The 144179-nt window shown below is 40.2% G+C and overlaps 1 protein-coding gene across 2 annotated transcripts; it reads right to left on the minus strand.

Moving 5' to 3' along the window:
* Window positions 1-2915: 2915 nt before the first annotated feature.
* LOC134841252 (E3 ubiquitin-protein ligase RBBP6-like) lies at window positions 2916-55798 on the minus strand. 2 transcript variants are annotated; one of them, XM_063857121.1, is made up of 20 exons: window positions 55619-55798; window positions 35278-35377; window positions 35135-35201; window positions 31500-31553; window positions 31339-31430; window positions 31132-31237; window positions 25046-25170; window positions 24312-24520; window positions 20861-21023; window positions 18835-19354; window positions 9846-9997; window positions 9689-9773; window positions 9309-9610; window positions 7923-8291; window positions 7753-7825; window positions 5397-6795; window positions 4965-5234; window positions 4504-4757; window positions 4032-4257; window positions 2916-3396 (listed from the first exon to the last, which is right to left on the minus strand). In XM_063857121.1, exons 1-20 carry the CDS (start codon window positions 55785-55787, stop codon window positions 3137-3139), a joined length of 4995 nt encoding a protein of 1664 aa, XP_063713191.1. In that variant the 5' UTR covers window positions 55788-55798; the 3' UTR covers window positions 2916-3136. The 2 variants fall into 2 exon arrangements, with proteins under 2 accessions (XP_063713191.1, XP_063713181.1); XM_063857111.1 differs by having other exon boundaries at window positions 9309-9613.
* Between the last annotated feature and the right edge of the window lie 88381 nt (window positions 55799-144179).

Genomic DNA, 144179 nt, shown 5'->3' on the forward strand with positions numbered 1-144179 from the left:
TTCAAAAAAAGTTTGGAAAACGCCGAAAATTTTAAAAGCCGACGTTTCGACTGACATAACATGTTTTTTTTTACAAAAATCATTGAATCAAAGTTCCTGCCGGACAAAATTTCACAACCAGTTTGTTCGATTTCATCCTTAATTTCATATCTGGTAGGATGTTTTTTAAGAAGTCAAAAAAAAAATTCCAAAAACGGTCTCAAAAATGATCAAATTTAATTTTTCCGAAAGTTACAGCTTTTTTTAACACCAAAAAGGGCGTATGCTGCAAAAAAACTCTGTTAATCTGAGAATAAGCTGTGTAGTTTTTGAGAATAGTCGAACTTTCCAAAAAACCTTTAAAAGTTCAAAAACTTTTCTCAGAGCCATAACACTGTTTGTGATAAGAAAAACATTTAAGTGGAAGTCCGTTCTTGCAGAGAAGCTTCATATATCTTTTGTTTATCAATTGTACCCAAAATCTGAGGTTAAAAACTGTTTTATATGAGGTCCGTAATTTTTTATAAATTAAATTGGCCGTAACCACACATGCAGGGGAATTTCTCACAACCTGTTTTTTTTTATTGAGCCCCCAAAACCTGATTTGGGACAAAGTTTTTGAGACAAAGCATAAATCTTAAAAAACGGTCAAAAAATTTTTATTTGATAATTTTAAGTGCCATAATTTCAAGAGTAAAAAAATGTTTGGGCAATGCTGCTTATGCACATACACGTGTTTTTAATCGAAGTCAAAGTTTTAGGTTTTGTTGGGTAAATTTTGAGAAATTAAAAGGTCAAAAAACGGGTCAAAAATCTTTTTTGAAGGCTGTAGAAAATAGGGTAAGGTTGAAAAAGACCAGACAAAAAATTGATTTTTTAATTGGAACCATTTTTTTGAAAGACTCGAAAGATTTGTATAAAAAGAACTGATCAAATTAAACAAAAAAAATCCAAGATTTCAAAAAACAAATGATTGAAAAGAGTTCCAGAAGATATAATTTGCTTTCCGAATTGCTTAAGTACCGAATTCAAAACCTCGGCCTCAAGATTTGGAGTCTCACTCTCTGTCTTAGGACGCTTAGTTATCAATAAACACTAGACATAAATAAAGCGTAGGACAAATTTCCAATTCTAGAGATTGTGATTTGAGCGAAAAAAGCCACCAAATGCGCTCTCTTATTTGCAAGTTAGGTTGAACACAAATCACAGTCGTACTAATGCTAATAATAGCTCGCAAGTGTAAAGAAATTGAGCTTGACAGCAGAATTGAAGCAGAAATGTGTATGGAGAACTGTTTGCGGGTAAAACAGTCAAGTTTCAACTGAAATCGAACTACCGGGTTTTGTCTTCTCAAGCATCGGGGAACAGGAACTTGGAATAAAGCTGAGCCACCGAGTTACGGGAACCAAGCCGACCAAAATAAACAGACAGAAGATAGTCCGAAAAAGCACAAACTCTAGTTTGCAAAAATTAGGCCCGCCGGATTCAAATTGCAGACTTTTGCAGTCTCAAGCTGTTGTTTTACTTCTAGCTGGATGCGCCGGATGGTTGATTGAATTTGAATTTTTAACTACTAAGTCAAAATTAACACATCCGAAAATACCTATGTAGAAATTCTTAACTTATTAAAATGTTCAGTACCTTTTCCCCTCAGAGCACATACACGCGCACAAACACCTTTACCGGTCGTAACAACGCAAAAAAGGCCACAAATTCGATATTAATTCCACCGGAAATTAATAGGCCCATAAAAAAAACAAACAACAGGGAAAAAAGTGAACTTTTACTAAATCGCGCTGATAAAATTAGAAACAATGTCAAAAGCAAACTTCAATTCGGCCTGATTTTTAAAATGTCAAAAGCTACTGCAGTGAAAATTGTTTAAGGCTAAAAAATGAACAACTTTATTTGTTGCAACTTGGCCGACAAAACATGAGCAGAAAAATCATCGGCCGAAATTTGTTCGAACCGGAAAATTAACCTTTTGAAAAAAATTGGTCCTGGTCAGATTCAAACCCAGGGCCTTGCCGTCCCAAGCTTATTCGTTACTACCAGGCTAAGTGAGCAAGAGACAACACTACAAAACTTGAACTACTTATGAACCAAGGTAACGTCAGGAGTCCAATAAGTCCTGTGGACAGAGTTGTTTACGGGAAAAAAGTCCAGTACCCGATTGCAAAACCCTTGCTTATTGCAAGTGTAATGAACATATCATATTGAATGAGCCGAAAGACCATTCGGAGCCAAAAGACCTGACCAGAGAAACACTTGATTCGTTACGAACTGCTAAGGCTGTGCTAATAAATTCCAACTGATATAATTCGACTTTCAACTTCACCATAGGCAACAAAGTTAGAAAAACGTAAAAGAACTCAAGGAAACCTAAGACCACAAAGAAGTTTCTTAAATTGAAGCTTTCTCATTTTCGAGAAAAATTTATGATTGACAAATTAGCCATGAACTTAACTAAAAAAGAGAAAACACTTATCTAAAGGGTATATATAAAACTTAATTGAACGAAGTACCTGAAAACAAAAAGAAACCAAGTTTTTCGGCAGCTTTTTCAATTCAAATGTGATTATTTCAGTTTGTGTGCAGAAACAGTGAGTGTTAAGGCCCAGGTCAACATCATTAGTCTGACTTTGTTCAGAATTGAGTTCACTTCATTATTAACATTTTGTTATTCTTGAATATACAGCTGATCCGTCACTTTCTCAGCTGAGCTACACTCATTTTCATATTTCTTCCTTCTGTCAGAGATATTCTCACTCATGGAAAAAATCAAGATTACAACAAAAAGTGAATTAACCTGAACTTGCTAGTATTATAGTTTTATTCAATATTCTTGTTAATGACGCAAACTAAGATCGTATACTTTTCTTAAAACCAATAATATTTTTTTTTGTTTTAAATTAATTTTTCAAAAAGATGTTCTGTATTATAGTAAAAGGAAACAGTTAAGCAAAATCCGAATTTCAATTACAGTAAAAGAAAATAATAAATTCTGCAGAAAATAAGGACAAAAATCAAACAACTAACACGTAAGAAAGCATAATTTATACTTTTTGAAATAGCAAATATTATCGAAGATTTCAGCAATTACTAGGCCGTTTCGTTAAGTTTCGTTTTGTTCGCTATTAGTTTTTAGCTTCTATTATCATTTCCTGCGTTTGTCTTTCTTGGAATGATAAGTCGCATCTCTAACAGGTGATCTCGGAGCCCTCGAACTGACATAGACGTCGTCATCGTGTCGAGGGCGACCCGAGTGCTTCGAAGGGTAGTCGGATCTATCGTGCGGTCGGCGACTGTGACTGGATTTTCGTTCTCCTCTGTCCCGCCGGTGGTGCCGTCTTGTCTGTTGGTCTGGAGATGATATGGATCTGCTTTTATATGAAGCACCATCTGACTCAGATCCACCTAAATATATCAGTGCATATGAAAAATTTTAGAATATGCAGTTTTTATATAGTTTTTTTAAATAAAAATGATGTTTTAAGTTAACAGGCAATAAGCATCTCAAAATTGAAATACATAAGATTTGCAGGGAAAATTTCGGAAGAAAACATTTTTATACCCTTGTTTGAAAAACATGCAACAGGTTCTTTGGTCAAGAATACCGTGAATCAATGTGTAAGCACTCCTTCTTTACAGTTAATGGCAAATTTTTGACAATATCTGTGACCTTTAGTAATTTAATTGGTAAAACCCTTTAAAGGTGTAATTGGTAAAAACAGCATTTTAGGTTAATTTGTTTTTTGAACACGGTTTTCGCGTGTAGAAATCAGTGATGAAGAGACATCCGACGTCAAAATAAGCAGTTTTAGGTTAAATAACTACGTTCAAATTTACACATTGGAGTGTTTACACATTGATCAACGGTATTCTTGAGCAAAGAACCTGTTGCATGTTTTTTAAACAAGTGTATAAAAAACGTTTTCTTTCAAAATTATCCCTGCAAATCTAATGTATTTCAATTTTGAGATGCTTATTGCCTGTTAACAATTTGGCATTAACAATACATAACATGCACTGGAACTTGAATATTTGCTTACTGATTTCGGAGTAGTGAGAAGTATGGTTGTTGTTCCTCTGTGGAGCCGGACTGTCTGTTCTTCTTTTCTTGTGGTCTCCTCTACCCCGTCTCTCGTCTCGTTCATCATCCGAGTCATCTCGCCTCGAAACCTTCTTGCTCCCTCTACTCTTAGGCGGCAGTTGCTCGTCCGGCATCAAAGCGGTAACTTTGCTTTTGGTGGGCGAGACTTGTTCTGGAGCTCTCCGCTGTAATAAAAAAAATACATGATTTCAATTTCTAGCCTAAAAGCAGACTGGGTGGACGTTTCATGATATGCTGATAACTTGAATCACCTGAATATCAACTTATAGTTGTATTTGGTCCACATTTTTCAATTATAGAAGTACTTTTGCAATGTTGGAAATGGCCGCGAAACGTTTTTCTCAAGTATATTCAATCCTCATACTGTTATACGACAGTACTATTGTTATAGGGCAATCATAAAATTGAACCTTGTCTTTCTTTGATGGACTCCTCTTCTCGTAGGGACTGCGACTCCTGGAGACGGATCTCGACTCACTCCTACTATCTCTGTCTCTCTCCTTTCTCACGCGCTCTTTTCTGCTCCCATTGCCCCCCACTGACTCGTACACTTCGTCCCTTTCTCTTCCCCTCCCGTCGCCTACACGGTCAGATGAGTGGGATCTTCTGTACTTGTCAGATTTATGCCGCCGGGTGTGAGTGATGACTGCTGACGAAACTGCACCTGGTCAAATCACATGCCATTAGCATTAAGTCTTGAGAATAAAAAACACCTTAGATTACCCATACTGTCGAACATTCATACCAAAGATAACTTACAGCTAGTAAAAATTTCTATTTCTGGTGCAACAACTCCAGCTGGCTAAGCAACTTTAAAAAGTAAGTCACGTTTTCAATTTGCTTGAGCGTATAGGTCTTTGATAAAACAAACCTTTTTTTTCTTCGTCTCTATAAACGTATCGGTCCCTCTCCTTGTTTTTGATCTTTCGTTCCACCGAGTACTGTCGATCTTCCGAGCGACGTCTCACTATCTTGTCCGCCTTCCTGCGTTTGGCCGAGGGCGACCTGCTCTCGACACTGTACTTTTCATCTTTATCGTACGCAGGTGAGGGTCCGTCTTCTGGGTCACTTGAGACTGGCTCCCTTGAAGCGGCATCACTGCTGGAACTTCTTCGTTGCCTTTCTTTCTTGGATTCTTTATCTGTAGAAAAAACAAGTTTTGAAAAATATATTTTTTACACAGAGGTAATATTACAATCCGTATAAATTATGATGTCTTTAAAAATGGGTTCAAGGTAGAATGCTTACAAACTTCGAAATACTTCGATCTTTTCCAATAATACGAGCTCGAAATGCTTCTAACCTTCTTTGTTCTTCTTCTTTTTCTTCTTCTTAGTCTTCAACTCCTTTTTCCCAACACTCTCTTCTGCAGTCGGACTCGTCGCATTTCTCTCCTTCATTTTCTTCTTTTCTTTAGACTTCTTTTCCTTCTTCGACTTCTTTTTATCTTGACTTTGACCTCCCCCTTCCGTCTCTGAATCAGCAGCTGACGATTCCACTCGATCCGAGGTCTTACTGACCATCGGCGGAGGCTCGACTCTGAGTCGTTTCTTCTTTTTTGAGGGCGACTGGGAACTCCTCTTCTCCTCTGAATTATTTTGCTCGTCATCATCGATTCCGTCGTTTTCTCCAGGTATGAATTCTTCTTCAGCAGATAACTGTGGATGGTCATAGTCACTCGGATGCGATGCAGCATCGTGAGCCGACTTCACGCTTTCGGAATCATTAACTCCTTCGTTATTTGTAGTCTCATTAGCAAAAACTTTCTCAGCTGACTTTGCTTCTATTTTCTCCAACTTAGCTTTCAAAATGGAAACTTTTGAGGGTTTTTCAATTGGAGACTTTTCTGTCAGAACTTCGTTCTCTTTTCCATAACTCAATTTACTTGATTTATCGGGTGTTTTCCCTTCAATATCTGAATGTCTGCTTTTCTTGGGAGTCTTTTTGATTACAGATGTATGCTCTTTTCCCTTTGACTCCTTTTTAGCCTGATCAATTTCATTTTCACTTTCTTCAGACCCGTACTGAACTAACCCCAGAGCGTTCTCTTTGTCTTTCTTTTTATCTTTTTTCTTCTTCGACTTTGTTTCCTCAATTACGACACTTTCAGCTTCTGGTACCATAATTTCCTTCAATTCTCGAGAAACGTTTTCTTTTTCATTGCCCTTCTCAGCATCTTTCTTTTCTTCCTGAATCTCTAACGCTTCAGGCGTTCGATCTCTTGAACTTGACCCCTGTTTAGCTATCAACGCTTTCTTCCTGTGCTCCAAAATCTTAATCTGAGCCTCCTTCAGAAACTTCTCTGCTACTTTTCGATCTTCCTCCGAGTCAAATTTCATCAAATCAACAGAAGCCAGAAGTGAAAAGTCAACAGGTTCTGCTTCCTCTGGTTTTTCATCTAAGGTAGGAGTCGTCGGTTTACTCGATTCTGATTGGCCCTCTGGTCTCGTACAATTTTCACCTTTCTTAGCGTCACTTTTCACTTTATTTATCTCGCTAAACGAAGAAACCACGTCTAACTTTTCACCCTTTTCTTCAGTCACATTTTCTATTGTTTTTGATTCGTCATTAGACTCGTTTGAGGCCGATTTTGGCGAAAGACTGCGGCGGCGTTCTTTTGATTTTGCACGAGGCTCTTTTATGCGCCTTTGTTTCACAATCGGGGATTCCAGCTCGCCTTCTTCTAGCTTCTTTTTCCCAGCCTAAATTAATTAGAAATAATCAGACTGTGTTATCGGAAGAAAAGCTAGACCCTTACTTAATTAGAGTGAAAAGGCTATATGTGGAAAAAGTACAATTACAATGACGAAATTACAATGTTGTTGTATCAGTTGCACAGAACATTCCCACCAAAGGTAACATTTGCCAAGCAGTTTTCTTTACTTGTTTAAAAACCGTTCGATCATTTCTAACATTTTTCGACCAAAAGAGGAGCATAGAATAAGGTTGTCAACTAAAAACATAGCCAACACAGTTAGAAAATAGTCAATCAGTAGAAAGGGACAGGAAAAAAACTGTCGAATTTCAAAATAAAATTATATGGTCTTAAAGTTCAAAGAATTTCAAGATTAATTTAAGATTGGGACGTTTTTGATTATCTTAACTCAAATTGAGAAAACAGGATCAATTGGTATAGTTCACGTTTTTCGTGACTTTTACATTTTTTTCCTGTCGAATAGTGGTGTTTGCCTTCCCTTTAACGAAGGAAATGGACTAAATTTAAAATGATATCATACTTTAAACCGCAAAAATCAAATTTGAGCATGAACTAATTTTACGATTTTTTCATGAAAATTTTTTTTTCAAATCACCAAGACCTATATTAGAGTCTTCACTGCGCTCATCGACTCTTAATAATACGGTAGCCATATCTACTATAGCTAGAGAATTGTTTAACAGATAGCCAAAACGGATTTCTCATTCTCTCTCCCCGCAGTAAATTACTCTGAAAAATGAAATTACTCCACACTGAGACAATATTTTAACAATTTCTTTTGAGAATCCGAATCGCGATTGAAAGTTTCTTGTTAGAAAATCCCCAGGTCTCGCGATAGTTCCTTCCCGCTCACTTCGTAAAAAAAGGCCATAACAATGTTTTTGTGCTGTATCTCAACCTTTTTGCACTAGCTTCCAAAGTGACACTAAAAACTAATGATTACCTTTGAAGACGTCTCCATTTCCTCCACCTTTTGTCTGGCACTTTTTAGTACTGCTTCTAAGGGATCAGATATTCTAAAGAACAAATTATGTTACTCCAGCTTAATCAATTTTCTTCAGAAACGTTTGACTTTCCGTCAAAAGTTTGACAGAAAGTTAACTTAAAGCTTACTCGGTCAAAGATGGCGACTTCGCTGCTCTCGGTTTCTTCAAGCCCCTCGGAGACGGCGATCGGGTTTTAGGACTTTTTGAGAATGTTCTAGAACCACTTCTTGACCTACTCTGTTTCCTATGCTTCTTTGACTGTGGAGGATACGGTTCGTACCTTTTGTACTCTCCTCGGCGCTTGTCGTCTGCTGGCCAACCATGTTTTGGCTGGAAAGGCCTTCTTTCTCGGGACTTCTCCCTGTGCGCCCGCTTCTCTGGGCGGGACTTTCTCGGCGATGGAGACCTACGTCGTCTCGCAAGTTTCTTCATCTTGCGTGCACCTCGAGACGAGTCATCGCTGGATACTAATTGTTGTAATTGCTTCTCGAGTAGCCTAAATGTAGGTGGTAGGTCAGTAAACCGAAGTACCAGAAAGTTAAAAAAGGGCCGGCCAGATCAGTAAAAAGAAAATGCATAATTCAACTACGTAACCTTATGTAGTGACGATAAAAATTTGTTCTAATGGCAAATTTTCCCCTCAAAACCAAAATTGGGTCAAAATTGAAAAAAAAACTTTTGCCATTAGCCCCTGCCATTAGCCCCATCATGACACGTTCATCGACTTTAAAAAATGAAATAAAAAAAGCCGCAAAGTAAACAAAAATGGAAAATACCCAAAAAAAGTAATATAAAAAATACCCAAAAGCAAAAATTTCATGTTTTGACTCAAATGATGTTCAATTTGAGGAAAACACGTCCAGCAATACAGTCGATTCGTAAAAAAAAATTTAAAACATTTATCGAGCGGCAAGTGAGCCGACAAAACTTGGTTGATTATCCGGTGAGCCGAAAACAAAATTGTTGTCATGAAAACTTTGATCTGTCAAATTCTGAAACTAAAACAATTTCATCCTTGTGTGTTTCAAAGAAGGTTCGTAAAAATGTGAACATAATTTTTACGAACCTTCTTTGAAACACACAAGGATGAAATTGTTTTAGTTTCAGAATTTGACAGATCAAAGTTTTCATGACAACAATTTTGTTTTCATGACAACAATTTTGTTACTTTAATCTTTAAAATGTGAAAATCATGTTCACCTTAAATGGGATGGAATAAAACCAAAGCCCAAACCATGTAGGCCGAACAAAGCTTTTTTTTTTTTAAAAAGGAATATGTACGAAGTCAGGTCTAGTAAATTAAAAATTACAGGAAAAATCAAAAACACCTGCAACAACAAGTTGCTTGGAGCAAAAAAAATCCGTCATATGGCAAAAGGCGGGCATGATTTTGTTAAGCAAACTGGGAAAATCTTAAAAAACTTGAGAGTAGATTCCGATTGAATAACGCTTGTTAATCGCAAGCGTAAAAAGACTATTGGACGTATCGTGTTGTAGATGAAAAAGGACTGACTTTGCCTCCAGTCGTTTGATGTTAGTCTCTCCACTTTTCTTTGACAGTTGCTTCTGTCTTGCGTAGAACTCTTTTTCAGACATTGGCTTCAGAAACGGGACTCCCAACAAGGTATCCGATGACCCAGCTGCAGATCCTTTGCTCACTGCAGCGCCTGCTGAGGACACGGCTGGTGGAATGGGTAGCGGAAGCATGCTTGGCATCAAAAGTTGATTCAAATGCATTGCAGCAGCTGCCGGATTTCCAGGCCACAAACCGGCGGCGCCTCCCGGTGGCATCATATGCGGTGGCGGAAATGGAAGCTGCTATGTTAAATATCATTGATTAGCCACATCTCAATATTAAGCGGCGATACAAAAATGTTTGAAAAAAAAATAAACCTGGGCAATGCTTTTAGTTTTTTCTGCTTTCGACGCAATTTCTTTTTCCTCCTTTTTCTTTGCATCCAACAACAAGGATTTGAGCCTAAATCAAACCAAAAATTAATGCAAATGGTCCATTTTTTCAGTTTTTGCATGATTTAATATTTTCACGAACAATTCTGCGTCTGACTGAGAAAGCTTGGATGGATCGAAGGTCGCGCTGCTATCATCATTCTTCTGTTTTTGATAATGAGGCGAGACTTTGGTTACAGTGTCAAACTCTGCGCCGGCTGGGCTGCTTTCTCTGTCTTCAGAATTTTCTCTGACCTGTTAAAACGCATATCAAACATCCCTTGAAAATTGTACTCTTTCAAACTTTTGAAATTCAATAATTTTTGACATTCGAAACTTTTTTTGAACAATATAAATACCAATGTTTTAATTAGCTAATGATAGTTTAAAATTGCCGGTGACTTCTAGATGATAAAAAATGATACTTTTATTTAGCTTAAAAACTTTGATTTAAACGCTTCACGGTATAGACATACATCATCGTGATTATCGTAGTTTTAAAATTCCGAGACGAAAGCTCTTATTCTTTTTTTTTCTGAAATACGTTCATATGCAAAAGGCGAAACAATTCATTGAACTGATTGATTATTAAGAAATTTTTCGCTCAACCTCTTTCTCGAGCATGGTTGATTCGGTTCCTGAGGCCCAACTTTTTAATTACATTGAACGCACTATTTGATCGTAGTAACTCATCGGAAAACTGAACACAGCCAATATATCGTGGTAAAAATATAAATGAACTTCAGGAAACAGAAAATGCTGTTACTCTCAATCTTTCGAACTTTGAGCACAATTTACTGGAGGTTATCAAATCGGAAAATACGTGTACTTAAATAAAAAGGGATATCCGGTTGCTGTGAGTGTAGCACAGAATGTTTCAACCACATTGATTTAAAGCAAAACGCTCAAAAATGAGGGGAAAAATTGAAAACGTTTATTTTTTTCAGATTTTTTTTTTCAATTTGGTTGATTATTTGAAAAAGATGAACTTATTTTTAAAATTAAACAGCATTTTAAGGCTTCAAAAATTTACAGGTATATATTCTAAAATTCGTAACATTATGACTTTAACTTCGAAATTACACTCATTAAACAGATGCCAAGCTGAGCTTCGTGCCCTTTGCGATACAAAACAAGAAAGCCGTAGGAAAAAATCTAATTCAAAAACCTGGATCGATCAAAATGAACACGGCTAGTTATGAACTAAAATATGCCAGGACCATAGAATGTGAAATAAGAATTTGAAAAATTACCAAGCTGTAACAGCCGAAAATATCTGAGCAGAAACCCTTAAAGCCGAAAAAACTTAGGAATTATAAAAAAATAATAAGTCACCCTCACCTTCAAAACACACACAAAAAAATCTTTATTTTCTCGTGAAACGAAAATATACGGCCACTAAGCCGATACAATAGAAGCCGAAACCTATCAAGCCGCAAAAGATGGAAAAACTAAACGCCGAAAAAATTCAAAACATTTGAGACTAATTAGAATTTTTTAAGCCCTGGGTCTATAAAACACAGACAAGCACCCATCGACTTTTTCTCGCTCCTCCAAAAACGCCATATGAGGCCATTAAGCCGATATAAAAGAAGCCGAAAGCTATCAAGTCGAAAAAAGAAAAAAACAAGCTGAAAAAAATGATTGTCATGAAAAATATTAGCTATAATTTCTATTAAGATGTTTAGCATTTTGTGCGCTCTAGAGGTACGCATTAAAATTATGTTCTCCCTGAAACGTCTCAAAATTAGGTCACTAAGCCGATAAAAAATAAACCGAAATCATTTGAGCAGAACAAAGTAAGTTTTTAAGCGAAAAAAAAATACATAAAAAGAGAAAATCTAAGAAGTCAACGCTAGTAAAATGGCAAACAGCAGAAGTAAATGAGAACACTAAAAGCAACTACAATGTCTTGAAAAGTAGTGTCTGTCTGAGGCATAAATAATTTGATGAGCGTTAAAATCCGATTAATTTTGAAAAGGTTGCAAAAATTTACATTTGCTTTTGAAATTTCATTCGATTAACTAAATGTAACCCTTGATATTTCACATAAAACGCTTCAGCTACTCAATTTATTCTGTTTTTGGATTAAAAAGAATTAAATCGTACAAAAGAGGGTTCGATATATTGTACTCAATCGGTTTACTTCTAATCATGTGGAAATTTTTGAAAGCACTTCATTCATTAACACTGTTTGGTCTTGTTTGAAAAACCGTTAGGCATCTATAGTCAGCAAACATCCAACTAATGCTTTAATGCCAAAAACAAGTAGTCAATCATTAATGCAGAGGCAACGAACTTTTGAAAGAATCTCGCAAAACCTTTTATTCAACCTTTATCGAAAAGAATGGATAAATGTTCTAATTTACAGGGGACGAAAATTTCAAAAATGTGTTGTTATTTCCATCAACATCTTCTCAGCTTTCGAACTCTTAATAAATAGAATTCATTAATTTGACATTTTCAGTAGTTTCAACTAAAAAAAAAACAGAATTTTTCAAATCAAGCAGATTGATAGAAGCTGAATCTTCTTTGTTTGTTCATATCAATTCATCAAGCTTGCAATCATAAGCAATATAGTTTTCAAAGTCTTCTAAATCATAAAAAAAATTCCTAACTTTCGAATTGTTTTCCCCAATGATACCCTTATTTTGAATCCGCAATAATTTTTTTTGCCTGGTCACACAATTTGTAGCAATCACGATAGTCTTCTTTGTTTCTCGCAGAAGGCGACCAAATTCGGTTAAAAACTGATGTATGGAAAGTAAAACAGCTTCAATGACGTACGAATAGCAGTAGAATTAAATTAGTATCATCAAAATTGAGTTGTGCCATTAAATTTTGGCAAAAAAAAAACAGACCAAAATTTTTCTCAAAATTTGCACTTTTTCAATATACATTTTTCTTGAAATTCAAATTAGGGCTGAAAGGGGTTTGATATCATACGATACTTTTCCCCCAGCGAGCTTTCTTTTAGGTAGTCGAAATCACTTTGTGAAGAAAAAAAACATCGTGAAGTGGTCCAACCAAAAAATCATCAAACTGACATGAAACTTTGACATAAGTAAAAGCAACAGCGGTTGCTAGGTATTATATTACAGCATTCCTTATTCAAAAAAAAATCATCAAACGATCAAAACTTTTTAAAAAACTAATTAAACGAAGAAACAATCACGTTGTAAATATCTTATGGCATAAGAAAAGAATTAATGATGACACTTAATCACCTCTTCCAGCATATTATTAACTGTTAAAGTCATGGAAAAACTAGAGCGATCAACTTAGTCACTAATACTCCAATCAAAAAGTTTACAAACAATAAATGTTTACGAAAATTCATTCATACTAAGACAAAATTAGACAACTGCATATATTAGACAAAATCCTGATAAAATACACTTAAAACTGGTTTTCATTGAGCACATGAGAAAAATGCCACAAAAATCCACAAAAAAAAATCAAAAATCAGTTGGCCGAAAACATGCAAACAGAAATTTCAAGTCAGCATACAGGAATGAAAACGCAATGGAAACATATCTGCGTGGCTTGACTTAGCATTAAAGAAAATTGATTATTCATCAGAATTTTTAAATCACAACTAAATGGGTCTTTTCGGCCGGCCCAAACTCTGTGTAATGACGCTTGTAGAAATGACTCGATATAACAAGTTCACAGAATCAATTTTTAGAGTTTCATAGAAAAACAGACAGATGATCTGAGCGCTGAACCATTTCGTTCATTAAACGGCATTCACAAAGACATATTCCACGAAAAATGGGGGTTTATCCCAAGCTGGAGGAGAGTCTGAATGACGAAAACTTTTGGAACCAACCGTCTTAACATATAAAAATTTTCTAATCGGTGGAAAGTGAACAAAGAAAACCGCGAGCATTATTAACACAGATTTGTGGCAATGCAGCCTCTCTTGCCTTTCGCTGATAACGCGCGTTTGCGCTTAGAATCGATAACCCCGGTCTTTTTCACATCGTTTCCACAAGCTGTTTGTCTAGACACGCAATACGTATCAGCTCAATATTTTCAGGTAATTTTACTCGCAGCACGCATCAACTCAAAATTTTTTCATCTGATAAGTTTGTACTGGTTGATATTGGTTTTAATGTCATGGTTTTATTATCTTTATTTGATATTTTTGCGATTTCTTTTAAGCTTTACTTCGTTCCATGTTTTTACACATACTTTGACAGCGCTCATTTATACTAGCCAAACAAAACTAAAAACACAACTGAGAACATGCAAAAAAAAACAAAGAATACAAAAAAATAGGAAAAAAAGTTCAAATAAAAAGTTTTAATTTTCGTGGAATTCGGACCCACAATTTACGTTAAAACTGCTATTTTGAGTCGATTCCTTTGCTTCAAACTTACGCGAAAATTACTGGGCCAGCTTTTGAGCGTATCATTAAATTTGAACTGATTCTTTTGTGTAGTCAAACAAAATTTAAGAAAGAAAAATTTCTGAAAGCTGAAGTGATTCTTTTATTTGGCAAAACTAAGTTCCAGGACAAATTCTTTGAAAACTGTATTTTGTTTTGAAATTGCTTACAATTCAAGAAATTGGAACTTTCATAGTAAAATGGTGGCCTACTTTGTCATCAGACGTTAGGAATTGTAACTGATCCCTATTTCAGGCATTTGCCTTTCTGACACTTAGTTGATTCGTTTTTACGGAAAATTGTGGTTCCAAATTTCACAAACAAATCAATCATATTAATTCTGATAAGCTTCTAAAAAAATTTGGTCTTATTGCTTTTTACCTCGTTAAGCCAATTTTTCTTTTTTTTTTCGCTCAATGCGTTTAATATAAATCAACACTGTAAAACGCTAACATTATTCGGTCCCTGCATCATGTGAGATACCCGCATAAAAACCAATCGCAGAATATGGAAACGATAAGAAAAATCGAGATCCGAAAACTCTTATCTGTACTCAAAAACTTTCCTTAAACCTTGCAACAAAACAACCGGCATATCCTACAGGATTATCCTATTGGGGATAAGAAAAGGCTCTATTCGTTGATGGCTATAGACGAAGATCAAATGAAATTTTCAAAAAAAATGACGCAAAAATTATTCAATTAATTGCCACAAAAAGCAATAGCAGAAAATCTGAAAAAAAACTGAAACTTAGTAAATTACATCAAACTTATCAAATATGAATTTGAAATGAAATGGTGAGAATGCTTGATCGCAACAAAATAAAGATAACAATAGAAAAAAGACGCCCGTAAATGAAAAAAAAAATCAATCTTCAAAAATTTCAGCCAGAAAATATCAAACTCTTGAATCGCGAGCGACACTCGCCACAAACTTTTTTGGTATGTATGATTGTTGTTCGAAATTTTTTTGATAAGTTCAAAAGAAAATTCTCAAACCTGAAAGGCACAAAACTAATTATAACTAAAACTTACTCCACGAACTTTTAGAACAACTCAAAAACAATGCATCCGAAAAAACTGAAATTTCTATGCAAAAATTTTAACAAGAAAGTTTGAAAACATTTTCTTTTCTGACAGAAAGTTTTGGTGTGTATAAAAACTAGGTAACTATGAATTATGTTTACCCTTTAGAAACGGTAGAAAAATTTTCTTCAGAAGTACCTAAAATAAAACACTCGGCAAGTAAGCCGACAGAAATTGGTTTCAGTTGCTTAACTTGTTGTTCCGACCCCTAAATCCATTCCTGGCTTTAGTTCAACTTGTATTTCTGACCAACTCAAAACATGACTGCAACAAAGCGTAGAGAGGTTCGATTTGTTCCCAGCCGACTTTACCACTAAGGAAAGCTTGTCAGAAGTGATGCGTTATCTAGTTTAAAAGCATTTAAATTGATATTCGATCTTTCTAAACCAAAAAAAAAAAATACATTTTTGTGTCGATTCCTCTTTTGTAATTGGAGAGACCAACTATCCGTTTTTTAGCAATGAACTTGAATTGAACTAGAAAAAAAATCAAAATTCAACACAGAGGCGAAACGGATCTTCGCACCACTTGTGACACAAAACGCGAAAGCGGCTAAGTCGAAAAAAATCCAAAAAACTTATCTATCAAAATGAATAAAGCTCATTTTGAAACAAAATCAGGCCACAACAATGCAAGGTGAAGTTATCATCGGAAGAAAACTTACCACGCGGTAACAAAGCCAAAAATCCGTAGCAGAAAACCTTTAAGCCGAAAAAAAATCAAAAAGAGTTAAAACATATCAAAACTTAATAAGTCCCCTTCACACTCAAAACACAAAAAATTACTTGCCCATCAAATGAAACAAAACGAGGTCACTAAACCGATACAATATGAGCCGAAACCTATCAAGCCGAAAAAAGGAAAAAAGCTTGATATGGGTCGAAACCTATCAAACCTTTTTCACTCGTCAAACAGCAATATGAGGCCAAAATTTTTCAGTTTTTTTTTGCAGTTTTTAAAAAATCTAATAAAACGCTAAGCTGAAAAAAACTTTCCTTGAGTAAAACTCAAAAGTTACGGCTTAAATTCAGCTCTTGTAAACTTATTTATTCGCTCGAGTTAAGACCAAAAATCAAGAACTTCAAACCGGTTTTTCTCGACACAAGAAAAAATGTTGGGAATTTGTTTATGTGGTTCGAATCAAGACTGAAAGGACTTTTATATGATATATGATTTTTTGTGATACCTAAATTTGCGTGGAAAACAAAGAAAAAACTAAAACACATCCGAATACAAAGTTCCTACCCATTTTCAATAGTCGGAACAATAACGGATAATGACGTATCACAAGAAACTTGTTATTACATACTTGTCACGGGATTTATTCATATGTCAATTCACTGTATACAAAATCCGCAAGAATAACTATTTTTCAGAAAAAATCCCAAAAAAGAGGTTCAGGCAAGACACTTCCGATATTTAGATGAACAAAAAAACATACAATAACGATTCGTAACTAAGAGTCCACCATGTGTTTCCTGGCTTTCATACTTTTGCTGTTCGATCGTTGAATTTGCTTTCTTTTAAAAAAGGAAATGAACTGCACGTCAAAAGAAATCTAAGGTCAAACCGCAAAAAACCGAATTAATTTGAGCTTAAACAAATTTTAAGACATTTTTTTTAAAAAACGAACACCAATACGAGTCTTCAATGCAATCATTATTTATATTTCATGTTATTTGCTTGAAACTAAACTAATAGAGGACGCACCAATGGAACACAAACTTAACATCAAATTTCAAATTAGGTTGTAAATATTGAACTGATCTTATAACACAATCGTTAGTTATGTACTTAAGCTGTTATTAATTAGTTCTTGAAGCTGTATCTCTTGCCTCTCCATTATTGACGAAAAAATTATTTAAACACAGATGAGCTTCACTTTTCAAACACAAACGAGAAAATACAAAACAATCAGTCCAACAAGAATCAAAAAATGAAAGAAATTAAAAGGTACAAGTCAAAAAAACTTTAGCATGCGCCAGAATCGGAAAGCAGACCTCGAGATTAAGACTCTACGAAGAGTCGAAGCTTTGCTTCGCAAACATAAGCAAGAACACGGCAAAATCAGCTCTAAAAAGTGCAATAATAAAAAGTCGGGTACATCTGAGAATCGAACCTGCGACCTAGATATTAAGTCTCCCACACTAACCTTCAGCCATGGACGCTTAATAGAGATCAAACACTAGCCACAAATAAAGCAGAGAACAGATACTATGCAATTTCCAATGCTACACTTAAATTTCCAAATAAATGAACACTTTTAAAAAACACTTTTATTTTCGAGTTGGGTTAGAAAAAAAGAAGGTCCGTAATATTACACTACGCTGACGGCCAGTGTAAACATCGGAGCATCTGCGCCGTGGGCTCTTAATTAGCGTCAAACATCAGCCACCAAAAACAGATACCAAGATATGATGCCAATGCAGCCATATTTGCCTTCCTTTTAACAAAGGAAATGAGCTGAACTTAAAAAAGAAATCAGAAGTCAAACCTCGAAAAATAAATTTGAGCCTGAACAGGAAAACGAAAAAAAAAATCAACGCGACCATTTAAGAGTCCGCACAACGTCCATCAACTCTTCATAATTTAATTTCCAAAAAATATACTTTCTATTTAGTACTTCAAAGATATTAAGAAATTAAGCACAGCAACCGGAAATTTATGTTAATGTTTTCCGCTGTCTCAATAACTTCAGCCTTTTTTGAGAAAATTTTATGAGCGCACATCGGATCTGTAGCATGGTGTCCGTGCACATGCTAAAACAAAGTTTGCGGAACTAAGAAAAATGACCACCCGAAAATTAGTTGCTCTAATTTTAGTTCAGTAGTTTTCCAAATGAAGAACTACGGTATTCAAGACTTAAGTAAACGGATATTTGCCGAGCGATATTTTGACATTCAATTTCCGCCTCAGTCTCGCTTTATTAATGTAGACGCCCGCATCTCGCGATATAGACTTCAATCTCGCGATGTTAATGAAGACCATGTCATAACGTAGCCATAGAAAACCTTTTTCTTTTCGTTTGATCCAATAATGTAGCTGCAGTTCGATTAAAATTCTGTATATAGGCCTAATAATATGGCACTGATAACATATGCTATGAGTATGATCTCAATTATAATGCTTGCAGAAGCTCAAAAAAGTAGGTTCTCTTTAATCTGGATCGAGTGCTGGTTAGAATGACTGTACGATCATCTTAACTGAACAACCCATACCATCTCATGAGGACCTTACTGAGCTTCCAAAAGGCAGCACTTCTCATACTGAATTCCACTAAATAACATGTATTTTTAGTTCTAAATACACCGAATTAAATCAAGTCCAGTTCATCAGTTCTTAGACTTTGCATCATTGAAACTTGCAATCAATTTCTTAAATTTCCTCTTCGTTCAACTTTCCGACATATAGCAGAAGCATCGGTCCTCGGAACAAAGAAGCATAAAGTTGACAAAGCTGTTCAGTAGCCAGATTCAAAGATTTCCACAACTGCATGACGCGATGGCTTGATCAGATGCCCAACCGATGCGGCTGATGATTTCGAAGCTCGCACGTAGCACAAGCAGCAGCTCTCACCAGGACAAATAATTAAAGCTAATCAACAAAATGCTTACCTTGTTATTGTTGTTGTTGACATTTGAAGCATCTGGCGATTTGGTCGCTTGATGCGAGGACGCGGCTAGAAAATCAGGCACTGAACTGCTAGTTTGTGACTTAGTCAAAGAAGCATTGGTAGAAATGTATGGTAAATTATTGGCAGTAGTAGCTAGAGCAGCAGAATTGTTTTTAATTCCAGTTTTAGCTACATCATCCCAATTAATAGCCCCATACAGGTCAGAGAGAGTCTTTGACATTTCTTTAATCAATCCGCTTCCTAATCCTTCCTCTCTCGCGACTGCGCTACTCTCATTCACTTCCTTCTCTCCGCCAGCAGCTGTTGCAGGATTGACAGAGACGAGTCCATCTTCTTGTTCTATCTCCTGGATCACCTGCAGTCGACTGGATAGCGATTTCGATCTGGACTCGTTCATGCTGGGATCCACAGCTGTTTCCCCCTTTTGCGGAGTTCTGCTGCCATGGTGTGGCGAACTGTTTCCGGAAGGTGTGTAGTGCGGGGAAGCACCAGGAGATGTTCTAAACATTGTATGATTATGACAACAAATTACCCATATCGAACTACAAAGTAGAATGAGTAATGGGGAATCGGTCGCGGTCCCCAACTCTAACTCGAAAAAACTGCCCATTTTAATCGAAAGGTCGCCCCCACACACATTTCAAATTTCAGTTTTGAAAATTAACTTTAAGTTGTCCTTAAGTTGAAAATTTGCATTGTGAACACATTTGCTCTTTACACCTTCTATCCTAAAATCACGCATTCAGCCAGAATATTACGAAAAATAAGTTGAAAAAAAAGTTGAAATGTAGGGGGAGTGGAAAAGAGTCCATTTTTGTGGTTATTTATATGGTTTTGAGATATGTTGTCTCAGCCATGGAAGCAATGATAACGGATTATGGCGAGCTTCAAACCACCGGGTGGTTTGAAGCTCACCATGATCTGCTATCATTGCGCTTCCAAGTTTGAGGCAACATATCCCAAACCCATAAAAACAACTACAAAAACCGAGTGTAGGCCTTAAAAAAGGAACAACAATGGTATGATTTGATGAATTTTAAATCTCGCAGCTTCTTCCTTCCCTTTAAATCACATAGTCATAGTTTTTAAAATAATTTTGCTTGCTCAGGCCTTTTAAAAAATACGACAAAAAGTAGTTCTATACAGCGCAATAAGAAAAAGTAGAAGTAAACCTCGAATAAGTAAAAATTCGGCTGTCTCGGATTCGCCCTAGAGGCTATGAGTCTCATGCACTAACCTCTCAGCCACGGACGCTTAATGAAACACAAACGCTGTCCACAAATAGAGCAGAGAACAGATGCTATGAAATTTCCATTACTTAGATCGTTTATAGCAAAAGTGCCACCAAATAAGTACACACTTTTATTTGCGAGTTAGATTAGAAAAAAAAGAAGGTCCGTACTGATGCACTAACGCTCGCAAGCTCGCTAGTGTAATGATCAAAATGGGTCGAATGATTCATCATATTAACGCTCTTTCAGTGGTGATTCGAACGACATTCAAAAAATTGACCCAGCATTGAGAAAAACACGTTTTAAATTTGGGATTTTTAGTTTAATTCGAGCGAATAAAGCGAACGAGTAGGCTTACAGTAGCTTAATTTTATAGCTTAAAAGCTTAAAGTAGCTAAAATTAACCCTTAGAAACTTAGTTTTACTCGAGTAAAAATATTTTTTCAAGTACTTTAGCGCCTTTTTGGAATAGGAAACTTCAAAAAATCGGAAAACTTCAAAAAAATTCAAAAAAATTTTAGATTTTTTTTGTTAATCAAGTAGTTTTTTAAGAAAGGAAGTTAAACAATTTGCTCATTTTACTATGACTGTCGAATATGCCTAAGCTCTAGTTTTTGGATCAGATCCTTTTATCACAACACGCAGAGAAAACGACACTAATTTGAAAAAAAATGTATTTTCTTTGTATTTTTTAAAACTATGGTCGGAACATTCTGTGCTACTTGCACAGTAACTGGATATCCTTGTTTACATTATATTTCATTATCAACTGACCCCATTTTGGCGGTTGAGGTAGATGAAGTGATTACTCCTGAGTCGTTCTGCCACTTGATAACGGCGTCCCTGAGACTCTTGTTGGGGATGAGGGAGGTGACGCTAATTGTTGAGGCACAGACATAACACTTCTTCTCATTCTTCATCAGCCGATCCGAAATGCCTGAACACAAACATTTACTGTTCAGTTGGTTTCCTGAGAACTAATCCAATCCAATCATCTGAATTAATGTTTTTAACAAAGTATGAGCCTCGAATCGAACCAGGTACTGCGAAAACTATAGAGTTGAACATAGTCAACAGACAATTGGAAACACAGAGGCGAGGCTGCGCTTCCCAGACCCTTGCGAAAACACGGCCAAAAAGCAGCTCTATCAAGTGAAATAAAAAAAAGTAGAAATAAGCCTCGAATTAGCAAATTCTAATGAACCAAAAAAATGATTTGTTTCAAACAACATAACAAATATGAAAACTCGATTTCAGACATTTTCTAACTGAAAATACCTCGTAATTTTTTGAAATGCATTTCAAAAAATTACGACTTTATACTTTGCGATTTGTTACATTCAAAGTTAGTGTGGATGCCTTCTGTTTGTAATCTTCCAAGTTATTACAAGCATAATTGTGTCTATTTGTGTATTTGCTGTCACTTTTGCTTAACCGCATTGGCAATTTATAATCATTTGTAGCTGCTTTATTCGTGACTAGTGTTTGTCGGTTGGATTCAAATCTCCGACCTACTGCAATCAAGAGATTTTGAGTCTCACGCACTATCCTCTCAGCCACGCAAGGTTAACAACCGACAAACAGTACTCAAGAATAAAGCAGCTACATGTGCTAATACCTTGCCAATGCGATTCAGCAATAGTGGTACAATTTTGCATGTAATAATTAGGAAAATAACAAACTGAAGGCATCCACACTAACTTTGCATGTAACAAATCGCAAAGCATAAAGCCGCATTCTGTATAAATTATGCATTTCAAAAATTGCGGGATATATTCAGTTAGAAAATTTCTGAAATCGAATGTTCATTATTGATACGTTGTTTGAAACAAATCATTTTTTTCCGATTCACTTGATGAACTTAAAATGCATCAACTGTGTTTACTTATTACTAAACGAAAGTCAAGCTGTAAAGGTGCCTCACCATTCTTAGGGTGCCGCACCAATATTTGCGACTTAAGTTGGAAAAAAAGAAGGTTCGTACTAATACACTCGTTTTTTTCTGAAGGTTCGTACTAATACACTTTTCTTTTTTTTTGAAAAATATCACCTTTCAATTTTCGTTGCAAAAACAGATGCTCTTCAAGTCCTTTGATTTTCTAGATCACCTTATAATTGGCAATTAGGCACTTTTTGATGAAATTAGCCCAATTTGAGAAAATCGGATTTTTAGGAAAAGTACGAAACTAGAAATCGACCACGTTTTTGCACGCCATTTCAGCTTTGATAATTGGAGAGTGTAAATGAATTTGAATGGAAACATAGCCAACAGACAGTTGGAAAAGAGTCAATGAACGCAAGAAAACAGAAAAAAACACTGACTTGTTTTTTTGAAAAAATCTCAGCTTCTTTGAAGTAAAAGATGGCTTTAAAACTCTTTGATTTTCTAGAACAATTTTATGATTGAAACTTTTTTGATAAGAACAATCTAATGAGAAAAAATTGGATCAAGGTAAATTGTTTCGCTGGGAGATCTGAAAATTAAATTCCATTTTTGAAACTAGAAGTCAATCAATCACGTTTTTCGTGACCTTTACACTTTTGCTGTTCGATATTGGAGTCTGCCTTCCTTTGAGCAAAAGAAATGAACTGAACTTGATAGGAGAGTCCAACCGCGAAAAAGTAAATTGTGCCGGACCAAATTTTAGGGCTTTTCCTAAAAATAAAATTAAATATCATCACGACCTATGTAAGAGCAGGGGCGAATATAGGATTTTCTCTCGAGGAGAGATTTTCAAAAATTGTCGAAAATTTTGCCGACCTTTTTTTGGGTTGACCAAATTGTCTTTTTAAGCTCTCCCAGAGTACTAAGAAAACCCTATTCTGACCAAACTTTCTTGGCCTCAGGCAAAATTTTGAAAAAACAGGGAAAAGGAAATTTTTGACCAAAAAATTGCACTTTTTTGACGCGCGCTTCTCCCTCACAATTATTAAAAATTGGCACAGAATTTTCCTTTAGAAAAATTTAAGGGTCCGTCAGCCAAAACTGCATATCTCAATAGGGGGACCCTTTCTGTTGGCGGGGAGACGAATCCTTGAGGGGGCGTTCGCCCCCCGCGCTAAATACGCTACTGTATAAGAGTCTGAACTAAATCATCGACTCTTAAAAAAAAGAGTCGACTTCGTGACTATAGCATAGCCATCGGAAGATTGCAAAAATTTTCATGACTCAGGTAAACAGAACACAACGGATTTTTCTCAATTTCTAAATTCATTTTATAATCAAATTTTTTTTTGATAAACACATCTTTGCTAAAAACGGATGAACATGTTATCTGCTTCATTCCACTCGAAACTCTGAAAATAAACTTAAGTTTCGAAACTGTAATTCACTAAAAAACTGTGATCCTTTCATATTAGTGGAAAAGTTCCCGCGGTAGATGAAAAAAAAAATTATGGTGTTTAAAAAGTTTAAAATATGCATCACAAAACAACCCAAATGGGCAAGAAATGAAAACAAGACTGCTCGTATCAGGGCGAAGCCCTGAATGTTCAGACTGCCTCTTAAGGTCTATGGAGCATTAATAACATGAAACGTTTCAATGTAATAAAAAAAAATTTAATTTTATGTAAAAGCATCCCCCCACACGTCTTATTAAGTACAAAATGATAAATTTTGCGCCTATTAACAAATCAATTATGGCATTTTAGCTTCCTTCAACCCATTTGGAACGATTTCTAAGGCGTATTACATCTCCGCTTACGCGTTAATAGCGCGAAATATCGCGCTTTAATTGTCCCAAATTTGCCAAAATGGCAAATTTTAAACCCACATAACTTTACGAAAAATGATCACAGGTAAAATATCTTTTCAAAATTAAACTCAGGACAACAATACTTTGAATGATATTTAAAAATTCCGTCAGCTAGTTAAAAAGTCAAACTTTGTCGAAGAAAGAAAAACCAAACCGAAGCACAAATATTCCGTTACTTTCGTTATGAAAGTGGGAAAAATTAGGTAGCCTCATTCATGGAAAAGGCGCACACTAGCAGACCAAATACCGTGTGTTCCGACATGTTTTCCCTGACAAGAAATCTTTTCGAGGCCCTTAAGATATCAAAAACATGGAAGAAAAACACGCTGTTTCATGATTGATCAGAACAAAACGTAACCTTCGTTGACGGGATTTATAAACGTATGCGTTCAAGCATAAAAAGCATAATCGGTGAAATGACGCGATGTGTGATTGTGGGACACCAATTAACAACATATCTATTAACTAACAGTCGTCGCAGAAGCTCTCTCCACAGCAGGGGGTGATTACAGCCATTCTATATGGTCCCTCACACAGCTGACATCTGTACGAGTCAGGAGTGTCTGATGCACCTGCAGATGACTCAGCTGTCAGTTTGTCCACATCCTGGCTGTTTTCCTCGTCTGATTCATTGTCTATGAAGGGCGGCTTTTCTGTTTTGCCTTCTGATATTGCTTGGCTAAAATAGACAAACAAGAGTAAAAAAACTGAAATTTCTGGAGGCGATAAGTACAGTCGAAAACTTACTTTTTTACAGGCCCGAAATATTGCAAGTCTGTCATTAAAAATGAACCGTTATTTAAACTATGTAAATATATCCCGATACTTTTTCCTTGTCAAACTATTTTCCATGTCAAACTATTGGTTTTTCAAGATACTTCACGATAGGAGTAATGATTCAATCAAAAACTCATGAATTCAGTTTTCCAGTCGTATCGCAAGGTAAGTTTGGCAAAACTACTGTTTCACTATCGATATTACAAATCAAAACATGACTTAACATGCTCAATCGAAAAGTATCAAACGGACTCAATTCACAATTGACAGCTGCGATAATGTAACTTCCAATACAATACGAGTACTACAAAACACGCATACTTAATCTCAATAAATAAACTAAATTAATAAAATTATTTCTCTTATCCAGATACCATGCCCTAATCATTCATAGCCCTCGTTCTAAATTTAAGTCGCATGTACTTGCCTGTCGATAATAGGAACTACGTAGTCTCCGGTTGCTGTGAGCATAGCCCCTGGTGTGTCTTGATTGGCTGGTTTTGTGTGTATCATGGGAATACCAGTCGCCTTTTTCACAGAAGGAATTGTGGTCTATGAAAAAAAAAACATTACTAAAATACAACATAACTAAAAAAGTTGAAAAAATTAAATGTTGAAAAAACTAGAAAATTCTCAAAACCGAGTTTCTCGATTGAACACAACCTGACAATTGGTACGATAGTTTTCGCCTAAAGTCAAAAAGTTTCCAAAAAACTGCGTAAGTTTCTACACTTTGACTTGTTTGAAGGCCATAATTTTTTTCTTAAACAAACTGGGCACGGCCAATTATAAACGTAAGCTTTCAACAACGTATTGTTTCGATTAAAGCTATGATATCAGATTTGGCAGAATAGCTAGCAGAAAAGTCCAAAAAAACGGACAAAACTCCGAAAAACGGTCAATATTTTAAAAATGTCATTCCCGGAACCATAGTTTTTTGTGTAAAAAACAGAGCGGAGCCGCTCATGTAGCAGGAATTTAAGTAACCTAATGTGAGATTTGGGAGGGTAGTTTTCGATTTAAAAAAAACCAAAAAACTTTCAAAAAAAACGGTCAAAAAATCAAAATTCCCGAGGGCCATAAATTTTGGCGTCAGAAAAAGTGGGAGGTGGTCGCATAATTTAATGAGCTTCTCACAACCCCTTCTTAAAATTGAAACCAAAATATCGCAAGAAAGCTCAGATATCGCAGGAAGTTTTCGAGAATATTCAAAGAAATTTGAAAAACGGTCAAAATCAAAAATTTGACTTTTGCGAGGGCGAGAAATTTTTGGATAAAAAACTTTGTAAAAGACCGCTAAAGCAGGATAGCCTCCCAGTGCCCGTTAAATCCCTTGAACCCACAATATCATATTTGAGATGTTAGTTTTCGAGAAAAAAAGAATCACAAAACCGTCAAGAATGAAAAATTTGACTATTCCGAGGGCCATTACTTTAAGTGTAGGAAAAAATTGGGCGTATCCGCTTATGCAGGGGAGCTTTTCTAAACAGTTTTAATCATTTAAACTAACAACTCAGATTTTAGAGGGGTAGTTATCGAGAAAGCCACACTTTTTCGAAGGCGGTAAACAGAGGGGTCAAGTAGAAAAAGACTTCAGGGGAGTATCCAGGCACACAGGGAATTCACAGGTACACAGGTGGTCTTAAAATTGATATCTTTTTATGAAACTCAGTAGCAGTGTATGAGACAAACAAATATTTTTGCAAAACGTGAAAACATTTTTCAAAACGAAAAAATAAGTTTCAACAAACCGAGTAGTAAACATACAACCCACTTGAAAAGTGCAGAGGGAAGTGTTAAAATTGTGTTTCACTTGAAACGACCCAAAATTAGGTCATTAGGCCGATGAAAATAGGCCGAATTAATTTGGGCTGAGGTTTTTTGTAAGCGAAAAAAAAAGGAAATACGAAGTCAGGGTAATAAATGACCAGACAAATAATTGGCCGACAACTTTATTTGAAACGGAATTTTTCCCGTTTGAAAAAAAACAGGTCCTTCTCAGATTCCAACCAAGGACCTTCCAAGGCATAATCGTTACCTCCAGGCTTAAGTGACTGGGAACGCAAAGAAGTTTGAATTCATTTTAAACCAACATACAAGTGATTGAAATGATTTTGTTAAACGAGTTAACGCGGGAAAAAAGTCTATAATCCAGTTTGATAACACTTGCTAATCGCAAGCGTAATCAGCGTAAAATCGAATATTAAAGTATCGCTGAATAAGAACGGGAAGCCTAATAAAATTCTATCAGCCAAAATTAAGTTTTTTCTGGAATTAATTATTTTAGGCCGTTGAACTGGTATATGCTTTTTTGTCTTCAAATTATTGCAATCGGAAAGAATCGTTGAGAGGACGCCACTTAATGCTTTCTTTTGAATAAAAAAAACGCAAAAACCAAAAAAAAACATTTACTCATATTCAATAGACAGTTCCAAAAAAGTCAATGAACGCAAGTAAAACGAAAAAAAAACTGACTTGTTTTCTGAAAAAATCTTATATTTTGAACTTTAAAGAAAAACATAGCCAATCGAAGATTGGAAAAGAGTTTTCCGAATAAAACATGTTCTAAAATCTCAACTTGCCAATTTCAAAGAAAAAAATAGATGCCCTTTAAGCTCTTTGACTTTCCAGAACAATTTATGGTTGGCGCTTTTTTGATAACATGAACCCAACTAGAGAAAAATGGATCAACAGGTGGAATCTAAAAACTAAATTCCCCTTTCGAAACTAGAAACCGTTCAAGTTTTACGTGCCATTTCTACGATCAGATTTGGATAGTGCTATTTACGTCACTTTCAACAGATGAATTTCAATTGAACTCATATCAACCTAAGTGAATTTATAAATGCATCATTAAGTATGAATGCATATCTGTAGTTAGTAGACTTTTAAGAATTTTACTGAAAACAAATCAGCAAACCTATAAAAGAGTCTTCATTACGATCATTACTCTTAAAAACATATTGCCTTAAAGGTCTTTGAATTTCTAGAAAAATCTATGATTGACACTTTTTTGATAAAACTAACCCAATTTGAGAAAACTGGATCAACAGGTAATTTTTTTATTCCGCCGGGAAATCCGAAAATTACAATCCACATTCGAAACTAGAAGTCGATCATGCTTTTTGTGACCTTTACCTCTTTGCTGTTCGATAGAGGAAGTTTGCTTTCCTTGCAACAAAATGAATGAACCGAACATAAAAAGAAATCAAATGTCACACCGCGAAAAAAAAATCAACACGACCTATATAAGAGTCTGAACTACGTTCATCGACTCTAAGCAAGACAGTAGTCGCAGAAGCTCTCACACAGCATGGACGTACTACAGCAATTCTATTTGCTCCCATACCCAGCTGACATCTTAACTTGAATTTTGTACTTGAACTTGACCATGAACATGTTTTAGATGTTTTCCGAGATAAAAAAACAACAACAACAAAACCTAAAAACATTTTTCACGTGGTCTATAGATAAATTATACTAACTCAGTAATATAGCCAACGGACTGTTGTAAAATTGTCAATATATTCAAGTCAAACGCAAAATTATGACTTCATGAAAATTTTTGCAACTTTTGAAATTCGGAGAAAAAAAAATCAGATATACTTATTAAACTCACCCAATCAGAAAAAATTGAATCACTAGGCAAAATTTATTTTAGAAAATTATTCTCGTTTTATCACGCCATTTGTACATTCTCACGTCAAACAAAATTGACAGAAAAAAAGGACTAACAGCCAACCAAATTTCCCAACAAACAAAAATGGTTGGATAAGAGTCAATGAACAAGGAAATCGAAAACGATGATTGAATTTTTTGGGAAACAAATTTTGAATTAGTTAAAATATCACATTTGAGCTCTTCGCATTTCAAAACAATTTATGATGGGCACTTTTTCCGTGATACTCACCCAATTACAGATCAATAGTGGACGTTTTTATTCCGATACAAAATCTTAAACTTAAGTTCAGTATTCTAAAACCATTCACGTATTAGTTCAATTTAACAACCCCCCCCCCCAATTAGACCAAGTTAAGATCCTCCACCCCAGCGTTGAATTTACATGGGGCAGAACAGTGCCGAAATACAACAGTGCCGAAAAAAAATTAAGTTCAGCAGTGCCGAAAATGAAAACTTTGTTCAACAGTGCCGAAAATATGAACAAAATTCAATATATTAAGTGCGGCAATCAAAAATTAAACGGCAAAAATTTACCATCTTAAGTGGCACTTAAAGATTATGGGAGATAAAATTTAGACGTTTTGCCGCCAAAATAATTGTTTAATTTGTACTTGGAGACTTTTTGGCGCCGAAATTGGAGTGATTTTCTTTGATAATTAGCGTCAGTAATTTCTCGATCTTTCGAAATTGCGTCAAAATTAATCTGAAAATTTCCCGTGTTGGATGTTAATTTTGCCCCATGTATTATCCATTCACGTACTAATAGAGAGCGGAATTTGTCTTCCTCTTTACAAATGAACTTTAAATTACTTGAATTCAGAAATGATCATAAAAATTTTAAAAGACGCGCGCGAAAAATCAAATTTGAGATTGGCCTTAAGAAAAGAACGCCTATGACCTAAACAGGTGATAAATCATTTCGAGCATCAAGACTTAAAACCAGGGTCTTCTTACTTATTCCGCCCAAAAATCAATATTTCAACATTTTGAGCTGAAACCATTTTGCTTCGATTTCTAATTCTAAATTTGATTGGCTAATTCTAGCCAATCAAGTTTCAGCACCATTTCAAAATGTTTTGTTCACAACTTTAAGTCGACTTATAAATAAGCCGCATCAGCCAAAAACTTTAATAAGCTCGATACCTATTCAAGTTTGATATCTATTCAAGTTAGATATCTATTCAAGTTTGATAGCTATTCAAGTTTGATAAGATAACCTGCATAGTTTTACCTAGACCATAATAAAAACTCAGAAAATAGCTACAGGAAAAATGCCAAACATCTGCTCAAAATTCGGCCTTGTTAGAAATCGGCTAAAAATTGAAATAATTGCATTTGTAATAACCAAACGAATCAGAGTGATTAATGTTTTTGTTGGTGGAATCCCTTATACCGGAAGGACCGAATGCGCGAAAATAAAAATCAGCCAATCATATTTCAGTAATCTAAAATTTGGAAAGAAAGTAAATATTTCCAGCGACTGAATATTGATATTGGCCGAATATAAAAACGGCAGAAATATGCAAATTTTTCAAATTGTCACTGACCGCTGCCGAATTGGAACAAATTTTATATTTCAAGGGTTTCGTTAAGAAAGAAGCGAAATATTGCTTCATTTACTTCATTTTAATTGAATAGCAATTGCTCCTTTTTAAAAATTGACTTTCGGCTAATTTTGTTTTCGGTCCTTCGCCCACGAGTTTTTCGCCCATTCGGTCCTTCGCGCGTGAGAATAACCCCCGTTTTTGTTCTCTGTATTTATACATTGAGTACTACAAAATTGCAAAAGTTGTAAATTTGAGAGGAATAAGTAAAAGACCCAAAAACCTTTCTTCATTTTTTGTTATCGTAGCTTTGGTGAGCGTGAAGCGCATGCCGTCAAGCAAATTAATTTAAAATGAGTTTTCACACACAAAAAGTGAAGTGTGAACAATTTTGAGCGTAAATAATAAACAAGACTGCTGGTATCAGGGCGAAGCCCTGAATGTTCCGACTGCCTTTTGAGATTTCATGAGCAGTAATAACAAAAAAAATTAAATATAAAAAAATAAAATGAAATTTTTTTTTCTAAAATTTGAATTTTTTAATGAAAATCATCCCCCCACACGCCATATAAAGTACAAAAAGATAGATTTCGCTCCTATTATTATATCAATTATGGCATATAAGCTTTCTTGAACCAATTTGGAACAATTTCTAAGGCGGATTAAATCTCCGTTTACGCGTTAATAGCGCGAAATATATCGCGCGTTAATTGTTCCAAATTGGCCAAAATGGCAATCATTAAACACCCATAACTTTACGAAAAGTGGTCACAGGTGAAATATTTTTTCAAATTTAAGCTCAGGACAACAATAGCTTTCGAATGATATAAAAAAATTCCTTCAAAAATGGCCAGTTAAAAAGTCGAAATTTGTCTGAAGAAAAAAAAACCCACCCCGAGCACAAATATTCCGTTACTTTCGTATCGAAAGTCGGAACAAAAACTACCCAAATAACTGATTATATCACACTAGCTTTGCTTGCGTTCAGAGATTAATTCTATCTGATAACAATTTAAACTTTCGCAACTTCTTTGTTTAACGTAAAAAATTGGGATCTACTTAACAATTTCCCTTTCCCCCCTATGGTACCTACTTAAGAATCTCCACCCCTATAAATAAATACAGTAAATTAGCAATGAGCTTTCTATTGAAAATTATGATTTTGCTGCATTCTGATTGGTTGAAAAATCGACCATTTTGACCTACTTAACAATCCCCCCCCCTTTCTTGAAAGGGGTGGAGATTGTTAAGTAGATCCAAAAATCGGAGTTCCAAAACTAATGCTCACCACTTTGGCTGGCCCAACATAGTTACAGTACTTGATAAAGTGGCCCGGCTGTCCACACCTGTGGCAGATGTAATTCGGAGGCGGTTTGGCTGGCATGCTTACGTATCTGTAACAATATGTTAAAACCTTAATCGTTTATATTTGTGAGCTATTATGACAATTCAGTATAAATACGATTAAGACTTTCTAATGGTATAGTACGCTTACTTGGACGGATCGAAATCAGAGCCAGAGAATTTCTGCATTGTGGCTATTTTGTCTTCTTCACTTCCTGTCATTTTCGAGATATCCATACTGCCCTAATGAACACTTAGAACTTTAAGGGAAGCCATCACTACTTAACATTTTTTGAAGCACTAACTACTTACGATTGACTCGGATATTTTAACTTGAGGATTAGATGCAGCTTGAATCGCAAGTTCCTAAAGCAACAAAATTTTTCTCGTTTTTTGAATACCGCAAAGAAAATGGGCTGCGGAAGAAATCAGACCAATATCAAACACTTGAGTTCCTAAAACATAGCCTAAAACAAAGCCGCAGAGGTGAAACTGCGCTTCGCAAACACACCTGCGAGAACACAACAATAATGCAGCTCAATAAAATGAACTAAGTAGAAATAGGCCTCGAATTAGTAAAAAAAAAATTGCAACGCTTCGGATTCATCCTGCGACCCAGAGTTTAGGAGTCTCTCGCGCTTACCATTCAGCCACGGACGCTTACAGATCGACAAAAGCGAGCTACAAATAAAGCAGAGAACAGATGCAATGAAATTTCTGATGGTACAGATCGCGATTATTGCAAAAGTACCACCAACTGAACACTTTTATTTTCGAGTTAGGTTAAAAGAAGGTTCATACTATTACGCTTCGCCCGCTAGCGTAAAAAAAGCGAATGCACTCAAGAAATTCATCAAAAAAAAACAATTTCACGTAAATTTTTTTTAAATGTTTGAGTTTAAAACAATAAATCATGTGAAAAAAATTTCAATTTCAATTATAAAGATTAACCCAATTAAAATAAACTGGGTCAATAGGTGATTATTTATCCCGCTGAGAATTCCACCTTCGAAACAAAATGTCATGCATCTTTGTTCACGCCATTTTCACTTTAAAATTTTGTTCACGCCATTTTCACGTAAAATCGTTACCTTTTAGCAAAAAAAAATCAAATAGAACTTTAAATTAAATCAGTCAAACCGCAAAAAAAATTAAATTCGTGTTCATTGTACGTGATCAAATCTTAAGACATTTATCCTGGAAAAAAAACGAAAAGCGCAAAAACCCAATTAATGAATTCAATGATCTTAATGGGTTCAAGTGATCTATCACAACGGATCGCTTTAGTCGTGAACTTATTAGTTCCCAATCTCAGCTGCATCTCAAATCCTTATCACAACTTTATCCCAATTTATCGGCTTATAGGATAACTCACAAAAAATAACCTCGATTTAAAAATAACTCACAAAAACCGGATAACTTGATACATTGATTAATTCCTCACTTTAAGCAAGGCATTTCAAAAACGATTCAATAATAGATAACCTTGTCGGAAATTGTTCAATAAAATATAGGAGCTCCCGAAGAAAACACTTAAAGGTCCATTGATTTTACGAAGCACAAAGCCAATGATATATTATCTAAGACCTCAGATTTTTTCATCAGTTATATGCGGATGACTTTGTTGTATGAAACTAGAGGCAACCTAAAGCTGGAAATACTTGTTTAAAAATTTTTCATACTGATGCGGAAGGAAAACGGTAATTTCAAAAAGTGGGCTTAAGCAAAAACCTTAGTTGGTTCTGTTATAAAATAACTAGGAGTTCGATTTGGCAGGATAACCTTCGAGAAATTTCAAAAAACGGTCAAAAAATCAAAATTTGATTTTTTTCCGAGGGCCATTATGTGGAAAAACATCTGGGCTTAGCAGCATATGCAAGGGAGCTTCAAACAAAAAGAATTATTACAATATATTCTTGCCGCCCAGCAAAAAAAAACTCGAAACAATCACATCGGCAGGTTAGGTTACTGATTAATGAAGGTCACTCACAAAACTCAAGACGTTAATATTTCATATCAGATATTGAAAGCTAAACAATTTGTTCTTCGTTTTTTTTTCTAAGAATTGTTTGAATTACGTTTTCTTTTTTGCTAAAGTTTCAATGGTTTCTTTTTCATCTTAACAGTGATGGCAGTTTCATAACCAATCGGTTGCTGATTTGTTGAGGCGAACTTGTTCCTCTGCGAGGTCTTTTGGTAGTTTCCATTGAAGCCCGGAATTCCACAAATTAGGTTCGCTGAGGAAAAGTTGGTCGAAACGTCTAACACGAGTGAACCGCTTATGCATGGGGAAAACTCCCACAACTCTTTCTGCCCATTAAAATCAAAATCTCAGCTTTGAGGGTAGTTTTCGAGAAAAGTCAAAAAGTTTCTAAAAAGCCGACAGAAAATCGAGATTTGATCTTTCTAAGGGACATTTCTTTTTTCGTAAAAACAAATTCGTGCGTAACTGCTTATGCAGGGAGCTTCCCACAACCTGTCCTTTCGATTTGAACTATAATCTCAGATTTGGGAGGGCATGATTCGAGAAAAGTCAAAATGTTTCGAAAAAATCAAAAATTAGACTTTTCTGAGGGTCATAACTTTTTGTGTGAAAAAACTTAGGCGTAACCGCTACTGAGAGGGTGTTCCCCACAAGCCGTCTTTTATTTCAAGGTCAAAACCTCAGATTTGGCAGGATGGTTTCGAAAAAAAATCAAAAAAAATGGTAAAAAAAAAAAAAAAATTGACTTTTTCAAGGGCCACAATTTTATGTGTAAAAAAACTTAGGCATAGCCGCTTAAGCAGGGGAGCTTCTCACAACCTTTTCTATTTATTGAAAACAAAACCTCGGATTTGAGAGGATCGTTTTCGAGAAAACGTAAAAAAATCCAAAAATATGGGTCCAAAATCCCCCACACACATTTTTAAAGGCTATAGAAAATGAAGTCGGGTAAACAGAGATTAGGGAAGTATACAGACCCACAGGGGACGTCCCATCGGTTCTACTTTTTTGAACATCGGTAGAGTAGTTTTCGAGAAACCCATAACCATATAAATTTTCATAATACTGATAATTGATTTCCATTTTCGAAATTAGAAGTCGATCACATTTTTCGTGACCTTTACATTTTTGCTGCTCAGTAGTGGATTTTGCCTTCTTTTTAACAATGAAAATGCACTGAAATTAAAAACAAATCACAAGTCAAACCGCGAAAAATCCAAAATGAGCGTGAAATTTTAGGATTTTTTCCCGAAAAAAAAACAAACAAAAAAAATCAGCGAGACCTATATAAGAGTCTTCACTACGTTCAACACTCTGAATAATCATTTTTGCCCGTAACCCGATCAATAATAAATTCACTAAGTCGACAAAAACATAAGCCGAAATCATTAAGGCCGAATAAAGCTTCTAAGCAAAAAAACTGCAAGAAAGAAAATATACCAGTCAAGGTGAGTAAACTTACAAATAACAGGAATTAATCAACGACACTTGAGACTACAATGAAAAATGCTTACAGCGCAAAAAAATCCGTGTAGTGACAACTAAGCCGACAAAACATAATCCGACAAATTATCGAACTACTATTCAATTTTTCCGGGAAAAAAGTTTTCAACTTCAGACACTGAAAAAAACAAGGTGCAGCCTGGTCTCGAACCCCTGACGATAGGCGGCAAAAGCAATCAAATTACCTCCAGACCAAGTGGTATCGCACCTCGAAGTTGGTCAGGTTCCATAACAAAGCAATGTCCATTTTTTAAAAATCTATAAGAAAAGTTGTTTGCGGGAAAAAGTCTAGCTCCGGATTAAAAAACAATTGCTCTCGCAGGTGTAATAATTTAGTTTTAGCTAGCGTATACAGGGTTTCTAACTGGGAAAAGTATGGTACACGGTCACATCACAGTGCATGGTACTGATCACTAGGGCAACCAAATGTATTAATCATGTCGTCTATGCGATCGCATACCTTCTGAGCTGCAGCCTGTGCCTGCGCTATACTGGCGCTGTAGCTCATCTTGGTTGTAGTTTTGTCACTAAACAGTAATTCAATTTTATGATAAGCACTAATTTAAGCCCACCAACTTCGAAAGCCAATAATTGAAAACTCACACTGGATTGTACACCTTGGGACCAGATCCAGATCCTCGAGGAAGTCTGACAACTATAAGTGAAGTGTTTTCGGGTATCAAAGCATCGTCTAATGAGTATTCTAAGAAACGCACAAAAAATGATAAGCAATGAAAATCACTGAACGAATCATTTTTTGCGATGACCGTAATCGCATTTCGATTCATTTTCGAAAGATTATTATCGCGCACTAAGATTTCGCATGACATCTTTTGCTTTTTAAAGATTAAATTCTAGATCAAATCGTCAACTGATTCATTCTAAGAGACAAGTAGAACAATGTAAAATTATAACTACTAGCAGGCCCAAAAAAGGGCAACGTTTATCTTAAACAGAAAAATAGGTTGGATAGATGGATGGTTAGCTGGCTGTAGGGATGCGTAGTTTATGTTGGAGCCAAATTGCGAGGGAAAATATTTCCCATGTATTAAAACAAGAGTTTCAGATCGTACGCTTCAAAAAAATTTGGACGCCCGATTTTGCCGAACAGCAGTTTGTTCAAGATTCTAAACGTTTTCTGGATTACCAGAAACAACAGATTGTGAGTTGTTATCCAAGCGCAGCGTTTAAAAAGAATCATTTGTTGAAAAAAGTTCAATTACAGGAAAAACTTTTACAAATTGAGAGGTTTGGTATGTATTCCATCATATTCAATAACCCAATTAGGGTAACAACAGCGCTCAGTACTTTGTTAGTTGTTGGTTCATAAGTTGCAACTGCAAGGCTAATCGTTTTAAATCCTCTATTAGTTGACTTCATATTTACTGGCTCATCGAATACTTGTCGATACTTTGGCATCCGACCATCTCCAGAGTCTTCCAATGTTCATTTGATCAGTCATTTTCTGCTAAATTAATACTTTTGATTTTTATTTTACTGCACTGGCAATATTTCAGTCATCTGAACTCCTCTTTGAGCAGCCCTCGTTCTCCCTTGTCACGTTCTTTTTGTGCTTGAACCAGAAATTGCGAGGGAAAAAATGTAATTTTCGAATCTGCTTTAAAATTGTCTCGACAGTCCTGGTTTTGCTTTTCAACCCGTTCTGCTCGCTTGGTGGGAAGGACACGTTCATAAGAAATCTTTTTTTTTCTGCTAAAGCCAAATAGAGCGAATATGTGTCAATTTCGAGCTCGCCAAATTCGTTAACCTCAAAAATCTTGTCGAAAATGTTACAATACAGTTCTAGCAATCTCAACGTGGCGTACTGTAGTTTAAAGAATCCTTCAATGATTGGTTCAGGATGTTCAATAGTATATTTAACAAGCTCAATTTCAAACAAGCCTTTGGCTGCAAAGTTGAGCTTCCTGGTGGACTGCTAGGTAATAGCTTTATGGGTTTTGTCGTCACCAAGATACTTTGTCAATGTATGCTTTGATGTGTCCATTTTTGATTACCCTAGGAACTAATTTTTAACAAATTCATTGTTTCGGCTGCCACTCAGATGAAGGACTTATCAAAAACAACAAACTAATCAAAACTGTCGAATACTTTACGTGGCGCTGAATTTTTGTACACTGTAGTCCAAGATCCAAGTAGAAGTTTGGTTTTATACTTGTCCCGATGGTTACTTTGAAGCAGAACAGTATCTTGTCTCTGTTTCGCGATTAGGAAAGAAAAGCTAGATTTAGCTTCTTGACAAAGGCAGAAAATGAAGCAACAGATTTCTCCAAAAAACAGTCTAACAAGGGCCGAAATAATCAACAACTCTGAAGAAAACATTTTTCAGACTTCCTGTTGTGAAGGAGTTTTCAATTTTGCATTGAGCTCTCGTTGATTGAAAACATGACATGACCATATTTGCAAAGGTTTGAACTCGAATTTACCTGGCCTTTTTTTTTGGGTTTCTTTATTGTAGTCCCATCTTGTATCGTAACCTGTGGGCAAAGCTGAAAGCTGGCACATCGAATACAGATAGTTTAATGGCATCAAGCATAACGATTGATTTACAAAAAATTAACGATTTTCGAGAACGTCTCCTTTGCTACTGATTTCCTTGTTAAAACAATTGAGGGGCTACCATTCATATCATCCCGTACTTTCCAAGCATATCACTATCACACTCTCACTCCAAAATGGATAAAAATTACACTCAATTGACTTGTATAGAAAAACATTCGCTAGGTTCAATAGTGTGCAGCCGAGTTTTAACATGTCCATCTGTTTATCATTATGAAAATCGATCGTTTTTTTTTCACAGCCAAGGGTAGGGACAACTTCAACTATTGGTAAATTATCTATCAAAACTGTTTCGAATCACAATCCGATTTTTCAATAAAATCATCAAAGATTATCGATGTCGATCTTTCAATATTCGTTAATTGCTGGGAATAAACACAAGTTATCATTGTATGCTTGCTTCCTTGAGCCCGAAATCAAACAATGATTTCTCAGAAGTGGTCCAAAAATCACTGAACCTGGACATCCCATTGGGTACCTTTTCAATCAGGGCTGCAAAAATGATGACGTTAGCGATCAGGTTGAATCGCCATTTTTTAATTTGTCACTCTTGCGTACAAACTTCAAAGATATCTTGCTTATTGACTTTGTTTGGTATAGCTGTCAACTCTGCTTTAGTACCGAAGAGTGTGTTGTTTTCAAGAGCGTAGAAATAACTATATTCGCAGGTTTCGATATTGCATAATACAAATCCCAAGGCAAGGTTGATTTTGCTAATTATTCAAAGTTTTGATCATTTTTGCATTAACTAGGTTAGGATCTGTTTTCGACAGTTGAAAATTGAATACTTTGTGACGTCCAACTTTCATCTCTGTGTCCGTTAAGAAGTGTTGATGGGTATGCAACTCATTTACTATCTGTTCACTATCCTTTTCGACTTCCAAGATTATTCAAATTAGCAACAGAATAGCTTGTTTCCCCGCTTCCAGTACGTGATCTTTCTTGCGATGCTGTAGAAGTGAATAGCTTGGAAAATACTCTTCACATGATACACATTTTGTTGCCTTGGGGGCAGATTTTATGCACTTCTTGCTCGTTTGGGAACTTATTTCCTGCTGATTGTAAAAAGAATAATTACATTCTGGGCAAGAAACAGTTCCTCGAAACCAACTTTTTCGATGTCGTGCTCCATTGACTTGCCACTACTCAAAAAATGATTTACCTTTAATCTGAACATTTCCTCAGCCCTTTTTCATAAACTTTGTCCAGAATTTCTTCTTTTTTAAGATCTTTGATGATACATTGCCGGTTTTTTTGTTGATATTGATGATATTTCAAATATTTCATCGGTAAACTGTGGACCCCAATTTTGAATTTTGGTTAAGTGTATTTCATGAATTATTTTTTATACCAAATTGATAAAAAGTCATTATTTTTCACATCTCTCAGAGATTTTCCAGAAGACCAATTTTTGGGACAATTCATGGTAGAAAGAAATTGTTTTAATTTGTGCACTAATTTTTTGTCTTCAATATAACGATATATATTACATGTTTTAAATACTGAACTGCTCTCTCTGCAAATGCAGCTTATGTTTCACTCATTGTTGAGTATACTTCAATGTCATTCTCCTTGAAAAAATTTTTAAATTTCCCCCATATTCTGTTCCTTTATCAACACAAAGCTTTTCAGGAGTGTTTTTTCGAGAAATCAGTTTTTTGAAAGCTTGCAAAGTGTCTCATTGTTTTGACTAGCTTGCAAAGTAACTCCATTGTTTTGACTAGCTAACTTGTCTACAAAAGCCATGTCTATACCCCAGATTTCATTGATATAATTTGAAAAAGCTTGAAGTTTTCGGAAACGTCTGATTGATGGACCAATAATTGTCTAAAATGTCTTGGTTTGTAAGAATGGTTCTACTTTCTTTTTTGATAAACCGCTCGCTTTACTCAAGTTTTGCACAGACCCGTACGCTACGCAGCTCTACCCCTAGAATACAATCTGTTTAGTCTTATCTTTTCATAATTTTTAAAGGGATCCAAGTTCCTCTATCTTTTGCTTTGGTATTCTTGTTGATAACAAGTTTGAGTAGAATTTGAGTTGCTTCCAAAATTGTAAAAAAAAACATCTGGAAAATTGCTATTTTTTCGCTTTAGTGCACATTTAAAATCTACAATAGATTCTTTTGTATCTGGATTTTCAAATATGATGTTTTCTAAGTGGCTCATTTTAAATCTAGGAGAATTCAAAATTAAACCAGCAAGATGCTTTTTGTTACCCGTCGTTTTCAACCTTGCATTTACAGCACTGTAAATTGATCTAAGTCTTTTGGTACAATCTCTTCTTTTTCTTGCCTTTGTTCCAATTTTTGTTTTCTTGGAAGTGCACTTTGTGATTGATAAACTGAGTACCAAATTAAAACCAACTGTTCCATACTATGTCACGATGACAAATGGAGTGATAGTAGATATCAATTGTAACCCTCTAGTTGAATTTAAAATAGTTCTTTTATGCCGAGAGGCACGTCTTGTTTCTGAAGATCTTACAGCTCTCTTCTTAATAGGTTTACCAAACAATCGCTCAGAAACTGAATGAAATCTTTTGGACAATTGAGAATGAATTGTTTTTCAAGTCTTAGGGAAAACTTTTGAAATATTGGGTGAATAGAGACGTTTTGGGCACCCATCGTCCAAAAACTTTGTCTCTGTTCTGGCTGGTAAATTAAATTTGGTTGGAACAGAACCACTATTGGAGCAATATCTAAGTGAATCAACTGTTTTCGGGGTTAAATCTATAAGTAAATGACCATAAGGAACTGATGTGGCATCTTGATACAACTCTTTGAAGTGTGATCCTAGTCCTAGTTGTTGACTTAATGTATTGATTTGTAAAACATCTCTCGGTGACTTGAATAAGACTATGTGCGTATTTTGCAAATCTACATCTCTTCCCAATTTGCTTTGATCAAATAATTTGTGTTTGATGTATATTGCTTTCAGACCCCTGTGTCTTCAGCAGTGGCAATTTTCACAAATTGTTTGGGGTCAGAAATTTCGTCACAAGAATCATCAAAAATAAGCACAAACTTAGTTCCGTTATAAGAAATTTTCAATCAAGTCAAAATCTACTCTTTGGATAAATTTAAGAGTTTTTTTTGAATTGGACTATAAAGAGTTCGATATTGTTGATAAAAACAAAAGTTTTTGTGAAATGCTAGTTGAAAACACCAATTTTCAACCAATCAATATAAGATGAGATTTTCCAGATTACATGTACGTCCAAACAACTTCGTTCATCATTTTCTGGATCAAAAGCAAAATTTTCTTAACTTACGGGCTTGTCACATTGATCGACCATCTTAACATTGTTGACATTGACATTTAATTATAGTTCAGAAAAGTTATTAGAATAAGATTATTACGATTTACAATTTGTTAAAAAACATCAAGCGCATCTTCCGTATGCAAATGCTTTTCTTTCTGCACAAGGAAGAGTTTTTGCATGAAGAAATGGGCAGTTGCTACACTTCCAATCACATTCTTCATCTTTGAAAATCCAACTCCGAACTTTAAAGCATGCGTAGTCATCCAAATTTGTAACCTTTGCTTCCAGAATTTCTGAAAGAATTTTACATTTTTCACAACCTTTTGCAAAAAATTCAGTTTCTGAGCTTAACAGATATTCAAAATTCTTTCAAGCAGTATAATTTGCGTAACCACTGCTCCAACTGATTCCATGAAGATCTTTGTACATCAAGTAAATTGGGAAATTGCTTTAATGTTTTTGGGAGGAAGAAAGGAATAACCTACGTTTGTCCATCCTGAAAAACTCCTAATTCTTTTACTATATTGTTTTCAGTACAATCAATGTCCAAAACAGCCAGACTCATTATTTTAACTGTTTACTCTGAAGATTTTTGGTTAAAATGATTAGCAATCCAACAATGCATATACTGATGAAGCAAATATTTTAACATATAAACAGAAAAGTCATAAGACCAAGATAACATGAGCTGGGAAGACTAGGTATGACATAACATTAACCAGGTCCTTTTTTGGTAGTAGACTTCACAGATCCAGGAGATTCGCGTAGAATTGCATGTAGTCTAAAGATTTTGGAGTTTGCAAAGAAAAATTCCCCAAAGGAATTTCCGTATCCAACAAAACCTCCAACAGAAAATTTTTGGTCCATTTCTTTCAAATTTATATCCGGGTCCAAAACAAAACAGGTACAAATCCTAAGTCTTTTTCCTGTATTTGGCGAAAAATCTTGCTATATAATCTCAAAAAATCTGAGAATTGCATTCAATTTCTACAGTGCATTCGTCAATAATGATACAAGTTTTTTTTAAATGTCTAAACACAACCTAGTAATGAGAACAGTATGTCGAGCAACTTATCATATTCTTCCCTTTGTACTTGAAAAGATTAATTATTTTTCCATTGGTACGATATTTTATAAGATCTATTTTTTTGGCATCGGATCGGTATCCTATGAAAATTTTTCTTGTACCATTATGCAGAGTCCCTTCAAATTGTGAAATTTGTGAGTCCACGTCCAAATTCTGCAAGTTTCGTGAATTTTGTGATTCTATAACAGTTAGCGAAATTTTTTGGAACTCTTTTCTTGTAGAACAATATGAAAAAGTCCCAATTTATTGAAAAACCAAAATTCCAACTCATACTGTTCATCTCGAATGCTTTATGGAAATGATTTGGGAGGATAAATATTTAAATTACAAGAAAAAAACACAATTAACGCAATTTTACATTACAGTTCTCAACAAAAACAAAATCTCCCAAAATTTGGGACAGTTCTTTGAATTCGTTCAAAGTAAAGTTGACGTAGGCACATTGTTTCAGTGCCTCATTCTCTTCTGCAGTGAAAAGTCATATCTGAATATAGGAAGGTTTGTTAACATTGTATTTCTTGATCGTGACACAAACTAGTCTTCTATTGTAAGTTGCTATGTCATAGAATTTGTTGCATTTGAAGAGCTCCTGATCCATAGTTGACTCTTTTTCAAAAGTGAGATCCAATATAGGAACGAGTTTAAGGTTTTCAGCAATTTGAGTAACAGTAATTCTAATTGCCGAGATTACTTCAGCTTCTTTTTCACTAAGATAGACTTGCTGTCTTTTTCCGAGTTACCCCAACTCATTTTTCTTGAATAGTTGGAAGCAGGGTTTAAAGTAAATTATCCCCTTGTAGGACCAAGCAAATCTTCCAATTCTTGTTTGATTTTTTTGAAAATCAATATCATTGGCACTTGTGTCTTTTCTCGAGCACATTTTGAACAGAAGAGTGAACTGATCAGATGAGAAGTGCGAGTAAATGATTTTGAGATAAACTGAAAACGGAACTAAACAATAAAAGTCATTCAATTTACCATAAAAGGAAATAGAACTATAAATGGAGTTTTGTGTGAAGTTTCCAATAGGGAAATTGTTTAGGTGTTAGTGCTCCTATATAAATCCATAATTCCAAGCTAAAATCACTGTTACAAATGGCTGCTGCTATGTGACAAACTCTTCCCATCTTTTATTCAGGTTACTGTAAAAAAAAATCGATATTAATTTCCGTTTCCAGTGATTTTTACAAAAAACAAAGTAATCCAAGATTATTGTGTCTCTACCCACAATTCCTACTGTTCTTTGGAAAATTGTAAGTTCCACCTACTTCTGATTGGTTCTTCTTTCGATTACAAGGATTGGGCAAATTTCATTCCACATATCAAATTATTGATTGTTTTTACACTCTGTACAAATACAGATTTTATTCGAACGATTTTTCATGAACTGGCGAAGTTTTCAAGGAACTTAATCGCGCTGTTCATCACAACTTGCAATGGAAAGGCGCAGAAAAACTGCCATGTATTGCAAAGAAAAAGCTGCTGCGCAAAAAATCCAAACACCATTATTTATGCTCTAACCCGAAACTCGCGAAACTATTGGTTCAGTATTTCTGGAAAGAGTTCGTGAAGTACAAAATTCAAAACATGAACCTGATTTGTTAAAAACAACGGACTTTTTAAATGATGGTTTTGTAAATAAAGATCATGCCAATTTCTCAATGAAAAACTTTTGATAATCTACCTAAATTTTCTCAAACTTTTTCAAAACTTCCAAAAGTATCAAAGAAAAAGGAAAATTGTCAGTTAATTAATGAACAAGTAAAAATTTTAAAGCAAAGGATAAAACTTTTTTCTAATTTTTAATTACGAAAAATCATTCACTTTTTTGAAAAAAGCTAAAAGTGATTCTTCTTTTTTCTACAAAAAGCGAAAAGAGTTTTAATTTTTTCGACAAGATGCAAAAAGTGTTTCAGTTTTTTGACAAGATGAGAATAACGATCAAGTATTTGTACTTTTGTGCAAATTTCTAGTTTTTTCTCTAACATGTGAGCAAAATTTTTTTAATATTTGAGCAAACGTTGTATCGTTAATTTAAATTGTGTTCTAATTGTTCTCAAACATTTGGTATGTTTTAGCCTGAACTACTCACTTATTCTCACAGTTAAAGAAAGCAGATAATTACAGAAGATGAAATAAATGACAAGCAATAATTATTCAAAGAAATTATTTCTCAAAGAGCTGTCAATCGGCAGAAGAATTCTGGAAGTTCTTTCCAGAACGCAGAGCTGGTCGAGACTGGTGTGGTTATTGTGCTAATAGAGGTGTCATTGCTTCAGAGAATCCCTCATCTTTGTCTATTGCGATGGGGTTTTCGGCTGATTCCAACTCCTCCTCCCAACGAAAGAGGAAGTCGTTGACTGGTTGAGCCACATATCTAGAGTCAAGAATTTCGGGGTAGTTCATTCCCACATGCTGAAAAATTTCCTCTACCATTTGCATTGTTCCGAGTTGGTATCTGTGATGGTTACTTGCGTCATATGATGTTCGTTGAAATCCCTTCGCATCACTGCCACCAGGTGCCAGACTTAAGCTATAGACTTTTTATCGCACTTGGATTTGTATCAAATCAGACGAAAACGCTACCGAGTACAAAAGATTGCTGTTTTGCACTGAGAAGATTAATTTGACCAATAATTTGAGTAAAAGAAACAGAGTAAAAACAAGAATACTATAGTGACTGTTGTAGAGCAGAGAAAGGAAGTAGTTGACGGTAATTAAATTGATATTAAAATGATTTTTCGTTAGGAGTGAGGGATACCTTCAACTCAAAAGCGTGGGTTTCACCAATCAAAACTGATTTTCCTTTTTTGGCCTGTAGTCGTGTCCATTCAGATTCCAGCTCCCTTTTATGGAAACTTTTGATCAAATTCGTCTCCAATCGGAAAAATTGACATGGTTGTTTCAAATCATTAACGCAATTTTACATTACAGTTCTCAACAAAAACAAAATCTCCCAAAATTTGGGACAGTTCTTTGAATTCGTTCAAAGTAAAGTTGACGTAGGCACATTGTTTCAGTGCCTCATTCTCTTCTGCAGTGAAAAGTCATATCTGAATATAGGAAGGTTTGTTAACATTGTATTTCTTGATCGTGACACAAACTAGTCTTCTATTGTAAGTTGCTATGTCATAGAATTTGTTGCATTTGAAGAGCTCCTGATCCATAGTTGACTCTTTTTCAAAAGTGAGATCCAATATAGGAACGAGTTTAAGGTTTTCAGCAATTTGAGTAACAGTAATTCTAATTGCCGAGATTACTTCAGCTTCTTTTTCACTAAGATAGACTTGCTGTCTTTTTCCGAGTTACCCCAACTCATTTTTCTTGAATAGTTGGAAGCAGGGTTTAAAGTAAATTATCCCCTTGTAGGACCAAGCAAATCTTCCAATTCTTGTTTGATTTTTTTGAAAATCAATATCATTGGCACTTGTGTCTTTTCTCGAGCACATTTTGAACAGAAGAGTGAACTGATCAGATGAGAAGTGCGAGTAAATGATTTTGAGATAAACTGAAAACGGAACTAAACAATAAAAGTCATTCAATTTACCACAAAAGGAAATAGAACTATAAATGGAGTTTTGTGTGAAGTTTCCAATAGGGAAATTGTTTAGGTGTTAGTGCTCCTATATAAATCCATAATTCCAAGCTAAAATCACTGTTACAAATGGCTGCTGCTATGTGACAAACTCTTCCCATCTTTTATTCAGGTTACTGTAAAAAAAAATCGATATTAATTTCCGTTTCCAGTGATTTTTACAAAAAAACAAAGTAATCCAAGATTATTGTGTCTCTACCCACAATTCCTACTGTTCTTTGGAAAATTGTAAGTTCCACCTACTTCTGATTGGTTCTTCTTTCGATTACAAGGATTGGGCAAATTTCATTCCACATATCAAATTATTGATTGTTTTTACACTCTGTACAAATACAGATTTTATTCGAACGATTTTTCATGAACTGGCGAAGTTTTCAAGGAACTTAACCGCGCTGTTCATCACAACTTGCAATGGAAAGGCGCAGAAAAACTGCCATGTATTGCAAAGAAAAAGCTGCTGCGCAAAAAATCCAAACACCATTATTTATGCTCTAACCCGAAACTCGCGAAACTATTGGTTCAGTATTTCTGGAAAGAGTTCGTGAAGTACAAAATTCAAAACATGAACCTGATTTGTTAAAAACAACGGACTTTTTAAATGATGGTTTTGTAAATAAAGATCATGCCAATTTCTCAATGAAAAACTTTTGATAATCTACCTAAATTTTCTCAAACTTTTTCAAAACTTCCAAAAGTATCAAAGAAAAAGGAAAATTGTCAGTTAATTAATGAACAAGTAAAAATTTTAAAGCAAAGGATAAAACTTTTTTCTAATTTTTAATTACGAAAAATCATTCACTTTTTTGAAAAAAGCTAAAAGTGATTCTTCTTTTTTCTACAAAAAGCGAAAAGAGTTTTAATTTTTTCGACAAGATGCAAAAAGTGTTTCAGTTTTTTGACAAGATGAGAATAACGATCAAGTATTTGTACTTTTGTGCAAATTTCTAGTTTTTTCTCTAACATGTGAGCAAAATTTTTTTAATATTTGAGCAAACGTTGTATCGTTAATTTAAATTGTGTTGTAATTGTTCTCAAACATTTGGTATGTTTTAGCCTGAACTACTCACTTATTCTCACAGTTAAAGAAAGCAGATAATTACAGAAGATGAAATAAATGACAAGCAATAATTATTCAAAGAAATTATTTCTCAAAGAGCTGTCAATCGGCAGAAGAATTCTGGAAGTTCTTTCCAGAACGCAGAGCTGGTCGAGACTGGTGTGGTTATTGTGCTAATAGAGGTGTCATTGCTTCAGAGAATCCCTCATCTTTGTCTATTGCGATGGGGTTTTCGGCTGATTCCAACTCCTCCTCCCAACGAAAGAGGAAGTCGTTGACTGGTTGAGCCACATATCTAGAGTCAAGAATTTCGGGGTAGTTCATTCCCACATGCTGAAAAATTTCCTCTATCATTTGCATTGTTCCGAGTTGGTATCTGTGATGGTTACTTGCGTCATATGATGTTCGTTGAAATCCCTTCGCATCACTGCCACCAGGTGCCAGACTTAAGCTATAGACTTTTTATCGCACTTGGATTTGTATCAAATCAGACGAAAACGCTACCGAGTACAAAAGATTGCTGTTTTGCACTGAGAAGATTAATTTGACCAATAATTTGAGTAAAAGAAACAGAGTAAAAACAAGAATACTATAGTGACTGTTGTAGAGCAGAGAAAGGAAGTAGTTGACGGTAATTAAATTGATATTAAAATGATTTTTCGTTAGGAGTGAGGGATACCTTCAACTCAAAAGCGTGGGTTTCACCAATCAAAACTGATTTTCCTTTTTTGGCCTGTAGTCGTGTCCATTCAGATTCCAGCTCCCTTTTATGGAAACTTTTGATCAAATTCGTCTCCAATCGGAAAAATTGACATGGTTGTTTCAAATCACAAAAAATGTTCGATTCTGTTCTGGTTGTCGTATCCAATCAGAGAAAAGTTTGCATTTTGAGGACTTAAATCTTCCAAATAAGTAAAAATATACACAAAGGAAATTGCAAACATAAATGAACACAGATTGTTTGCTGTGAAAATCAAAAAAATTGCCGATATAAGTAACACAAAAAAAAACAAAATTAAATTAAGTAGCACCTCTGCATATTCTCTTGAGTTGATGAAGATAACTCGAAATTGATGAATTTTTCGAAGCAAATCTTATTCCAAACCTGATCATGCAGGGTTTTGAACTTTAAAAATCTTTTAAAAAATGGAGGAAAAAAGAACTTCGCCGGGGAGTTTTGAAAAATTTGGGAATCGGGTAGGAGATAAAAATACTCTCTGATACATTATCATACGATTTTTTGATCATTTACAAATTTTCTTTCCTTGTCAGGTGTAATTCAGCCGTAAGTTTAAAGCTTTGATACTAAATACTTGGCTCAAAAGTAAACTTTTTGATTGGACGAGTTTCTCTAAAGAGACCTTTACTCAGCCGGAAAACGCTCTTTTGTACAATTTGAACATCCAAAAATTTATGAAAAAAGTAGGGGTCGGCATCTATTTCAACAGTCAGAAAATCAATTGGATTTGTTTCCTTTTTCTTGTAAAGTAACTCGAGAAAATTCAAATAAGGATTACGGTTTCTGAAAAATCATAAACAGTTTACCTTTAGAAAATGCTGGACTCTGATTGGTTGATCTCCAAAAAACAGTGTTACTTGAAAAATCTCAATTCTGATTGGTTCATTTTCCCTAAGCAACATCAGACAAAACTTATTCCATTCTGATTTTCTTTTTCGTTAAAAGCAATCGCTCTATACTTTGTATAACTACTTGAAATTATTTTCAATTATTTCCAAATTCAAAAAAGTATAAGCAATATAAGAATTTTTGAGACTTTTCAAATCTCCCAATATTTTAGGTACTTTTAATTAAGGCACATGCTAAATCTCCCACTTTTTTCCAGATGCCGGCACTCAACAGGATTGAGAAAAAGAAATGCGAGAACTGTGGAGAAGAGTTGAAAGCGAGTGATTCTGTTGCCGATTTGTAAAATCTTGGAAAACGAGGCGGATTGAGATCAGCTACGAGATGAGTTGCTAGTCAACACTTCTTGACAGATACTGATATGGTAAATGGACGCCACAAGGTTTGAAAACATTGGCTTGGAACTTGTGTTACGTAATATAGAAACCGGTGAATATGGTTAACTCTACTCTTATGAAAACAACACTTTTTGGCAAAATCTATGCTGCTTTGTACTAAAGCAGACTTAACGACTATACGACTTGAAGTTTTGTGGAATTTCGATGGATAATCTGTCAATAGTTGGAGATGAAGTAGAGAGAAACATCTTTATCTACGATATCGTCATTGAAGCTGAACACTTCGTGGCAGAATTAGCTCGGAGAAGTATCGGTAAATAGGAGAATACAGCAAAACTTCTACGATACAACAACCACAATTTTTACGTCAATAAAATCGACAACTTCAAATGCTTCCGATGCCCAGCTTGCGATACATTTTTCCACAAGGTAGACCATTTCAACAAGCATCATCTACGATGCAAAGACCAAATCTGAAAAAATTTACAACAAAAATGTTTACTCTCTACGTAAGACATTGTTTCAAAAACTGGATGAATTCAATATTGAGTATACCAAAGAACCGACCTTATTCAAAAACGTCGCTAATTTTGATTTTGAATCAATTGGCGCGCCATCCGAAAAACTAGAACCGACAGAAACAAAAACTTGGATCAGGAAGCATGAACCCACATTAGAGTCAATTTCATCCTAGTTACTTTACAAACACATACTTTTTTGTGACAAAGATCCGCAATCCCTCATTATTGACTTAGTGGCAAACTTGGAGTTGTTGACGGAAAAAAATAAAACGGATGTGCAATCAAAGATTCTGGAAACTGAAACTAACATTAAAAAGCGGCCACACACGATTTTCAGCATCCTTAATGAACGAGGCAGTTTACTGTGTACCAAAATTTATCGATTTGTACAATACACACCGCGTTAAGTATTCAAAACTTTCGTTCAGTCGGTTGTTGATGCTAGGCGAGCCGGTGATGAAAAACCTTTATCTGAAGTGGTAGCCGAAACTATGAAACTGCTAGGAAATAGTTCCTGCGGTTATCAAATAATGGACAGATCAAAACAAACAATGACAAATATCTTGGAGACGAGAAAACCCGTAAAGCTATTAATTACCAGTTCTTCAAGAGACTCAATGTCGTAGCTAAAGATTTGTATGAAGCGGAACTTGTTAAAACTACTATAGAGCATCGTGAACCAATTATAGTAGGATTCTTTATACTAAAGCATGCCAAGTTGAGAATGTTGAAGCTGAATAATAACTTTTTCGACCAATTTTGCGACGTTAACAAAGTTGAAGAACTCGAAATGGATACAGATTCCTCTATTTGGCTTTGGCAGAAGAAGATTAGGATGAATGTATCCTTCCCAGCAAGCGAGCAGAATGGATTGAAAAGCGAAGCAAGGAGTGTCGAGACGATTTCAGATGAGTCAAACATTCAGATGAGTCGAGACGATTTCAGATGAGTCAACCATATGGTATGTTTTAGACTGAACTACTCATTTATTCTCAGTTTTAAAAAAAGGATAATTACAGAAGATGAAATAAATGACAAGCAATAATTATTCAGAGAAATTATTTCTCAATGAGCTGTCAAACAGCAGAAGAATTCTTGAAGTTCTTTCCAGAACGCAGAGCTGGTCGAGACTGGTGTGGTTATTGTGCTACTGGAGGTGTCATTGTTTCAGAGAACCCCGCATCTTTGTCTATTGCGATGGGGTTTTCGACTGATTCCAACTCCTCCTCTCAAGGAAAGAGGAAGTCGTTGACTGGTTGAGCCACTTATCTAGAGTCAAGAATTTCGGGGTAGTTCATTCCCACATGCTAAAAAATTTCCTCTATCATTTGCATTGTTCCAAGTTGGTATCTGTGATGTTTACTTGCGTCACATGATGTTCGTTGAAATCCCTTCGCATCACTGCCACCAGGTGCCAGACTTAAACTAAAGAGACTGTTTATCGCACTTGGATTTGTATCAAATCAGACGAAAACTCTACCGAGTACAAAAGATTGCTGTTTTGCACTGAGAAGTTTAATTTGACCAATAATTTGAGTAAAAGAAACAGAGTAAAAACAAGAATACTATAGTGACTGTTGTAGAGCAGAGAAAGGAAGTAGTTGACGGTAATTAAGTTGATATTTAAATGATTTTTCGTTAGGAGTGAGGGATACCTTCAACTCAAAAGCGTGGGTTTCACCAGTCAAAACTGATTTTCCTTTTTTGGCCTGTAATCGTGTCCATTCAGATTTCAGCTCCCTTTTATGGAAACTTTTGATCAAAGTCGTCTCCAATCGGAAAAATTGAAATTGTTGTTTGAAATCACAAAAAAATGTTCAATTCTGTTCTGGTTGTCGTATCCAATCAGATAAAAGTTTGCATTTTGAGGACTTTAATCTTCTAAATAAGTAAAAATATACACAAAGGAAATTGCAAAAATAAATGAACACAAAATGTTTGCTGTGAAAATCAAAACAATTGCCGATATAAGTAACACAAAAAACAAAATTATAACAAGTCGCACCTCTGCATATTCTCTCAAGTTGATGAAGATAGCTCAAAGCTGATGAATTTTTCGAAGCAAATCTTATTCCAAACCTGATCATGCAGGGTTTTGAACTTTAAAAATCTTTAAAAAATGGAGGGAAAAAGAACTTTGCCGGGGAGTTTTGAAAAATTTGGGAATCGGGTAGGAGATAAAAATACTCTCTAATACATTATCATACGATTTTTTGATCAATTACAAGTTTTCTTTCCTTGTCAGGTGTAATTCAGCCGTAAGTTTAAAGCTTTGATACTAAATACTTGGCTCAGAAGTAAACTCTTTGATTGGACGAGTTTCTCTAAAGAGACCTTTACTCAGCCGGAAAACGCTCTTTTGTACAATTTGAACGTCCAAAAATTTATGAAAAAAGTAGGGGTCGGCATCTATTTCAACAGTCAGAAAATCAATTGGATTTTTTTTTCTTGTAAAGTAACTCGAGGAAACTCAAATGTGTTGATAGACATTTTTCAAATAAGGATTACGGTTTCTAAAAAATCATAAACAGTTTACCTTTAGAAAATGCTGGACTCTGATTGGTTGATCTCCAAAAAACAGTGTGTTACTTGAAAAATCTCAATTCTGATTAGTTGATTTTCCCTAAGCAATATCAGATAAAACTTATTCCATTCTGATTTTCTTTTTCGTTAAAAGCAATCGCTCTATACCGTTTTCAAATCTCCCAATAAAGTAGGTACCTTTAATTAAGGCACATGCTAAAACTCTTATTTTTTTCTAGATGCCGGCACTCAACAGGATTGAGAAAAAGAAATGCGAGAACTGTGGTGAAGAGTTGAAAGCGAGGAAAACGAGTGATTCTGTTGCCGATTTGAAAAATCTTGGAAAACGAGGAGGATTGAGATCAGCTACGAGATGAGTTGCTAGTCAACACTTCTTGACAGATACTGATATGGTAAATGGACGCCACAAGGTATTCGACTTCTTCAAAACTAGATCCTAATCTTGTTAATGAAAAACTGGATCAAGTATTTCAAAAACTTGATTTTTCAGCAAAAATCAACATTGGCTTGGAATTTGTGTTACGTAATATAGAAACCGGTGAATATCGTTAACTCTACTCTTATGAAAACAACACACTTTTTGGTAAATCTATACTGCTTTGTACTAAAGCAGACTTGACGACTATACGACTTGAAGTTTCGTGGAATTTCGATGGATAATCTGTCAATAGTTGGAGATGAAGTAGAGAAAAACATCTTTATCTACGATATCGTCATTGAAGCTGAAGACTTCGTGGCAGAATTAGCTCGGAGAAGTATCGGTAAATAGGAGAATACAATGAAACTTCTACAATACAACAACCACGTTTTTTACGTCAATAAAATCGACAACTTCAAATGCTTCCGATGCCCAGCTTGCGATACATTTTTCCACAAGTTAGACCATTTCAACAAGCATTTTCTACGAAGCAAAGACCGAATCGGAAATAATTTACAACAAAAACTTTTACTCTCTACGTAAGACGTTATTTCAAAAACTGGATGGGTTCAATATTGAGTATACCAAAGAACCGACCTTATTCAAAAATGTCGCTATTTTTGATTTTGAATCAATTGGCGCGCCACTCGAAAACCTGTCTACGTATTTTTACTCTCCACGTAAGACGTTGTTTCAAAAACTGGATGGGTTCAATATTGAGTTTACCAAAGAACCGACCTTTTTCAAAAACGTCGCTATTTTTGATTTTGAATCAATTGGCGGGCCATCTGAACAACTAGAACCGACAGAAACAATAAATTGGATCGGGAAGCATGAACCCACATTAGTGTCATTTTCATCCAAGTTACTTTACAAACCCATACTTTTGTGTGACAAAGATCCACAATCCCTCATTAATGACTTAGTGGCAAACTTAAAACGGAGATACAATCAAAGATTCTGGAATTTGAAACTAACATCAAAAAGCGGCCACACACGATTTTCAGCATTGTTAATGAACGAGGCAGTTTACTGTGTACCAAAATTTATCGATTTGTACAATACACACCGCGTTAAGTATTCAAAAGTTTCGTTCAGTCGGTTGTTGATGCTAGGCGAGCCGGTGATGAAAAACCTTTATCTGAAGTGGTTACCGAAACTATGAAACTGCTCGGAAATAATTCCTGCGGTTATCAAATAATGGACAGATCAAAACATACAATGACAAATATCTTGGAGACGAGAAAACCCGTAAAGCTTTTAATTACCAGTTCCTCAAGAGACTCAATATCGTAGCTAAAGATTTGTATGAAGCGAAACTTGTTAAAACTACTATAGAGCATCGTGAACCAATTATAGTAGGATTCTTTATACTAAAGCATGCCAAGTTGAGAATGTTGGAGCTGTATAATAACTTTTTCGACCAATTTTGCGACGTTTACAAACTTGAAGAACTCGAAATGGATACAGATTCCTCTATTTGGCTTTGGCAGAAGAAGATTAAGATGAATGTATCCTTCCCAGCAAGCGAGCAGAATGGATTGAAAAGCGAAGCACGGAGTGTCGAGACGATTTCAGATGAGATGCGAAAAACAACTTTTCCCCCGTACTTGCTGCTCTAAACATAAGAAACATGAGAAGAGAGAACCAGGATTGTTCAAGGATGAGTTCAGATGCACCAAAATACTGTGACTGTGTAGTAAAACGTATTGCTGTTACGATAGCAAAAGTCAAACGTATAAGTTTAGCAGTAAAGGATTGATCAAACGCGCATTAGAGGACTCTGGAGATGATCCGACGGCAAAGAATCGACAAGTATTGGATGAGGCAGTGAATTTGAAGTCAAATAATAGAGTATTTAAAAACGATTAACCATGCTGTTGCCACTTATGAACAATCTAAAAAAGGAATGAGCTTTTTTTACCCTAAACGGTAAGTTGAATGTGATGGATGTTTAGATGTGATAAACCTCTAAATTTGTAAGAGATTATGTTGTAAAATTGTATACGACGCTGTAAATTAAAAAATTTTCTCTGTAATTAACCTTTCTTTTCAAACGTTACGTTTGGGTAAACAATTTATTGTTTTTTGATTAAGAAAAAGTCTAGAATCTAGAACATCGACAAAATCGGGCGCCAAAAGCTTTTTTCTCGAAACTTACCATCTGATACCTGTCACCGTAAAACATGGGAAATCTATTGCCTATGTTAACATATAGGATGAGGACCGGATACTCTATAGCCTATGTTAATACATGGAAGTACTCACGCCCCCCCCCCCCCCGGGCTGAACTGCCCCAACATCTACTACTCCAAACATTTTCTGCCTGGATGTTATCAAGAGCACAGAGCAGATCACCATACTGCAAATTACTAAGGGTGCAGTGCAACAGGAACATCAGGTCCACCGTCGAACATAAGTTGAAACCCAAAATTGAACACTTGCTTACCAACAACCATGAGAGCATCTCTGAACTTGAATATTTTTGCGGGATCAAAAACCTCCATTAACCAAAAGACAAAGTTGCCTTAACGAGAAATCTAAGCTACTTAGCAGAATTCCAATTTTATCAGCTAATGAAAACAAACTTGCCGGAAAAACAGATGTAGGCTAGCACAACTTAGGTCGGGGTATTCAATCCACCTTAATAGTTACCACCATAGACTGAATAACAATATACCTGACGTTTGCCCAAGTTACTATATAGGACCTCACACCACTGATCATCCCTTTAATTGCCGGGTACACCCTATCGCACTTACCACCGACAGCCTATAGGAGAATCCCGAGGAATCTGCCAAACATCTGCATCTTATCACATAACAGAATTTGTCTCGGTTCTCGCCACTAACTATAACCTTGGCCCCTAGAACAGGCATCATTTTTGACAACCAAACCTCACTCTTGAGTGTGCTATACAGAGAGGAGGCGCCGATACCAGCACAAAGACGCTATCGCTGGGAAAGGTGGTTCCGCTTCAATGTCGGTTTTGCCGCTAGATACCCTGGTTGGAACTGCAGTGATAGATTATACAAGACAACGAACAAAAACCCCTGACTCTCTCTCTCTCTCTCTCTCTCAAACAGAATCAATCTCTCCGATTCAATTGGATGTTCGAAACCGAAATCAGTGTAGCAACAACAACAACATTGACGACTTAGGTTGAAAAAATCTTCGCAATAATAAACCACGCACCGCTTGTAAAAAAACAAATGACAGTGGTCAATTACTTTGGAAGTAACAACGAAATTTTCCAGCTAAAGTAACTTTTATAATTAATGTGAAAAAATGTTCTTTTAGTGGGTGCTCTATAAAATCCAAAGCATTCCATGAGAAATTAAATTTACTGAAACATAAGGTTTTAAGCACATGAGCTATTATTCCGAAACTCGACTGATCAATTTAGGGTCACAATTCACTGGTTTTTGCTCAAAAGTGGTCTGAAAATTGAAATACTCAGGCCGATTTTTGCCGAGACCATGAATACTCTTTCGGCTATTTTCACTGCATATTCGAGTGAAAGGCTACTAATCTGATATAACCCTCGCTAATTTCAATGTTCTAGAATCCAAAGTTCCTCAACAGCTTCGGTAGTCGGAACAAAAACAAAGTACGAACATTGGCAAAAAACGGTTACAGAAAAACAAAGTACGAACATTGATGTAGTCCCATTAAAACAAACAAAAAAAATTAGTTTTTTGAAGTTATAGAAGTCAATTAGCTTAAAAATAAAATACAAAAGTTATAAATACAACAAAAGCTTAAGAAACAGTTGGCTCGTATTCCGTTGAGTTGTTCACTTCTAAAGCTTCTAAAAATTACATCAATTTCACGTTGCTTTTACCTTAGAAAATCTTTATTAAAAAATAATCGCGACCGATATAACAATTATACATACCCTCATTACTAGCTGCATTTATCAATTGTAAATCCGATTCATCTATTTTCATTTTCTTTTTGGCCACAATTGATCTTCGTACCTCCTTAGCAGATATAGATAACCCATCGAACGGAATTGAGTCAAACTTTAATTGACTCTTGAACTTGAAGAAGATCTGTGCAGGCATATCTTCTGTAAAATAGAAGTGTACAAAAAAAATAACAATTGATGAGTTGTAACTCGAAAACGTTCCAATAAACATTCAAAAAACATGGTCTAAATTTTTCCAGAACAACTTTGTACACAGCAGCTGAGCTTCGCTTCACTTGCAATACAAAACCAGAAAGCAGCTAAGTCGGCGAAAAATCAAAAACAAATTCGAAAATGTCGAATAAACTAAACCTACCAAAACAATCAGGCTAGTATTGAAAAAGAAACGTGCCAAGACAATAGGTGAGGCACTTCTATGATATCATGAGTTCGCAGTTCAGAGAGATGTCTCAGAAAATTTTGATCAAAAATATTTTCGTTATTTCTGATCCCTTCGACCATAATGCCCTCGAAGTCTATGACATTCGACCAGAATGGCGCCAAAATGCTGTAACATTCGCCCGGAAGTACATATCGACGGTAAATAAAGCTAGGTTGTAAAACGACTGGCTAGCATGTAAACACAACTCTACATGCTTTTAACCGTCTCTACCAAAGCCAGTTCTTTGTGTGGTCCTTTTAACATCGGGTCGACAAAATTGTTACTGTTTTGGGCTTCGGTCAGAACGCTCAGATTAACTTAGTTACATGCAAAATAGTGAGCTCATGGTTGGGTTTCAGTATCCCCAGACCATGAGGTCACTCCTAAAACCAGGGCTACTACTTATTTATTATATTACTTTTGTTTTAGTTCAGTAGATAAAAATCATCATTCCCATCGGAGTTGGATCAACCCTTTCCCTCAACTCCTAGCTTCTCATCATCTGAAAACGAATTTAGATGTTATTAATTCAATCAGGACATTCCAGGATTGTAACAGTCGCCTACTTAAGTGACAAATGAGGTTAAAGAAAAATAGGCCCTATAACCATTGGCCCAAGAGTCAGGGACACTATCTCTTGTGTTCTTCTACCTCAAGCGGTCGGAGCGAATTCGGTTCACTTGCGACATGAGACTAAAACCCGCATTACAGCTTAAAGGCCACTAGCAAAATACCCCCCCCCCCCCACTCTAGAAAAATAGAACGCTCCCATACTCAGGTCTCAAAATACCTAAAATACACGAATGCTGTTAAAAACAGGGTCGGAACCTTATGTATAGCTACTTTTTATTAGAAAGTGGACCTTTCATCTATTTCAGATGGATCAACCTAAAAACTCTCTCTAACTGAACATAACAACATAAAACACACTCAAGAAAAATAAATTAGGTACTCACATACCGACACGACTTCTAGAATTGAGTAACTAAACTATAAAGCAGCTCTAGAATTGATTGGGTAATTAAGTTTAACCAAGAGTCAGGGACACTATTTGCGCTACCCACTATTTGCGCTCCAAGTGAACCGAATTCGCTCCGACCGCTTGAGGTAGAAGAAAACAAGAACTCGTTTGCGCTACCCAAACTCCTATATTTCCTTCGTACAGCCCCTTGTTTTCTATACGAGCAGCTCCTTCAAAATTACGACAACACCCTCCAGAAATCAGTGGAAGAAATCTGCAACATCACTGTAACATTCGTCTACTGCAGTCACACATGAGGCTTAAGAAAAATAGGCCCTATAACCACTGGCTCAAGGGTCAGGGACACCATCTCTTGTGTTTTTCTACCTCAAGAACGGTCGGAGCCAGTTCGATTCGCTTGTGACATGAGACTACGACCCGTTACAGCTTAAAGGCTACTACTAAAATATCCCCCCACTCTAGAATTAGAAACGTCCCCATACTTAGGTCTCTAGATACCCAAAATACATGAACGCCGTTAAAAACCGGGTTGGAACAATCCGTTAAGTTACTTTTTATTAGACAGTGGAACTTTGATCCATTTCAGATGGATCAACCTAAAACTCGCCTTACCTCAACATAACAATCATAAAACACACTCTAGGAATTTAAATTTGTACTCACATAGTAGCACGCTCAAGAAGTGGGAAATAATCCAGTCGGTAGTTAACTCAAGAATTAAATAACGTAACTAAATGAGTCTAATGTTTTATAGTTTTAACAATGAGAACGAGTTTATACTCTAGACAATAGTTTTCTTGTGAACCATTAGGACACTCAAGTTGTCCACCTTTCCACCGAAGGTTCACTCTAGTCCAGTTCCGAATAATACTCCAGTCGCTATAATCCAATTCGAGGGAATGCTCTCGTCTCTGTCACAGATGGGACAGCTCTACTCTCGATTATTATAGTGATGGAAATTGCGAATAGCAATTTCCTACTGCTTTTTCTTACAACTTTCCCGCGTGTGTGTCTCAATCGTTCTGAAATTGTTCTTACTTCTTTTTCTGATTTTCAGTTCTCGCGAGAAAATCGTGCATGACAGGTTCCATTCGAAATTTTGAAAAATTAAATTTCACTCCAAAATCAAGTGTTTTTTGCTTCTCTCAAGGTCAAACTTCCAAATATGACCGACTGGCACATACTCCCCGGACTCGAGATCGATGTCCTCATCGCGCGCTGTCTTCTGCCAGTGAGTCCCAGAAAAACCGAGTGTTGCTCAAGATACAGTGCCAGTGGTCATTTACAGAAGTTTGCAGCAGATTTAAGCTTATCTACACCCCAAAATTCACAGCCATTTAAAATTTTCACACTATTGCTAAACAGCAACCAAAATCTGCATACACCTGCACCCTTGAATTTTCGCTTTTCAAGCCAATCATTTTAAAATCTCTTTTGTCCTATTCAATCAGGAAATTGTCATGCAGCATTTCGATTTATATAATAAATATAGTATATTAGTAACAATATTTGCTTTGTTAAAATTTCTTTTTCGTGAATCCAACTTTCACTCGGATCCACGCTCAAGCCCCCCTTCCCTCTCAAGACTCAAGATCCATCCGATTTGCCCATTCATCTCGTACTCTTCGCCTTGGAGGTACTGCATCCTGAAGTGCTGGATGCGGCAAACTGTCTCAACAGTTCCTCTTCATCATCGGAACTAATCACAATCTCCTCCCAAGCCTTCAGCTGTTCATAGGATCGCATCCATTCTCTCTGCTCATGCAACCTCTTTGCTTGGTTGGGTAGTGCCTTCACCCTAGCTTCTCGGTTCAAGCAAAAGGAGTTGTGCAGGCTCAAGCTCACGTTCTTCGCCAGGTCTTCCTCTAGTATTGACTCCCTCGCTTTGGTATTGTCTCTAGACATCTTACCCACTCTTTTCCATCCTGTCGTGATCGCATTACGATGGGTTAGCAGGGGTCTCTTGAAAGCTTCCGGCCCAATCTCGGCCTGGAACTGTCGATACTCTTTTTGATGTTTTCTCATGTGATCTTTCGTTGTCATGTACAACCAAGACGTCAGTGTCGCCCGAAACCATGGAAAGTACCTCAAGCGACTCCATACGTGCCTGACTTCCGTCGGTATGGCGAATACTTTGCACGCAGTCTCAAACAACTCGAGTCTCCTGCTGTAGTCTATCGCGTATATTGACTCAGCCGTTGGCGTCGTCGCCTCCCGATACTTCGTTATATTCTCTTCTATCCATCTCAGAGCTAACATCGTACTCACTACTAAGAGCGTCACCTTCTGCCGGTGATCCGTCAGTCCGATCGACCGAATCTCTTCCACATCCCACACCAGGCAAAGGTTCTTGTGATCTGGATACCACACCGTTTGTGCCAAACAGTGGCATGGGCATTCCCCATGAGAGATCTCAATGCTCCTGAGATTACGCTCCCCTGAGGCTTCCAAGAGAGGCTCAAGCTCCATCATTTTCTCGTGCATCGTGTCGTTGTCTTCCAGGTTCGGAGTACTTCCCACAGGTTTCCCGATCACGTTTTGTCTCTCGTGATCGCTTGTGTTTTCTCTTTCCAACTTCAGAAGATCTTCTCCCCAGATTTCGCTTAAGTCATCTCTCAATTCTTTTGGTACTGTCCCTTTGATTTTTCTCAACAACTTGTGCGAGTGATGCGACATCCGAGCCAACCTCACGCACTTGGGCACTGAGAAGGCCTTGTCCACCAGTATTCTCTGGCTGGACACTTCCACCATCGCCATGTGTAGCGGGTAGTGACTTCCGCACAAGTTGGCCATCATTGACCCTATCAGCGATTTCGCGTTCAATGGCAAGCCATAAGCTTCGCTCATGGGAAATCCCATTTCCGCCTCAAGACCAACCTTCCAGCTCCGGATGTGTTTTTGAGTCACCTGCAACACCCCGGGCCATGATTCTACGCTCAACGCCGTCACTAAATGATGTTCAGATTCCAGTCTCTCCAGTGCCTGCAGAACACACATTCTCGAGAAGAATCCGAGAGCTGTCGCTATATTCACCGTGGTTCTCGCGTAACATTCCGCTGTTATTTGCACTTCACTTTTCTCCCTTTCTGTGATGTCTTCGAACCAAGTGACCAGGTCTTCTTTTTGAAACGACAGTATTCTGACGCATGACCGTCCATCGCAGATGTACTCTCCGTTCCCACACGTCGAATCCAGACAGCTACCCGGCTCCAATTTCTTTGCTGACCCGGGGTCGCTCGTCCTTTCGCTTGGCTCTTGCATCTGGGGCGTGATTAGCTTATGTAGCACACTCAACTTCGCCAGATCTTCATCTTCCGTTGGTGCTAACCTCACTCGCTCGGTGGTTTCCTCGATTAGACTCGCATGGGGATGTGGACACCAGGAGGGTCTTAGTAGCTTCCATATCACTCCCAAGTTCGTAGTTAACAAGCCATTTCCACCGCCCACGTTCACTTCAACTCTCCTGTTTGAGCGCGGTATGCTTATCACCTCTGGTGTTTTCTCAAGAATCAGGCCCAGGCTCGGCCCCTCTTTCTCCACCGCGTCTATCTCCATTATTCTTTCTGTCCAAAACTTCAGTAGCTCCGCTACCTCATGGTTTCTGTGGGCTCCTCCAGCTTCCGAGGCTAAGAAGGGATTGTAGGCTATTCCCATCACTCCAGACACATATTGGTATTCCCCCTTCTCACTGAGTCTCGAGTACTGTTCTGACGAGGCCAGGTTACGATGAACATCATGTTCTTCCTCGAACTTCTTATTAGAGAACCTCCGTACCTCGTCCAGCTTTCGATGGTTCTCTAAGGATAGTCTGGAACCATCTTCTTTCTCTATTCCTGTACTCTGATATACGTTCAAGATGATCGTTGAGACTCTTTTCTCCATGGTTTTACTTCCACTTGCTCTCTGGTGGCATGCCAGGATGGTGCTATCAGACATCATTGACATTATCCATCTCAAGAAACATGTGGCATCTTTTCTTCTAGCCAGGCTCAAGCCTGAATTGTCCCTGGCCACGTGTTGCATCAGTGCCTGATACACCTCTAGCTTCTTGCTTCCCAACTTCAGCCTGTCATACGAGGTCAATGTCTCCAACTCTATTCCCACCAGACTCCAGGTGAACATTAATTGTCCCGCAGTTCTAACGAAGGGGTTCGCCATCAGTGGCGGTGCTGATGAGGATGTCCTCATCGCCTCTTCAAAATGATCCTTCAACAAACTCTGCCAGGACCTCTTCAGATGACTTGCCATCTCTATCTTATTAACCTCGGCTTTTTGCTGGGTGGCCCAATTGCGTCGCTTGCGAGCTATTCCACTGTCCAACTTCTTCAAGCAGTCCTCCATTTCCTTCAATGTTTCGAGGGCCACCCACCACGTCCGGGAAGTGTTCCTCGTCTTGTTCCTCTCCAATGGATCACTCGTCACTTGCTTGCCCATATCCTGATGTGCCTTCGAGATCCATTCTTTGCCGATCTCCACTTCCCCTACCTGTCCGTTCGTTGAACCTCTCTTCACGTTTACCTTCTGAGGCTTGAAGTCTTCTTCTGACGTCGAACTGGCGGAAACCTCTATTTCCTTCTCTACTTCAAGTGGTTTCCTGAGCTCCGAGCTGTTCTTGTATGCCGCCTTCTTGCATCGAGCCAAAACGATGGGCGCCGTCTCTCTCAAGTTTCCTTCCGAAACAGCATCCACTGAAGGACTACCCCATCCTTCCACTTCTCTCTTCCTCTTGCGAGTCTTCACATCTCTGCTCGAGGGTGTTGTGGCTATCATCATTGATTCGACCTCTCCATCCACTCCTTCCAACTCTTGCCTCCCCCCTGCTCGAGCCTTAAGGATATTAGTACTTTTAATCATATTACTAGTCCCAACCTTATCCCTTTTTATATCATCAACCATTTTATCCACAGTTTTTTGTTTCAGAGTAGAGCTGTCCTCGCATTTCTCTTTTCTAGTCTTCGATCGTGCGTTCCTCAGCTCCACTAGCTTGTTCAGCAGCTCTTTTCTTGCTTTCTCATCCAGGCCCGTTCCTATCAGGAGCGGTTCCCCGAATCTCACTACTGCGTCCCACAGTTCCTTCTTGAACTTGTCCAGCGTCGTCTCGCTGCCCACTTCTCGATTGAATTCCTCCAGGAACTCCTGCCAAGCGTCATCCTCGAGAGATCCCAAGAATATGTCCCTGTTCCCTTCGAACGTGTTCTTCTCCCTTTCCTCCGAGCTCAAGAGTAACATCCCCATATTGAAGGTCTCACCTGCCAATGGCAACTCTAGGTTCTTCCGCGGGGACGGGTTCAGAGGTGGGGTGGCAGTATCTGCCCAATTCTCTTCGCTCAAGTCTTTCAACAGCTCTTGAGTGGTGAGTTCCTCCCCTGATGGCCCTGGTTCAGGCGTATTCCCCACCTCCATGTCTTCTCCAGCTTCACTGAGAGTTTCATCCATACTCTCTTCCTCTGATTCATTTCTTCTTCTCTCGAGAATTCTTTTGAATCGATCCTCAACGGGTCCACTCCTCTTGTCTCCAGGCGTGTCTACAGACAGTGGTGACGGTGTCGTAGGATCCAGCTTTTTATATTCCGTCAGGGCTACATGCAGTTGACCTGCTGCATCTAGTTCTGTTCCCTCCTGTGTCACTTCTACTTGTTCCAAGCCATAGGGTGCCTTGTATTTTCTCGTGGCAAATTTCATTTCGTCCACCAATGCGACGTGCCCCTCCATCACGATCATCCTGCCATCATCCCATATGGGTAGCATATTCTCAAGTCCTTCCTTCTCAAGAGTCCTCAAGACTTTCCGCACTTCATATCCAGGGGGCTGCGAACCTCTACTCTTTTTCGCTTGCGTCGTCCACGAATTTACCTTCATCTCGCTGGTGTGGAAGTAGACTGCCGCCGTGTAGCCGATGAACAGGGGATCCCAGCCATCCGTGAAATGCCTCTGCGTTTCCTCCGTCATCATCTTCGCCATTATGGAGGGAACCACCAAGGGACTATTCATTCCCAAGGTCATCCTCCTGACTGTCGGGAACTCAGGCATGGTGGCTGGTAGGATTTCTTTCTCCATTATGGCCTCCAGCTCCCTCTTGACTAGTGCAAAGCACTCCTTCCAGGCGGGGATTCTCAAGACTTCTCGTCCGTCGGCCGTCAATGGGTTTAGGTTCCAAAACTTTGGATACATTTCAATGGGGCCCTCTCGCTTGCCTCCCATTCTACATTGCATTTGTCCCCTGAAGTTGCACACCATCATCTCGGCATCTTTCACTTTTCCGAAGAGTACCGTGTTGCTCATACGCGCCCTGAGCACCTCCTGCTGACACCAATTCAGCGCTGTACCATCCAGTACGCTGATGAGACTCAAGTGCGTCACCGAGTGACGATACGTTATCACCAGGGGATCTGGAAACGCGTACGTCACTGCTGGACCATAGATGCAGGTCACCACCTCCTCTAGACCCCGGATTATCCCCATTGGGTCCGACCTCATTGCCAGACACAGGTCCGTCAACAGAGGCATCCCTCTGTTCGCCTTCTCCCATTCTTCTCTCGAGGTTGGGTTCTCATCTTCACCCGTCATGTATCGATTCTGCATCATGAGGTATTGCACCAGCAGTGTCTTCAACCCTGCGGCACACTTGTAGGAGCTGGTTTCAATGCTCGTGTGGACTCTCCCCATAGACAGAGGTTCTCCATATTCCATTAACCGATGAAACGACACCAATTCCCCATGGGTCAAGAGTACTAGTGCCAGATACCCATCAACTCGAAGTGTCTCCACTCCTCGACTAAACATGTATGCTGGGCCCATGTTGAACAAGTATCTGGGGTAAACTAAATACAGGGCCAAGAGCAGGCTGATGGACATGCCCAGTATCTCCTGTACGAAGGCTCCGAAGATAGTCGCCGTGGTGCCGAACACTCCTGCCAAGAATTCTTTCTCCCAGCAAGGACTCAAGAACTTGAGAATCTCGTAATCTCTCCTAGTCTTCAATTCGCCGTTGGCGTGCTCTCTCCAAAATCCTCCAATCGTCACTTCATTGGCGGCCGAGACAAATCTAGCCACCGTCATGTCTCTCGTTTCAGCTAGCTCCAGTTGCTTCTCTAGAAAACTCCAGATTTGTTTCACGAGGAGTGGTGCTTCCTCCCTCGTTTTATTCGTGACGTTCTCCAGCCTTGGTGTCAGGAATGGCCACCAGCCATTCTCTTGAGTCAAGCGATATTTCATCGATTCTAACTGTTTCTCCGTCTCGACCACATTTCTTCTCTCGTTGCTGGGACCTCTAGACCTGCTGGTGGAATTTGCGACTTTCACATCCATACTCCGGAACCACAGGCTGGCCGTCAACTGGTTTATCGCCGGGTGGTCGTCCCCGATGACTGGGCTGAACTTGAGTTGTCTAGCAAAGTTCGATATCTCTAGCAAGAGTACCTCATCCAATACAATCAGGACGTCGGCCAGTCCGTAAAAACCCCTCAGTGCATGAGATATGTCAGCCCATGCCGCCGGCAATTCTGATTTGTAAAGCCTCAAGTTCGATGGCTCCAGCTCTCGATTGGGGGCTGCCATCAGAATCCGCCATTCACTCCCTTCTGCTATCAGGATCAAGACCGCGTACACGAATTGTAGGGCGGGTGGCATATTTGCGTATCCTGGGGATGTGGTAAACACCACCTTCGTCTTAGACCCAAATCTCGAGGCTACGTTCTCTTGTACCTCATTCATCGCCGCAAATAACGCCTGAATAGCCTCCCATATCTTCCTTGATGTCGGAATCTCCTTGCCCTTCAGTCGCTCAAGAAGTCCCATCGCGTGCAGGTGATCATTCATTCCTGCAAACAATAGCAGCTCAGGTTCACAGGGCATCTCCGACTTTATTGCCACCACTAGAGTCAACATCTGGTTCAATTCGGCTCCTGGCAAGGAGTATACCAGAGTCTCCGGCCAGAACAACTTGGGAGACGTTCCTTCGAAGTCCGATCCCGCCACAATGACTACTCTTGCAGCAGCTGGATCTGCTCTATCATAAACTGCCAGAGTTTTGGCCAGTTGGGTGCCACCACAGGGCTTCCCGTACCTGGGATCTTCTGCCAACTTCGGACCTTCGTAAGCGGCATCAGGCAATTCCATTCCCCCCGGATTGAGTAGCTTGTCTACCACCTTTAACTGCGCCGGGGTTGCCAACCTGATCCTGGCGATGCCAGTTCGGTGCTTGGGAGGTTCTATTATAAGTCCAGGACTCCCCAACAGCTTGAGAGGCCTGTAGTTAATGGGTCCCATGATCGTTTTTGTGGGAATTCCAGTCAGGTCTGTGGTCTCCATTAGCTTCGCTCTCGAGAAGTGCGCCTCGTGAGCTTTCAACCAGTCTACGCAATGATGTCTATTCAAATCCTCGTGCGACACTCGTTCGATCCCCAGGGTTTCCGCCAACTCTCGTCTGCATTCCAAACTCTCTAGATCCAGTTCCTTCACCTTCTCAGGATATCTCAAGCGGGCAGTCTCCATAGACTTCTTTTCTCTCCTGCCATCTGCCACCACCACAGAGGACATCGCCGAGCCCGGAGGTGTTGATGACTCTACCTCCTCCGACTCCATTGGCGTGGCACTCTGCAATCGGGTCTGATTGCTCCTTGAACTGTCTCTAGTATCAACTCTCGCTCCCAAACGACCAGCCAAGGCCCTCGAGGCAAGGAATGGTGGGTTGGGAGGTGGTCCTAAAGTGAATTGGGCTGTCTCCAGCAGGTCCGCCTCTAGCGTGTTTATGTGTTCCTGGAAGACGTCGTTCAGCCACTCCGCTCCCCTTGGCCTATCGAAATGGATTCCATCTTTTGAGGTGTCTTCAGGGAATCCCTTTTTCTCCATACGTTCTGCTATGTCCAACAGCCTGAGAGGAAGCACACTCTTTCGGTGTATGTCTCGGATCACCTTGTTCAGGCTCCGCACCTTCTGGTTCATCTCTAGGGCGTGCTGATCAAACATCATGTTGTAGGGGACCGTGCATACCGTCAGCAGGATGGGGTCCATCTGGATCCTCAGTTCCTCAAGAAGGCAGCTCATCTTGTCGCACAACCTCGTTACTTTCCTCGCTTCTCCCCTTGACACGTCGTTGGTCCCAACCATCAGGGTCACTGTGTAAACTTTGGTCATCCCTAGCATGTCCAGGGTTGCCAACATCTGTGGCGTGGCAGCTCCAGCGAAACTCAAGACTCCTGTCTGCCAATGTGACCGTATCTGGGTCAACACCCGCACCAGGCTATCCCCTATAATTAGGTGAACTGCACCCTCTGGCACACGAGGTGGCGCTAGATACTCCACCCAGGCTGCGTCATGGAAGCAGTCCCTCCTGGCTCCCTGTTCCGCACTCCAGTCCAGCCGATTGTGCCTGTGGTAGTTCCCTTCTGTATTCTTCTTATAGCTTGCGATCACGACATTCCTGACTGGCTGTTCCCTCCAAGTTGGGGGAAGCTCTGGCCTTGTCGATCTTTCACGACTCTGCTGCTGCAATTTATCGCCTAGCTCCTTCAGGCGCGATGAGGCGCCGCTCACCTGACTGCCACTCGAGGTCGAGGTTGGGGTATATCCTGGTAACACCACATCCATCAGGGGACGTACAGGTTGTGTCTCTAGGTTGCGCAGGGAAGGCGTCACGTCATTCGGTATCCAGACCTCCAACCCTTCACTCATGTGTTCTCTGGCCTCGCGGTCAAGGTTGAACCGTCCTCTAGCCCTGGGAGCTTCATCCACCTCCATGCGCGACTCTGGCCTCGAGCTGGTCACCACTCGTTCGTTTGACCTGGCTCCCTTCTGTGCGTCAAGCTCGCGTTGTCGCTGTTCTATCCTTTCCAACTCCGACTTCAATTGATCACGATTCGCGACGTTCTCCCGCACCCTTAACTCCTGTTGATGCTCAGCTTTTTGTATCTCAAGCAACCTCAGAGCCTGGTCTCGCTCATTGACCGCCTGGTCCCTTTCCAGCTGAACCTTCTCCCGATCCAGATTTGCCTGATCCCGATCGAGGTTCGCCTTATTCCTTTCCTTCTGCGTCTTCTCGAGCTCTTTCTTTAGAACACCTAGATCCGGATATGCCTCGGTCGTCTGTTGCATTCGTGACATCGATGGCACCCTACTCGAGCTCTGGCTGGTGGACCTTACTGTTGGCCTAGTCGGTAGTGGGAATTCCCCTGCGCCATATTCGGTATTGTTATTCAGGCCAGGATTCCTTGCCAAGTCAAAACCCCTTACTCCTCCATCCACATTCCAAGACAACCATCTGGTCTGTTCTTGGTTCGATATTCCCTCGGTGGTGTAGCCGATCATCAAGACAGCCTCCGTTGCAGACTCCCTGCACTCACCCTGGTCCTCCAACTGGAGGATGGCATTCAGCATCACCGCCATTCTCTCGTCTATTTGGGTATAGTCCAAGTCCCTCAGGCGCCTGTATAGCTCATCAAGAGTGGGCTTCCTCAGGGCCGCGGGCACGGAGTTCCAGAATCGGTCTGCCATTCTTTGTAACTTCGGGATGTATGTAGGTAGATGTTAACCAGCTCAAGAATTACCTTACCAACTCAAGAATTACCTTACCAACTCAAGAATTACCTAGAACTGTTCTCTTGCAAGTACTTGCTGTAGATTCGGATTATCGCGTGTTCAATCAAGATTCTCTCTTTCTGTTACTCGCTTGAGTGTAGTTGGATTTTCAACTTTGTTTTTCAAACTTGATCTGAAAACAGAAAGCTCATTAAAACTTAGCATGTCATGTTCCTAATCTAGAGACCCCCCTTCTACCCATATGGTTAAAATCTTATCATTCTCATATCACTTAAAGCAATTCGATTGGATTTTCCCTTAAGAACATGCAGATTCATTTTATGTTTTAGCACCATCAATTCTTTCTTTTAAAATTCAATTGTCATGCCAATCACATCTTAAGATCCCTTTACCTGCGCCGCACCCCAGTACCTAACTCAAGACTCCTCCCTCACACCCGACCTGATACCTCCATGTACCCGACTCAGGCGATGCTCAAGTAGTACTTCTTGTGAAGATGCACCATTATCTCTGTTTCTGCAAAGACCACATGTAGGATAGCGTACAATTCCCTCGAGCTCAGTTTGCCCCTGTTTGGGTCGTACACCGGCATCGAGACCTCCACTATTCCTCTTTCAATCATGAAGTCACGTAGTCTTGTCAGTGCCAATATCACGTGTTCGGGATCAATTGTGTTTCTGTCGTTGACTCTCGTTACTAGGAAGCAGAGGTATTTGCCCGGGACTTGTGCCACTGACGGTGGAAGCGCTGCTATGCCTCCCAGTCCTGGCCTCTGTCTGAACAGAAACTCTACGTTCTGGTACTCTCTTTTGAAGTCAGCCTCCAATCTTGATTTGAAACTCATGTCCGCCGTGATGCAGATCGCGCTGGTTCTGTTTGACAGGATGAAGTCGCTATCCGTTATCATGATGTTCTCTGAGTATTCATTGGGTATTTCGAATTTCGTTTTGAAATTCCTTCCTATGGTAGGCTCTGGTTCTTCTTCCTCCAGTTCCAATCCGCATGTTTCCCTCACTTCCTTGAGCTTCTTTATCATCAAATTTTCGGTGTGGGTAAGTCCTACCCCCACTCCCCGGACAAAAATATTTATCGACGTCCCCGTCGATGTAGTCGGGTCTGAATTGTCCTTGGGGATGTCCAGTGGCCTGTCTGTTGCTGTCCATCCGAAAAGAGGGTCCTCTGTCTTCATGTAATTTGCTGCTGATACATCGATTTGCTGAATGCTTTGTCCTTCGCGGCTCTCGTCTTTGACATCACGCATCCACTCTAGAATCCTCAAGTTCGTGTTCTCCCTCCTTTCTATTTCACTCTGCTCGAGATCCGTCTCCAATTCTGGCGTCGAGTAATCATCCTGCGGATAATGTCCACCATCGTCAATGACCTGCCATTCCTCTTCGGCTTCCAGTTCGCCTGCGCTTAGTAGTTCATCGCCCAACTTGTCTGGCTGTATCTTATCGATCAAGAAGTCATCCCCGTACCTATTGTACCTCATACCTGTTCGTTTACGATTGCCAGTCCTGGTTTCCGGTGGTGTTGGTCGATCCGGCTCCATCCACTTCGGTACCTCGTTTTGCTCTGGGTCGTTCCAGTCTTCTTCTACAAATGAACCTGCATCCGACTCCACTTCTGTCTTTTCGTTGTCGTCCAAACTCAAGTTCTCATTACCATCATTTTTCTCTCTAGTGCCTTTCTCATTCACTTCGCACGCTGGTTCCACCACCAGGTACTCAAGACCTTCCATGTCTTTTGGTAGACACCAGTCCTCCGGGGACGGGACGTGAGGCTTCAGATTTTCGTAATGTGCTGCTCGCCCTGTACTCAAGCGATAGAACCGTCCTTGTTGATGTACTTCCGTAATCATGAACGGTCCTCTCCATTTCTTGAGTAGTTTCTTTGTTCCCTTGGGCGGTATGACATTTTGGAAGACCCACACGTATTGGCCCACTTCGTATGGCTTTGCTCTTAGTATCTTTTCGTCATATTTCTTGCGTTGCCTCATTTGCGCTTGCGCCGTGTTTCTCCGACATAGCTCGTTTAGCTCTTGTTGTCTTTTGATCGCTTCCTTCACGTATGCTTGAGGTGACGTCCTCTTCCCCTCGTACTCCGGGTAGAAGAATGTTATAGGCATTGCCCTTTCCCTGCCTGTCAACATCATGAAAGGACTGATACCCGTCGTCGAGTGCTGAGTACTATTATAGGCTCCTACTACCTGTGGCAGGTATTTGTCCCAGTCCGTCATGTATCTCGAGCAGTACACCCTGAGCATGTTGACCAGTGTCCTGTTCTGTCTCTCTACCAACCCAATGGTCTGTGGATGATAGGTCGTCGAGTGTGCTTGAGCAATGTGTGATCTCTTCATCAATTCTTTTGTCAAGTCCCCCACAAAAGCCTTGCCGTTGTCCGATTGGAAAGTCATTGGACAACCATACCGCGATATCCAATGCGTTATCAGGTGATCACATGTCTCCTCTGCTGAGGCTGTCTGGCACGGAACCGCTTCCGCCAACTTGGTGAAGTGATCTATTATAACTAGTATTTGGTTATAACCCGACTCCGTCATGCAGATTTTCTGATGGTCTATCTGCACCACTTCATTGAATTCCGAACTTTCGACAGACTTGAGGGGAAACTTCATCTTCCTTGGGTCTTTTACTTGAAGGCATGCTAGGCAGGCATTCACCCATCTCTCGCAAGCTTTTCTCATTCCCGGCCAGTCGAACCTGTGAAGTATCCTTTGTTGTACTTTATCTATCCCCTGGTGGCCCATCTGGTCGTGTGATCTGAAAAGCACCTCCGTTTGGTATAATTGTGGTAGTATGATGAGGTTGTGTTTGTGTAATATTTTTTCCTCATCTCTTCTCTTGCACGCTACCACCCCTTCAGCTGTGTGATAAAGTAAGTCTCTCTTTTCTTTGTAGAACTGGCTCAAGATCTTGTAGCTGTCTTCCTCAAGTTCCCCCTTCTCCTTGACTCCCGAATGGATCCATTTGGAGAGGTTACTTGTCATTTTGTCATTCTTCTGGGCCCTTATTAGGTCAGACAGCCTGTATCTCGCCTTAACGTGCTCCTTTAGCGCCATGATCTGTCCATTCATCTCACCAGGGTTGTGGATGTCATCGCTCAGTTTCACACATATCATCCTTTTCACGATTTTCATGTCGTCTTCTGGTACCAGATTCGTTCTGACGTTTGAGTTGCACGATAGTTCCCTTAGTGGTTTTCTTGAAACTGCTATTTTCTCGAGCTCTTCACCACCTCGTACCTCTTGTATTTCCAGATTATACGTCCCTGAAGATGGATCCGTCTGTAATTCCCTGTCGTGCTGTCTTATCTTCTCTTCCGCCAGTATCATGCATAGACTGTCTTGGTCTTCGCTGCTCTCATCCGAGTCTTCATCCCACTCTTTACGCTCCCCGGACAATTTCCCTTCTCCGGTTTCGTCTTCTTCCATGAATCTGGACCACTCCCCGGACTCTTGATCTAGTCCCAGGTGTTCAACTTCTTCTCTGAATGTTACTTTCTTATCCCTGACTTTTGTCTGCTCCAGAATTTTTTCGGGGATTTTTTCAACTAGTGATCGCACGACTTCCTTGCTATCAGTGATGCTTCCTTTTGAGACATCAGTATTGTTCACTGTTTCTTCTCTCCGAAGTATGGTTAGTTCCGGTGCCTCCTGACCTTTCCCTTGGATCACGGGCTTGTCATCTGATAGTTTCTCAAGCAACCTCATTAAGTCTTCATCTATTCGGACCGTTCCCTCCTCTACCTGGATGAGATCATAACCTTTTGCCTTGAGTGTTTCCCTCACGATCTTGGACTTGAGCATTATTCCTATCGGAATCCCTCTGCTTTTCTTCAAGATGGTCTTTTCAAGAGGCTCTTTCGGCAATTCGGGATGATCTTCAATCGGTTTGCCTGATTTGTCCAGCCATCTCGTGAGTGGAAGACTGTCGTACGTTTCTTTGTCCATAAAGGAGAAGCCGTCTTTGATCTCAGGTCTGTCCGCCTCTCTTTGTTCTTGCCTCTCGTAGAACTCCGTCTTCTTACTCAAGCTGTCAGCATTTTGATGTTTATCTCGTGTTCTGTGCTCAATTATCATGTTGTATCCATCCAAGCGAACTATCCACCTCCCAATATAGCTCTGGTCCATTGAGTACGTTTTCAGCCAGCTTAGTGCTCGGTTGTCGACTCGCAGCTTGAAGGGCTCACTGCCTAAGTATGCTCTGTATTTTTCGACAAAGGTGACCACCGCGAACATCTCTGCTTTCGGTGCTCCGTACTTCATTTCTGTGTCATTTAGGACCTTGCTCCCGTATGCTATTGGTCTCAAGACTGTCTTCCCATTCCATTCTTGTTCTTGATGGAGAATCCCAGAAATAGCGACTACTGACGCATCCGTGTCTAGCACGTACATCCCCTTCTCAGTCGGCATACCCATTACTGGTGCCTCACACAGCTCTTTCTTTATTCTCTGGAATGACTCTTCTGCCGCGTTGTTCCACGTGAACTTCTTGCCCTTATGTCTCATTAATTGTTGCATCGGGTATACCTTGTCCGCATAGCCCTTGATGAATTCTCTATAATAGTTGGCGAAACCCAGGAAGCTCATCAGCTGGTGTTCCGTCTTCGGTGATTTCCAGGTTAGGACTGCTTCCACGGCGTCTGGGTCAGGTCTGATACCGTGTTTATCTACCATCCTGCCCAAGTATTTAATCGAGTCCTTGAGTATCTCGCACTTTGATGGTTTACACTTCAGCCCCGATCTTTTCATGCACGCGAACACCTCGTCAAGCCTCTCGATGTGGTCTTCTAGTGTTGGCGTTGCTATTACCACGTCGTCCACGTAGCACATTACGAGGTTGCCGTACTTCTTCGTCACGCCTATCAACGCGTGTGCCATCAGCCGCTGAAACGTGGCTGTTGCATTGCAGAGTCCAAACGGCATCCGTTTCCATTGAAACAGACCCAACTCGCAGGCGAACCCTGTCTTGTCCCTGTCTTGCTTCCTTAATGGTACCTGCCAAAAGACCGAGCCTAAATCAAGAGTAGTAAAAAATTTCGCATCACCTAACTTCGAGAGGCTCTCATCAATTCTAGGTATGGGATAGGCATCCTTCACCGTGACGGAGTTCAGGTATCGAAAGTCACAACAAAACCTTAACTGGTCGCCTTTCTTTTTGGCCATCACTACTCCACACGCCCACGGTGACTTGGATGGTTCTATCATGTCATACTCTAGTAACGTTTCGATTTCTTTTCTACACGCGTCCGATTTGTGTGGGGTCATGCGCCTCGCCCCCTCCCTGTGTGGTACCGCGTTTTCCTCAAGTTCTATTTCATGTTCAACAAAATTACAACACCCGATATCCGCCTTATGCCTTGAAAAAACCTCCTCGTTCCGCTCTAGTACGTCCTTGATAGCTTCGAGCTGTTCATCTTTCAGTTTGCCCCTTAAATGTTCAATCTCCGGCAGAACCGGTTTATCAGTTTGCATTTCATCTGGTGTGGGTCGCTCTGGAAAGTTCGAACAGCTCGAAAGCCCATCGTCCGTTTCTGACTTAAGTGATTTGATAAGACCTGAAGAATCTTTTATTCTCTGCAATCGTCTCAAGATACAAATTTTGTCCCTGTGGTTGGGACAATCAACAACTTCATTTTGTTTTGAGTTTTCAATTGTTTCATATCGAGTTTTAACCGGTAAAGCATATCCCAGCTTCCTCCCTCTCTGTATCGTGATCGGTATATCAAGGGTATTCAACAAGACACTGACGCAGAGGCCGCTCTTCGTTATCGAAAATGATCTTCCTAAAACAGCAGCGCTTTGACTATTAGGATTTGGAACTATACACACTTGCTTGTTGTCACTTAGTTCATTATAATTTTTCATCCTCAAGCTTACGATTGCCGCTTCATTAGCTTTTAACCTCACTCTCCTACTCAAGAATACCGGTGCTTTGTTCTCATTTGCCATTATTAAATTTACCGGTTTGATTGCGTACCTCCTATCCGGGTTCCGTATCCTGAACATTGCATTATTTAGATCTATCGTTACGTCGAAATTCCTGATGAAGTCTCTGCCCAAAATGAATTGGTCAGATTCATCTAGGTTTTCTACCACGATGAAGCTCATCCACAGGTTACGTTCCCCCAAATTGAGGGCTATTATCGGCGTCCTGCCCAACACCCGAAGGGCCCCTTTGTTTGCAGCTGACAGCCGTATTCTCGAGTCTATCAAGTCACCTTTGTCAAAGCCCATCTTTTCCCATGTTTCGATTGGTATGACGCTCAAGACTGCTCCCGTGTCAAGTAATCCACGTAACTGAGTCTTTTTGCCATTTATGTCTAGCACGTGCCCTGTCACGTCTGCTTCCGTCCCGATGTGCATTGCATCTTCTTCAAGCATAGCACAGTGTCCAATCGATCTTACTTTCAATTCCTCTTTCCCTACATAGATTTGTCCAATTAGGTCTTCGTCGCATGTTATCATCGTCTTGGTATAGATGTTGATTCCATCTATATTTAGCATGACCTCGTGTGGACCATAAGCTTCAGTGTACCTATTATCAACACGTACCGACTTGCTGCCCCCTCTCGTGAGTAGTGCCCTGAGCGCTCTGGAAGTCGTTTGTGGACTTATTCCACTCAAGTAGTCTGCATACACGTCAATGTGCATTATCGTCTGGTCGCTCGGCTCGCTCAAGTTTCTGGTTACCTCGTGTCCGCCCACTGTGATTATCGACATTATTCTTGCTCCGATTTTCGATATTCCAAAAGGTTTACCTGTCACCATTTTCACGGTGTTACAATTCCCGGTCTTCATTGAGCCCGTTCTAGCCTCTGGTATTGAGTTCGATCCGGTCAATGCTTCGTTAAAATTCTGTCTTTCGATCTCCAACTTTAGTCGTTGCTCTATTTCTTTCGCAGCCAGATCTTGTTTCACTTTGGCAATTGCTTCCGTCGCCGCTTTCTCATAATTTATCTCTAGAGAGCTTCCGGCCGCGGACTCTAACGCACCGCTAACATGTGTAACAGCTTTCACTGTCTTCGACGGCAATTCGGTGTTTGGTGCCCCAAAGTTCCTAGATTCAAACTCGTTTTGCCTGTTCCGCTGATTCTGCACCGCCGCTAATGCCAACTTATGTTTGGGGTGATTCTGGTCCTTGACCGCTTCCCAGAACAAGGGACAATCCATTCTGAAGTGCCCCTCCTGGTTACAGAAGAAGCATCTGGCGCCTATCTTGATGATTAAGCCATTATAGTACTCGTGTTCCTCCATCTGGCTCATATCCTCTTCATCCGGTGCATAACCTAGGCTCTTCATGCCTTGTTTGTACGTTGTGCAGTCAGCCACATGATGATCCGCTGACCCGCAGTTCGCGCATGATCTGCGCTTGTCCATATCATCTCTAGGTTTGTACCATGATGACCTCTGGGGTTGGCTTCCCCCTTGCGTGTTCCTGTTTTCGGAATATGAGTACTTCTTAGGTTTCATCAGCATGTATTCTCTTGATTTCTGTCTCATTTCTTCTGGGGTGGGTGCGCTGTCCTTCGACAATGTGTAGTATGTTGCTAACATTGTCCTTAAGTCATCACTTTTCACCCCATCGATGAACTTCGAGGCAATGCTAAAGTTCCGTCTATTTGTCGACTCCTCTGGGTCACTCCTCCTTCTCAAGCTCTCGAGGTCATCTAGGAACCGATCTATTGACTCGTCGTCCCTCTGCCTTCTCGTTTCAAATCGCATCATCGCTTGGTGACCCTTCATGCCTGACCCGAATCGATTCAGCAATATCTCGAAGATCTTGTCCGCGGTGTCGCGTTCTTCCTCCTTCTTTGCGACCACGCATTTTAATGCCGTTCCTTCCAAGTTGCTCAGTATGGCTGTACATGCTTGTCTTTCGTCACTCAAGTTATCTTGTTCTAGATGTAATCTCATCACTTCCACCCAAGTGTCAATGCATCCATCGGAGTCGTCCTTGAATTCTTTTGGCTTCTTGAATGTCTTTCTTGATTTTCCCTCTCTCCTGTCGCTCGAGTCAGTGTTCCTCGAGGCGAAGGCCTCTAGAGTCCTGTTCATCATCTCCCAAGTGCTGGCCCATGTCATAGCATCCGGTCCTGTGTTGCTGTTAGCTGTTGAATCTCCCGGAGCAGTCGTTGTATTCGACGTTCCATTCTTCATTATTGTTTTCGCAGCTGTTGGTGCTATGCTTATCGCATCCCTGGTTAAGGGCAACGGTGTCGATTGTCGTTTGTTCCTTTGTGGTTCTGCAAAGTCAACTCTGGTGCCTTGCGTACGATCCGCTGCCGGTCTTTCTTGTGGAGTAGAACCTCTCAAGATTGCATCCAACTTCGCCTGTATTGCACACGAACTCTCGGCCTGACTCTTGCTCATTGTGTCCATTCTCCTTTCCAGGCTTCCTAATTGGCTGTTGACATCATCATATCGGTTCTTCAACTGTTGCATGTCTGTTTTGATGTTCTTTTCTCGTTCTTCATTGGTGGCTTCTACCTTATCTGACATTTCCTTGAGTCTCTCATCTGTTGCCTTAGCTAGGTTAAAATAACTGTCTAGATACTCGTGCTTGTTGTATCTTATCTCCTTTTTTATCACCTCTCTGTCTTCTTCACTGTGCTTAAGTCTTTTGCCAATCTGATTTAATTTCGCCAACAAGTCACCCAGCTCAATGGTAGTCTCTTCATGGTCAGCCGTCGGTCTCTCTTCGGCCGTAGCCTCTGCTTTAGCTTGTTCCTCTCTTGGATTGGCTTCTGAGGTCTTCGTGCTCACTGTCCCAAATGTTCGTGCTCTTTCTGCTTTTGGTTCTTCAGTCACGTTTTCTTTCGTTTTTATTCCGAACATTATTCCCAATTTTTCCGTAAAAGATGTCCTCTTTACTTGAGAGTCTTCTTTCACCGTTTCTTCGGTGTTGCCTATTGCATCTTCCGCGTCATCTATCGGTGAGAACTCTATGGGTTTCTGGTTCGGTTCCTCTGCATTGGGCATTGGAGTTGACTCTGTCGCCATCTTCCTTGTTTCATCCACACTTTGATCGGGTGTCTCTAGATCAATCTCGATGGTGGGTTCTACTCGCTCCCCTTCCGTGCCCTCTTTCGCCCTGTTCTCCGCTGCACTCCTTGTGCTGACCATGTTAACTGAAAAGTTCGTCTTCGTTATCTTTGGGCCCGTTGATGTCGTTCCGCGCAGCGATGAATTATATTTCGTGTTTGATCCACTTGACCTTTTTTCGAGCACCGGTACCCTACTCCGCCTCATTATTTCTATTTACAACTGCTTCTATTTACAATTTTATTATATACACGATTCTATTCTAAGGGTAAAAAAAATATTTTTTGTGGTAACAAATTCTGTACAACGTGTTAAAAACCTTATCCAATTCTCTTTCTAAAATCTCCGAAAAATTTTCCTTAATTTGGTCTTAACCCTACCTATTTCGATTTGTCTTATTCTGTCTTAAAACACACTTGTTGTAATTCTACTTCAATTTTTATACCGTCCCAAGACTATTCGTCACTATCACAGTATTCTCCGCTAGTGTCCTAAGACCCTTGTACCAAGGCCCCTGTTCCAAGACTACTGTCCCAAGACTAGTGTCCCAAGACTACTGTCCCAAGACTAGTGTCCCAAGGCTAGTGTCCCAAGACTACTGTCCCACGACTAGTGTCCCAAGGGTAGTGTCCCAAGACCAGTGTCCCAAGGCTAGTGTCCCAAGACTACTGTCCCAAGACTAGTGTCCCAAGGCTAGTGTCCCAAGACTACTGTCCCAAGGGTAGTGTCCAAAGACCAGTGTCCCAAGGCTAGTGTCCCAAGACTACTGTCCCAAGACTAGTGTCCCAAGGCTAGTGTCCCAAGACTACTGTCCCAAGACTAGTGTCCCAAGGGTAGTGTCCCAAGACCAGTGTCCCAAGGCTGGTGTCCCAAGACTAGTGTCCCAAGACTAGTGTCCCAAGACCACTGTCCCAAGACCACTGTCCCAAGACCCTGTCCCAAGACCCCTGTCCCAAGACCACTGTCCCAAGACCCCTGTCCCAAGACCCTGTCCCAAGACCACTGTCCCAAGACCCTGTCCCAAGACCCTGTCCCAAGACCCTGTCCCAAGACCACTGTCCCAAAACCACTGTCCCAAGACCCTGTCCCAAGACCACTGTCCCAAGACCCTGTCCCAAGACCCTGTCCCAAGACCACTGTCCCAAGACCACTGTCCCAAGACCCTGTCCCAAGACCACTGTCCCAAGACCCTGTCCCAAGACCACTGTCCCAAGACCCTGTCCCAAGACCACTATCCCAAGACTGCTCTGTCCCAATACTTCTTCGGTCTTGTCCCAATACTCGTCACGGAGTGTCTTCCTCGTTGTAGGGTCTTCTTGAATCACCGTACCTTGTACCACCACTCAAGCTCTAGTAAAATTTTCCCAAAAACCCTCTCTTAAAAGCCAAATGCTGACCCCCCTCTTCTTTTTGGTTGTTTCTATTTCAATGTAGGTGCGCAGGTATCTTGTGATCACCTGTTCGTATAAAACCAAACACAAATCCTCACTAAAATGCAACAAAAATCTAAGTAAGAAAAATAATAAAAACAGAAAAATGAGCCCACCTGAAATTCAAAGGTGACCAATGTCTACCTTTCGTCTAAAAAAAATGTCTGGTACCTAATTGCCACGCGTTTTCCTCCCCCCACTAGTGATCTTATGGGGTATCACAAAAGCTGTCTATATCCGGTCCCCCCTACCAAACCAACCAGCGTACCAATCTTAACTCGAGTTGAATTTTGGATCTCCACCTAATATTACCAACGCGTGTTAATTTCTAATGTAACTAAGTCAACGATGTCGACTAATTAGTTACTCTAATTTCCCCCTTTTTACAATTTACAACCGCCAACCTCTAACTTAACCAGCCCCCCTTCTAACCTCCCCCCTTTCTAGCCCCCCTTCTTAAGCCTAAAAATTACTTTAAGCGCCGGGTGCTAAACCTCTCAAGAGAAAACCGTAGACCTGTTTCCAGGCCTGCTCAAGTAAAAACGTTCCTCAAAACTGGGGGATTTCGCTTATCCAATTTTACACTTATCTCCTATATGTAATGTGGATTCTAACGATACCCGTTCTGCCCAACTTGAGAACTCGAGAATTGCCAAATCCTTCTTGGCTGCTTTCCCACTCGACTGCTTTCCACTCGACTGCTTTCCAGGCTGCTTTCCAGTCAAGTCTCCTATTGGTCCAGCTAAGTTCCAAGCTATCTGAAAACCTTTGACCACGCCCCACTTCGGGCACTTTATTCAGTTTACTGGTTTAAATTGCTAGGTTGATCGAAACGATCGAACTTGTAAAACAGTATGGGTATACTATTTAATTAATATAAAGGTTTGATCCAACTAATCTGGTGTCAAAGTCACTGTCTTTTTTCGTTTTATGGTTTTTGTTCCTTTTTCTATTCTTTTTTGGTTTTTGTTTTGCTTTTTGTCTTTTTGCTCGTGTTTTTGTCCCCCTAGTTGCCCCCCTTTACTCGGTTAGCTAAGCCTCGTTCGGAGAGCGTACCAGGAAATTTTCTCGAGTTTTCTTAAAAAGCTATCACGGTACAACCGGAAGGTTTGCACGTTCCTGTCGAACCGTACCGCCGGTACTCTAGAATGGGCATTCAGCCCGAAGCTGTCTCAAGTGGGTTCGACTCCGTAGTCTTGATGTCGTAAACACCCAGGAGCGCCATAAAAACACTATGTAACATTCGTCTACTGCAGTCACACATGAGGCTTAAGAAAAATAGGCCCTATAACCACTGGCTCAAGGGTCAGGGACACCATCTCTTGTGTTTTTCTACCTCAAGAACGGTCGGAGCCAGTTCGATTCGCTTGTGACATGAGACTACGACCCGTTACAGCTTAAAGGCTACTACTAAAATATCCCCCCACTCTAGAATTAGAAACGTCCCCATACTTAGGTCTCTAGATACCCAAAATACATGAACGCCGTTAAAAACCGGGTTGGAACAATCCGTTAAGTTACTTTTTATTAGACAGTGGAACTTTGATCCATTTCAGATGGATCAACCTAAAACTCGCCTTACCTCAACATAACAATCATAAAACACACTCTAGGAATTTAAATTTGTACTCACATAGTAGCACGCTCAAGAAGTGGGAAATAATCCAGTCGGTAGTTAACTCAAGAATTAAATAACGTAACTAAATGAGTCTAATGTTTTATAGTTTTAACAATGAGAACGAGTTTATACTCTAGACAATAGTTTTCTTGTGAACCATTAGGACACTCAAGTTGTCCACCTTTCCACCGAAGGTTCACTCTAGTCCAGTTCCGAATAATACTCCAGTCGCTATAATCCAATTCGAGGGAATGCTCTCGTCTCTGTCACAGATGGGACAGCTCTACTCTCGATTATTATAGTGATGGAAATTGCGAATAGCAATTTCCTACTGCTTTTTCTTACAACTTTCCCGCGTGTGTGTCTCAATCGTTCTGAAATTGTTCTTACTTCTTTTTCTGATTTTCAGTTCTCGCGAGAAAATCGTGCATGACAGGTTCCATTCGAAATTTTGAAAAATTAAATTTCACTCCAAAATCAAGTGTTTTTTGCTTCTCTCAAGGTCAAACTTCCAAATATGACCGACTGGCACCGAATTCGCTCCGACCGCTTGAGATAGAAGAACACAAGAACTCGTTTGCGCTACCCAAACTCCTATATTTCCTTCGTACAGCCCCTGGTTTTCTATACGAGCAGCTCCTTCAAAATTACGACAACACCCTCCAGAAATCAGTGGAAGAAATCTGCAACATCACTCTAGATCATATATCTGCCTCTCAGTTACATTGGCCATCCACTCTGGGAGGCTTGGGTATTAGTTCGGCATTTATCACTGCACCATCTGCGTATTTAGCTTCAGCGGAGAGTTGCCGGACTATTATTGCCTCTATCCTACCAGACGGATTGGTGAATGTTCCAGTCACGATCGGACAGGCTTTTGAGAAGTGGCAACAACAGAGTAACTGTGTCGAACGGCCCGTCCATCCACACGTTCAAAGCAATTGGACAGGTCCCGCCTTTAAACACATGCTAGCTACCACTCTCACTTTGGTAGACAACAACAACCGAAAGAGTCTAATGGCCTTTCAAGGCAAGGAAGCAGCAGCATGGATTAACGCGCTTCCATCGCAAGCTCTTGTGACATTCGACCAGAATGGCCAAAATGCAATTTATGCAGGATTCGAATTTTGAGCAGTAAGCCTTCCGAGTTGATGATTTCGAAGGATTAGCGATGTTATTGGAACGTTTAGCCAAACGGTGAGGGCTAGAATATTCTAGTATTTTAAATTTTCAAAAATTCGAATGATGACGTCACATTTCTGAGAAATGCTGAAACGGCCATTTTAACAAAAAGCGAGTGAAAAACAGAACAACTTTATCTGTGATTGCGAACAGAACGAAAATCGAGATTAAAGAAAAACGACAACGAACTACAATAGCAGAGAACGTTCCAAGTTGCAACTATTGTGCTGCTACAATAGTTGCAAGGCCGTTGCCAACAACGGTGAAGGGTGAGAACCAGCCTTCCGGATTGGCGTGAAATTGAACTTGAGGAGCTTGATTCACTGGATTCAAGAATCCGGAAGGGTTTCGGGACTGGAACTTTTAGCCTTTTATATAAACTTTTAGCTTCTTGTCATGTCCTGAATTGAATTTAATTAACAACTGGATTCATTTTGATAAGGATGAGAAGCTAGGAGTTGGGGGGAAAGGGTTGATCCATCTTCGATGGAGATGATGGTTTTTATCTACTGAACAAAAACAATAGTAATATAATAAGTAGTAGCCCTGTTTTTAGGAGTGACCTCGTGGTCTGGGGATACAGAGACCCAGCCATGAGCTCACTATTTTTGCATGTAATTCAGTTAATTTGAGCGTTCTGGTCGAAGCCGGAGAACAGTAACGTTTTTGTCGACCCGATGTAAGAAAGACCACCGAAAAGTACTGGCTTGGTAGAGACGGTGAAAAACATGCAAAGCTCTGTTTAGACGCTAGCCAGTCGTCTTAAGACTTAGTTTTGTTATCCGTCGATATGTATCTTCCGGGCGAATGTTACATGTATGTTTTTATGGCGCTCCTGGGTGTTATTCTTTTTTAACATCATGACCGGTACAACCGTTAACGAGCACTCCGCGCCGAGCGGATGCTCACATTAACGCCCTTAATAGGCCTAAACCGCCGGGGCGGAAGGGTAGTTCGGAACGCGGAGGCCTTCCGAATTGCCGTGAATAGTTTTTTAACCTAGTTAAGACCGAAAATTCACGAACCAGGAAGGGTGGGGGGATCGGCCGTCCCCTCGTCCCCTGAGTGGTTGGTGACCAAAAACACTTAAAGATAGAAGTAAAACCAAACAAAAAGTAGTATAAAACCCAAGAAAAACAAAAAACATAAAAAATAACCGAAAAAAACCAAAAACAGTAAAAAAGTAAAAAATCAGTAGAAATCATCCCCCCAGACAAGATGTGATTCAACCCCCCCGTTTGTTGTTGATAGATATATTGTTGTTACAGGCATTTATATCAGTCAGGATCGTTACGATCAATTTTGAGGCCCGTTTGTGAGGCTTGTACTGTAGAGTTATTTGAGCATTTAAGCACGTTAATGATAAATTGCGCTCAATCCGGAGGGGTCAGCTGATTTGCGCTCAATTCGGAAGGGTCTTGGGTGAAGACCGATCCGGCAAGCAGTACAAGGAGCAACAAGAAGGGGCTCAACGACAACAACAATCGACTGTTGGGTATCGTTAACAAGTTTTGTATCCCTTTTGGTACAAAAAGTAAGATAGTAATCTGTGGGGGGCTCGACAGTGCTGCACTGTAGTGACCCTTCACCGAACTGCGAATATCCGAGTTAAACACCTTAATTCGGATTTTAAACAGACCCGGAGGGGTATAGTATTACTAATATTATTACTTATATAGCCTATATTAATAGTCTTATATCGATTTTCAGTCAAAAACAACGAAAACAGACCGGTTTTTAGGATCAAAATTGCGATATTTTGATCCCCCCACAAGTCGCGATTTTTGAGATATCGATATTTTTTGAAACGGAAAAAAGCGCTAAGTTAGTGTGTTACATCGTAACTGCACTACCATAATAGGTAGAACCGGTTAAGTTAAGTTCGAAGGTGGTTGGAACTATTTTGGTACCGAAAACTGAAATTTCGTGATTTTTGAGAAAACGGAACACTAAAAATTTAGAAAAATTTTTGAAATTTTTGAGGTAGGACAGTAAAAATAGTTGTTCGGACAACGTCCACTAGTGAATCTACAAGTTTTAAAACCCGCTACCCGAAAGCCTTCCGGATTGCAGAGAAATCGAACGTAAATTTTTTCTACAATAGCGTTTTAGATCGGGTCTTTTGCATTGAACTAGAAGAGTATAGGCCTTCTGAGCTCGGATCAATAATTTTTAGGTCGAAAGGACCAGATTTGCGGAAAAAGTTAGGCGGAACCTATAAGAGAGAAAATTTTTTGAGTTTGGAAAAAAGACGTTTTGGTTAATAACTTTGGAACTACTGAGCATATCGAGTTGATCTTGGTACCAATAGATCAGAAATTAGCTGAGCTTACTAATAGGATCAGAAATTTTTCGGAAAAACGAGCGTGAAAATTTTTGAGATTGTTTTTAGCAAATTACACAAATCCGGAGGGGTACACCCTTCACGTTTTATAAATTTTTTTTGAAAAACCCTTATACCCCTACCAAAAGTTGATAGCGATTGAACTAAGTAACTTAGGACAGTTCTAGACAAAAAGGGAGGGCTGAAGGCACAAGACAACCATAATAGAGTCGAAATTAGGCAAGTGATAAGACCCTTCACCGTTAGTGTGAATTGTCAAATAAGTGCCTTAACTTCAATCCGGAGGGGTCTAGGAAAGGACCATATACCCTTCCCAGTTAATTCAAACAGCATAAAAGCAACGCAGAACGTATCCGGAGGGGTATAAGCTGAAATTAAGAAAACTACAAAAAAGCTACTTTGACAGAGCTAAGGGCTCCCAATCCGGAGGGGTCGAAATTTTTCAAAGTCAGAGGGGTCCGAATCCGGAGGGATCTTATAGTTGCTAATTCGGAGGGGTCCAAATCCGGAGGGGTCTACTATTAACTAACTCGGAGGGGTCCCAATCCGGAGGGGTCCATATTCTGACATTCCGGAAGGGTCATAATTGTGCCAATCCGGAGGGGTATCATTTTATTAAGGACTTAGGTAAACGAAAGAAAGACTAAAAAGCGAGAGGTATTAGGTTATTAATACACAGGCTAGGTATCAGTGACTGCACTGGTAACTTGCATTTCAAAAAGAACCAGACTAATACAAAACAGGTCCGAACTCGGATATTCGCGACACTAAGTCTAAATTAAAAAGAGCGTGACTCATTGGTGTGGATTGAAACATAATACGTTTTTGGGGAAAGTGACTGCCCTGAGGATTTTAGTAGGTCTAGCTCGGGCAGTCCGAAGGCAGAGAGGTAACACAATACTCGGTGGGTGCAATAGACGCCCACTTGAGCAAATAACTGCCTTCAAAATTTTGTCTGTTTGGTGCAGCACCAATCAGGGAAAGCTTTTTCTTTAAAAGACAGGTTCGACTATTGTACTGCGACCGACTAAGAGTACAAGACACATACGTTTTTTTATATATACATTCATATTGTGTCAATATATATTTTTTGTTTTTTGATTTTAAATCAACCTAAACTGTGCTTGATTGGGTAGTGAGTACACTATCTTTTAAAATTGACTGATAACATCATATTGTGCTAGTTTCCAGATCTTTGGACCGATAATCGGTCAGTGTGAATAAATTTTATACAAACTGTACTCTGACAACATACAGGGATTCGTGGTCACTATTTAGTAGAATCTGGTGAAATGTATTGTGTTGTGTCATTATTATTGTTAATAAAACTATAAGGTCTCTAGCAATTGAGTCAAGAGTAGGCATAGGAAAGTGACAAATAAAGAATGAGTTTAGACAAGTCAAGGATACCAAAACGAGGTAATAGCTCTAGGAAATTCATACCTGAAAAGCAAAGAAAAACGATGACCGATCCTTTTGTGGATTGGATCAAGCGAACCCGGTCCGATAAAGAGGGGACGGTTTCAGGCAGAATGGTTGAAACGAGAAGTCAAAAGACCTCAGAAGAGCGAAGAGAACTGTTAGAAGTGGAGGTCAATACGGACCATACCATGAACGACAACCAGGGAGTAAATGGACTGGAAGGGAGAGGCAGAAGGCTGGCGAGTGAATCTACTCCGGTAGAACAAGGCCATGATTTTGCCACTTCCACCGGGACGTTGGATCGAGAGGAGATGTCGGAACTGTCCGACATCTCAACTGAAGTAACGGCAACTAGAAGATCTCCGACAGACAACACTATGATGGCAAGCGGAACTGGAAAACAAACAACCTCATCATCGTTCTCAGAAAGAATGAAGAACACCTTCGGAAACATCTTTCCATTCAGCATGGGAGGAGGAGCAGGAAACGATGGGGAGTTCCAGGAGGAAGAGGATGAAGAGGAGCAAGGGGACTTTGGATCTCAAGTCAGTCTCAATAGTTCGATCCAGGAGAGTGAGGCACACGTCGGAAGAGAGACTGGAACCATGGATAAATTTGGTGTAGTGACAACGATAAGCAAAGAGGCAAACACACCGGGCCAGTCCAAGGACTTCGCGATTAGGACAAGTTCGGAGCCACAACCTGAAGAGAGTAGAACCAGAGGGCTTGGCAACGCGTTAGCGGATCCTGAAATAGATAATGATAAAACGTCAAGACAGAGAGTCAAGGCCCGGATCTCTACCAGCACGAAGCTACCTGGGACCGACAGAGTTACACCACCACTAGTGACGCCACTCATGGATAACGGGGCAGCACTAGAGGAAGCCTTAAACAACATAGTGGGCAGTTTAGGAGAACAAAATGAACAGATGTCGATAAGGATGAGTGAACTGGAAAGAGCAGTTCACATTGAAAGAGAAAGTCTGCGGGAAGAAATAAACCGCAACAGACAAGAAGTTGGCAGAAGCGAAAAACGCTTGAAAGAAAGAACGGACGAACATATGACGAGGAACTTGTCGCGAATGACAAGAGAGGCGGAACAGAGGGAGTTACGCTTAAGAGCCGACATGGAGAAGTTAAGAATTCAGCAAGAGCAGTCTCTTGGGTCTCTTGAAATAAAGATAGACGCGATGATGGAGAGGCGAACTCAGGCTATCATGGATAGGCTGGAGGGGCTACTAAGCAGCAAGAGTGGACCAAAAGAAGGAGAGCCGAACTCGGGAGGTCCCAGCAGGGAACCGAGGGTGAACTTCAATGAACATCAAAGGAGGAAGACGTATGGATCCACTAGAGGCAGGGGCAGTTCATCAGGCTATGCCACAAGGGGTAATACAGCATGGGGCCCGAACAGTAGAGCAAGTTCAACGGGGAACAGACAAACCTCTAATGAACGACCAACGCAAGGCACACATGCGACTGGGAGAAGTGATTCCGGCAACAGGGGGCATGCAAGCCCGAAGAGGAGTCATGTAGGTCAAGAGGGAAACGCTCACGGCGACTCGGATTGCAGGGATGCACCTCATACAGAGCCTTCGACAAGGTGTGAGGACACTCAAGCGGGACACTCAAGGGATGCTACGGCAATGGCCACAGCATTTGAACCCCTGAACAGGTCTTTGGAGACATTCCTGACGAGGTTATCTAGAACCAATGAACGCAGTGAGAAGTCCAGAAGAGTCTTTAAGAAGCCAAGATGCTACAAAGACGAATCTGATGGCTGTATTGATACCTGGATAGAGGTAATGAAGCTGCATTTCGAGGAAGAGGACTTGTCGGAGAGACAGGAATGCAGCGCGCTCACCAGCAACTTAGAAGGGACAGCCCTGAACTGTGTCATGGCCAAGAAACAGTATCAACGTGACACTGCTGAGAAAATCTTCGAAATCTTGTTAAACCGTTTCGGATCAGGGGTGCAGGGGCACCAGGCGATGATGCGCTTCGAGAAACGGAGGCAACGAGAAGATGAAACAATAGACAAGTTTCTCGATGATTTGGAAATGCTGAGAAGACGCAGCCAACCGGATGAGTCAAACCGAAGGATGAACCTGGCCGTAGCCTCAAAATTCATCGATGGTGCGAAAAATGATGAACTTCGTACGATGCTAGCAACGCATTACACACCACTATCAACTAATGCGCCAACACCGGAGGAGTTGAGGCTCAAATCAAAAGAGTATCTTTTGTTGAAACCTCCTTCGAGATCTGGATATTACAAGAACAATTATAGCAATTTTAACAACGGACCAGCAAACCAAGGGAACAATTGGTACAAACCGAGGGATGATATGGACAAGAGACGTTCTTGTGATAATTGCAGTTCAACAGACCATCATGTGTCAGCATGCGCAGCTTACAAACAAGGCATGAAAGCAATAGGCTTTAGCCTCGAGGACGAAGATGCGTCAGAGTTGGATCATGAGGATTTCATGAGAGGAGTAATTGCGAAATTTGGCCCGAGGTGTTTCTTTTGTAACTTGGAAGGTCATTTTAAATCAGATTGTCCGCAATTCTGGGATGCAGTGGCAGACATCAAGCATCCAAGGCATGAAGAAGCTTTGTCAGGAGTGAAAGCAAGCAAGGCTCGACTTTTGAGCGAAGCAGAGGCACGCAGGAAGGACAAACCTCAAGAGCTGGCGGCAAAGAAAATGCAAGCAGTAACAGAAGAAGCACGTGAACCGGAACCAGCAACTGCGGCCGATGACTTCAAGATCGATTATAAGGCAGCCGCAAAGGATGCTCTAAATAGAGTACAGCAGGAATTGGTGACGAAAGAGATCGAACAAAAAGTGAAACTTGAACTGGAAAATGAAAAGCTTCAGGAGCAACTGAATACCTTCGAGGCAATGGAGTTCGAGGAGACGAAAACACCAAGCAGTTTAGATATGAAACTTAAAGTGATCTCCGGTAAGAGATTCGGCATGGCGCCGCAGGGAAAGAAGATACAGTCGATAATCTCAGTGGCTGGACACCAGGTAATAAGAAATTTGAGTGAACCATCAGAGTTCACTTTAATGCATTTGGACACATATGCAGATTATCTGAGGCAGGTGGAGCCACGCACTGAGTCGAGAGCTGTGCGAGCACTACTAACGACGGGTGGCCCTCGCATGAAGAAACTTCATGTACGCTACTTGGAGGTCTATGGGCCGTATCAAATAATGCTGAACGTGGATGGAATCAGCATCTACACCAGGACTTACATAACAACAGATGATGACCAAATGGGGCAGATCTATTTGGGTGAAGAGGAACTCAAAGTCCGCAGGATAGGCCATGACGCCATGATGGAACAAGACGCGGTACATATTGGATATGAAGCAGATGTGACAGCACACCTGCTTGACACCAACGGAACAAAAATCGGAGTCACAGGGCTTCTGGACACAGGCGCGGTGGTGAGTGTGATGCCGATAAAAACCTGGGAGAGAATGGGCTTCACGCGGGAAGATTTGATTCCTACGAATCTCCGACTAGCCGCTGCAAATCGAGGAGCTATCTACGTAGCCGGAAGAACACCGGTGACGGTCCTTCACATGGGAGGACGGAACCTTTGGATGAGCTTCCTGGTGGTAGAGAATCTGGACGACGCCGACCAATTCATCTTGGGCAGAGATTTTGTCAGGAATTTTGACGTGATGATTGACTTGAACAACGGTCTAATACGGATTAGAAACCCGGACCGAAAGTATGTTAAGAGACCAATTAATAGGATAATAACAGATGAAAATAAGGTACCAGTTTTTTTGGATAGAAAAGTAAAGTTACAACCAGGACAAGCTGTAGTAGCAATTTTTAGAATGAGAAATTTAAATTCGTTAAGTGATAGCAAACAGGTTTGCTTAGTACCGAATCCAAATAGTCAGAGTTCGGTGATTTTAGGCCGGAGCTTCTCGGTAACGCGAAACGGACTGTGTGTCAGTGTGTTGTTGAACACACTGGACACCACGGTTTCAATCCAGCGTGGAAAGAAGCTTGGCTACGCCTTGCCGATGAGGACCGACTATGAGGAGACAGAAAACTCGAAGAAATATAGTGTGAAAGACTGTCCTTATCATGCAAATAAAGATAAAATCTTAAAGAGAATTAATGAATTAAAATCTATTCGTAAATTGTTTTCAATGAAATCCGAAACGGACGACGGCTTATCAAGCTGCTCGAATTTTCCGGAACGCCCCTCGTCATATGAACTAGATTCTGACAAACCGGTTTTGCCAGAAATAGAACATTTAAAAGGAAAAATAGGTGAGGGAGATTTTGAAAAATTGCGGGACCTCCTAGATCGGAACGCCGAAGTATTTTCAAAACATAAGGCGGACATCGGTTGCTGTAATTTCGTCGAACACGAAATCGAACTAGAAGAGGGCGCCGTTCCCCATAGGGAAGGCGCAAGGCGAATGACGCCACATAAATCGGAAGCGTGCCGAGCGGAAATAGAAATGTTGCTTGAATACGACATGATAGAACCCTCGAAATCACCATGGGCTTGCGGAGTAGTAATGGCGAAAAAGAAAGGGGGCAGCTTAGATTTTGTTGCGACTTTCGTTACTTGAACGCGGTAACGATTAAAGATGCGTACCCGATACCGCGAATAGACGAGAGCCTATCCAAACTTGGTGATGCAAAGTTCTTCACCACATTGGACTTGGGTTCTGCCTTCTGGCAGGTTCCTCTGCGAAAGAAGGACAGAGAGAAAACCGGATTCGCGTGCGAATTGGGGTTGTACCAGTGGAAGAGGATGCCCTTCGGCTTGTGCAATGCAACAGCAACTTTTCAAAGGCTGATGGCTCAGGCTTTGACAGGAGTGACCAAAAAGTACGGGAATCTCTTGATGTGCTACGTGGATGATGTAGTCATAGCGACACCGACCCTGGAGGATCACATTGATCGGCTCGATGAGGTCTTCGGATGTATGAAAAGAGCAGGCTTGAAATGCAAACCATCGAAATGTGAAATCCTTAGGGATTCGATCAAGTACCTGGGAAGAATGGTGGACAGGCATGGCGTGAGGCCAGATCCAGAAGCAGTAGAGGCTGTGCTGACATGGAAAGCTCCTAGAACGGACACACAGCTCATGAGCTTCCTAGGGTTTGCCAATTACTACCGTGAATTCATTAAAGGATATGCGGACAAGGTGTATCCGATGCAGAAGCTGATGCGCAACAAAGGGAAAAAGTTCGAATGGAACGATGAGGCACAAGTTGCTTTCGAGAACATAAAGCGGGAACTGTGCGAAGCGCCAGTGCTGGGCATGCCTACAGAAAAGGGCATGTATGTTCTTGACACAGACGCATCGGTGGTGGCCATCTCAGGAATATTGCATCAAGAGCAAGAATGGAACGGAAGAACAGTTCTCCGTCCCATTGCATACGGCAGCAAAGTCTTGAGTGACACAGAGATGAAAGATGGCGCACCAAAAGCAGAAATGTTTGCAGTAGTCACCTTCGTGGAGAAGTACCGTGCATACTTGGGGAGCGCTCCCTTCAAGTTACGCGTGGACAACAGAGCGTTATCCTGGTTGAAGACCTACTCGATGGATCAGAGTTATATTGGTAGATGGATAGTAAGATTGGATGGCTACCATATGATAATCGAACATAGGATGCGTGACAAACACCAGAATGCTGACAGCCTCAGTAAGAAAACTGAATTCTATGAAAGATTGGAGCAGAAGCAGGCCAATCAGGCGGAAGTAAAGGAGGGATTCTCGTTTCTGGACAAAGAAACTTATGAAGCGCTTCCCTTAACGAGATGGTTGGATAAGTCTGGACATCCAATTCCAGGGCATCCTGAGTTACCTGTAGAGAAAACAGCCGAGATAAAGATCCTGTCAAGGGAGGACCCGGTCCCCTTGGATTTGTTGCTGCGCTCGAACCTGGTCCAGCAAGAACTCTCTCCCATGAATATAAACAGCCTCTCATTATTGGATAAAACGGTGCAAGTCACACCACAAGTGATGCGGATACTGGGTGGATTGTTAGAAAGAGAAGTGACCAGAGATGACCCCGAGTGGACAGCAGCAGTGGCATCGCTAACAGTCAGTGAGAAGGTGAAGATCATGCCGTCCAGACAACAGCACGAAGAGAACAAGAGGGATTGTAGGACAATAGTTCAGCAACTAGTATCCTCAATACCCCAAGAGATTTTAACCAGTACTTCTTACGGACGGAAAGAACAGGGGAGCAGCAAGCGAAAGAAAACCGTCACCTTTGTAGACCGGGAAAAAGAGGGTGAAGAGGTAGAACAAAATCTGCTGCAAGACTATTTGTCCGGGGAGAAGGATGAGGAGAAAAACCAGCGATCACAAGATCAACACCCGGGACAAGGAAATTTGTCCGAGGAGTCTGAGATAAACGAGGAAATTCCTGATGAGAAACAGGACCGAGAGAACAAGGTTTTGTCCGGGGAGTTCAGATGGATGCGAAGAAAGCACAGACATGATCTGGAGGAGCGTGCAGTCTACAGCACAACCTCTTCGACAGATGATGATTCCCGAAACTCAGGAATGGACACCTATTCAGACAGGAACTCGAGTTCAGGATCCGAGCTGTCAGAACTGGCGATACACACGCTACTAGTGGAAACTCGGGCGAGAGACCTGGACAGAGAGGTGTACCAGGATCCTGACAGTGATCGCTACCTAATACCAAGCGAAAGAGTCTTTGACAACGCAGCGGATGACTTAGAAACGATAGCGGTATCGAAACGTTCGATAAGCCTGTTGCCGCAGAAAGAGGTAGTCAGGACTGATCTTCAGCCGTTTCAACAAGAAACACAACCGTTGGCGAAGATTTGGTGCGTTAAGATGGAAGAAGACACACATCAGCCCAACGAGCTGAACAGTCAGATGAGAGTCATGAAGACGTACTTGAAGGCGAGATACAGACTCTCGGACCTTCTAAGGGCGCAGAGAAATGATCGCATGACAAGCAACCTAAAAAGGTGGATAGAAAACGGTGCACCTGACAAAGGTGACCTGGAAGAAGACAGCTATAGGATCCTGAGACAATACTTCATGCAGAAGGAGGGGAGATTATATCTGAACAAGGACGGGATCGTGGCTTGCAGGAGAAGAGAAGAAGACAAGGTCTTATACAAATATAACGCGATAGTGTTGCCGCAACTCTATCAGACAGAACTATTATTCAGGTCGCATGATCAGATGGGCCATCAAGGGTTCGACAAAGTGTATCAGAGGATCCTGAAGCGCTTTGAGTGGCTTGGGATGAAAAAGGCATGCGAGAAATGGGTGACAGCATGTCTGTCATGCCAACAGGTCAAGGATCCTAGGAAGTTGCGATTTCCTTTACAATCAATTGAGTCGTCTGAATTCAACGAGGTGGTGCAGATAGATCACCAGAAGATATGCATGACAGACAGCGGTTACAACCAAGTCTTGGTCATGATAGATCACTTCACGAAGTATGCAGAGGCCGTGCCCTGCATCACTGCCTCGGCGGAAGAGACATGCGACCACCTGATCAATACGTGGATAGCAAGACACGGATGTCCAATGACGTTTCAATCGGACAATGGAACGGCTTTCGTAGGCGAGCTTACGAAAGAGCTTATGAGACGGTCACAAGTCGCTCAGGCTCACTCCACGACATACAACCCTCAGACGAATGGCTTAGTGGAAAGACAGAATAGGACGTTAGTGTCGATGCTGAGGGTATATTGTTCCAGGTACATGACCGATTGGGACAGATACCTTCCACAGGTGATGGGAGCTTATAATAGCACGCAACACTCCACCACTGGGGTCAGTCCACACATGATGCTGACGGGACACGAGAAGTCTTTACCCTTGACATTCTTCTACCCAGAATATGAGGGGAAGAAAACATCTCCACAGGTTTACGTGAGGGATGTGATCAGACGTCAACAGGAGTTGAACGATCTGTGTAGACGAAATACTCAGCAAGCACAGGCAAGGCAGAGGAAAAGATTCGACAAGAAAGCAGCTGGTGCAAAGGCCTACTCGGTGGGAGACTACGTATGGGTATTTCAGAACGTTATACCACCGAAAGGAACAAAGAAGCTTCTAAAAAAGTGGAGGGGACCCTTCATGATTACGGAGGTGCACCAGGAGGGACGTTTTTATAGACTGAGTACTGGCCGAGCCGCCCACTACGAGAACATCAAGCCACACAATCCATCGACAGAAGACTGGTGTATACCTGCAGACATGGAAGAGGGGGATTATCTAATGATGGACCCTGCTTGTGAGATCAATGAAAAAGGCACAAGGGAGAAGAACGATGGAAACGAAGTCGTAGAGGAAGGCACGGATACACCATTGGACCTGGATCCCAACGAACAGATCGAAGCAGACGATGAAACCTTGCCCTACGCAGAGGAAGATTGGCAGGATTCCGAACAGACAGAGATTCCCAAGAACATGGAACCAGATCTTCCGTTCACGATGCAGACTCGTCAGAAAGACGGGATGAGACCAAGAAAGAAATACAATCCTTACGGTGACGACTTTGTAGTGGATAGGATAGATCTAAAGAAAATAGTAGAGGAAGTAGTGGGTTTAGAGGAAATAACCGTGTCACAAGACATTGACATAGTCGATGATCACAACGATGAGTGGGTTGACGACTGGTCGAAGCCCGAGGTGGAGTTCGACGATGAGCAACAGCAGTCAAATGAACAAGACCTGACGAACCTGCGTGTCTTAGAGTGGCTGAACGAAATGACATCAGACCCTAAAAAGACCAGCGTTACGATTCAAGACGTAGATCGCGAAAGCGCGAAATACATTAAGACCGAACGAGATGATCCTTCCTGGGCTGCCCAGGAAGGACAACTTCTCATTCCAGCTTCTAATCTTGACTTAATACCCGGTATGCGATCGACGGGGACGCCGATGGATATTTTTGTCCGGGGAGTGGGGGTAGGACTTACCCACACTGAAAACTTGATAATAAAAAAATTAAGAATAGCAAGGGAAACAGGAGAGTTAGAAGCAGAAACAGGCGAAGAACCTAAGAAACCTGACATAGGCAGGGTGGTTGAGTCATATTTTAACTTACCAAATGAATATTCAAGTAACATAATACTAACAGACAGTGATTTCATACTCACAAACAGAACATGTGCGGTAGCAATCACCGCAGACATGAGTTTTAGGACGGCGCTAGCGGCAGATTTTAAGAGGGAATATCAAACGTGGAATTCCTTTGGAAGCAAAGACCAGGGATAGGGGGCGTAGCAGCCTTACCTCCGGCGGTGTCGCAGATACCGGGAAAGTACTTGTGCTTCTTGGTAACGAGGGCGACGGAGAAGCAGCACGTGGACCCAGAAAACCTAGTCTTGTCTTTGACGAGGCTGAGGGACTTCCTTGTGGAAATGGACGTGAAGGAGCTCTCGCTTCCAGTGTACGATCCAAATAGAGGAAGACTGCATCCTCGTGAATTGTACGCGCTTGTACACGTGATATTCTCTGATACGAACATACAAGTATATCTACATAAGAAATATTACTTAAGTATAGGCTGAGTGATGTGCGAGAGGGTGTTAGGCCAAAGACCAAGTTGCATGTAATATGTGATATGTGTGTTATGTTATGTTATGTTATGTTATGTGTTAGGTTATTAAGATCATGGGTAAGTAGGGGTTAGTGACCATGAACAAATGAATGACGATCTTGGGAATAGATCCAAAGTTTGGACTGTCCAATCTTAGGTCGAATTTCAAAATTTTAGAAACCAATTGATTTTAATAAATTTTAGGATAAATATCTTTTTATCTGAACTGTCTTTAAGCAAATTTTAACGATATATATTAAGGTGAAACTGACAGGTGTGACAGTCGTGATTCCTTTTCTAGATCCTGATTGATCATTTAATTGCTCACTTGAGTCAAAACTTGAAATCGAAATCAAATCAAACTTGGAAAGAACAGTATGGACAATTTCAACCTGGATGAATTGATGGACCTGGCAGAGGCATATGTAGGACCGATGGTAGATGCGATCTATCGTCGGCTGATCGAACGAGACTTCGCTCTGGAGGACCCAGAGGTGGTCATGTTGCTGACCGCCCTGATTAACATCTTGGGGCACGACAACCGTGGGGACCGCCCCACGGAAGTCCTGTTGATGGCAGCATATGGAGAAAGAGGAGTACTAGACCGCCCGAACATGAGAGTGATGAGGTGGAGAAACGGGGCTCTCTCAGGGAGTGACTTGGCGAATGAGCCTGGGTTGGGAAGTTCTAGGACTTACCAACCAGGTGAGATGCCAATGCCCTCCAAGCCCAAACCTGGGCTGACGAGAATGCATCGGGAGATGAACAGCGAGGCGACCTCGTCTGGTTCACCACTGAGAGCAGCTGTGCCACCAAAAGGGGCGAAAGTAACACAGAAGGTTCAGACGAACCAAACCATACAAGATCTGGACGAGATGAACGATCAACTGAGGAGTACGAAGAAGGAGTTAGACGATATGACGAAGACCATGCTGGCGATGGAGGAAGACCGGGACATGTGGAGAAAGTTGTTTGAAGACTGCAACAAAAAACAGGGTCAAGAGATCGAACGCTTAAGGCAGGAATACAAAGAGCGATCGAAACAGGCGGCGTTGACGACGTCCATTGAGAAAGTGATACCTGCAAGGGATATTCCTCGTGGGCAGTCCCCGATGGAGCTCTTGACACCTCGAGAAATGAGTCAAACAACGGAGACACGGCTTCCAGCAGAGACGAACCGAGTAACAATCCCGGATCCTAGTGACACCTTGGGTGATCCCGTCGTAGAACAGACAGTGAGAAAACTGATAGAGACAGCTGGACGATTGGTCGCTAACAAGAATGCACCAGGTTCCGGGGTGACTGCACCCTATGGAACGATTGACGATACGGGCAGAGTACAACTCTCCCAGACAGTAATCAGACAAGGGATGAGTAACGTGACGCCACTCATGGGGAACTCGAGAATCCCAGAGAGGAAAGTAAGGAAGATGCCAGCGAAGAAAGTGTCTCGTGTAATAGACGTGCAGAAGAATAATCAATTGAAGTATAATTTCACGGGAGTTCCGGAAACAGATCCGAGGGCCTGCTTCAATCGAGCTACCTGGAGCCCGGCTGTGAACCTGCAGCAACCACCACTCGGGACATCTCACCTGATATTGGGAGACAGCTTAGTCAGAGTGCTGTCTAATTTGAAGACCTCATGGGTCACCACGGTGATGGCCTTTGGAGGCGCGACGATTGCCCAATTATATCGCATGGTGGAGCTGATGAATCCAGGGAAGATACCCAATGTGATGATCTTAGTTGGGGCGAATGATATCTCCAGAGGATCAGATGAGCAGGAAGCACTGTGGGAATCAATGATGGTGTGTTTGTTTACTACTCTCTGGCAGAAGTTCAGTTGCGCGGTACTGACCGTTTGCACGGTGCCAATGAACGCAAGAAGCCTGACAGCATCAGGAAGAAGGCACAACGAGGGAGTCATGAGATGGAACAACATCTTGAGAAACCTAGCAAATCGAAATGCCGGAAGAATGATCCTCATGGACATTGAACTTGAATTGAGAGCCATGGATCAAGCCAGACTGACCACAGATGGCATCCACTTCGACAGTGTCGAAGGACAAGCTTGGTTGAATCGAGTCTTCCAAGAACGGTTGGATGAGCTGGAAGCAGAACTCTTTGACACAGGAGTGCTGAAGGAAGAGGGAACGGTGAGTGATACGGTGATCACCACCTTTGTGCCTCCTAACCTGGAAACACGCTTGGGTACGGTCCCAGCCGTCACAAATTACCGGCAACAAAGCTCCGGTGAACCATGTCGAATAACAGACGTACAAGATCGGTTGGGAGAAGCACCGATGAGGAGGACAATTCATCCTAGGAAAAGGATAGGACCTGTCAACCAACCAATCGAGGAAGTAGCAGGCACATCCAGATCGGACACTAGATCGGAGACGACGAGTACCAGTCGAGAGGAGAGACCGAGCAGAGGCTCATTGATGTGGTCGCGATCCATACCGTCTCTTTGGCATATATACAAAGACGAACTAATGAAGCTGGACCTACAGAGAGTGAGCTTCATCGAAGATGCAAGGAGGATGCTGAATGGAGCGACGCTATCCGTCAGCAGATTGTACTCGATAACCGGCGTAGACTGGTTGATAGCCGCTAGCATAAATTTCAGCTCCACGACGGCCTTGAGATTTGCCGACTTGGAGGGACTGCCCTCCAACAACACAATAGGACCTGTGAATGCAAGACCGTTGCAAGATGTGAGATTGAACCATGATGAGAGGAATTGTGAAGAAAGGCCAGGAAGATTCCTGACGGCGAGAGCGCCGATTGGACAACACGTGAAGATATTTAGGCAATTGACGACACCACCTGGTCATGTGAAGGAGAGAGTGTACCCAAAACTAGTGAACCAAGATGGTGATGCCCAGAGATATGGCGGATTGACAGCGATAAAGAAAGTTGAGACCATCTTCGCCGCCTACGACAAAGCAGAGATGAGGAAGGCCAAAATCATGGTAGTAGCGAATTCAGAGTTCGTGTACACCTCTAAGTCTTTGTTTTGGCCGGACGTCATAATGCTGGCCGCAGTTGACCTAGACCTATTGCAATCAGTGTCATTGGCTATAGGGGTACAAAGGCAGACAGAAATGAACCCGATAACGATTGTGTTTGCTGGCATCAATGACCATCTACACAGTAGAGGTTTTCTGAGCAGGCTCAGAGATCCTGCAACAGCAGAAAACGCAGTATGGCCAGCGATAAAAGACATCCTGGAGTCGATGGGTGAAGTGGTAGACGCGACAAAGGAGGGATCATTCAATAAAGTGACGTTGAGAGTAGTATTTGCGTTGTCTCCGGGATATGCATATCTCCCGGATGGACTGAAATTTGTGTATGCAATGGTACCCTTACTTTCGGAGGGAAAATATGATGTGATCATATCAGCCCCGAATCGCATGATAGAAATGGAGAACCTGAGGCCACTTAAGGCTGAACTGCCTGCAGTATGGTCAGATATCTCAAACGCGATGAGAGGGTTCAAGGACCACGCGCTACACATGTTGGTGTTGGACGAAGTGCTGGGGTTGGAACTGTCCAACTTCAGTCGGCAACTCAAACTGAAACCAGGAATAGATGACGACCATCGAGTGATCACGGCGATGTCCAACGACTTGTGGTTCCGAGCAATGGAAGTGGCGAGTGAAGACACGAGAAGAAAGAATTCACTGGAGACGAGAGCTCATCTGGAAGCGATGGTGCTGAGAACCAAGCCGGAAGCAAACCAGTGGCTACACCTGAATCCGAGAGTAGCGGCATTGGGTGCAGATGCTTTTCAGCAAGGCCCAGTAATGATCACTAAGATACACGCCTACTTGTTGAAGGAGGTGAACCTGGCGGAAAATGCCGGAGAAAAGACAGCTGAGTTCGTGAACAGAATGTGTCAGATTACTCTGGAAACCTTCTGGACCCAGGAAGTGAAAGGACAGGAGGGATTTGAAAGGACAGACAGCATGCTAGAAGGGTTGGGAGCCGGATGGACCGCGTCCTTCTTGGCAAAAGTCTACCCGAAAGTCTCGCACTACTTGATAAAGGAATTCCTCCAAGCGGTAGTGAAAGTATCGATAGTGGAATTAATAGCCCTGTTCGTGACATTTGGAGCGGAGAATTTCGTGAAAGGACCGGTGATACTGCTTACGGATGGAATACAGAGCCTGCGACTAGATGGACTTCTGACATTGATCGCAATAACCCACGGAAACTTGGGAGGACTGATGAAACTGGCACGTTGTCCAGAGCAGATGAAAGAGAGAGTGAGGAATCTGGATATGAAGAAATCCACAGACTCGTGGAACAAAATAAGAGACCTGAGACACACTCTTATCCAGTATCTCTTGCAGCAAAATCGCTTTGGAACCGGAGAAGACGAGACAATTGAAAGAGAGGAAGATGTTAGACGACATGTTGGAGGCATGCCGCTGTTAACAGATTTGAGCTTAGCTATGAGAATCGATCCCTTGGCGCTGATCAGAGGAGTCACGGAGTTCGTGACAGTGATCTATGGACCAGCAGTCACCTTTGCGTTCCCTGACGTTAAAGTGGAAGCATATAGGAGGTCGGTGTTGCACCTGAACCTCATATCGGCAGTGGACGGTAGTACACTGAACTGGTGTGAGCAGCACGCATTGCGAGAGCTCATGAGTGAAGATCTGTTATTTGCGAAAATATCGGAGCCAGAGATGACAGTCATCAATTTTGACGATCACTTCTGTGACCGCATGGGAGAAGTAGAAAGAGGGCACATCGAGGTGTTTCCAAAGCTTTGGAATCTGAGGCCCTATGACAAAACGAATGGTGAAATGACCAGAGTGCCTCATCTCACAGCAGCGTATCACAAGGTGAGAGAAGAGACGAAGGACTGGGGCGATTACAAGAAGCTACCCGAAGCAATCCCTGAATTCCCTCTGATAAGAAGGATGTTGCTCGGAGCAGTCTCCGTAGTACAAACTCCTATGTTGAGAGCATTCGAAACCAATGAAAGGAGAGTAGGGAATTTCTCGGCGACGATGGATCCATACTTCGTGGGGAGAAATGCCGCCGTGTTACAGTACACACGATTTGCGTACACGGATCAAGCGACGAGAAGGCGAATAAGCAACGCTGCTACTCCCAAGCCGGAAGGATTTGATGAGGAATGGAGGGGACTAGGCTTAGCTCCAATGAGGATGAGAGGCAGGACTGAATTGCCTGAAGCCTCAGTAATCCTGACCAGTGTGAGAAAAGAGATGAAAGCTGCGGGAGTATTGCAGACGAGAATTTTCCTAGCACCCTTCGGCTGCGAAGAAATCAAAGTGGTCCATGGAGAAGAGGAAGATAAATCAGCCGGCACATTGCTCATACCGAGATTCCAGGAAGAAGCTGACAATGACAAACAAGGAGCATCGAACTCGAATAGGGACAAGTCAGAAGGAGATGACGGACAGGGTGGAAACCGTCAGACTGAAGAACCCATGCAACAAGATCAAGCTGGTGGGGAGGACGACAGGGCATCGACAGGAGGAACATCCAGCCTGGATTTCAATATCTTCAGTGATCTTGAGAATAATGCAGACACGTTGGAAACGACTGAGCCAGCGGATGAAGGCATCTCGACACTGGAACCTCCGTCAGCCTTTGAGGAGATGAAACGGAATTTGCCGGAGAGCAGCTCTCCTGGCAATACAAGAAATAACGATCAGAGAATCCTCATGGAATCACCTCGGAGGAGAAGAATAGAGGCCTCAGCCAGAGTACCTTTCTTGGGAACGCTACCCGAAGAAGAATGGGAAGTACATCACCGAGACCACGAGAGTAGGACGGGATGTAAGCTGGACAGAGTGGCGTTCATGGAAGAAGTCTGGACTATGATTCAGAGCTATGGGACCCAGTCCATTCTCAAAACCGGTCTCAATCAACCCTTGATGAGAGAAGTACTTAACAAGCTTGATGAGTGTGAAGGGAGACTAAGTGAGTTATTGATCGACTCAGCCACTGATGAGAGTGAAGCGAATTCTCCCATCAAGATGACACCGCAGGACGATGAAGGAGAGGTGGTGTACCTGTCAAGGACCAGGAGAGGAACGATGCGATCGAAAATGGTGATTGATAAAATCAATGCGATGAAAATGAAGTTAGGCAGCAGAGTGATGCCGAGGAGGATTGGAAAGACGAAAGTGGATTCGGAAATATCGATGAAAGCTGGTAACTCAGCGAAGAGAAAACGAGTCGAGGAAGTCATGGATTTGGGGCAAGGTGATTATCAATTGTCCGGCACAGATAGAATATTAAGTGATATAGCGATGGTGCCACCCATTCTCATGACAGGGATAAAGTCAACCGGTTATAAATCCAAAAGGAGTGACCGCACTCTGACTGGAGCAACTTTAGAAATGGAAATACTCAGTCAATGTGGAGAGAGTAAAATGAGGGACTTCAAACCATCTCTCATGAATCATGGAAAAGGAAGTGTTGCAGGACAACTGACACCAGTGGAATACAACCGACTAACAGTGTCGGAGACAGTGTCGATAGATGAACCCACCGGTGGATACATGGAGATGTTGGAATACCGGAACTCGGCTAGAGGGTATGTAATGGCCCTGGAAGACGAAAAAGCCATGGAGGGTTATCTGGGAATGATGTTGCAAGGCACCACCCTCAAGCAGAAGGCGTATGGAACTTTGGCGTCGTCTGACGTAGAGGCGGAGACGATCGAGCAGTTAGTGAGCCTTCCATGGAAAGCAGTAGTATTGAGGTATTTCGAAGAAGAAATGAGGACTACGCCAAGAATACATGCTCTCGTGGCAGTACCTTACGTAAGGACAGAATTACAACTCAGGCTCGCCTGGTGCATGATGGGACTGACTCGCGAAGAATATGATTCAGAAGAAAGGAAGAGATCAAAGGAGGAAAAAGTTTTCCTTATGACGAATCTGAGGGATCTGATAGTCCAGGAGGGAGCAGCAGTAGCGTGTGCAAAGCGGAGAGACGCTCTCTGTTTCATTAGATTCCTGGTAGAGCAGATCTCAGTACCTGCATTAAGCACTTGTGTTAAAATGTTGAAGGAAGGCGATGAGCGAACGAAAGCCATGTTCTTACTAGCAATGCTGGATATGCAGCAAAGTAAACCGATGAGGGTGAACATGAAAGAACCTGAAGAATTGGAACCCATGAAAAAGATAGACGAGATCAGGAGATTCTCAAACAAGGAGTTGAGGCTCACTAAAGAATCTATGGGAGCATTGCCGAAATCCAGTGAATACTGTGGACCGATCAAGAAGAAGTCATATAGCTATGTGTCCGGGATTATAGGGATAGCATACAATCCTTTCCTGAGTGAAGACATACGCGATTGCTTCTTTGATTATGAGCAGGCGGTGTTACTAAGATTCTGGACGTCCAGAATTGTGACGACTAAGAGCGTTAACAATCCACAGGCCAAATTGGGATTGGTCTTGGAAGAAGAGGTGACTGCACCTTCAGTACCAAAATCCGACAAGAGAGTGGAATTTGGGTTGGGATTCTCAGATGAATTACTGAGAACGAGCTTGATGGCAGTGTGGGAATTGATGAAGCCATCATGGTGTCCTAGTCCCAACGCTGACTCAATGACGTGCTACAAGACACGGAAACCGAAAGTGCGGAGTCAGTGTTACAGGAGGAGGAAATGGAGCATTGACGAATGGTCGAGAAAACAAGAGGCAGCAAGAAAGAAAATTAGAAGAATTTAGAAGTTTTAGAACTTCTAAACGACGAAAAAAGAAGAGAACAAAGGGATGAAGAAGAAAAGTTAAAACTCAGAATTGTTTTATGTGTGTGAAAAACTCAAGTGAGAAACCAAGCAACCAAGTTGTAATTGAAAACTGAAACATTTAGTTGAGTTTTGAAATTGTTGCATTTATAAATTTGCATTTTGGTTTTAGTTGAAGTGGCTTTAGAGACACTCACTTATTATTTATTTAGAAAGGCTTGAGGGAAGAGTATATTTAAATATTCCAGCCTGCATGATTGTTTTTAATCATTTAGGAAGACTGATCACTTTGTGGTGACATGAAAAACTTGAGTAGCTTCTTGAGGAGGGAGGTTGTTGCATTGTTCCTTCTAACCACAAAGTTTCTTAGTTTTAATATTCAGGGCAATAAACAAGCAAGATTTCCGAAGGGAAGGAGCATAGTAGGATAATTTTAGCTTGTTGGTTGGCAGGACTGTCCTGCAAGCCAACATATTTTAAATCTAGGAGAAAAAGTTTCAATCGGGACATTGACACTGGAAGTCAGAAAATATGTTTTATCTTAAGTCATATCCTCAATGTGCAGATTAATGAAAGAATTTGGAGGCTATAGTGATGTAGTATGATGCCATTTATATTCTGCAGTGAGTCGATGTGACGTGGATAGAGGTGATTTCGTGCATTTTGTAAATTTTGTTCGATGACACTGTAACCATTTAGAACATTGCGCGATTCAATGAGGACATTGACCGGACTGTCCGGGGAGTATGTGACATTCGACCAGAATGGCCAAAATGCAATTTATGCAGGATTCGAATTTTGAGCAGTAAGCCTTCCGAGTTGATGATTTCGAAGGATTAGCGATGTTATTGGAACGTTTAGTCAAACGGTGAGGGCTAGAATATTCTAGTATTTTAAATTTTCAAAAATTCGAATGATGACGTCACATTTCTGAGAAATGCTGAAACGGCCATTTTAACAAAAAGCGAGTGAAAAACAGAACAACTTTATCTGTGATTGCGAACAGAACGAAAATCGAGATTAAAGAAAAACGACAACGAACTACAATAGCAGAGAACGTTCCAAGTTGCAACTATTGTGCTGCTACAATAGTTGCAAGGCCGTTGCCAACAACGGTGAAGGGTGAGAACCAGCCTTCCGGATTGGCGTAAAATTGAACTTGAGGAGCTTGATTCACTGGATTCAAGAATCCGGAAGGGTTTCGGGACTGGAACTTTTAGCCTTTTATATAAACTTTTAGCTTCTTGTCATGTCCTGAATTGAATTTAATTAACAACTGGATTCATTTTGATAAGGATGAGAAGCTAGGAGTTGGGGGGAAAGGGTTGATCCATCTTCGATGGAGATGATGGTTTTTATCTACTGAACAAAAACAATAGTAATATAATAAGTAGTAGCCCTGTTTTTAGGAGTGACCTCGTGGTCTGGGGATACAGAGACCCAGCCATGAGCTCACTATTTTTGCATGTAATTCAGTTAATTTGAGCGTTCTGGTCGAAGCCGGAGAACAGTAACGTTTTTGTCGACCCGATGTAAGAAAGACCACCGAAAAGTACTGGCTTGGTAGAGACGGTGAAAAACATGCAAAGCTCTGTTTAGACGCTAGCCAGTCGTCTTAAGACTTAGTTTTGTTATCCGTCGATATGTATCTTCCGGGCGAATGTTACATCTAGGGCTGAAGTTAACAGACAGTCAATTGAGAATTGCCGTCGCCACTCGTTTAGGCAGTCCAGTCTGTGCCACACACCGTTGTGTTTGTGGCTCGACTGTAGACAATTCAGGCCTTCATGGTCTTTCATGCCGGAAAAGTGCTGGCCGGCACGCCAGACACACAATGGTCAACAACATTATCAAACGAACATTGGCCCTAGCGGGTTTGGCCACAATTGATCTTCGCACCTCCTTAGCAGATATAGATAACCCATCGAACGGAATTGAGTCAAACTTTAATTGACTCTTGAACTTGAAGAAGATCTGTGCAGGCATATCTTCTGTAAAATAGAAGTGTACAAAAAAAATAACAATTGATGAGTTGTAACTCGAAAACGTTCCAATAAACATTCAAAAAACATGCTCTAAATTTTTCTAGAACAACTTTATACACAGCAGCTGAGCTTCGCTTCACTTGCAATACAAAACCAGAAAGCAGCTAAGTCGGCGAAAAATCAAAAACAAATTCGAAAATGTCGAATAAACTAAACCTACCAAAACAATCAGGCTAGTATTGAAAAAGAAACGTGCCAAGACAATAGGTGAGGCACTTCTATGATATTATGAGTTCGCAGTTCAGAGAGATGTCTCAGAAAATTTTGATCAGAAATATTTTCGTTATTTCTGATCCCTTCGACCATAATGCCCTCGAAGTCTATGACATTCGACCAGAATGGCGCCAAAATGCTGTAACATTCGCCCGGAAGTACATATCGACGGTAAATAAAGCTAGGTTGTAAAACGACTGGCTAGCATGTAAACACAACTCTACATGCTTTTAACCGTCTCTACCAAAGCCAGTTCTTTGTGTGGTCCTTTTAACATCGGGTCGACAAAATTGTTACTGTTTTGGGCTTCGGTCAGAACGCTCAGATTAACTTAGTTACATGCAAAATAGTGAGCTCATGGTTGGGTTTCAGTATCCCCAGACCATGAGGTCACTCCTAAAACCAGGGCTACTACTTATTTATTATATTACTTTTGTTTTAGTTCAGTAGATAAAAATCATCATTCCCATCGGAGTTGGATCAACCCTTTCCCTCAACTCCTAGCTTCTCATCATCTGAAAACGAATTTAGATGTTATTAATTCAATCAGGACATTCCAGGATTGTAACAGTCGCCTACTTAAGTGACAAATGAGGTTAAAGAAAAATAGGCCCTATAACCATTGGCCCAAGAGTCAGGGACACTATCTCTTGTGTTCTTCTACCTCAAGCGGTCGGAGCGAATTCGGTTCACTTGCGACATGAGACTAAAACCCGCATTACAGCTTAAAGGCCACTAGCAAAATACCCCCCCCCCCCACTCTAGAAAAATAGAACGCTCCCATACTCAGGTCTCAAAATACCTAAAATACACGAATGCTGTTAAAAACAGGGTCGGAACCTTATGTATAGCTACTTTTTATTAGAAAGTGGACCTTTCATCTATTTCAGATGGATCAACCTAAAAACTCTCCCTAACTGAACATAACAACATAAAACACACTCAAGAAAAATAAATTAGGTACTCACATACCGACACGACTTCTAGAATTGAGTAACTAAACTATAAAGCAGCTCTAGAATTGATTGGGTAATTAAGTTTAACTCGAGAAGTTAGAAATAAATAAGTTTTAAATCAAGAAACAAGTTTTTGATCTGGACCACTGGGCAGCTTCAGCTGTCCACCTTTCCACAGAAGGTCCACTATAAATTATTTCTTCTCCAATCGCGATCACCTTCTGGCTTCTGCCAAGGATAAGACAGCTCTACTCTCGTTCGAATTATGTATTGGATATTGCGTGTCATCGTCTGTCAGTGAGACCCCAGAAAGTTAAGTGCGTCTCAAGCAGGGATTGCAATATATTGAATGATCAGATATTGAATATTGAGACGATGTCAATATTGAATTTTTAATATTGAGATATTGAAGGCTAGATATTGATATTGATATTGATTTTTTTGTAGATATTGAGAAAAACGGATTTTGTATCATTGCTTGAAACGTGACGTTTTAACACATACACATAAAACAAATGGTGATAAAAAGCTTCTGAAATGTGAAAGAGCCTCATTTGCAAAAAAACTAAACAAATTTAATTATATATTTCGAAATTCAATATTGAATTTGGTCTCTGGTATCTTAAAGTAGAGATAATATTGAGATATTGAGCTTTTAGATATTGATATTGATATTGATATTCAAATTTCATCCTATTTGATATTGATATTGATATTGAATGGAAGATATTGATATTGAGCTCAATATATTGATATTGTATTGAAATCCCTGGTCTCAAGATTCAGTGCCAGTGGTCATTTACAGAATTTTGCAGCAGATTTGGCTTGATCTACACCCCAGAATTCACAACCATGCAAAATTGTCACATTATCGCTAAACAGCAATCAAAACCTGCATACACTTGCACCCTGATTTTCCGCTTTGTAAGCTAATGATAAAAATTTCTTTTGTTTTACCCCTTCAGAAAATTGTCATGCAGCATTTTGATTTATGATGTAGATATAATATACTAGTAACAAGAATTTTTTAAATTAAAATATCATTTCCGTGCCCTCAGATTACATCTGAGTTCACACTCAAGCCCTTTTTTCTTTCCCCCGCTCACGAGTCAAGAACCAATCCCTGAACACTCTCTTCAGCTCGTGCACCTTGTTTTCGAAGTACTGGATCCTGACACACTCGACATCGTAATCTGCCTTGCCAGTTCTTCTTCGTCATCGGAACTGATTACGATCTCTTCCCATGCCTTCAGCTGTTCGTAGGCCCGCATCCACTCCTTTTGCTCTTGTAGCCTTTTCGCTTGATTCGGCAGACCCTTCACTTTAGATTCCCTATTCAAGCAAAAGGAATTGTGCAAACTAAGGCTCACGTTCTTCGCCAAGTCCTCCTCAAATATCGATTCCCTCACTTTGATGTTATCTCAAGACACTCTACCAACTTTTTTCCAACCCGTGGTTATCGCATTGCGATGGGTTAGCAAGGGTCTCTTGAAAGCTTCCGGCTCTATCTCGGCCAGGAACTGTCGATACTCTTTCTGATGCTTCTTCATGTGATGCTTGCTCACCGTGTACAACCAAGACGTCAACGTCGCTCGAAACCATGGAAAGAATCTTATGCGATTCTACAAGTGCCTCACCTCAATGGGTATAGAGAATACTTTAAACGCAGTCTCAAACAACTCAAGCCTCCGGTTGTAATCAATGGCTTGTATTGATTCCGCTGTTGGTGCCGTCGACTATCGATCTTTCGTCACGTTTTCCTCGATCCACCGCAACGCCAGCATCGAGCTCACCACGAAAAAGTGACCTTCTGCTGATGGTCGGGTAACCCGACTGACCGAATTTCTTCCACGTCCCATATCAAGCAGAGGTTCGAATGCTCCGGATACCACACTGTCGGTGCCAGGCAGTGGCATGGGCATTTCCCATGTGTCAGGTTGATACTACGGAGGTTGCAACCTCCCGAAGCTTCCAACAGAGGTTCAAACTCCATCATTCTCTCATGTGTCACGTCATTTTCGTCCATGGCTCGGGCACTATTCATCGCTATCTCATCGTGTTCTGTCTCTCGAAACCATTCATGTTTTCGCTTTCTAAGCTCAAGAGTTCCTCTTCCTCCCCCCAGATCTCACTCAAGTTCTCTCTTTGATCTCCTGGCACAACTCCCAGGATCTTCTTCAATAGTCCATGTGAGTGATGCGACATTCAAGCCAGGCGTACACATTTGGGTATCGAGAAGGCTTTGTCAATTGTTACCCCCTGACTGGACGCCTCCACCATCGCCATGTGTAATGGTTAGTGGCTTTTACACAGATTGGCCATTACCGATCCCACCAGAGATTTCGCTTTCAATGGCAAACTGTAGGCTTCACTTACGGGAAACCCCATCTCAGCCTCAAGACCAATCTTCCATCCTCTGATGTGCTTCTGGACAATTTGTAACACTCCATGCCATGAATCCATGCTCAACGCCCTCACCAATTGGTGTTCGGATTATAGCATCTCCAGTGATTGCAAGCTGCACATACTCGAGAACAATCCCAATGCCGTCGCTATGTTCACAGTGGTGCTCGCATAGCATTCAGCCACTATCTGCACCTCACTTTTTTATTTCTCCGTGATGTCACCAAACCACGTGACTAATTCCTCCTTCTGAAAAGATTGTATTCTGACGCAGGGTCGTCCGTCACAAGAACACTCTCCACCTCGACACACTAGGTCCAGACAACTACTCGGTTCCATCTTCATCAGTAACTTGTCCAGCTAGCTCGTTGTTTCCTCCGATTACTTTCGATGAGATAGGATTAGTTTGCGCACCACGTTCAGATTCCCCAAGTCCTCATCCATCGCTGGTGACAGTCTCACTCGCTCCGTGACTTCTTCAATCAAACTCTCGTCAATTTATTGTTTTTTGATTAAGAAAAAGTCTAGAATCTAGAACATCGACAAAATCGGGCGCCAAAAGCTTTTTTCTCGAAACTTACCATCTGATACCTGTCACCGTAAAACATGGGAAATCTATTGCCTATGTTAACATATAGGATGAGGACCGGATACTCTATAGCCTATGTTAATACATGGAAGTACTCACGCCCCCCCCCGGGCTGAACTGCCCCAACATCTACTACTCCAAACATTTTCTGCTTGGATGTTATCAAGAGCACAGAGCAGATCACCATACTGCAAATTACTAAGGGTGCAGTGCAACAGGAACATCAGGTCCACCGTCGAACATAAGTTGAAAACCAAAATTGAACACTTGCTTACCAACAACCATGAGAGCATCTCTGAACTTGAATATTTTTGCGGGATCAAAAACCTCCATTAACCAAAAGACAAAGTTGCCTTAACGAGAAATCTAAGCTACTTAGCAGAATTCCAATTTTATCAGCTAATGAAAACAAACTTGCCGGAAAAACAGATGTAGGCTAGCACAACTTAGGTCGGGGTATTCAATCCACCTTAATAGTTACCACCATAGACTGAATAACAATATACCTGACGTCTGCCCAAGTTACTATATAGGACCTCACACCACTGATCATCCCTTTAATTGCCGGGTACACCCTATCGCACTTACCACCGACAGCCTATAGGAGAATCCCGAGGAATCTGCCAAACATCTGCATCTTATCACATAACCCCACATAACAGAATTTGTCTCGGTTCTCGCCACTAACTATAACCTTGGCCCCTAGAACAGGTATCATTTTTGACAACCAAACCTCACTCTTGAGTGTGCTATACAGAGAGGAGGCGCCGATACCAGCACAAAGACGCTATCGCTGGGAAAGGTGGTTCCGCTTCAATGTCGGTTTTGCCGCTAGATACCCTGGTTGGAGCTGCAGTGATAGATTATACAAGACAACGAACAAAAACCCCTGACTCTCTCTCTCTCTCTCTCTCTCTCAAACAGAATCAATCTCTCCGATTCAATTGGATGTTCGAAACCGAAATCAGTGTAGCAACAACAACAACATTGACGACTTAGGTTGAAAAAATCTTCGCAATAATAAACCACGCACCTCTTGTAAAAAAACAAATGACAGTGGTCAATTACTTTGGAAGTAACAACGAAATTTTCCAGCTAAAGTAACTTTTATAATTAATGTGAAAAAATGTTCTTTTAGTGGGTGCTCTATAAAATCCAAAGCATTCCATGAGAAATTAAATTTACTGAAACATAAGGTTTTAAGCACATGAGCTATTATTCCGAAACTCGACTGATCAATTTAGGGTCACAATTCACTGGTTTTTGCTCAAAAGTGGTCTGAAAATTGAAATACTCAGGCCGATTTTTGCCGAGACCATGAATACTCTTTCGGCTATTTTCACTGCATATTCGAGTGAAAGGCTACTAATCTGATATAACCCTCGCTAATTTCAATGTTCTAGAATCCAAAGTTCCTCAACAGCTTCGGTAGTCGGAACAAAAACAAAGTACGAACATTGGCAAAAAACGGTTACAGAAAAACAAAGTACGAACATTGATGTAGTCCCATTAAAACAAACAAAAAAAATTAGTTTTTTGAAGTTATAGAAGTCAATTAGCTTAAAAATAAAATACAAAAGTTATAAATACAACAAAAGCTTAAGAAACAGTTGGCTCGTATTCCGTTGAGTTGTTCACTTCTAAAGCTTCTAAAAATTACATCAATTTCACGTTGCTTTTACCTTAGAAAATCTTTATTAAAAAATAATCGCGACCGATATAACAATTATACATACCCTCATTACTAGCTGCATTTATCAATTGTAAATCCGATTCATCTATTTTCATTTTCTTTTTGGCCACAATTGATCTTCGTACCTCCTTAGCAGATATAGATAACCCATCGAACGGAATTGAGTCAAACTTTAATTGACTCTTGAACTTGAAGAAGATCTGTGCAGGCATATCTTCTGTAAAATAGAAGTGTACAAAAAAAAATAACAATTGATGAGTTGTAACTCGAAAACGTTCCAATAAACATTCAAAAAACATGCTCTAAATTTTTCCAGAACAACTTTATACACAGCAGCTGAGCTTCGCTTCACTTGCAATACAAAACCAGAAAGCAGCTAAGTCGGCGAAAAATCAAAAACAAATTCGAAAATGTCGAATAAACTAAACCTACCAAAAAATCAGGCTAGTATTGAAAAAGAAACGTGCCAAGACAATAGGTGAGGCACTTCTATGATATTATGAGTTCGCAGTTCAGAGAGATGTCTCAGAAAATTTTGATCAAAAATATTTTCGTTATTTCTGATCCCTTCGACCATAATGCCCTCGAAGTCTATGACATTCGACCAGAATGGCGCCAAAATGCTGTAACATTCGCCCGGAAGTACATATCGACGGTAAATAAAGCTAGGTTGTAAAACGACTGGCTAGCATGTAAACACAACTCTACATGCTTTTAACCGTCTCTACCAAAGCCAGTTCTTTGTGTGGTCCTTTTAACATCGGGTCGACAAAATTGTTACTGTTTTGGGCTTCGGTCAGAACGCTCAGATTAACTTAGTTACATGCAAAATAGTGAGCTCATGGTTGGGTTTCAGTATCCCCAGACCATGAGGTCACTCCTAAAACCAGGGCTACTACTTATTTATTATATTACTTTTGTTTTAGTTCAGTAGATAAAAATCATCATTCCCATCGGAGTTGGATCAACCCTTTCCCTCAACTCCTAGCTTCTCATCATCTGAAAACGAATTTAGATGTTATTAATTCAATCAGGACATTCCAGGAATGTAACAGTCGCCTACTTAAGTGACAAATGAGGTTAAAGAAAAATAGGCCCTATAACCATTGGCCCAAGAGTCAGGGACACTATCTCTTGTGTTCTTCTACCTCAAGCGGTCGGAGCGAATTCGGTTCACTTGCGACATGAGACTAAAACCCGCATTACAGCTTAAAGGCCACTAGCAAAATACCCCCCCCCCCCCACTCTAGAAAAATAGAACGCTCCCATACTCAGGTCTCAAAATACCTAAAATACACGAATGCTGTTAAAAACAGGGTCGGAACCTTATGTATAGCTACTTTTTATTAGAAAGTGGACCTTTCATCTATTTCAGATGGATCAACCTAAAAACTCTCCCTAACTGAACATAACAACATAAAACACACTCAAGAAAAATAAATTAGGTACTCACATACCGACACGACTTCTAGAATTGAGTAACTAAACTATAAAGCAGCTCTAGAATTGATTGGGTAATTAAGTTTAACTCGAGAAGTTAGAAATAAATAAGTTTTAAATCAAGAAACAAGTTTTTGATCTGGACCACTGGGCAGCTTCAGCTGTCCACCTTTCCACAGAAGGTCCACTATAAATTATTTCTTCTCCAATCGCGATCACCTTCTGGCTTCTGCCAAGGATAAGACAGCTCTACTCTCGTTCGAATTATGTATTGGATATTGCGTGTCATCGTCTGTCAGTGAGACCCCATAAAGTTAAGTGCGTCTCAAGCAGGGATTGCAATATATTGAATGATCAGATATTGAATATTGAGACGATGTCAATATTGAATTTTTAATATTGAGATATTGAAGGCTAGATATTGATATTGATATTGATTTTTTTGTAGATATTGAGAAAAACGGATTTTGTATCATTGCTTGAAACGTGACGTTTTAACACATACACATAAAACAAATGGTGATAAAAAGTTTCTGAAATGTGAAAGAGCCTCATTTGCAAAAAAACTAAACAAATTTAATTATATATTTCGAAATTCAATATTGAATTTGGTCTCTGGTATCTTAAAATAGTGATAATATTGAGATATTGAGCTTTTAGATATTGATATTGATATTGATATTCAAATTTCATCCTATTTGATATTGATATTGATATTGAATGGAAGATATTGATATTGAGCTCAATATATTGATATTGTATTGAAATCCCTGGTCTCAAGATTCAGTGCCAGTGGTCATTTACAGAAGTTTGCAGCAGATTTGGCTTGATCTACACCCCAGAATTCACAACCATGCAAAATTGTCACATAATCGCTAAACAGCAATCAAAACCTGCATACACTTGCACCCTGATTTTCCGCTTTGTAAGCTAATGATAAAAATTTCTTTTGTTTTACCCCTTCAGAAAATTGTCATGCAGCATTTTGATTTATGTTGTAGATATAATATACTAGTAACAAGAATTTTTTAAATTAAAATATCATTTCCGTGCCCTCAGATTACATCTGAGTTCACACTCAAGCCCTTTTTTCTTTCCCCCGCTCACGAGTCAAGAACCAATCCCTGAACACTCTCTTCAGCTCGTGCACCTTGTTTTCGAAGTACTGGATCCTGACACACTCGACATCGTAATCTGCCTTGCCAGTTCTTCTTCGTCATCGGAACTGATTACGATCTCTTCCCATGCCTTCAGCTGTTCGTAGGCCCGCATCCACTCCTTTTGCTCTTGTAGCCTTTTCGCTTGATTCGGCAGACCCTTCACTTTAGATTCCCTATTCAAGGAATTGTGCAAACTAAGGCTCACGTTCTTCGCCAAGTCCTCCTCAAGTATCGATTCCCTCACTTTGATGTTATCTCAAGACACTCTACCAACTTTTTTCCAACCCGTGGTTATCGCATTGCGATGGGTTAGCAAGGGTCTCTTGAAAGCTTCCGGCTCTATCTCGGCCAGGAACTGTCGATACTCTTTCTGATGCTTCTTCATGTGATGCTTGCTCACCGTGTACAACCAAGACGTCAACGTCGCTCGAAACCATGGAAAGAATCTTATGCGATTCTACAAGTGCCTCACCTCAATGGGTATAGAGAATACTTTAAACGCAGTCTCAAACAACTCAAGCCTCCGGTTGTAATCAATGGCTTGTATTGATTCCGCTGTTGGTGCCGTCGACTATCGATCTTTCGTCACGTTTTCCTCGATCCACCGCAACGCCAGCATCGAGCTCACCACGAAAAAGTGACCTTCTGCTGATGGTCGGGTAACCCGACTGACCGAATTTCTTCCACGTCCCATATCAAGCAGAGGTTCGAATGCTCCGGATACCACACTGTCGGTGCCAGGCAGTGGCATGGGCATTTCCCATGTGTCAGGTTGATACTACGGAGGTTGCAACCTCCCGAAGCTTCCAACAGAGGTTCAAACTCCATCATTCTCTCATGTGTCACGTCATTTTCGTCCATGGCTCGGGCACTATTCATCGCTATCTCATCGTGTTCTGTCTCTCGAAACCATTCATGTTTTCGCTTTCTAAGCTCAAGAGTTCCTCTTCCTCCCCCCAGATCTCACTCAAGTTCTCTCTTTGATCTCCTGGCACAACTCCCAGGATCTTCTTCAATAGTCCATGTGAGTGATGCGACATTCAAGCCAGGCGTACACATTTGGGTATCGAGAAGGCTTTGTCAATTGTTACCCCCTGACTGGACGCCTCCACCATCGCCATGTGTAATGGTTAGTGGCTTTTACACAGATTGGCCATTACCGATCCCACCAGAGATTTCGCTTTCAATGGCAAACTGTAGGCTTCACTTACGGGAAACCCCATCTCAGCCTCAAGACCAATCTTCCATCCTCTGATGTGCTTCTGGACAATTTGTAACACTCCATGCCATGAATCCATGCTCAACGCCCTCACCAATTGGTGTTCGGATTATAGCATCTCCAGTGATTGCAAGCTGCACATACTCGAGAACAATCCCAATGCCGTCGCTATGTTCACAGTGGTGCTCGCATAGCATTCAGCCACTATCTGCACCTCACTTTTTTATTTCTCCGTGATGTCACCAAACCACGTGACTAATTCCTCCTTCTGAAAAGATTGTATTCTGACGCAGGGTCGTCCGTCACAAGAACACTCTCCACCTCGACACACTAGGTCCAGACAACTACTCGGTTCCATCTTCATCAGTAACTTGTCCAGCTAGCTCGTTGTTTCCTCCGATTACTTTCGATGAGATAGGATTAGTTTGCGCACCACGTTCAGATTCCCCAAGTCCTCATCCATCGCTGGTGACAGTCTCACTCGCTCCGTGACTTCTTCAATCAAACTCTCGTGGGGATGTGGGCACCTAGAGGGTCTCAGCAACTCCCAAACAGTCCCCAAATTCGTAATCAACATGTCATTTCCATTTCCCAACTTTAGTTCCACCCTCTTGTTCGAGTGCGTCATGCTGATCACCTCTGGCATCTTCTCAAGTAACAGACCTAGGCTTAGCCTTTCCCTTTCTGTCGGGTCAATCTCAATGATTTTCTCCGTTCAGAACTTTAACAATTCCGCCACCTTAAAGTTCATGTAGGCGTTTCCGGCGTCCGAATCCAAGAAAGGGTTATAAGCGATTCCCATCACTCCAGACGCAGATTGATACTCAACTCGTTTTGTGGGCTTCGAATAGTCTACTACTCGGGCCAAGTTACGATGCACGTCATGCCCTCCGTCGATTTTGTTGTAGAACCTTCGTATCTCATCAAGTTTCCCATGGTTCTCTAGAGACTGCCTTGAGCTCTCTGCTTTATCGATTCCAGTACTCTGGTATACATTCAGGATAGCAGTGCAGACTCTTCCTTCCATAGTTTTACCTCCCATCGCTTTTTGATGGCACATTTGAACAGTAGTGTCGGTTATCACTGACATGATCCACCTCAAGAAACAAGTGGCTTCTTTTCTCCTCGCTAGGCTCAATCCCGAGTTGTCTCGACCAATATGTTGCACCAACAGTTGGTACACCCGCAGACCCTTGTCGCCCAGTTTAAATTTGTCGTGCGAGGTCAACGCCTCTAACGCCACTCCCGCAAAACTCCATGTGAACATCAACTGTCCTGCCGTTCTGACAAAAAGATTTGCCATCAATGGCAATGCCCACGAGGGTGCTCTCATCGCATCTTCAAAGTACTCTAGAATCAGGTTCTCCCAAGACCACCCCAGCTGGTTTTCCAACTCTAGCTTATTAACTTCGGCCTTGTGCTGGGTAGCCCAATGCCGCCGCTCGCGGCAAACCCCAAGATCAAGCTTCTTCAGGCAACTCTCCAGTTCTTTCGTGGTCTCCAGAGCTATCCACCAAGGTCGAGCGGTGTTTCTCGTCCCATTTCTCTCAAAAAGATTGCACGTCACTTGCTTTCCAATGGCCTGGTGTTGCGTCGAAAGCCACTCCTTGCGAATGTCCACTTCCCACGTTTTTTCACTAGTCGAACCCCTTTTCATTGGGATTTGAAGTATTCCTCCACTCCCGGAGTCGTCGAGGCTTCCCGTAGCACCTCGGCCAACTTCCTGCGTGCTAAGCTAATCTTGTAGGCCGCTGTTTTCCATCGCGCTAGAATTATGGGAGCCGTCTCTTTTAGATTCTTCTCTGAAACCGCATCCGCCGAAGGGCTCGCCTCTTCTGTCTCCCGTTTCCTTTTCCTAGACCTATTTGCTTTACTCGGGGGCATCGCCACTATCATTGCTGGCTCAACCTCTCTATCTAGACCTTGTTTCTCCCACTCTTGCCTTCCCCTTCTCGAGCCTTAAGGATATTAATTTTTTTATCATATTAGTCTTATTTTTAACATCCATTCCAATCTTAATTCCATTATCATCAGTTTTTTCATTTAGAGCAGAGCTGTCTTTACATGGGTTGGCCTCAGTCTTCTGCTTCGGTTCCCTTAGACTAATCATCTTCTCAAGCAGCTCCTTTCTCGCTTTCTCGTCTAGTCCGGTGCCTATCTGGACAAGTTCCCCATACTTCATCACCGTACTCTACAGTTCTTCTTTGAAGTCTTCCAGCTTAGTCTCGCGCCCTACTCTCTGGTTGAATTCACTCAAGAAATCTTGCCACGCCTTCTCATCCAGCGTGTCCAAAAACAACCATTTATTGCCCTCAAAAGTGTTCTTTTTGCTTTCTGCCGCACTCAAGAGTAGCATTCCCATGTTGGAGGTTGGAGGTTTCACTCATCAAAGGCAGCTCCATATTTTTGCGCGGAGATCCCAGGGGTGGGGTAGCCGTGTTCACTCAGTCGTCCCCACTCAAGTCTTGCAGTAATTCCTGCGTGGTAAAGTCCCTTTCCACTGCGCCCTGATCAGGTGTGTTTTCTACCTCCATCTCTTCTCCTGCTTCACTGAGGGTTTCATCCATGCTTCTCCCTCCCCTGATTCTGCTTGCTCTCTTTCTAGCACCTCCTTGAACCTGTTTTATACAGGGAGGCTTCTCTTTGTTTCCAGGAAGGCCCACTGACAAGATTGAGGGCGTTGTCGGATCCGCCTTCTTATACTCGGTGAGGGATACATACTGCATCCAGCCTTTTCCCCTCTTGCCTCAATTCGAACTCCTCCAGCCCATCAGGCGCTCGGTACTTTCTTTTGGCAAACTTCATATCGTCCATCAAAGCCATGTGAACCACCTCCACGATCATCCTTCCATCGCCATATATTGGCAGCTTATTCTCAAGTCCAGCCTCCTCAAGTGTTCTCAAGACTTCTCGGACCTCAAATTTAGGGGGCATCCAGCCTCGTATCTTCCTCTCTTGTGTAGTCCACGAATTTATCTTGATTTCACACGTGTGGAAATACACCGCTGCCGAGTATCCAATGAACAAAGGATCCCAGCCATCCGTGAATTCTCTTTGCTGTCTTTCTACCGTGGCTCTCGCGTATTGGGAAGGGACTACCAGGGGGCTGTTCATTCCCATGGTCATTTTTCTCACCTTCAGGAACTCGGGGATGGAAGCGAGGAGGACATCCCGCTCTATTATCATTTCCAATTCCTTTTTCGTAATTCAAAAATTTAAAACTCCTCGTCCACGCCGGGATCCTCAAGACTTCCCTCTTGTCCCTCGCCACTGGATTCAGGTTCCAAAACTTGGGATAGACCTCCATGGGACCTTCACGTTTTCCTCCCATTGTGCACTGCAGTTGTCCCCTGAAGTTGCACACCACTAGCTCGGGATCCTTGACTTTTCCAAAAAGCACCGTCTCACTCATCTGCGCTCTCAAGTCTTCTTGTCTGCACCAGCTGAGTGCCGTCCCATCTAGAATGCTAATCAGGCTCACGTGCACCACCGAGTGGCGATACGCCACCACGAGAGGATCCGGGAATGCATACGTCACCGCTGGCCCGTAGACACAGGTCATCACTTCCCCCAAGCCTCTAATCATCCCCACTGGGTCAGATCTCATGGCCAAACACAAGTCAGTCAGAAGGGGTGAGCCCCTATTCGCCTCTCTCACTTCTTCTCTCGTCTTGGGGTTTCTTTCCTCGCCCGTCAAGTATCGATTCTGCATCAGCAGATCTCCACAAGCAATGTTTTCAGTCCGGCAGCACACTTGTACGAATAGGTCTCCATACTCGGGTGAGCCTTCCTTGCCGACAGGGGTTCCCCATACTTCATCAACCGATGAAACGCCGTGAGTTCCCCATGCGTCAAGAGTACCAGCGTCGAATACCCATCAATCCGGAGCGTTCCCACGCCCCTACTGAATATGTACGCCGGCCCCATATTGAACAGGTACCTGGGTCATACCAGATATAAGGCCAGCAGGAGGTTGATGGGCATCTTCAAGAGCTCCTGCACGAATGCTTGAAAGATTGTGTCTACCGCGTAAAACACCTTGTTTAGGTTCTTCTTTTCCCAGCATGGGCTCAAGAATCTCAAGATCTTGTGGTGCTTGCTGTTGTTCAGCTCGCCCTTCGCTTGCTCCATCCAGAAACCTCCAATGGTGACTTTATTAACTGCTGTGACAAATCTTCCCACCGTCATCTCCCTACCTTTTGCCACTTCTAGCTGCTCCTCAAGAAAATTCCATTTTTGTTTGAAGAGGGGTGGAGCACTCTTCCTTCTTGTCTTGTCCGTCTCGAGTCTCGGGTTCAGAAACAGTCACCTCCCTCTCTCTTGTGTCAAGCGATATCATATCGACTCTAATTGTTTCTCGGCCACCGCCACATTCTTTCTTTCTTTACTCGGTCCCCTCGCACTGCTGGTGGAGCTCGTGATCGTCAGATCCATACTCCGGAACCACAGGCTGGCTGTTAGATGGGTTACCGCAGGGTGATCATCCCCTATCTCCGGGTTAAACTTCAGCTGTCGGGCAAGATTCAAAACCTCAAAGCAGAGAACCTCATCCAGCACAATCAAGAGGTCTGCCATCTCATAAAATCCCCTCAAAGCATGAGATACATCCGCCCATGCCGCTGCCAGTTCAAACTTAAGAAATCTCAAGTTTACTGGCTCTAACTCGCGACTCAGAGCGGTCTTAAGCATCCGCCACGCATTGCCCTCTGCTATCAGGATCAAAATTGCATACACGAAATGTAATGGTGGTGACATGCTCGCGTAGCCATGCGATGACGTGAACACCACTCTCGTCTTTGGCCCGAATCATGAAGCCACCAACTCCTGCACCTCGTTCATTGCTGCAAACAGCGTCTGAATTGCTTCACAGATCTCCTCGGGGGTTGGTTCCGCGGCTGTCAAGTTATTCAGAAGTCCTGCCGCATGCAGGTGGTCATTCATCTTCGCGAATAGCAACAGCTCACATGGCGTCTCCAATTTTATAGCCATCACCAGGGTCAACATTTGGTTCAATTCCGCTCCAGGCAGCAGGTACACTAGGGTTTCTGGCCGAAATGACTTCGGCGACGTCCCCTCGAAATTAGATCCTGCCACGATGACTGCTCTCGCTGCTCCAGAGTCTGATCGATCGTATACGGCCAAGGTTTTGGCTAGCTGTGAAGTCCCACAGGATCTACCATACCTTGGGCCTTCGGCGACCTTTGGACCCATGTATCCGGTGTCCGGGATCCCTATGCTCTTCGGCTCAAGAAGATTTTCGACTATCCTCAGGTGTGCAGGAATCATCACTCTGATCCTGGCTATGCTCGTTCGATGCTTGAGGGGTTCCACGATTAGATCTGAACTCTCCAGCTGCTTGTGGTGCCTGTAGTTGACTGGGCCCTTTATCAATTTTTTCGGTATTCCCGTTAAGTCTGCGATTTCTAGTGTCTTGGCTCTCGAGAAGTGCGCCTCGTGGGCCTTTAGTCAATCCACATAGTGATGTATGCTCAAGTCCTCGTGCGACACTTTCGTAAGCCCCAGATCCTCCGCCAACTCTTGTCTACATGCCAGATCTTCCAGGTCTAGATCCTTTACTCTCTCTAGATATCGGGCTTTGCTCGCCTCTCACGGTCTCTCTGTCTTCTTGTTGTCCACCACCACCACCGAGGACACTACCGAGCTCTGGGGTGTGGACGATTCCGCCTCATCTCCTTTCATCGGTGTGGCTCCTAGTTGCCTACTCCTGCTGCTCCTTGAGCTTTCTCTCGAGTCGGTTCTTCCTCTCAAACGATCGGACAAGAACCTAGCAGCGAAGAAGGGAGGTATTGGGGGTAGACCACAGGTGAACTGGCCCGTCTCCAGCACGTCTGACTCCAGAAGGTTTATGTGTCTTTGGAAGACACCGTTTAGCCACTCCATGCCCCTGGGCCTGTCGAAGTGGATGCCATCCAAAGACGCATCATCCGGAAGGGAGTGTTCCATAATGCTAGCCACGTCGAGTAGTCTCACGGGGAGTACGCTTCTCTGCTAGATTTGCCTGATGATTTCGTTGAGGTTGCGCACCCTGCCGTTCTTATCCCTCGCATTCTGCCCAGCCATCATGTTGTAAGGGACGATGCAAATAGTGAGTATGGCTGGATCTAGATAGATCCTCAATTACTCAAAAAAACAACTCTACTTCTCCTGCAGTCTCATTACTTTCCTCTGCTCGGCTTTGGACACGTCATTGGTTCCCAGCATCAATGCGACCGTGCACTTCTTCGCCGTCTCCAGCATTTCTAACGACGCCAACATCTGGGGTGCTGCAGCACCAGATAAACTCAAGATCCCCACCTGCCAATGCGCCTGGATTCGCGACAACACTCGTATCAGGCTGTCCCCTATAATCAAGTGGACTGCACCCTCCCTCGGGTATCCTGAGCTGCGTGAAATATTCAGCCCAAGAAGCGTCGTGGAAGGCATCTTTCCTTGCGCGTTGCGCCGCTGTCCAATCCATCCGGTTATGCTTGTGATAGCCACCGTCTGTGTTCTTTTTGTAGCTTGCGATTATTACACTCCTCACTAGATGATCTCTCCAGGTGGGAGGTCGCTCGTCTCGTGCTGAGTTCTCGCGAGCCCTTGACTGCAACCTCTCTTGCAACTCCCTGAGGCGCGCCGTGCCCGTCCCGGTTTGACTACCACTGGTTGAACTGGGCGTCAATCCCGGCAGCGAGATTTCTATCAAAGGCCTATTTGGGTTTGTCTCTAAATTGCGCAGTGAAGGAACTGGCTCGGGAGTTGTCCATGCTTCCAGGCCCTCATTCTTGTGTTCTTGGGCCACACGGTCCAAGTTGAAGCAACCGCTCGCCCGAGGAACGTCGTCTACTTCCATCCACAACTCTGGTCTCGATCTCGCGACAGCCTGTTCATTCGTAGTCCTCCTTTTCTCCTTACCACTTGCGGCCGCTTGCTGCCTCCTCTGTAGCCGTTCTATTTCTGACTTTATTTGATCACAATTTGCTACACTTTCTTGCAGTCTCTGTTCTTGCTCCCGTTCTGCCATCAGCAGATCCCGGTCAAGAATCACCTTGTTTCGCTCATATATGGCCGGGTCGCGATCGAGCTTGGATTGATCCCTGTCAGGAACATCTTGGTCCCTTTCCAGGTTGGCCTTGTCCCGTTCCCTTTGGGCCCTTTCCAACCCTCTCCTCAAGCTGCTGCAATCTGGACATGACTCTTCAGTTTGTTGCTACCGCAACATCGATGGTGGTGATGAGTCCCTGCTCCTGCTGGCGGTCTGGTCGGAAGGGGAAACTCTCCCGCACCATATTCCGTGTTGTTGCTCAAGCTAGGGTTTCTCGTAAGGTCATTTTCTCTCAGGCCTCCATCCACATTTCAAGATAGCCATCTGGTCTGTTCTTGATTTGATATTCCCTCTGAAGTGTAGCCCACCATCAACACGGCTTCAGTTGGTGACTCCCTGCATTTGCCTTGTGCTTCCAGTTGCAGGGTGGCATTCAACATTACCGCCAGCCTTTCGTTCACTTGTGGGTAATCGAGGTCCCTTAAGCGCTTGTATAGCTCATCGAGGGTAGGTCTTTTGAGCGCTGCTGGCATAGACTTTGAGAAACGATCCGCCATCGTTGCTTCTTCTCAAGCGATCTCACGTATTAACAAACTCAAGAAATACTTTTCGCAAACCAACTCAAGAAATACCTTCCCAGTTAAACTCAAGAAGTACCTTCCCAGTTAAACTAAAGAAATAACTTCCCAGTTAAACTCAAGAAATTTTCACCTCTAGTGCTGCTAGTGAAGAACCGTTTGAGATCTCTCCTGTTTTGTTCGAGTAAGTGAAGCTTGGTTGTCAATTCAAATTGCAAATCAATCTGAAAATAGAACTCATTTTTAGACCAACATGTTTTTGCTCATGCCTAGCCTAAACCTCCCCCTTACTACCTTTAAAACATTGCCCTAACAATTTCTCGATAAAATGATTCAATTTAGTTGCTCAAAACATGCAGATTCATCTGATGTTTTAGCACCATTAATTCTCCAGATTTCAATTGTCATGCCAATCACATTAAAATTCATCTACCTACCACTTTTACCTAGCTCAAGAACCCTGTGCCTCCCAACTCAAGACCTCCATGTTTATTCGAAGCTCAGGCGATACTCAAGTAGTACTTCTTGTGTAGGTGCACCATTATCTCCGTTTCTACACAGACCACGTGCAGGATGGCGTATAATTCCCAAGGGTTCAACCTGCCCCTGTTTGGATGGTAGACCAGCATTGAGACCTCTCGTATCCTTCTTTCGACCATGAAGTCCCTCAACCTCGTTAGTGGCAATATCACATGCTCGGGGTCTATCGTGTTCCTCTCATTGACCCTCGTCACCAAAAAACACAGATATTTACCAGGAACTTGTGAAACTGAAGGGGAAGCGCAGCCACTCCTCCCAAACCCGGCTTCTGCCTGAAAAGAAGGAACACGTTCTGATATTATCTTTTGAAGTCTGCTTCCAAGTCTCGTGTTGAAGCTCATGTCCGCTGTTACGCAGATTGCACTAGTCCTACCTGACAAAATGAAGTCGCTGTCTGTGATCAGGATTTTTGTCTTGAAATTTCTATATCTCGATTTTTGTCTTGAAATTTCGTCCTATGGTAGGCTCAGCTTCCTCTTGATCCAGTTCAAACCCGTTAGTCTCTCTTACTTCCCTGAGCTTCTTTACCTTCAAATTTTTGGTGTGGGTGAATGTTACCCTCACTCCCCGGACAAAAAATTATCGACGTCCCCGTCGTTGGTGCTGTGTTCAAGTTATCCGGTGGTATTTCTAGTGTCCGGTCAGTGGCTGTCCAACCAAATAGTGGATTTTCTGTCTTCACATGTTTCATTGCTGTACGTCGACATGCTGGATGTTTTGCGCCTCCCTTTGGTCAGTCTCAAGATTATGCATCTATTCCAGTACCCTCAGGGTTGTATTATCCCTTCTGTCTATCTCGCTTTGTTCCAGGTCTACTTATCGTTCGGGTATGGAGTAGTCTTCTTGCAAGGAATGCTCGCTGTCGCTGATGATGTGCCATTCTTCATCGGCTACCAGCTCGCCCACATTCACCGACTCCTCGCCTATCTCATCGGGTTGTCTCTTGCCAATCAAGAAGTCATCATCGTACCTGTTGTACCTCATGCCTGTCCGTTTGCGATCGCCTTCCCTCGTCCCTGTGGTCATCGGCAGGTCTGGTTCTGTCCAATTTGGTACCTAGTTCTACTCGGGATCATTCCAATCTTCCTCCGCGAAAGATCCATCGTCCGAATCCACCTCTATCTCCTCGCTACCATCCATGCTCACGTCCTCGTCGCCGTCATTTTTTTCTCTGGTGCCTTTCTCGTTCACCTCACATGCTGCCTCTACCAGAAGATACTCGAGTCCTTCAATTTTCTGTGGTACACACCAGTCTTCCGGAAATGGGACGTGAGGTTTCAGATTTTTGTAGTGCGCCGCACGCCCTGTACTACAGGGCGTGCGGCGATAAAACCGGCCCTGCTGGTGTACCTCCGTTATCAGAAAGGGTCCTCTCCTTTTTGTTAGTAACTTTTCAGTCCCTTTTGGAGGTATGATATTCTGGAACACCCAGACGTATTGTCCCATAGCATACGGTTTCGCTTGAAGTATTTTTTCATCGTACTTCTTCCGCTGTCTCATCTGTGCCTGCGCCGTGTTTCTTCTACAGAGCTCGTTCAATTCTTGTTGTCTCCTGACCGCTTCCTTCACATATGCCTGAGGCGACGTCTCTTTCCCTCCGTATTCCGGATAGAAGAATGTCAGGGGCATCGCTCTCTCCCTGCCAGTTAATATCATAAAAGGACTGATCCCTGTTGTTGAAGGTTGCGTGCTGTTATACGCCCCTATTACTTGCGGCAAATATTTATCGCAATCTGTCATGTATCTCGAGCAGTATACCCTGAGCATGTTAACCAGTGTTCTGTTCTGCCTCTCCATTAAATCTTTTGAGGATGGTAGGTTGTTGAATGCGCTTGAGCAATGTTGGATCTCCTCATCAGTTCTTTTGTCAGGTCCCCCACGAAGGCTTTCTCATGGTCCGATTGGAATGTCATCGGACAACCTTATCGTGATATTCAGTGCGTTATCAAATGATCACAAGTCTCTTCCGCTGAGGCCGTCTGACATGGTACCGCTTCTGCGAGTTTCGTAAAGTCGTCTATGATTACCAGTATCTGATTGTATCCCGAGTCGGTCATGCAGATCTTTTGATGGTCTATCTGCACGACCTCGTTAAACTCCGAGCTTTCCACGGACTGAAGTGGGAATTTCATTTTACTAGAGTCTTCTACTTACAAACACGACAAGCATGCGTTCACCTACTTTTCGCAAGCCTTTCTCAACCCTGGCCAATCAAACCTGTGTAATATTCTTTATTGTACCTTGTCTTTCCCCTGATGTCCCATCTGGTGGTGTGATCTGAACAACACTTCCGTCTGGTATAGCTGTGGCACTATGATGAGATTATGCCTGTGTAATATCTTCTCTTCACCTTTCCTCCTACAAGCTACTACATCATCAGCTGTGTGATAGAGTAAGTCCTTTCTCTCTTTGTAGAACTGGCTCAAGATCTTGTAACGATCCTCCTCCAGGTCTCCTTTCTCCTTGACTCATGTCCGGATCCATGTAGAGAGGTTACTCTTCATCTTGTCATTCTTCTGGGCTCGTATCAGATCCGACAGTCTGTATCTCGCTTTTACGTCTTCCTTCAATGCCATCATTTGACCATTCAGTTCTCCGTGACTGTGGATGTCGTCTTTTAGCTTAACGCAAACTATCCTTCTCAAGACCTCCCTGTCATCGTCGGGTTCCAGGTTTGTCCTGACGTTTGAATTTCACGATAGCTCCCCGAATGGTTTCCTTGACACCGCTATTTTCTCGAGCTCTTCTCCTCCGTATGCATCCTGTTGCTCTAGGTTGTACGTCCCTGAGTTTGTAGTTCTCTGTCCTGGTGCCTCATTTTCTCTTCTGCTAATATCAAGCAAAGACTGTCTTGGTCATCACCACTCTTCTCTGAGTCGTCATCCCATTCTTCCGACTCCTCAGACAAATTCTCTTCCTTAATGTCTACTTCTGTTTTTGTCCACTCCCCGGACTCTTGATCTGGTTCTAGGTGTTTGGCTTGCTCCTTGAATTTCACCGATACGTAGTCCATATTCTTCATACATACCCACGATTTTTATCCGATACGTAGTCCATCTAAGTATGTCCTCTGGGATTTTCTAGACCAATGTTCGCACAACTTTTTTGTCGTCAGGTTGCTTGCCTATCATTGAGTCCTCGTCATGAGCCGCTTCCCCTCTTTTCAATATGGTGACTTCCGGTTTGTCTTTATCATTGTTCCGGACTACCGGTTTATCGTCTGCTAGTTTCCCGAGTAGTCTCCCCAGTTCCTCTCCTATCGTCAACCTTCTTGTCTCCACTTCATCGAGGTCATAGCCTTTTGCTTTTAGTGTTTCCCTCACTTTCTTCGACTTGAGCATCATTTCCATTGGCATCTCTGGACTTCTCTTGAAAATTTCCTTCGTCTCGTGTTCAGCTGCCAGCTCGGGATGGTCCTCTATTGGTTTCCCTGACTTGTCAAGCCACCTCGTGAGTGGAAGACTGTCATACGTCATCTTGTCCATAAATGAGAAACTATCTTTGATTTCCGGCCTGTCGGCCTTCTTTTGCTACTGTCTCTCATTGAATTCCGTCTTCTTGCTCAAGTTGTCGGCATTTTGATGTTTGTCCCTTGATCTGTGCTCAATTATCATGGTTTAACCATCCAGGCGCACTATCCATCTGCCAATGTGGCTCTGGTCCATTGGGTACATTTTCAACCAAATGAATGCTCTGTTGCCGACTCGTAATTTGAATGGCTCGCCACCAGGTATTTTTCTACAAAGGTGACTACCGCAAACATTTCCGCTTTGGGTGCCCCATACTTCATCCCTGTATCACTCAAGACTTTGCTCCCGTAGGCTATCGGTCTCAAGACTGTCTTCCCGTTCCACTCCTGTTCTTGGTGGAGTATTCCAGAGATCGCTACCACCAATGCATCCGTGTCCAGCACGTATATTCCCTTTTCCGTGGCCATCCCTAGCACAGGTGCTTCGCTTAGCTCTCTCTTTATTCTTTGAAATGATTCCTCTGCCGCGTTATTCCACGTGAATTTCTTGCCCTTGTGCCTCATGAGTTGTTGCCTTGTATATACTTTATCCGCATAGCCCTTGATGAACTCCCTGTAATAGTTCGCAAAACTCAGGAAGCTCATTAATTGATGCTCCGTTTCTGGTGATTTCCAAGTCAGCGCCACCTCTACCGCGTCTGGGTCTGGTCTAATACCATGTTTGTCAACCATCCTCCCCAGGTGTTTTCGAATCCTTGAGAATCTCACACTTCGAAGAAAATCAGAATGGAGTTTTCAAAAGTTTTGCTATCAACCAATCAGAATCGAGCATTAAATATAAGGAAGTTTCTATCTTTTCTGATATCAACCAATCAGAATCGACTTTAAATGGTCATGGAATGTTCAATAAATTTTATGTCAACCAATCAAAACTGAGTTCTACTTCTCATGGGTTTTTCAACAATTTTGATATCAAACAATCAAAATTGAATAATTTTTTGATAACACTGTTTGTTGGAAATCAACCAATCAGAATCCAGCATTTTCTAAAAGTGAACTGTTTATTATACTAAAAAAAACTTAATCATTATTTGAAAAACGTGTATCAAAAACATCTGAATTTCCCGGAGTTATTTTGCAAGAAAAAAGAAAAAATTCCAATTAATTTTCTTATTGATGAAATAGATGTTGACTCTTACTTTTTTCACAATTTTTTTGGACCTTTATGTTGTCCAAATTAGAGTTCTCCGACTAAGTAAAGGTCTGTTTAGGGAAACCTACTCAATCAAAGTGTTTACTTTTGATCCACATATTGCGTATCAAAGCTTGAAACTTACGGCTGTATTACACCTCACAAGGAAAAAAATTTTGTTTACTCACGAGAATTTTTTAATGAAAAAATCGTACGAGAATATATCAAAATACTTTTTTATATCCTATCCAATACCCAACTTTGTAAAAACTCCCCAGCAAAGTTCTTTATTCCTTCATTTCTTTAAGGATATTCAAAGTTCAAATTCCTGCTTGATTCGGTTTGGAATCAGATTCCCAGAGATTTGGTTTAAAAAATTCAACAAATTTGAGTTATTCTCTCATATCTACATCAAAATCAAAGAACTTGACTATCTACTCAAAAATCAACACTTTCTAATTAATTACATACAAAACATTCAACTAACTTCATGAAAAGGTTTGCAGAAATGCTACTTGTTTGCTATTTTTTTGTTACTTATATCAGCAATACTTCTTATTTTTACAGCAAACAACTTTTAGTCATTTATTTTTGCCTTTGCTTTTGTGTATATTTTTGTATGGAGCTTTGTTTCCGATTGCACCCGAATTTTATCCAAAAATGCCATAAAAGGAACCTGAAATCTGATTGGACACGACTACAATCCAGATAAGGAAAATCAATTCTGATTGGTTAAACCCACACATTCGAATTGAAAGTACCGCTCACTCCTAAATAAAAAATCATTTTATTTTCAACTAAACTACTGTCAACTACCTCCTCTCTCAGCTCTAAATACCTTAATTTCAACTTATCTTCCGTTCCGTCAGCTACATCCTCTCTCAGTTTTTTCTTGTTTTTACTCTTTTACTCAATTTATTGCTCAAAATGATCTTCTCAGTGCAAAACAGCAACCTAATGTACTCTGTAGAATTTTCGCCTGATCTAGTACAAATTCAAGTGCGAGAAATAGTCTCTGGAGTTTTTCTGGCATGAATAGACATCCCAATCTAAGTCTGGCACATGGTGGAAGTGATGCAAAGGGATTTTAACGAGCATCATATGACACAAGTACCCATGATTTGAAGAAATGCAAATGATGGATGAAGTTTTTGATCATGCGGGAATGAACTATCCCAAGATTCCTGACTCAAGATTTGTGGCTCAACCAGTCGAAGACTTCCTCTTTCCTTGGGAGGAAGCAGGATCACCCGAAAACTCTATCACAGTAGATGAAGATGAGGGTTTCTCAGAAACAATGACGCCTCCAACTCCACAACAACCACTACAACCTCGTCCAACTCTGCGTTCTATAAAGAACCTCCAGAACTCTTCTGCTGCTCGACATCTTTTTGATTAAAAATTTTTTTGTAAATAATTGTTGTTTGGTATTAACTTTGTTCTTTGTAATTAATTAATTAATTTCTTCAATTTCATTTTAATTATGAGAATTGACGAGAAATTCAGGGTAAATTATTGAAAAACAATTAGAACTTAACTTAGTGCTCCGAACTTGTACACATGTTAAGAAAAATTGATTCAGTTTTGCACACATATACGGAAAAACACCAGAAAAATTGTAAACAAGTGAAAAATACCTGATAGTTTTTGAATCTTGACAAAAAAAACTCAATCACTTTTCGCACTCAGTCAAACTCAAACATTTTTTGCATTAGCAGGAAAAAACGTGAAACACTTTTCGCATCTTGTCAAAAAAGTGAAACAATTTTCGCATCTTGTCAAAAAAATTGAAACACTTTTCACATCTTGTCAAAAAAATTTAAACATTTTTTGCATTTTGTCAAAATAAATTAAAACATTTTTCGCATTTTGTCAAAAAAATTTAATTAATTTTCGCATTTGTACGAAAAAAGTGAAACACCTTTCGCATACGCTTGAAAAAATTGAAACTATTTTCTCATCTTGCTGAAAAAATTGAAACATGTTTCGTATTCTGTTGAAAAAATTGAAACAAATTTTCAATTTGTCGAAAAAAAGAAAATTTTTTTGCGATTTGTAGAAAAAACTAAAACACTTGTAGCATCTTGCTGGAATAAATCATTACAATTCTTCTTGCACAGTTAATTACTAATCTTTTTGAATTTTTTATTCAAAATTTAATTCTTCAGAAAACAAATTTTTGCATGTCTGTTGATCAGAAACAATAGAAAACCAAGGTATTCACTAAGCACTTAAATTTTCTAAGCAATAAGTCAATATGCTTTATACAATAGAATTTTGCGTTTTTTGCCTTATCATTTAAGAAATAAAATTAGAATTTTAGATAATTTTTTTAAAAAACCAAGAAAAAAATGCATTTTACCAAAACAATTCTTGTTGCGTTTTGCAAAAACTCTTGAGAGAGATTCTGGTACACATAAAAAAATATATTTACATTTATATGTTAAAAACTGTTCAAGCTAGAAAAAAATTAATTTTGACAAAATTCTTGTAACAAATATTCAATTGTCACAAGAAAAGTTATTTGAAAAAGCCATTAAGAGGGTCTGACATGATTCCTCTACAGAGCTAAGGAAGAGTCTTTTGAATTATTTTGGTAATAAAAAAATAATTTCACCTGGGAAAATGACGTCATTACACTTTAACTTTTATAGAACAGTAAACGGTAAACGTTGTGGAATATTTCCACCAGAGAAATTGACGTCATTATTCATTAAATTCTATAATCTTCTAATTCTTAGAATCTACAGGTTAAATCCTTGAATTTTATAAGGAGTCACTACACATTAACTTCTAGATTTTTCTCAATCTTCTAAATTCTTGAAACAGAAATAACCACTAAAATTTAACCAATCAGAATTCCAGAACTAACTCTAAGATGATGAGGTTGATGGAAAAATTTTGTGGATTTTAGTTATTTTGCTAGTTTTTTATATCTAAATAAAGATACGCAACCAAGGTTGTAATTAATAGGAATCGTTTTCAATGAAATTTTTCCCTTTCGAAAAACCTTAGTAAAAAAAAATCTTATTCTACAAAATCCTTCATAAACAATTAAAGCCAACCAAGTGTTGCAAAATTTTTGAATGAGTTCAGTTAATTTTATTAGAAAATCATCAAAACCTATAGCTGAAAAAAAATAAATTTGTTTTCATTCAAAAATCTTCTACAGTTCAGTTCTTTCTATCAACATGAGTATAATTTCTAAAAGAAACGGAAAACTATCTCAAACTTTGAAACCAATCATAATAGAACGGGCGAGTTACTGCATCCAGTTTGAAATTGGTACCGAAGCTGTCAAGATTCTCAAATTTGATAAAATCTCCCAGGCTAGTGAGCAAACCATCATGAATCTTTCAGAATGGAGACAACTCGAGAGTGAAAGAATTAGAGAAATTAGAAAAGAATTGGCAATGTCTAAGTCAACTTCGAGAAAAAAGTACAGGTTTTCATATGATTCAAATGAGAAAAATTTTGATGAAGTTGTGGATCTGGGATACGGAAATGGTTTTCAATTGCTTACAAGTGAACATTTACTAGAAATGACTATTTTTGAAAAAATGGTTGAATTTGACATTTTCTACAGAGATTCGAAGAAGTGTTTCAGTCCCTTAAGAATTTCCTTACATGAATGGCGAAAAATTGAAACAATTCGTGATAAAAGTACAAGAAAGAAAAATTGAAGGCTCAACAGGATAACTTAGCTCTGTTAAGAAGAAAACATGTTTTGGCACTTGAAGAAAAAAGTGACAAGGAACTGGAAAATTAACTCAATTATTGTCTTTTTACACATTTTTTCAAGTTTTCTATTTATTTGTTAATTGGTTTTTCTTTTTGTCTAAATAAAACCTTCCTGAACCAAAGCTTAGTTTTTAAAGATTTATCAGTGTAAGCTTTTAAGAGCACATTTGAAGACAATTGATTATTTTATCACAAAGCTTACTTAATCACTATGCACACAACCATGGCAATCAATAAAACAATCAATAATCTTGAACAAATCAGATTCATATATTGAGTTTTGAATTTTTCGAATACTATCCAGAAACGCTGACCAAACGTTTGTGTGGAAGCCAGTTTCTGGTTGAAAGATAAATAATGTCTCTTGAATTCTTTCCAAATTAGTCGTTTCTTTGCAATACTAGGCATCTTTTTGGCTCCTTTCCATCGTAAGTTATGTTGAACTGCTCGACTAAGCTGATGGAACATTTATCCGCTTGACGTAACATTACTTCAATAGAATCTGCCTTTGAACAAATTGTAAAGACAGTCAATTTCTTGATATATGTAAACATATTTGTCTAATCTCTGAAAATTTGGCTTAGAGATATTCCTATTAAAACCAAATGGAACTTACAATTCTCCAAGGAACATAAAGAGTTGCGGGTCGAGAAACAATAATCATGTGTTACTATGTATTTTTCGTAAAAATCCTTGGAAACGGAAATAAATAGCGATTTTTTACAATAATCTGAATAAAAGCTGGGGAGAGCTTGCCACATAGCAGCAGCCATTGATAAGAATGATTTTGCTGAAAATTATGGATTTATATAGGAGAAGTAACGCCTACGCGATTTCGGTATATGGAAATTTCATACAAAACATTCCATATTTGGTATTACTTCCATATATGGAAATCATGATGAGTCACACTTTTTTCTTCCATTTTCATTTAATCTAAAAGTCATTTTTCTCATTTCTCTTCATCTGATCAGTCTGTTCTTCAAAAATGTACTCAAGAAAAGACACTAGTCCTAATTATAATGAACTCTCAAAAGATCAAACAAGAATTGGGAGATATGTTTGGTTCCAAAAATCCTACAATGGGAAATTTTATTTTGACCCCTGCTTTCAACTATTAAAAATTAATGATATGGGACAATTTGAAAGTTCCCAACAAGTATATCTTAGTAAAAAAGAAGGTGAAGCATTATCGGCAATCCGTAATACTGTTATTCACGATGCTGAAAACCTTGTCTCGTACCTATATTTGAAGCCAAATCTGGCAAAGAATCAACAGAGGATCAGGAGCTGGAGATCTGTAATAGAGTATATGAAATAGCAACATACAACATGAGGAGGGTGTGTGTCACAATCAAGAACTACACTTTGACCCTACATTCAGATTCGATTCTTCACTGCAAAAGAGATTGAAGCAATGAAACAAGTTGCCTATGTCAACTATATTTTGAACGAATTCAAAGAACTGTCCCAAATTTTGCGATACTTCATGTTTATTGATAATTGTAAGCCTCAGTAATGCTTTGTAATGTTTTTTATGTTTGGTAATTGAAATATTATTGGTTCAAAACTAGTTTTTCTCACTGAAGTGTATATTTAGAGCTATTTTGTCTGAGAAAATTGACATAAAACACTATCCAATTATTAGTAGATTTTCCAGTATTTGTTTAAGAAACTACAAAAAAAATTATTTTATTAATGCTTTTATCAAAAGTTAAGTAAAATTTGTCTTATTTGAACAAAATTACAAACAAAATGTACTGTTAATTGTAAAACTATTATTAATTTTCAAATTTCTGAATTTCATTGGTTGTTTTCAATTGCCTTAATTTGAGGTTTTGATTGGCTACTTTAAATTACTTAAAACTAATTAGTCTCTAAATAAGGGAAAAGTAATTTATGTTGATTACAAAATCAGTAAAAACGGTAAAACAATTCGAGTTTAATCAAGTTTCTTTGTTAATTTCAGTAAGAAATATGTTTCTATCAAAAACGTTTTCAATGTCTGAAATGAACATTTATCAGATTTTAAGGTTGAAATACTACAAAAAAGCAAAAAGAGTGTTGGACAGATGACGTTGATGGAGATTGTATTAGTTATAACTTGTATAGAAACACAGAAAATTCAATAATTCTGTTAAAAAGATGGAGAGGAGATTTCAGAAAAGAAGAGTACTGCCAGATTTATCAACAATGTTTTTATTTAGAAGAACTTACTGAATTTGAGTGGTCGATCAGTAAAAAACAAAAGAATGGAAGAGTCTATGAAACAAATAATGAAGATGAGGAACATCATTTCGATTACTGTTTTGAATTTGATACAAATACAAAATCTAGATTTGTCCGAATATCTTTTAATCGATTATCGAAGTTTAAAAAACTTTCGGTTGTTTATATTACAATATACCAGAAAGAAAACAATAAAAATGTATATTTTGGTAATTTCTCTTTTCACTGGTTAGAAATAGAACAAATTGAAAAAATTTTGATTGAAATTTCAAAATTTGAATTGAGCATCGAAAAAACAATATAAACCAGACAAAAACTCTCATTTATCTCACTTTGGTGTCAATTGTATATGTTAGTTATGTGAGACCAATTCAATTAAATTGATTGATTGGGAAGTTTCATAAACATAGTTTGGTTCTGATCTACAAAGTATTTTAAAATCTGTGAATACTTCATTCCGATTGGTTATTACCACAAATACTAATTGTGAAGAAATCCTTGATATCTTCAAACGATATCGAATTTTTTGAAAAAACCATAAGAAGTAGAACTCAGTTTTGATTGGTTGACATAAAACGTATTGAAAATTCCGTGACCATTGAAAGTCGATTCTGATTGGTTGATATCAGAAAAGATAGAAATTTCCTTACAATTAATGATCGATTCCGATTTTTTGGTAACAAAACTTTTGAAAACTCCATTCTGATTTTCTTTCACATTAAAAACATTTGATTAGGAAGTTTGCTTTTTTGATTCATTTTTTTTTTCATTTTTTGAGGCTATTCAACTTTTCTTTTCTAAAAGTTTGGGACATTCTAAATCTCCCATTTTTTCTTTTTCTACTTATTAAGATGCTGTCACTAAATAGAAACGAAAAAATTGCATGTCTTGAATTTGGCAGAGAATACACTCGCTTACACGCATCAAGACATCGAAAGCACTGTGGCGCTTTAAAGTCTTCCAATTGTAATTTTTATACATATAGCAGCGATGAACTTACTAATCATGTCAAGAAGAAGCATTTTCAACATAATGTTAAAACATGTGCTTAGCAGTCTCAAAACACACTCACAATCCATGAGAAGGTAAATTGGATATATTGTTAATAAAAACATAGTAGAAAATACTTTGAATAATAATTTTTTACTGAATCTGAAAAGTCTATACACTCAATTTGAAAAACTTCTAGTGAAAATTTTACAGTTTTTTTCATCACTATTCTTGTTCTGTCATATTCAATGGTTCTAATTGATGATAAAACCAGCAACAACCGAGTTCAAGTTTTCGTGAAACTTTCAATGGAAATCGATCCAAAAATCTTTCATCTACAGTAAAAACCCCATTGGTTGCTAGCTTGCGGGGATTTTGGTGCGATAAGTTTGTAGTAAAAGTGAATCACATACGCTAATGAGTGCTTAAATGTTCTTTGAAATACTATAAAAAACTGGATATCTATAAAACATCGATTAATTGAATGGTTTTGCCTAATGACCATTTTAAAGTTTTCCTTGCTTAGTGCTTGTAAAAGTAATCATAAAGTAGTGCGTAGCAGATACTGGGTATTGATTTACTAATAATTATGGTTTTCTTTTGCTTTTTTTTCTACGATTCAGAAAAGAAATTGATAACTGACCTAGAAAATGTTTGTTTTTGCTAACATTTGAAATATTCAAGATAAAAATATACATCATTCTCAACCAAATTTTACTTTATTTTACTGTTATCTATTTACTTCAAAACAGATAACTGTATGTTGAGTTGAAACAGCAACATACAGTTATAGGTCGAAAAAATAATTCGAAGTTTTTTTAAAAAGATTCTATTGTATTATTTCTGCTTCGGATTAATGAAAGTTCGTTGAAATGATACATTTTTCCCTATAAAACTCAATTTTCAAAAAAATTTTTGTTCGATTGGATTGGATTTAGTTGGAAGATAGTAGATGAAGCATAAAATGAGAAAAATCAAAATGAGATTAAAAATAAATTTAGTTTATTAGGAGTTGAGAAACTTTTAATTCAAATTTTGCTTAAATATTACATCTTGAGAAAAAAATCCAACATAAAAGTGTAATGTTTGGAAACTTTTTATCATTTGATATACTAGGTTAACTTATATGAAAATTCAGATTTTTTGAAATAAATTTGTTGTTAAGTAAACCAACTCCAACTTCTTTTGGAAGATGATACATGAAGCATGAATTAAAAATTTGATTCCAAGATATACATTTCATTCTTTTGGATAAAAAAATTTGATGTAGAAAAATTTTTAGAGAAAATAATATGGAGCCTACTAAAAAAATCCAAGCAAACTAATACTTTAGCAGAACCAGATGTATGATCTCTTTCTTCTATGAAGAAAAATTTCAATTAGACACACAGTAAAATTATAGTTCTGTTTAGCTTCAATATATTTCAATTAGAAAATTACATTGAGTTATAGAGTTTTTGCTTAAAAAAGTTCGCAAAATTGTTCAATTGTTACAGTTTGCACCATGATGTTTTTCTTTCCTTAATCGATGTTTTTGAGAACAGATCTTGTAGATGTTATAAATTTTGCAAAAATATGGAACTAAATTCGCTTGCGTTTTTCTACTTCCAAAGGTTTTGCAGATTATAAATAATTGAACTGCTCTTAATTTGTTCTAAGAAATCAACGTAAAAACACACTTTTATATTCTCAAATTATACATGTGCTTTTGAATGCTTAAAATAGCAGCAATTCGTTGTCCCTTCAACTTTTTTGAGAAAATTTCCGACAAAAATCAAGAACAAAAAGCGAATTACAGACTATTTTGCAAGAAAAGTGATAGTTAATGATCTCAAAATTAGGTTTTTGCTGAAATAGTTTGCTGAAGCAACTGAATAAGGGAACCTAAAAGAGAACATGTACAAATTGGATATTAATAATTAGATGTTATCAGTTCTAATTTTATCTCTGCCAACAATTTTTTGGTTCAATTGATACTATTCTCTCCTAAATTCCTCAGTTCTGACTAAATTTTCTTGCAAAGTGAGTTCAAGAGCGAAAACATGCAAAGCAGAAAGCAAGAATAAGCTTAAAACATAGAAAATTTCTACGGAAAAATCATGAAAGTTATGTTGTAGAAGCAACAGAGGGATGATCATCAGTTTTGAAGAAGATTTTGTTGAAAATCATACAATCTAATATACTGTTAAGAGAAATATACCCCATTTTTAGTTAATTTTAGCAGTAAAATGTTCAAATGATCTGGAACTTATTATTAATAATAATGTTAAAAACGTCTCAAAAGTTGTAGTTTTTGTACAAGCTTACGTTATTCTTTGAGAAAAAACTGAGGAGGAGCTGCATCATGGAGTTTGATCTAGAAATTTCAATGAATATTGCTCTTATTGTTCAATTGAATTGAGATTCTCAGATGAATTCTCCTTGAATTGAACAAAAAACTAGTTAATTACACAAATGAAAGGTTAAAAATCGAAAACTTTGGATAGATTTGATTAATTTTTACTTTCTCGAAAATTACGATTGTTTTCCTTATTTTCCCGAGAAATCGGAAGTATCAATATTGATTCAGCTAATATGAGCTTAATGTGTTCAGAGCATTAAATAAACCAATTTTTAGCAAAAATTAGTGTAAATTTTATCGTCTTTGATTATTTTGAGTGAAAATTGCGGAAAAATCCATATTTCCATTCAAAGTTTTTTATCAGTGTCTCAACATGATTGATGCCAATTGAAATACAATTATAGCTTAATTTTAAGCTTTAAACATATATACTTTTTATTCAATTAGATCAAAAGCAACAGAAAACCAGCCAAAACTTTGAGATTTCTGCAGTTCATTCCGAAAATTTGCAATTTTTTTGCAAAAACTTTAACGTTTTGCAATTTTTTTCAAAAACTTGAAATTTTTGCAATTTTTTCCCAAAAAAAACTTGAAAGTTTTGCATTTTTTTTTCCAGAAACTTGATTTTTTTTGAAGTTTCAGTAGGTTTAATTATAGTTTCAGCTGGATTGAGAACCGTTTTAAAAAGTAAGATCATCTAATAAAACAGTTTTCAATCAAATTATATCAAATCGTATCGTATTTTGAAGTTTTTTGAAAAAACTTTCAATTTTTTTGATAAAAAACACAAAGTTTTGCCAATCTTACCATTAACTTACCGTGATCCAATAAAAACATACTACTATAATTACACAATCTACACGTAATACTCACCAATTACATAACGCGTGCTGAGATTTTTGCGAAAAAACTAGACATTTCCACACAAAATCCAAAAAAATACCGTTTTTCTTACCATTTTCTTACCATCACACTGAAACCTTACCATTATCTCCCTATCTTAATACATTGGTAAACTTATTCCCTATCTTAATGAGTTCTTAATCCCCTACACTGAATTCTTATACTTAGTGAAAACTATACACTATCTTAAAACATGGTAAGATCGGGCGCCAAAATTTTTTCTGAAACTTACCATCTTACCATCTGAAACCTTACCATCGTAATACATTAGGAATCCTATTCTCTAATGAGTTCTTATTTCTCTACAATGAATTTCTTTTACAGAGGGAAATCTATGCACTATACATGGGAAATTCGGGCGCCGAAAAAAAACTTACCATCTGAAACTTACCATCTGAAATCTTAATACATTGAAAAATCTATTCCCTATTTTAATAGATAGGGTGAGGACCGGATACTCTATAGACTATGTTAATACATGGAGGTCTCATGGAGGAATATACATGGAGGAATATATGTTAATTCACAAGGTACCATGGAAAAGAACGATGGGAATGAAGCTCTAGAAGAAGGAACAAGTCCGCCGCTGGACCTAGATCCCAACGGGTTCCCAAGAACATGGAACCGGATCTACCCTTTTCGATGCAAACTAGACATAGTGACAAGTCAAAGTCCAAACCTGAAGTAGAAATTTACGACGAGCAGCAGCAGTCGTATGAACAAGAATCAACGATTAAGCGCGTCTTTGACTGGTTGGAGAAATGACATCAGACCCAAACGAATAGAAACCAGTGTCACAATTGAGGACGTAGACTCCGAGAGCAATAAATACCTAAAAAATGACAAGGAGGATTCTTCATGGGCACACCAGGAAGGGTAACAACTCAATACTGCTTCCAACTTTAACCTAATATCCGGGGATGTCGATGGACATTTTTCTCCGGGGAGTGGGGGTAGGACTCAAGTATCCTAATACTAACGGATAGCGACTTCAGACTTAAAAGTAGGACATGCGCGATAGCGATCACCGCGGACAAGATTTCTAGGACAGCGTTAGCAGCAGATTTTAGGAGATAATACAAAAAAATATAATTTCTGTGGAAGCAGAGAACAGGAATAGGAGGTGTAGCAGCTTTGCCTCCAGCGGCTTCTGCTGGAGGCAGAGCTGCTACACCTCATATTCCTGTTCTCTGCTTCCAGAGAAAATCTATATTTTTGTATTCTCTCCTGCGCATGTCCTATTTGTAAGTATACGAAAAACAAATAAGTCTATCAAACAAATATTGAAGATAAGGAACATCATTTCGGTTACTGTTTTGAATTTGATACAAATACAAAATCTAGATTTGTCTGAATATCTTTTAATCGATTATCGAAGTTTAAAAAACTTCCGGTTGTTTATATTACAATATACCAGAAAGAAAACAATAAAAATATATATTTTGGTATTTTCTCTTTTCACTGGTTAGAAATAGAACAAATTGAAAAAATTTTGATTGAAATTTCAAAATTTGAAATGAGCATCGAAAAAACAATATAAACCAGACACAAAATCTCATTTATCTCACTTTGGTGTCAATTGTATATGTTAGTTGTGTTAGAACAATTCAATTAAATTGATTGATTGGGAAATTTCATAAACATAGTTTGGTTCTGATCTACAAAGTATTTTAAAATCTGTGAATACTTCATTCTTATTGGTTATTACCACAAATACTAATTGTGAAAAAATCCTTGATATCTTCAAACGATATCGAATTTTTTGAAAAAACCATAAGAAGTAGAACTCAGTTTTGATTGGTTGACATAAAATTTATTGAAAATTCCGTGACCCTTGAAAGTCGATTCTGATTGGTTGATATCAGAAAAGATAGAAATTTCCTTATAATTAATGCTCGATTCCAATTTTTTGGTAGCAAAACTTTTGAAAACTCCATTCTGATTTTCTTTCACGTTAAAAACAATTGGTTAGGAAAATTGCTTCTTTTATTCATTTTTATTCATTTTTTGAGGCTATTCAACTTTTCTTTTCTAAAAGTTCGGGACATTCTAAATCTCCCATTTTTTCTTTTTCTACTTATTAAGATGCTGTCACTGAATAGAAACGAAATAATTGTGTGTCTTGAATTTGGCAAAGAATACACTCGCTTACACGCATCAAGACATCGAAAGCACTGTGGCGTTTTAAAGTGTTCCAATTGTAATTTTATTCATATAGCAGCGAGGAACTTGCTAATCATGTCAAGAAGAAGCATCGTCAACATAATGTTAAAACATGTGCTCAGCAGTCTCAAAACACTTTCGTACTCCATGAGAAGGTAAATTGGATATATTTTAAATAAAAACATAGTAGAAAAAACTTTGAATAATAATTTTTGACTGAATCTGAAAAGTCTATACACTAAATTTGAAAAACTTCTAGTGAAAAATTTACAGTTTTTTCATCACTATTCTTGTTCTGTCATATTCAAAGGTTCTTAATGATGATGAAACCAGCAACAACCGAGTTCAAATTGTCGTGAAACTTTCAATGGAAATCGATCCGAAAATCTTTAATCTACAGTAAAAACTCCAATGGTTGCTAGCTTGCAGGGATTTTGTTGCGATAAATTTGTAGTAAAAGTGAATCACATACGTTAATGAGTGCTTAAATGTTTGTTGAAATACTATAAAAAACTGGATCTTTTTAAAACATCGATTAATTGAAAGGTTTTGCCTAATGACTTTTTTAAAGTTTTCCTTGCTTAGTGCTTGTAAAAGTAATCATAACGTAGTGCGTAGCAGATACTGGGGATTGAATAACTAAGAATTATGGTTTTATTTTGCTTTTTTTCCTACGATTCAGAAAAGAAATTGATAACTGACCTGGAAAATGTATGTTTTTGCTGACATTTGAAAATTTCAAGATAAAAATATACATCATTCTCAACCAAAATTTTACTTCAAAACAGAAATTCAAAATAGATAACCGTTATCTAATTACTTCAAAACAGATAACTGTATGTTGAGTTGAAACAGCAACATACAGTTATAGGTCGAGAAAATAATTTGAAGTTTTTTTAAAAAGATTTTATTGTATTATTTTTGCTTCGGGTTAATGAAAATTCGTTGAAATGATACATTTTCCCTATAAAACTCAATTTTCAAAAAAAAATTTTGTTCGATTGGATTGGATTTAGTTGGAAGATAGTAGATGAAGCATAAACTGAGAAAAATCAAATTGAGATTAAAATTAAATTTAGTTCATTAGGAGTTGAGAGATTTTTTAATTCAAATTTTGCTTATATATTACATCTTGAGAAAAAAATCCAACATAAAAGTGTAATGTTTGAAAATTTTTTATCATTTGATATACTAGGTTAACTTATATAAAAATTCAGATTTTTTGAAATAAATTTGTTGTTAAGTAAGCCAACTCCAACTTCTTTTGGAAGATGATACATGAAGCATGAATTAAAAATTTGATTTCAAGATATACATTTTATTCTTTTGGATAAAAAAATTTGATGTAGAAAAAATTTTAGAGAAAATAATATGGAGCCTGCTAAAAAAAATCTAAGCAAACTAACACTTTAGCAGAACCAGATGTATGATCTCTTTCTTCTATGAAGTTTTTCATCAGTGTCTCAACATGATGGCAATTGAAATACAATTATAGCTTAATTTTAAACTTTAAACATATTTACTTTTTATTCAATTAGCTCAGAACCAACAAAAACTAGCCAAAACCTTGAGATTTCTGCAGTTCATTCCGAAAATTTGCAATTTTTTTGCAAAATTTTTGAATATTTTGCAATTTTTTTCAAACTTGAAATTTTTGCAATTTTTTCCAAAAACTTGAAAGTTTTGCACTTCTTTTTTTCCAGAATTTGATTTTTTTTTGAAGTTTCAGTAGGTTTCATTACAATTTTAGCTGGATTTAGAACCGTTTTAAAAAGTAAGATCATCTGATAAAACAGTTTTTATGTCAAATAATATCAAATCTTATCGTATCAAAACTATACATTATCTTAAAACATGGTAAGATCGGGCGCCAAAGTTTTTTGTGAAAATTACCATCTTACCATCTGAAACTTTACCATCGTAATACATTAGAAATCCTATTCCCTAATGAGTTCCTAAATCCCTACAATGAATTTCTTTTACAAAGGGAAATCTATGCACTATACATGGGAAATTCGGGCGCCGAAAAAAATTTACCATCTGAAACTTACCATCTGAAACCTGGTATCTTAATATGAAAAATCTATTCCCTATCTTAATACATAGGGTGAGGACCGGATACTCTATAGACTATGTTATTACATGGAGGTCTTCACATAAACCCGCTGCGCACTTTGAGAACATTAAGCCACACAACCCATCCACAGAGAACTGGTGCATACCTGAAGACATGGAAGAGGGCGATTATATGATGATGGACCCTGCTTGCGAGGTCAATGTAAAAGGTACCAGGGAAAAGAACGATGGGAATGAAGCTCTAGAAGAAGGAACAAGTCCGCCGCTGGACCTAGATCTCAATGGGTTCCCAAGAACATGGAACCGGATCTACCCTTTTCGATGCAAACAAGACAAGGCCCGCAAAGAAATATAACCCTTACCGGAGACGACATCGTAGTTGACACGATAGATCTGAAGAAGATAGTGGAAGAATTGGTGGGTCTAGAGGAGATACCCGCTCACAAGACAGATATAGTCCAGGATCAAGACAAAGAATGGGTCGACGACCGGTCCAAACCTGAAGTAGAAATTGACGACGAGCAGCAGCAGTCGTACGAACAAGAATTAATGAATATGCGCGTCTTGGAGTGGTTGGACGAAATGACATCAGGCCCAAAGAATAGAAACCAGTGTCACGATTCAGGACGTAGACCCCGAGAACAATAAATACATAACGAATGACAAGGAGGATCCTTCCTGCGCAGCCCAGGAAGGGCAACAACTCATTCCTGCGTCCAACTTTAACGTAATATCCGGGGATGTCGATGGATCCTTTTCTCCGGGGAGTGGGGGTAAGGACTCAAGTTTCACAAAACTAACGGATAGCAATTTTATACTTATAAATAGGACATGCGCGATAGCGATCACCGCGGACAAGAGTTCTAGGACAGCGTTAGCAGCAGATTTTAGGAGAGAATACAAAAATATAGATGTCCTCTGGAAGCAGAGAACTGGAATAGGAGGTGTAGAAGCTCTGCCTCCAGCTATCGCGCATGTCCTGTTTGTAAGTATAAAATCGCTATCCGCTGTCTTGCCTGTGCTTGCTGCGTATGTCGTCTGCATAAATCATTCAGCCCTTGCTGACGTCTAATCAAGTCCCCTAGGTAAACTTAGGGTTATATTTTCTTCTCTTCAAACACTGGGTAAATGCAAATCAAAGGCAAGTACTTTTCACGTCCGCTCAACATCATATGAGGACTAAGTCCTGAGGTGGAATTTTGCGTACTGTTATAAGCTCCCATCACTTGTGGAAGTTATCTATCCCAATCAGTCATGTATCTGGAACAATACACCCTCAACATCGACACCACAGTCCGATTTTGTCTCTCCACTAAGTCGTTCGTTTGGGGATGATACGTCGTAGAATGAGCCTGAGCTACTTGGGAACGTCTCATGAGCTCCTTAGTCAGTTCTCCTACGAAAGCTGTTCGTTTTGTCATCCACGTTTTGGTTAAATGATCGTATGTCTCTTCTGCTGAGACAGTTATGCAGGGCACAACAGGGAGTCTCTTCCTCTGCATACTTCGATCAGTGAGGTAATCGATCATCACCAGGACCTGATTGCAGCCACTGTCTGTCATGCATATCTTCTGGTGATCAATTTGTACCACTTCATTGAACTCGAATGACTCCATAGGCTTCCTGGGATCTTTCACCTGTTGGCATGACAGACAAGCTGTTACCCACTTCTCGCATGCCTTCTTCATTCCAGGCCATTCAAAGCGTTTCCAGATTCTCTGCGACCTGAATACAAGTTCCGTTTGATAGAGTAGCGGCAATTCTATCGCATTATATTTGTACAGGACCTTGTCCTTTTTTCTCCTCTTGGAAGCCACGATCCCATCCTTGTTCAGATATAACCTTCCCAGTTTCTGCATAGAATAGTGTCCCAGGATTAAGTAACTATCCTCTTCCAGATCTGCTTTGTCTGGTGCCCCAATTTTGATCCACCTTTTCAAGTTGCTGGTCATGTGGTCATTTCTCTGCGCTCTTAGTATAGTAGGTTCGAGAGTCTGTATCTCGCCTTCTAGTATGTCTTCAAGTTCCTCAAGTGTTTTTTTTAGCTCATCGGGCTGATGCGCATCATCCGCCATCTTAACGCACCAAGTCTTTGCCAACGGCTCTGTCTCTTGTTAGAACGGTTGGAGGTCAGTCTTGAATGCTTCCTTCTGCGGTAGCAGGCTCATCGAACCTTTTGATACCGTTATCATTTCCAGGTCATCTGCTGCGTTATCGAAGACCTTTCCACTCGGGACCAGATAGCGATCACTGTCAGGTTCTTGGTACACCTCCCTGTCCAATTTTCTTGCTCGAGTCTCCACCAGTAGTGCGTGGATCACCAATTCTGACATTTCTGATCCTGTGATCGAGTTCCCTTCTGAGTAGGTATCAACCTCTGATTTCCCCGAGGTGTTGTCTACTTCTCCCCTATCTTGATCGGGCTCCTCAAAGGTGACATTCTTCCTTTCTGTTCCGATTTCCTGCTCTTTTTCTTTGTATGACGTCCTCACCAAAACGCTTTGAGGAATCGGGGATACTAGTTGCTGAACTACAATCCTTTTCGTTTTCCTTGTGTTGGCTTCTTGATGGCTTTATCCGTACTTAATCGCTGACTGTTAGCAATGCCATGGCTGCTACCTATTCGGTGTCATCTCTTTTCACTTCTCTCTTCACAATCCACCCAGCATCCGCATCACTTGTGGTGTGACTTGCACCGTTTTATCTAGCAAAGAGAGTTCCTGTTGGACCAGGTTTGAACGTTTCAACAGATCCAAGACATCGGGCCCCTTCTGGATAAGATCTTTATTTTGCTGCCTTTTCCACTGGTAGTTCAGGGTGTCCCGGAATTCGATGACCAGACTTGTCCAACCATCTCGTCAAGGGAAATGTTTCATGAGTCTTTTTGTCTAGAAACGAGATCTCCCTCCTTGATCTCAGCCTGATTGGCTTGCTTTTCTTCTAGTCTCTCGTAAAACTCAGTTTTTTTTGCTGAGGCTGTCAGTTTGTTGGTGCTTGTCACGCATCCTGTGCTCGATAATCCTGTGGTAGTTATCCAACCTGACTAACCAACGACCAATATAACTCTGGTCCATCGAGTACGTCTTCAAACAGGATACGAGCTCTTCTATCCACGCGCAACTTAAAGGGACCACTCCCCAAGTAAGCGCGCTTCTTTTCTACGAACGTGACAACTGCAAAAATTTCTGGTTTTGGTGCACCATA

The sequence above is a fragment of the Symsagittifera roscoffensis genome, chromosome 1, assembly GCF_963678635.1.
Source record: "Symsagittifera roscoffensis chromosome 1, txSymRosc1.1, whole genome shotgun sequence".
Taxonomy (NCBI): Eukaryota; Metazoa; Xenacoelomorpha; order Acoela; family Convolutidae; genus Symsagittifera; species Symsagittifera roscoffensis.

Excerpts from the sequence above, each read along its gene's own strand:
- LOC134841252 (XM_063857111.1), bottom strand. The coding sequence starts at position 55,787 with ATGCCTGCACAGATCTTCTTCAAGTTCAAGAGTCAATTAAAGTTTGAC. Across the intron at positions 9,614-9,688 it reads AAACTAAAAGCATTGCCCAG|CAGCTTCCATTTCCGCCACC; the intron begins GTTTATTTTTTT and ends TATTTAACATAG. Across the intron at positions 5,235-5,396 it reads AAAGAAGAAGAACAAAGAAG|ATAAAGAATCCAAGAAAGAA; the intron begins GTTAGAAGCATT and ends TTTTTTCTACAG.